General features: G+C 43.6%; 4 protein-coding genes and 1 pseudogene across 4 annotated transcripts in view; 2 read left to right on the top strand and 3 right to left on the bottom strand.

The window, feature by feature from the left end:
• The window catches only part of LOC104842261 (solute carrier family 22 member 2-like), a 10,802-nt gene extending 9,911 nt beyond the window's left edge, over positions 1–891 (top strand). The window contains exons 10-11 of the mRNA XM_010584485.1: positions 215–314; positions 825–891. Of these exons, the coding sequence (XP_010582787.1) occupies positions 215–314; positions 825–891 (167 nt within the window). The remainder of the gene's footprint in view (positions 1–214; positions 315–824) is intronic.
• A 4,777-nt stretch (positions 892–5,668) lies between these two features.
• On the bottom strand, positions 5,669–14,284 carry LOC104842282 (annotated as a pseudogene).
• Positions 14,285–37,492: 23,208 nt separating this feature from the next.
• On the top strand, positions 37,493–70,389 carry SLC22A3 (solute carrier family 22 (organic cation transporter), member 3). Its single transcript, XM_010584484.1, has 11 exons — positions 37,493–37,906; positions 49,662–49,765; positions 51,727–51,881; positions 54,815–54,980; positions 55,996–56,113; positions 63,914–64,011; positions 64,148–64,362; positions 67,589–67,697; positions 67,940–68,052; positions 69,473–69,572; positions 70,332–70,389. Exons 1-11 carry the CDS (start codon positions 37,493–37,495, stop codon positions 70,387–70,389), a joined length of 1,650 nt encoding a protein of 549 aa, XP_010582786.1.
• A 4,062-nt stretch (positions 70,390–74,451) lies between these two features.
• Positions 74,452–99,884, bottom strand: LOC104842258 (plasminogen-like). Its single transcript, XM_010584483.1, has 19 exons — positions 99,792–99,884; positions 96,374–96,509; positions 94,215–94,321; positions 89,627–89,741; positions 88,635–88,774; positions 87,916–88,036; positions 87,675–87,793; positions 86,625–86,787; positions 85,908–86,038; positions 84,995–85,160; positions 84,104–84,270; positions 83,046–83,194; positions 81,465–81,558; positions 79,840–79,960; positions 79,024–79,098; positions 78,509–78,649; positions 77,253–77,359; positions 76,218–76,363; positions 74,452–75,034 (listed from the first exon to the last, which is right to left on the bottom strand). The coding sequence occupies exons 1-19, from the start codon at positions 99,838–99,840 to the stop codon at positions 74,873–74,875; spliced, it is 2,409 nt and encodes an 802-aa protein (XP_010582785.1). The 5' UTR covers positions 99,841–99,884; the 3' UTR covers positions 74,452–74,872.
• A 9,323-nt stretch (positions 99,885–109,207) lies between these two features.
• Positions 109,208–137,761, bottom strand: LOC104842257 (plasminogen-like). The gene is made up of 19 exons (XM_010584482.1): positions 137,713–137,761; positions 134,552–134,687; positions 133,800–133,906; positions 127,933–128,047; positions 126,702–126,865; positions 126,055–126,190; positions 125,813–125,931; positions 124,172–124,334; positions 123,150–123,280; positions 122,135–122,294; positions 120,456–120,646; positions 119,309–119,457; positions 118,503–118,596; positions 116,457–116,574; positions 115,325–115,399; positions 114,630–114,770; positions 112,366–112,472; positions 110,377–110,522; positions 109,208–109,366 (listed from the first exon to the last, which is right to left on the bottom strand). Exons 1-19 carry the CDS (start codon positions 137,759–137,761, stop codon positions 109,208–109,210), a joined length of 2,460 nt encoding a protein of 819 aa, XP_010582784.1.
• Positions 137,762–143,519: the final 5,758 nt, after the last annotated feature.

Genomic DNA, 143,519 nt, shown 5'->3' with positions numbered 1-143,519 from the left:
CAACTGAACTTGGCTCATTGCTGTCTCCACATGGCAGCCACGTCCTCCTGAGGTGGCATGACAGTTTTGCATATAGAGCCTTGATGCACATCCTGTATGAGGAATGAAATAAAATGCCATTTACGAGTCCTTTGTGTCAGGCAGTAGAAAGTGGTGTACATGCTGGAAATTGGTATATGCTAACAAGCGCTTTGTGCATCTGTTTGGTTTGAAGCTGTTCTTGGTTTGGTTGCGGGTGGACTGGTGTTGTTTCTACCTGAAACTAAAGGAAGAGTTTTGCCTGAGACTGTTGAAGATGTTGAAAACTTTCATGGGTGAGTCAGGATGATGAACTCTTGGCAGCTTTCACTTGAAATTGTGCAAAATCCCTGCCCAGAGCAACATGGGGAAGCACAGGGGTTACTTGGCTGCCTCCTATGCCTCCAAGAAGTTGCTAGTTAATTCTTAGACTCTAGGTGGAGAGATTTTGGACTCTCTTTTTACCACTTGTCTACCTAGGCATCTGAAAATAAGCAGCATAGGCCTTTACCAGCCTATGAATAACTGCACTAGTCTCTCAAACTTGCTGCAACACTATTATAAATGTTATTTGTTCTTAAAAAGAACTAACTGTGGAACAGAAAGAGGGCACTCTTCATACTAGCTACTCGTGTGGTGAGTGAAGCACCAGTATGTACTGAGGAGCCAGAGCAAACCTAGAGGATTTGAGGATTAGATGCTCATTTTCTCTGGGGGAGAGGCAGAGTAAATGAAGAACTTGAAGTTAGCTGCTCACTGAACACCTTCATTCCTGGTTTGCTGCTCACATCTTGCTATTCTTACAGGCACAGTGCTCCAAAGGCCAAAAAAATCTATCTCCGCGTCCAAACACCAGAAGCAGCACGTGACTGAAGAAGGCATGACTCTTTCTGGACAGTCTGCTTTAGGGGACTAGCATGGAAAGGCAAATTGGAATAAACACTCTCTTAAATGTCTTGACTGTTTGGGGTTTTCTGATGGGATTGTCCCTATTACTGCATAGCTGCTTCCCTCTGTGTACACTATAAGATAAATATATTTTAGGGCTGGGAAATCTTTGTACCAGGTGTGTGGACCTCAACATGGGGGGACAGACGTTAACTTGAGGATGGTGGGGTCCATCCCAACAAAACTTTATAAGCCTCCATGAAGTCTGACTCTGTTGTTTTGTCTTATGAAGGGGCAGCATAATATAACAGAGATTTACCTCTGTTGTGGAACCGAGGTGACTACAAACCTTATACAATCTTGTTACAACTTGCAATAGGTTTGCGTGGACTTTTTTTTTTTTTGGCTAGCCCTTATGTGTTATGGTGTTCATGTGAGTCCATATGCCTATACAGTAGCCCTCACTGGGGATTTTGTTGGCTATTCCCAGGCTCACAAGAATGGGCATGTGGCAACTCCAGAGCAGGAAAAGGGGTGCGTGGGAGAAAGACTCATAGCCCTTCATAAGGTAATAGCCTTGTTCAATCTTCAATGTATAACCATTAAATTTTCTTGTCTTGTTAAATATCATCTTCATAGAGGAAAATCTGTGCTCTTTTTCTGTGCGAAACTGGTTTCCTAAGCTTCCATAGCATTAAAAACGTGTGCATACACAGACATGCAGAACTTTATTAAAAAGAGTATGTTGAGACTCCAGTCAGGGGAAAAGCATTACAGCTGCCAGGAGAGGGACTGAGAGAGCCCACCCGACTCCTGCTCTACTGGAGACTTAGGATGGAATTGGGACCTGGACAGAGCTGTATCTCTACGTGTTTGGAGGGAGCAGCCCTGCAGGGACACCCCTTTGGAGTGAGCCGGGCTCAGGCTTGGGGACCTACAGGACTCTGACCAGGGATTTGGCCAGAGGTCCTGTGCCTCAGGGAGCATTAGGGACAGCACTGCCAGGAAATACCCAGCACCTTTCACAAATTTCTTAGTCCATCCCATTAAGCAACTGTAACAGAGCTGTGGTTGCAGAGGAAAATGGGCAAAACAGTACTGTGGCTCCCTTTTACTCTGTTGCTGCTGCTTTTCAGTAAGGATGCTGTAAGCAGGGCACAAGATACTGCTGCCCTTTAATGAATATCTGCAGGGAGAAAGCTCTCAGCTGAGCAAAGTGTTGCCAGGCTCTTGCAGGCAGGGTGAAGTTCTCCTGGGATTGCTTTCCACTGTGGTAGTATGGTGACCTTGCCCTTGCTTTCAGCTGGCCTGAGCCTCAGTTAATGTTCATTGTTGCTGTGAGGGCCCCAAAGGCAGGGAAGCATGTTGTCCAGTGAAGCAGGGCCATGGCAAGGCTGTTCTGAGAAGAGTAGGGACAGATCGAGAATGACGTGACCATGGCCCGGGCAGTTGCAAAACTAGTATTTGCTTCAGGGTGAGAGGGAACGAGTTGGTCCTGAGATGGGCAAGAGGGACAATGGGGATGTAATTATGTGTCCTGTGGAGCTGGTGTCCTGCTGTGGTTGCAGAGATGTCTATCCTCTGCAACAAAAGAAATCTGTCAGAACAGCTGTCTTTATTATTCATTGATCCGAAACCTGTCAAACTCTGCAAAAAGAAAATGGAGGAGGGGGCAAGAAGTCAAGCAAAGCAAATACTGGGATGAATAAATGAGTAACTACAGAAGCTGACTCTCAGGACCGTTACCCAATCACGCTGGCATTTCTTTCCATAAGCACTGCTACTGCCCCAGCAGGAGCTGCGGAGGTGGCAGGCTCTGCTGTGCCTTCGCTTTGCAGTCACCTACAAGTTATATCGGCATTGGCTTCTGGTGGCACCTTAATGAGCACAAGGGCAAATGTGCTTCATCGATTTCCTTGCTGGTGGCCTCGTCTGTTCCTGGAGTTGGGAAGTCAATGAAACATGTCAAATCTGGTCCAGCTGCACATGGTTGCTCTCAAAGTGCAGAAAGCTTTTGTGTCCTGGGTGTGTGGTAGGAGTGGGTCTCCTCCAGGTTGTGAGACAAGCTGTCTAAGATAAAACAACAGTTTTCCAGCTCCCCTTCCCCTTAATAGCAGCTGAAGCTTGTGTGCTCCTGGGGCTGCTGGAGTGTAACCAGCTCAGTGGCAGGGCTGTCCCTGGAGCGTGGGACGGAACACTTCAGGCCCCAACCTGGGCTGGCCCAGGCAGCACGTGGACAAGGCTGGGTCCAGGTTAATGAAAGTGAGACTGGCCCTTTAAGAAGACCCTGTCCCCCACCCATCTACTAAAAAACTGGGCTGTATAAGGACAGTGCCTAAAGAGAACATAAACTCTCCATGTTTCAGGGTACCCATCAACCTTCAGAAACCGGGCTTTGGGAAGAGTTGCTCTTTACTTTTACAGAGTTTCTGGTGTTCTCCCTGGCATCATCTGATGGACAGCCTGGCTGCAGTCGTGGTCCAGGGCAGCACTTTCTAAGCACTGTTCTTGTCCTCTGCTGTTGCTGTCAGCACCCACATCCAAACACCACCATGCCAGCCTAGCTGCTATTTGGAGACTCCAGTGCTAATTTTATCCCATCAAACATGGCCACAGGCTCTGTGGTGTATCAAAGACTCATTAACGCTTCTTGTCTGCAAGCTGTAATCTTAACATGGTTGTTTTGTCAAGGTGTTCTTGTATGCATGTGTTCATGGATTGGCAGAAAATGATGTCCTACAGGCCAATACAAAGCTCATGTCCTCTCCAGCTCCCCTGGAAACAGTTAACGATTAGACTTGCCTTTGTTTATTGTGTGAACAAAACAATGTATGTGCTAGATTTTTTGCAATTTTCTCTACTCCCATCCCTACGGTATGGGACTGTGTCATCCTACATTCTGTAAATGTTTTAAAATATGAAGAAATGTGGCCTTTTCCAGAACTGGGACTGGTCAGGAAAAAAACCCAAATCCAGAGAGTATACACAAGTTGATGAATATGATGTGATCACATTTTAAGTGCTTCTCAGGGCTGTAGAGAAGACCCTTCAACCTTCAAAAGAACTACAGCAGTGGTTTTCCAGCATGTTATTGAGGGAGATCTACTTCAAAAGCCATATCCTTTTTTTGGCCCCTTCCATCTGTCTCAGTCCTTATGCCTTACAGCTGTTTTGGAGTTTGGCCATGCAAAAAACTAAACTCATGCATAAACACAAACATGAATATGCTTTAATATGCAGGGCATGGTGTCCTTTTATTGTTCGTGCCACTCCCAGTGGGTGTCTGTGATGGGGCTTTCTTGCCCCATCACCGATCCCTAATGATGTTTTAGTTGCACGCAGCCTCCCATGTCCTGAGTCTTCGCTGCCTCCAACTCCTCTTTGCCTTCCTTTTTTTTTTTCCAGCTTGCCTAATATGCAGTCAAATTCTGGGATGCCAAAGCTTAAAAGCCACTCTGGCCTTAGAAATGCTTATTTTTTGTACTTATTTCTCTGGAAGAAAGGAGTAAACTGGGAGGGAAGAGGGGCTTCTGGATGCCCCGGGCTCCTGAAGCGGGCTCTGGGCAGCAGGAGCTGTCTCACAAAGCCGATCTGCTGGGCAGCAGGAGCCATAGACTGAGCGATAGTACCAAGATTTTAATGGATGTAGGGGGCATTGTGACAGTAAATCAGTTACTGTCTACATGATTGCTTTCACGCAGAGTTACACATAGCTTGGAGAAGGTGAGTTGGGCTCATGAATGCACTCCCACTCAGTACAGAAATGAGCTGTGAGTGAGCAGCCCGAAGAGATTTTTAGTTTTATAACAAGCATTCCTTCATGAATTTCCCACTCACGCCGTATGCATCGCTGCTGCCAGATGCCCTGGGATGCCAGAAGCATGAATGTGTTCAGAAGGCAAATAGAAAAATTTGTGGAAGGGCAGTCCACGAGGGACTGGAGCGGAAATACAGGCAGATGACCTCTGGCTTTAGCAGTCCCCAAGCCACAGACTTCTGGCAGCTGGGAGAGCGCAATGGGGAAAAGATCACGTTGGCCTGGCTCATCCCCTGCGTGTGGGGTCAAGGGCTGGGCTTGCTATGGCTGCTCCGCCAGCTCCCTTCTATCTCCCTGCCCCAAAAAAGGCAGATCCGGGGCAAAACGGGTCCTTGAGGTGCTGGAGCACATCCAAAGAAGGACAACAAAGCTGCTGAAGGGTCTAGAGCACAAGTCTTATGAGGAGCAACTGAGGGAACTGGGGTTGTTTAGTCCGGAGAAGAGGAGGCTGAGGGGAGACCTTATCCTTCTGGGAGCACAAGTGACAGAGAGACAAGACATTACAGTGGGCAGGGGAGAGGGTGGTGAGCACTGCAATGAATATTTCCCTCTGGATTAATGGGAGGATGAGGGCTTTCATTTGCCAGTTAAGTAAGTGAGCGTAAAATAACTCCTCCAGATGTTTTGGGGAAAAGAAACATGAAAATTTATATAGACAGTTTTCATATCTGTGCAGCCATGTCTATGAGGCTGTTGCATGGCATAAAGCAGCATTTAAAAAAATAATGAATAAGGATGTTCTGGAATTTTCGCTCATGACGTTTGGGGAGTTTACTGTTGATTGATACTACTTAAAGGAAGAATTTTTCTTGTCTGCTGGCTATTTTTGCAAGCTTCTTTTCCCAAATATGGTCTGTGAGGGTCCTGGGCAGTCAAAGAGAAGAAAACTCACTTGTATCTCCTTTAGGGAACTGCAGTGCTTTTGGTCGCAAGCTGCTCCCTACTCTAAACCCCAAACAATCCTAAACTCATAACATTATTAGCCCCAAGGTTTACACATATATGCAGCAAATGCAGCGTAGTCACCTGGAAAGAGAATGGTAGCTTCTTCGTATTTCCCTTGGCAATGTGCTTAATAATTTCCATAGCTTTGTCATTTTGCTTTTGCACTATGAGCCACCTGGGGGACTTGGGCAGACACCTGCAACACATCTAAGCATGACAGCTACAGGGAAGGAAAATGCACATTACTGGTACACAGAAAATGAAAATGGAACTGAGTTTCTCAGGCTAGGATCCTATGGTGTATTGAATATCCAAGGGTGGTATTGAACTTACTGGTAGCTGTGTCTGTCAGCGATTGCACTCTAATTTGTGCTCTACTTGAATGACAACATACCCCCCACCCCCCCTTTTTTTTTTAAGGCTAAAACCAGTTTATTATCATTTGGAAACATTAGTCTGAGATAAATTCTGTTCACATGTTTTAGAAATGGCTAATAGTCTGTAGATATAAAAGAGAACAGCTGTTAACCTGATCCTTCAGCTTCTCCATGTTAAAAATAAACTTTCCAAAAAACCCCAAATAAAAACCCTGTCCCAACTCTGTTCCCTGATCTGGTTATGGAATTTTCTAAGGAGCATTATCACTCAATTTTTTTGCAAACAGTCAACAGAAGTCTGTTGACTGCATTAAAAAGAAAGCAATTTTAATCAATGAGTAGAAAAAGTCACTTCTCACAGTAGATCAAGTACTGTTCAAGAAATAACGACTTAGTAGTTTGTGATGGGTGGCAAGGACTCCAAACACAGAAGTGCTACGACATGTTGCAGGTAGTCCCTTACTCTTAGGTGATTCAGACTAAACCTCTGGGCAGGTGGAACAGAACAACAGAAAAATGCCAGACCTGATCTAGTGTTGTCTTCAAAATCCTACGGCCAAGCCCTACAGAGAAGCTTCAACTCCCAGTTATGGGCCCCAGTTTTAGGCTCGGTGTTGCTGGGAGCTGTAAGAGCGGGCACTTACCAATAGTAGAGCAGAAGAAGAAATTGGGCAGTGTGACCATGAGCTGGAGCCACCTCCAGTGTGGAAGGGCATAAGCCAGGGTGGTGAGGATGAGGAGTCCCAGGCTGACGGCAAGCCGGTAAGTGATGCCTGCTGCCCTCCTCTAGCTTGAGCCAACAGACTCTGCAACTGCAAAGAGAAGTCATATGAGTGAAAATAAATTGGTTTGGAGAGCCGGGGGTACGTAACGCCTGCCAGCTAAAACCACGTGGAGCCCCAGTGCGTAGCTGTGCTCTTGTGAGCTGTGCGGACGTGGGTTTGGCTGGGAAAGCAGAGCAGGTCTGGGTCCCCGGTGTAAATCACAGGACAAGTCCTGACCCTTCCTCGTCTGATGGTCAGCTGGGGTCCCTGCCTTCGAGGGTGTCAGGCCCTCACCCATTAACACAGGGCAAACATTGCTTTCTTCATCCCACTCCATCTAGCTAACAACTAAGTGGGAAAATAAAACAGACAGTTGGTACTTGTTTGCCTCCATCTCCCTTCTCCTGTACAGCTTGGGAACAGAGCCTCCCTACCCACCAAGCATGTGAAACAGCACAGCAAAAATAATTTTGGTACCAAGGCTCTGGAACACAAGTGTTACCTCTCCCAGCACCCACTTGCTGCCTCTCCCAGAAAAGCAGCATACATCTTTGCATCATTTTCAGTTAGTTCTTGTCTCTAGACCTTATTCTTCATTTTGGCACATGCCTCTCCAGGTATGAACACTCCCTAGTTTTCAGAGCTGCCTCCTAATTACTCTATTTATGAGCTGGTGCAAGGTTGAGTCATAAACACCTGCATTTAAGCAAAGAGGTGCAGTTTGGCAGTAAATAGCACAGTGTCACTGTCTGCTCTTGTTACACACAGTTCCTTAAAAATCGGATGGTGCCAGCAGGGGGTCAGCCCTGCTGCTGAACAGGCATTCCTGCCCAGAAAGTGGAGTTGCAAGCTGGTGTAATTGAGGACGTAGCCAGTCAGCCAGCTCCCCCCCTTGCTGACCAGCCCCTGTATCAGATAGAAGATCATTGTCCAGGTGTAGCTCGGGGGAAAGGCCATGAGAACCCCAGGACCCCATTGATGGGGACTGTGACCAGGAGACAGAGTTTGCAGCCAAACCTGCAGAGGGAAAGAAGAAAAGAGAAGAAAGAAGCTCGGCTGCCGGGAGGGTAGGGTGGCAAACCAAAGGATTTGAAGAGACTGGAGGTGGTCCCTGTTCCCCTCTTCTCTGTTCATTTTGAGTAGGAGTCTGTATCTGCTCTTCCCTTTGCAAAATTTTTCATCTCAATGGAAGCTCAGAGGACTGCCCTGTCCTGCGTTTTCAGGTCGTTACTCACTTCTGGTTAATGACTTAGCTAATGAGTTTAAAAAATGCTCTGATATAGCTCTTCAGTCCATCTTTCAAAGCTGCAATAGCTTTTTAATGGAGATCTTGTTTAAGAACTGTGATCTTTACCTATTTTCTCATCAACCTTGGCTGACTATTGAGCTCTTCTTGAAGAGGGTTTTGTACATCCCTGTTTGTCATTCCCTGTATCTCTGTGACTCACTGATAGTCAGAAATAAGTTGTTTCCAAAAGAAACAAGCTTACTGGAACACTGGAAAGGCATTAGTTTTCTAGCTGACAGAGATAGATATTCAGTTAGAAGTATGATTTATAAAACCCATTAAATTATTCAATGCCCACTAACAAAAATAGCATGATAATAAATGCCAGCCAAAAGAAATGTCTTCTATTCTCCACAATAACATCAGCAGATCCCATTGCTCAAACTTTCCTCCTGTCATAAGCCTGAGATACAGACATTTTTGACCTGCTTTAAAGTCCAGCCCAAGAGAAGCTCATCAGACCACGAGAGGAGCCCTCTCCCGCAAAGGTCCTTTCCCAGTGCCCCCGGTCTGAATGGCAGAGGTGTGATGCTGCATGTTAGCACTGACCTTGGGAGCTCTCTAGGGACACAGGGGTGCCATTTCCAAGACACCTATGACTCTTGAATGTCAAAGTCAGTGCCTGGATGTGTGCCCAGAGACCCATCAAACAAATGAGTAGGTCTAATCCCTCAGAGAGAAGCACATTTAGAAAGAGCTTATGAAACCTCCCCTGAAGCACCTGAAACGTTTGCAGGAGTTGTCCTGAGTACAGCAGGTTACAGCAATCTCATGCATGGGAAAACTAGCACTCCAGCTGTGCTCAGGCTGTCTGACAAGAAGAGGATGGCTATCATCTTAAATCCAGTAAACAGAGAATTCATGGGCCTTTTTCCCATTCCCTCTACTAAATTTGAGGCTTCTGGGTTTGTTTTTGCCCTAAGCTCAACACTCTCTGGGTATGTATAATGGGTCTGCATGGCAAAGTTTTGGTAGCGGGATGGTTACAGTGGTGGCTTCTGTGAGAAGCTGCTAGAAGCTTCCCCTATGATGTCCGACAGAGCCAATGCCTGCCAGCTCCAAGACAGACCCACCACTGGCCAGGGCCGAGGCCATCAGCAATGGTGGTAGTGCCTCTGGGAGAACATATTTAAGCAGGGAAAAAACGTTGCTGGGGTACAGAAACTGCAGCCAGAGAGAAGAGTGAGAACATGTAAGAGAAACAGCCCTGCAGACCCCCAGGTCAGTGCAGGAGGAAGGAGGGGAGGAGATGCTCCAGGCACAGCAGCAGAGATTCCCCTGCAGCCCGTGGGGAAGACCATGGTGAGGCAGGCTGTCCCCCTGCAGCCCAGGGAGGTCCACGGTGGAGCAGATCTCCACCTGCAGCCTGGGGAGGACCCCACGCCGGAGCAGGGGGATGCCCGAAGGAGGCTGGGACCCCGTGGGAAGCCCACGCTGGAGCAGGCTCCTGGCAGGACCTGCGGATCTGTGGAGAGAGGAGCCCATGGAGCAGGTTTTCTGGCAGGACTTGTGATCCCGTGGGGGACCCACGCTGGAGCAGTGTGCTCCTGAAGGACTGCAGCCCGTGGAAGGGAGTCATGTTGGAGCAGTCTGTGAAGAACTGCAGCCCGTGGGAGGGAGTCATGTTGGAGAAGTTCATAGAGGACTGTCCCCCGTGGGAGGGACCCCACGGTGGAGTAGGGGAAGAGTGTGAGGAGTTCTGCCCCTGAGGAGGAAGGAGTGGCAGAGACAAGGTGTGATGAACTGACTGTAACCCCCATTCCCTGTCCCCCTGCGCTGCTGCGGGGACGAGGTGGAGAAACTGGGAGTGAAGCTGTGCCCGGGAAGAAGGGAGGAGTGGGGGGAACGTGTTTTAAGATTTGCTTTTATTTCTCCTTACCCTACTCTGATTTGATTGGTAATAAATTAAGTTAATTTTTCCCAAGTCGTGTCTGGTTTGCCCATGATGGCAATTGGTGAGTGATCTCTCCCTGTCCTTATATTGACCCACGAACCGTTCATTATATTTTCTCTCCCCTGTCCAGCTGACGGGGTGAGTGATAGAGCAGCTTTGGTGGGCACCTGGCCTCCAGCCAGGGTCAACCCACCACAGTGTGAGATTTTGTATTGCTCTTGGGTTCTTGCAGTACAGGGACTGCGGTGAACTGGGGCAGGATGGCAGTGAGCAGAGCAGTAGAAAACCTCTCGTTGCTATGACATGCATGTGCTTTATCTTAGCAGCAATGATATCCTACTCCCTCCTGTCTTTTCATACTTTTGCTTGATAATAAGCCTTGGTAAAAAGATCCTTCAGTATTTTGACACAGAGAGAGAGCATTTAAGATATAACTGGCTGTGGCTTTGGGATCTCCGGTTTCTATTGGCTCTCACAGCCATATGCTGCCAAGAAATGCCTTTGCTAGTGAACATGATTGCTTAATCCACCTCTGTGCTGAAAAGGTGATCTGCAGAGTGGTGCCTCTGATGATCACAGGATCTGCTCACTGCTGTTTCATGTCCTGTCATGCCTGGATGAGCAGCTGCTACATACCCCCTCCTTTGCTTCCATAAGCTGTGCAACATTATCTGAGCATCAGTTGTGGGAAAAAGGATGGAATACTTTCAAATTTACTAGAAGATTGGTCAGAAAACAAGAAATTGGGTTTAAGGGAAAGAGAGAATGGGGGGCTGACATAAGTTTCCGATGCAAAAAAGAAACCAACATCTTTCAAAATGCATGTGAAGAAACGCAAAAATTGGCATAAACGTGTCAACCTGTGTCCTTCATATCAAACAGGAGACTCTAGCCCAGGACTGAAGACTGAATGTAGGATCTTTGCGGTACTGCTGTAGCCATTTGACGTCTTTTACCTGAGACAGCTTTTTGCCAAAGGTGTAGCCGCATGCAAGATACGGCCAGAAAGAGTTACTTTGATAAATCACCGTCTTCTGATGCAAAATCTGTTCAAGCAGAAAGCATAAAAAGACCATGGTCTGGTTCACTGGCAGTAAGATAATGGTTTACTGAGGACTGGAAAGCAGTCTGTCCAATCTGAGCTTCTTCACAAGCAGGTTTGTCCGTGTGGAGGGACAGGTTGGGGTTAGCTAGGACTGTGGTGGCCGCTTTCCCCACAAAGGTGGTGTGCACAACCTAACCGATGATGTGTTTGCCTGTAATGAAACGGGAGCAGCGACCAGCGAGACAAACACAGTCCCATCCTTATTTTGTGATGCTGCAGAATTACTGCGGGGGATGGCTGTGCCCCCTCCTGTAGACCTTTCCCTTGGAGGAGGGGGAAAGTGAAAAGAAAGGAACGGTGGCAATATCCATCCAACAGAGATGATTTGGGGGCCTGATCAGCATGGGAGGAAAAGGCTATTGCTCATTGTGCTCGCCTGTGTTCTCAGAATACAAAGAAAAAAACACATTTATGCAAGACAGACTGACTCTACAGAAGGATTGTTCACCCCATGTTACCTTCACCTCTTCAAATTCCAGTCTCATCCTCTCTTGTCATTTTACTGAAAAATTTGGTAAACATGCCCAGGAAGGTCAGCTACAAAGCATTAAATTTGTTCAGAGTCTAATCTAAAAAAACCCCAAACCACTGGGAAGATACATGGCACAATGATATTTGTGATGGAAAAGAGGAGATGAGGGATGATAATGTCTAGATCCAGCTACATACAAAGCCAAATGAGAAAAAAAGGAACTGAAGAAAATTTAGGAAGGAGCAACTTCTTCTATTTCTGTATCTGAGAAAAACTGTCCTATTTTGAAAGTGATTTATGGCCATCTGGACACTGTTAAAATTAATGTGAAACAAATTTGTCACAAAGATGGGCAAATAGTTCTTGGTGTGTGAGTTAAAATTTCATCTCAAACTCTTGAGCTCGCATTGCAGTTTGCCACTGTGAAAGAAAACAAAGTCTCTTCACTTGTGAATTTGCAAGTTCCTCATGGAACCACTGAGAGGCTGCAAAAGTGGAGCAACACCATGGCATTTCCGTGGGCTCCTTGGGTCACAACTGCCTTTGAAAGCAGGGGCTTAGGAACCACCATCCACCCCTTTGTAAGTGACGCATGGGCCTTTTGAATCAAGTTTTAATTGCATTCATTTCCTCTTTGAATCGTGAACATTGTTCAGCAACATGCAGCAAGCAGATAACCAGAAGAAACAGGTCATCTCACACCTGTCTACATACTACATACCTGTCTGCTGCGTAGCCAACGCTCAGGGAGCAAAGAAAAAACCCAGCGTTCACACATGACTGGAAGAGGTCCAGCTTCCAGGAGTCCCCACACACCAGGTTAAACTGCAAGGGCAACCACAGTGAGAAGTGCAGGAACATTCAACACAAACCATGGCTGTTTGAGGAGGAAGGAAGCCAATGAGACACAACTAGAAAGCAGGCTCCAGAAAAGAAACCCTCTAACCTCTTAAACTGACATCTGCAATACATCTTGTCCAGATTTGCCCAAATCTTGTGGAAAAGTTACACCCTGGAAAATGATTGCACAATGACACATAGGGAGAGTGAGAAAGGGAGAGAAACTTTGAATGAACAAATTAAAAAGTTCAGAAAAATCTCACCCTCTCCTCCCCACCCATCTGCTTGAAATTTGGAGGATACTTGGAAAATTGTTTCCTTCCCAGATGCCAAGGTCTCTCTCTAACTGTGTATTATCTCGCTGTGTGAAATCAGTGCAGGGCGTGAGAGGTGGCAGGTCTGCTATGAGCCAAGAGATGGCTGTCCTGCTCCTCATTAGCACTGGCAAAATGCCCAGGATTTGGTTGACTTTTCTCTGCAGTGAACTGGTACTCTCTAACTTGCTTTTGATTTACAATTAACAGGTTACCAACCTGCACCCAGCGAGGGGAGGAGAGCAAACTGGTGTTAACCTCGCTACAGCTGAAAATACTCATTCAGGTGTAACCTGAAGCAGCATGAATGTCTTTGGCTGCTTATTTAATCTCTTTCTAACCTGGACAAGTTTGCTGGGGTGGTACCAAACAGCTCAGATGATTGGTTTCCCTGGCTCAACTGATGCAGAGGGTGGCTGGGAGTGCTCTTTGCTGCCCCAACCCATCTGTCCCAAGGGAATGTGAGGTGGAGTTGCTTTGTAATGGTGATGATAGCAGAGCAAGGGAATATGAATAACCTGCCCGAGGAAGCTGTGAAGTATCCAGCATCGCAGTTTTTTAAGAACAGGTTACAGAAATACCTGCTAGGCATGGTTTAGGTATAGTTAATACAGATTTGGAACTGGAGGAGAAGAAGAAGAAGAAATCTCTCTTGAGGTCCTTCCTATGCTTCAGGCCTCTACATGACTTTTAGACAGTACTGGTTTGCACAGTTTTTCACTTTCGAAACTATCTGGTTTAAATAGTGTAAGTTGGAAGAAAAGAATGCTTTTGTTGCTAACTTGTTATCTGACAAATTTAGCCCCATCTTCTACTTCTTCTTCATTGTACATGAGTATCTGTTTGGATTATCACCCATATGTGCAATTCCTCAGTTTGGGCTATGGGGTGCTACCCTCAATTTGGTGACTGAAATACTGAATTATGAGAATAGCCATTGTCTGATTGATGACAAGCTTGCAGCATTATCCTCAAGGAAAAGCAATCATTTCCCATTATTTATCCATATAAATCTTTGCTCTAAGTCCCTAGCAAGTCCTGATAGTCACTAGCAGTCAGGCTCAGGCTGTGCACCAAAAGCAGACTTTACCGATTCAGCATCTTCTAGCTTCGAGTTATGCAGGCAGGAGTGATTTTGCTGGACAAACTGTGTCTTACCTCAGTCATAAGAGAGGTCCCCAGGGAGTCATAGTCCCAGCTGTCCCAGCAGGGACCAAGGGGGACGCTGCTCCAGTTGCCGACAAGGCTGCTGAGGGGGTCGGTGCAGCTGATGCCCTTTGCGTTCCAGTCTAACTGTGCCTCCAGAGGCTGCCAAAACTAGACCCATGGCTGCCCCAATCAACAACAGTGTGATTCAACTGCTCCTCCAGGCTCCAGCCACACCGCTGGCTCAGCTCAGCTACCCCGGGACTGAAGCAGCGATGCTCAGGCGTGAATCCCAGCAAAAAAAATTCCCCACGTATAATGGGAGCACAGGTAGCAGAAAGCAGGCATAAGAGGGCTTGTTTCTGCAAGAAGTCAAATTCTCAGACCTGCTCTAAAATGTCATCCAGGGTTGGCATCTTCATATCTTGCAACTCATTAAAATGTCTAACTCAGCTACTTTCCAGGGCTTTGCCCTTCTCTGCATGCTTAAATAACAGCTAAAGTGTTCGCTCAAAACTCACAAACAAATAATTAATTAACTTGGTCAATTGTCAAGCCATGCATCACCACCTTTGTTTCTCAAATGCTATTTCTAACCAAACTTTAACTCTCTTGTTTTGGCCTCTGTTGGCATTTTGTTTTGTATATGACATGTTTGAAACACAAGAGCTATGTCTTAGATTAAGACCCTTTTAGTCTGTCACTGAGAGTCTATCAGTGCACAGTATGGGGTAGGTGATAATTCCTTTGTCCGGTATTTTCAGAGGCCATAGATATGAAAGAAATGTTGTCCTCTTCCTTGTATATAGAAAACTGAAGAACTTTATACTCAAAATTACACTGGAAACAGATGACCACTTGTTTGCTGCTTTGGGGGTATACAAGAAGACAAAGTAGAGAAGACACAACAGGGCAGATTTCTTTTAGGTACCTAATAGCTAAAGAATAGTGTTGTGCCCCAAATAGGAAGCAGACCAGCTGCCACAGTACAAGTTGGCACTTCTGGGTCAGAGGTGCCCAGACCGAATTTGCAGGGGTTCACACATGGCTGCCCTGCACCCGAGGACCTGAGAGTGGCCCCGAGACCCGTCACCAGCCCTCGTGTGCCCACCCTGCCCTCTGCCCCCTGCCCTGCACCCTGCGGAGGCGGCGGGCAAAGGCTGCCATAAACCATGGCCCCATCTCACAAACACTTTACAGCTCGCTCTTTCGTGTGAATTTATTGGGCAATGCTAATATGTAAATGTGTGCTTAAGCAATGGAGACATCCTCAGCCTCTTTTACTGAGGGGGATGATTTACATCGCCTTCCCACAGCCGTGGTTGCATAAGGTCCTTTCATGTTGTTGCCCATTTGCCTGCCCTGTGAACAATTAGCTTGTGTCAAATAATGTAAGCAATGATGGAGGACTGGAAGATGTTCAGTGCAGCTGAACATCAAAAGTGTGGATTTGGACAAAACACATCTATGAGCAAAGATTTCTGCCTGCAAATTTTCTGCAGACAGGTTTTATTACCCCTCTTTCTAAGCCAGACTGTAATGACTTTGTAGCTTCTTTAGTGCTTCTGAAGGGAAACCCTGAGCAAGCTGCCGTCACTGAGTTAATTTCTCCCTGAGGACCACTCGGTGACCTCTCTGAGTTTCATGAAGCACAAAACTAAACGATGAACATTGGAGGAAAACAGAGGTGATAAGTAACATGATATTTTAAAGGGCTATTAATAACAAGCCCTGTTGAGTTACAACACGTGGCATACCCAGGAGCTGTCACGAATCACAAATGGGACTGCTACTTTGCAATAAACATCTTTCAGCTAAGAAAAGACCAGATCTTTGACCATCTACAACTAAACTGTTTACCTATCTCTGTTCAGGTCTGTTTTACATCAGGAGCAGGGAATGGGCTATTCCCCCTGTTAATGTTCAAGGAGCTCACTGCACTAGCAGCTTTTAAACCTTGCACCCACCTCCACACAGACTACTCAGCAAAGCACATACTTGATGCATTTGTTAACAGCTAAAACCTGGGTCAGCCAAAACTGAATTAAAGGGAACAAGAATCTGCTTTATTCCCTTTCCGGATTCTGCCTAGTGTAGTTTCATGGCGGGGAGAGTGAGAAGGAAGACCGATGCAAGTACTTGGTTCATACACCAGTTATGCTAGCAGAAAGTTGTATCTCTGCTCTTGAGGCAAATTGATGTTATTTCTTTCAGAAAATCTCCAGTGTCACTTGAGTATGCTTGGCAGTAAGCAAAATATTGTCTTAAAGTGGGAGTGACCACTGAGTAGCTTCACATACTGCGTGATGTCCAGAGGTTTTTGTTATTGACATCTGAGCTGCCCTTGAACATCCTGACAAGCCTCCCTCCTGTGTACGGTGACACCAGTCTTCGGGGAACTGAGTGGTCCATCCCACCAAGGTAAGGGCATGTGACTTTTGTCACCTGGACACACCTGAGGGCATTCGTGTGATCTCTTTAAGATGTTTCGCAGCAGGGTTTGGGTTTTTTTTCCATTTCACTGGGGACAGAACAGGGAGTAAGCATGCATGCAGTTCTGCTGGTCGATCTGAGCACACGTGAATGGAGGCAGTGTGACAGCTTGCCAGGGTGACATCTGCACTGAGAAACTAAATGGGACTGTGTATGGGCTCAAGCACTGTCCCGTACCCATACTGCTTAATCTTTACCACCCTCCCCAGTACTGTTTTGCCTGATTCCTGTTAGACCAGTCCTCACAACGCCCAGGCAGGTTTGGGGTGGTGATGCCAGACAGGCTGTTTCTGGTAGGCAGGACAGGAAAGATCACCCTGACTGGGGATGGTGTATACAGATGTAAGCCATGCCATGCCCCATGCCTCCAGCAATAAAAAAAAATGAGCCTGCCCATTTTATTTATTAGCACAGATGCAGCACATTATCAGTCAGCATATAACACCTTAGGCAGCCAGGGGAGCAAAGTAAACAAAGCTGGAGTGCCTCTATTAGCAGAAGGCATCTCTGCCTCTGACAGAAGACCCATATTGCCCTGCAGTGGCAGGTTCGTGAAACAGTGTCAGCTGTGATAGGTTTACTGCATATAATCAGTAATCCCTTCAGTTTACAGTAGTGAAGCATTACCATGCCTGCTTTAAAACATGTCAGCCTTCCAAAAGCTGGGATAACGTTCCTGTACTCTGACCTTCTGATGTATGCTTACAGGGTTGGGTCAAAGGTGAACAAAGTGAAGCCTAAAACACTACTGTAAAAAAATTACACATGCAAGACAGATCTAACCCATCCATAAAAACAATGCAAACCCATAATGATAGTATATATAACTTTTGGCTGTCAAACAATAGCCCTGATTCAAAGATCTGAAAGTATCTTCTCATGAAATCACTCCTGAAGACCAAGGAATTGAGGCAGAGAGATCTAACAGGCTAGCTCTTCAGAGATACTGTTTTTCGGGTCTTTGAGAGTTTAGGCTAAAATGATTTACTAGAGGTGCCTCAGACAGACATTTCCATTGAGATTCCTACAAGCCTTCTTGCCTGAGTAAATATTTCAGCATTGATTTCCTTCTAGAGAGTCATTCTTTCATCCATGCCATTTAGTAAAGGTTTTGGTTAGGTGCTTCCCTATGTATTTGGACCTTATCATAGCTCTGTTTCCCGTGAGTATAACAAGAGCATAGATGTTATACAGGGGCCTTTGAGCATGATGCCATCTGCCATAATCATGTTCTACCACGGACCTGAGCAGGACATACTAGGTTCAGAGGAATGAGATGGAGAATCACTGGATACATCCAAAAACCAGCAAGTTGGGCTCCCACTGGGGTGCACTGCCTGTGCATTGGGGTGCAGGTACATGAGACAGGCTGAGCCAGTCCAGTTTCTTGGTGTGAAGGTCCTGCTCTCCACCCTCTTTCCTACAGCCTATTCTGGCACCTGTTGGTCCTGTACTCCATAAATTGAGTCAACTTACTAAGTAGGCAGAGGCTGATCGTAGCAAATATCTGGGTAGATTTATCCTCCAGTAGTCAGTTGCTGGGGCTCAGTGAAGGGATGAGGAAGAATCAGCATGAAGGAAGGGACAGGACCGCATGGCTGGGAGAGGGAAGTTGGAAAAGAGAGGGATGAAGCAGGATGTCCTCCCTGTGGTTATGGGGAGACCAGCTGTCTTGTACCTTTTGGTAGGGCTAATGTCAGCCATGTAAAAGCTGAGCATCTAGACTGAGCTAGCTGTCTACACCTGTTCTCCAGGCCTGTCCAGTCAATGGAGAAGGACGGGTACCTCCAGATGCATATCCACATATATAGCAGGAGCCTACAGTGGTGGTTAATAGCAGATCTGTGCACTCAAGAGCTGTTAATAGCAGTTGGAGCAGCCCACAGTACACAGCTAGTCTGGACAAGGTGTTGACACATAGGGACATCTCTGACAAAATAACCAGGGCATAAAGTGCTGAGCTCATGGTGGGGCTGACTGCAGGTGGCCAGAGAAAACCCGATCTCACGTGAATCCTGCTGGGAGAAAGGTGCCTGTCAAAAAATGTTTAAGCAAATTTGGACTGCCAAAGAGTCCGTGATACACCAGTGCTTTGCATCATGGGATCTCAGCTCTTCAGGTCAGCACTGAGGTCTAGATATCTAAGAGCTGACTATAGAGGGAGCCTACACTCCTTGGTTTTAGGCTGCTCATGTTACTTCAGACAACACGTGTTTGCACTTGATATGTATTTGCACCATGAGAACGTATTTTATAACTGAGAGAAACAAAGTGTACTTTGTGGTTGGCTCCCATACTACTAACACATTTTTCTTAGATGATAATCACACTATATTGGGCAAAACCCTCTAGTTTTTGAGTATTTGCTTCTAGATCCAGAAGTCACAGCTTGAGCTCATTTCCTCATTGAACACTAATTACAACTTAGTATTGTGCAACCTAGGAATATCTCACTTGATGACAAAGACAGCTCAGTGCACAGCCCTCACTCCTCAGCTTTTGCCGTGGCATAGAGCATGACATGTTGCTGGAGCTTGTTCTCTGAAAGTTTCATTTCTGCAGTTGTGAGGTGGCATGGCTTTTGCCAAGGGTGGGAGCGCTGCTGAGCTGCTGTGCCAATGACATCTGGGTCCACAAGCTGCCAGAGTGCTCTGTGAGCTGCTGCTTAGGCTGGGATGAGGGATGCTTGCACTGTCTAGGGAAAAGAAATTGGCCCTGGGGCAGCTTGGCTTGTTGTGAACCTGTGCCATGGTCCCCAGGGTCCTGCTCCTTCGCTCTGACTTCCCAAGGAGATGGCAAGGTCACCTTGAAACGTGCTTGGGGTTTGCACAGCCACTTTTATCAAAGGGGGCAGCGATAACAGGTTACCAAGGGGAGCAAAGGACTACAGGCAGCCCTGTAACTACCGGCATAGAGCCTGGAGGGTGTGCTAGGCACTTCAGGAAAAACACACAGGTTTTTTTAAATGCCAGTCGGAGACTTTTCCCCTGCCCACCCACCCATCCAGTTCACAAAACTCCTCCCAGAGCTGCCTGGAGGGGGTGACTACTTCCAGCATCAGAGCCAAGGCTGGACCTGGCCAGACCAGTCTTCCCAGCTCTGGGGAGGTACAGCACAGGTCCAGCACAGCCTGTCTGCAGTTTTCCTCATGTCTCAACCCAGCCTGCTGTCACAGCCACCAAGGTGACTGGGGAGCACACGGGTCCCAGGGCTTCAGCTTCCTGGTGAGGAGCCATGTATGGCTGGAAAGAACAAGCCCCTTCGCCAAAGGACTTGCAGTCCAAGTCTTAGGTTTGTTATTTCTTTTGCGTAGTTGAACTGCTGATACCTGCTCTAAGAGTAGCAGGACTTGACGTGAGACAAGCAGCGCAAACAGAACAGGTATTACAAGGCTAGATCCTACACAAGGGACTTGATAAACAAACAAGTGAGGATGGAGCGAACTGGGGGACTGAGGCTGCAGCATAACATACATTTCTGCCAGTGGCAAAGGTAGGTTTCGCTGTCACGATATACTGGGGAACTGCACCCACAGTTACCTGGCAAGGGCTGAGGTGGTATCTATTTCACCATTCTCAGCCTGGGCATAGTCACTCCTGGGGTGGTTTAAACACATTGACTCTTTCTTTCTCACATATAGATGCTCATTTTTGTCACAAAATGAGTGGTTTTGACCACTTAAAGAATCACCTTCAAGGGTATTAGCAAAAATGATTTAGTAGGAATTTATAAAAAGTGCGACTTCACAAAGTTTGATGGCAAGGTTCACTCTATTACTTAATACATGGATGAAACATACAAAGAAAATCAAGTTAGAATCAAACTAGAATGATTTATACAGAGACCAAAGAAAAGGCAATATTTATACTATACTTGCTATAGGATACCCAGGCTAATTCACATACATATGCACACAGACACTAAGAGAGAGAGAGAGATAAGAAAAGGTATACTTGTTAAAAATTCCCCTCAAGTTCAGTGAAAATATTCACGTCAAATGTCTCTGCATTTCTTTCAATGGGTGAAGGCTTGAGCCTCAAGGAGCGAAGGGTATCAGCCCAGGTCCAGTCGTCGGCTTTTAGCAACGGTCCTCTGATTTTCACAAACTGGAGGTTTTGTGAGGTCTGAGAGGCGTCCCCCTCAGTGGGAGATGCTGGTCGCAGCCTGCTGCGGTCCAGGAAAGCTCAAAGGACCTCACTTAGTACCGCTGTTCATAGGTTTGCAAGATGATTGGCTTTAGTCATCAGCAAATTACTGGGATTCCAGTAGCACTGGTACTGTTTTCACAGGAGCTGTGATTCAGGTAAGGGAGGTTCCAAGGCTGTCAGGGAATGACGAATACTGCTCCCATTCCCCGCCTTTGCCGGGCAACAGGAGTCCTTGATACGGTCAGTGCTGCTCCCCGCCTTAGCCAGGCAAGAATTCCTGGTATGGTCAAGGGACGCTTAACCGCCCAACTCATTACACAAATGATAAGGCCTAACGGGAACTCCTGAGATCATAGAGTGTCCCAGGGCGGGGGGATGCATCACCGCACTTTTGAACCAGCAGCCCTGCAGGAGCGGGAGCTGCTCCGTGCCTTGGATAAGTGGGAAGAGGTGAGATAAGTAGGTTTCAGGAGAAGCGCAGCTCAAAGAAAGCCTGTGAATTTGAAAGGGAAGAAAAAAAAAACCCCAGCATAGAAGAAAGCAAACTGGTCAGTAGCAAGAAGGTTTGCTGTCAGGACAGCCAAAAGACACTGACGTTTCTACAAGGGCCGAGAAATGGCCCTGTTTAGCAAGACCTTAACACATACTTAATTGCAAGCGTTTAATTTTTGAAGTAAGGTCTTGGGAGTGTGGTTGCCTAATTAGTTCCTAGATTGCACATATTAATCATGTACTTACTGCTGTGCTCAGACAGGGTATCACAGCTGCACAGCAGGATGTGAGGGAGGCACGGAGCCCCCCCCGGCACCTCACCCCCGCTCAGCGCGGGGGCAAAAGCGGTGGCAGGGGGTGAGGCTGCCCTGCCTGGGGGGGTCAGGGCAGGGGATGCCTCCTTCCACCTCTGCCCTGGGCAGGCCGGGAGGAGAGCGAAGGTGACAAGGGAGCAGCACATCCCACCACTATTTCCAGCTTCAGGGGGCCCCAGAAATCTTGGAAATCTCTGTTTTCTGGAGCTCTGCCCTGGCCTGCGCCTTTCTCCACCTCTACACAGTGAGGACAACAGCTACCCAGTGGGGTCCCACTGAAAGGGGGAGAAGGGGGTGCTTCTCTGAGGGATGGGTGGCTGTGTGGAGGACAGGGTGACCTTCTGTCTCCTCAGACAAGACTGCACTGCAGCAAAGTGTCCTGACCCCAGGAAGATGGAGGGGAACAGGAGAGCAGGGGGAGAGACTGCTCTTGTCCTTCAAGACCAATTGCTCCCCTTTGAAGACCCCAAACTCACCTCTCTGCCCTGCCTCAACCTGCAGCAAACCCCCCTGACTCCTCCTGCAGCTCCTGTCCTTGGCCTGATCCCTGCTGAAATCCCATTTGATCCCTGAGGCAGCAAAATACCACTAGCTGGGGTGCTGGGTTGTCTCAAGCCAGCCCTAATAGAATAAAAAGTGGCATAACATGAGACCTGAATTTCTGACAGCCCTGCTCCTTATGTACCCCCATGCAGCTGTTAGGATGCTGGTGTGAATGCCACCTAATGAGAGACAGGCAAGTACAGAATCCCTCACCTACCAGAAGACTTCAGCTTTGATGTCATTATGCAGATTATTCTTGGATTTTCTGTACAGTTCGAAGTTAAAGCACCATTTTAGCATTTCTGTGAAATGAGTAAACAGACCCATCTCTTCTGGCTTGGTTATAAATTGCTTTTCACATTGCAGAAGGCCTGGAATCAGACACACAGCACTTACTAGAAGGAGCAGTGAAGCAGTTAGTTAAAACTGACGTAGAAAAATGGTTATTGGGGGACAATCAGAGCAATGGATATAGTGAAAGACTTTTTGCCTCTGAGTATATTTTTCCCAGGTCCAAAAGGACTTCAGATATATTCTGCAAGCTTGAGTCTTTGGGGAGTTAAGTACCATATGCACACAGCTGTGATGCAGTTGTCAGTGTTTGTTTACACAATTCTTATTAGCCCTGATATTTATACTTCTAAAAGGGCTTTCTGCTCAGCAGGGGATGAAGCTATTGCTTCTGTTCAAATTACTTTTAAAACCAGTCCTTTTGTAGCTGAGAAACAGCACATTTGTCTGCGAGCTTCCGTGTTCAGGTCTGCTGCCTCTGACACTGTACAGGTGCAAGTGAGGTGCTGCCCCAGTAAAGAGGAGGTATCCAACACTACTTGTCACGGTAGGTGCTCTTAAGTCTTCCCTTCTGGAGAAGCTGAAAGCTCCAGGTCTTAAGTTTTATTTCCATATCTTGGCTTGTGTTGTAAATTTTTGAGTTTTGATATCTTGTAATTTGGTTTTATGGCCATTTGCGCATCTGTTTACACTTACGGGAGATAACGAAACATACTGATGGCACAAATCCAGTTGCAGCTACAAATGACATGATGCAAACACAATCTCTCAGGGTCTGCAAGGATAAAGCAAGCTGCCAAGGAGCAATGGCAAGAAGGCATCAGTAGTTTAAGTCCAAAGGGAACATACGGACCCAACATTCATGGACAAGCAGATGGCCTTTGGTAGAGAATTGGGGCTGAATGCTGCGGACCATCATGACTGCAGACAGTCCTGCCTCACTTTATCCCCAGGACCGCTGAAATTTCAGTGGGACTAACTAGACTGAAAGAGGCTGGTCAGAGAAGTAAGGGGAGCCAGATTCAAGGGCAAGGAAACTAGCTAGCAGGCACGGTTGAAGCCAAACATATACCATGTGGAATAGGACTTAGGAAATAGAGACCGATGTTTTCTGGTGAGTCTTCCCCAACAATGACTGTCTTGCTGTGCTGCCCAGCAGGCTTCAGCATTCCCCTCCCCGCTGCAGTGGGTGCCTTGATAACTGCCTCCAGTGTAAGAAATGAGGTAATGGGTGGATATTGGTGGTGGAAGAAGTGACCAGACAGTGATGGTCACCATTAGATATCCACTTTGGGGCAGTGGTAGGTGAGAAGATGTTGCCTACGTGCTTCACTGAGATCATGCTGTTACCCTTGAGCATCCATAGGGTTGGTCCCCTGCTGAACAACCAGCTTTTGAAGTGAAATAGCCATGGGAAAGCCCAGCCACTTTACAGCTAAGGGAGTGGGTGGAACAAGATTACCGGACTTGGCACTTTGTACTGATGAACCATAAATCCAGCATGGGGACAACTGTTGGCCTGGGGCGAGTCAGCTCTCAAGCTGGGAGGAATTGGCTAAGTGAAGGCAAGGGAGCTACCTGCAGAAGACCCGTTCGCAGTGGACTGAAACTAAGGCATTGAGTCAAGCATGTTAACTAAGTGACTGCAGAAGCTAAGCCTCTAAGTCAAATAAAGATAAAAACAAGGACAAAGTGCAGGAAGCATTCACAGAAGAAGCCACAAATTCAAGTACGGGAACAGCAGCGTGTCCCTGTGTGTGCGAACGTAGGGGCAGTGCATTCGCAGGGGGGGTCTTGTGTTACTCAGCAGGTGATGGACAAACAGCTGCCCCACAACCTGCGTGGCCAGCCGTGCAAACAGCGCTGGTCCCACTGTTTTCCTGAGACGGGAGGTGGCGGAGCCAGCAGCATAGGTAAGTAGTTTTACAGTGCACAGGCTGTTCTCCAGGGACGTATTTCGGACTGAGTGACCTTGTAAAATGTATGTCCTGACTCTCCTGTGGAGCAAGCTGCCCATTCAATACAAGAGGTTCCCGATAACTTCTGAAATAGCGGGCTGCTCCCATAATTACAAGAGTAAATGTACTATGAGTGTACCAGGAAACTGAGACTAAATCATCATTAACTATATCTCCATGAGTTCCTAAGAGTGGAAGCGGGTAAGCAGGGTGGTTAGTCGTACCTGTGGGGAGCTTCCAGGTGAGTGACTATTCTTAGCCATACGTGCAATAAAGTATGTGCTATCACATACATTCTTGGGCCAGGCCATAGCTACATCACTGCAACATTAATATTTAACTGCATCTGCCCCTCAGTTGCAGCAGAAGATGAGGTGATCTCAGCTTTTCCACCTGATTTCAGGGTACGTCTCTGCTGCGAACTGCAGCAGAATTGTCCCACAGCAGTAATACCAGTGCTGGTTCCCAGGTCACACAGCACACGAAGCTGACCTGAATCGCCTGGAGGCAAACACAAGTTTCTGTTGAATTAGTGCACCTGACATAGGGTCTATGCCAACTTTATGCTCTTACATCTGTTTCAAGGCCAACCCCTGGATGACAGGTGATACCCAAGCCAACAGGCGGTGAGGGACCTCAGCCAGCACAGATAGTGCTAGAAGGTCTCTTCAAGACTTTCTGGACAAACCATCATCAGCTGAGCATATTCATGCCAGCTCAGTGTTCTGCATAATTTTTACCCAGCATGAAGAGTCTTACAGCCACACTGACCACAGCCTCCATGCCTGCCATTGCTCCTGGTAGTGCATGGACAGTCTTGTGCATCAGGCACGTTTGGTGTCTGGGATATGTGTGGCTTTACTTCTTGAGAAACATTGTTTTCTTGAACTCCACAGGCACACGGGGAATAGTAGATAGAAATACAGCTATTGAGGATCATACCCAGCAGGAGAGAGCATGTGCTTCAATGAGTTTGGGCAGGGTAGGTCCGGCTGGGTATGTAGACCTCAGCAGAGACTCCTTTTCCAGGCTGGTCCCGGAGTGGATGTTCTCTGTGGTGGTTCACACATAGGTGCTCTGCTGGGCTGATCCATGCTGCCAACAGACTGCAAAGCCATACCCAATGCAAAACAAATCTGACAGTTACCAGGCAGGGAAAAAATACGCTGCAGACTCTCAAAGTCCAATCTTATCAAGAACATCCTGTAACACTTGTGTGTGCTCTTAGGTAATTACAGGTGGCAACTGTTACGAGAAAAGCTTTTAAGTCAGATGATAGCATGCAAGAACTTTGTTTAAACTTCTGTCTGTGTTGTGATTATCTTGGGGTTTCCAGGCACAGTGAATTCTATGAAAAAATAATCTTTAAAAAATAGCCTCTAGATCTGCTAAATAAAACTGCTGCATACCAAGTGAGAAGCTGAAAAACATCTGAAAAGTTTCGGAAGCTCCAAAGAAATGAGCCAAGGTTTTCTAAGCAGGCGCTGGGAGTGACTGGTGACGCAGGCTGAGTGCGAGGGCGTGGGAATGCCACGTCCCCTCAGACACCCTATGGAGGTGGTGGCAGTACTAGTTCTCCATTAACAGTCAACGATGCTGATTTTCAGCATTGCTAATCTCTACCTGAGAGTGACAGCCACTGGATGAGCGGGTGAGCTTCCCCTCACTCCTGCAACCGCTTTTGGTCCCCTCCTGGGGATAAGACCTCCCTGCTCCCATAGCATGGCAGCTGGTAGAAGCCTGCGCCCAGGTGGTACCCACAGCACCATGGTGGCACCTGGTGATGCAAACACCTGCTCTTGCCCTCGCAGTTCCCTGCCATCCCTGCCTGTCCTCATTTTGCTCCTTGATCCTGGGGTCACACTGCCCATGTGTCATGTCCCCATTCAAGCTCAGCGCCTTGCAATCCTCCTTCTTCTGCAAACACTCCTCATGATCGAGTTTTTCTAGCCAGGGATCTTTGTCTCAGGCCTCATCTTGCATCAGGCCTCCGCGCACAAACCCTCGCCTTGGCTGCCCCTCGGGAGCAGCTTGTGCCACTTTGCCGTGACCTGGCCTGGCCACAGCCTGCTGCCACCACCAGCCAACACTGTGGCACCGCTGAAGCTCAGCGAGCCTTGGCCAAAGGCACATGCACACACACACACACAAACGTATACACGTACACACAGAATGTTAGTTTATTCCTCTGAGAAAATTGAGTGGTAGAGGGAAACCCACTTCCACCAGGACAGCACCAGCTGCATGCCTGAATTAGCCACCATCTCTCGGACACCGCAGCAGCAGACAGTAAGATGCTGGACGCTGTCTTGGACAGCAGCTTCTCTGCTGCCTCTCTGATATCATTTTTCCCCTCATGGGAGGCCACCTTCTTCCGAAACACTGCCTGCAGTGACAGCACTGGAGACACCTTGTGGGCACTCATGGCTTTGGTGAAGACAGGCTTTTGCTACCCTGGGGTCATGGCCTGGCACCACGATGCTAACAGTCAGAGATGCCTGCTGAGCTGTCTCCAGGGAGGACCAAGGGACAAGGATGTCTCCTGCCTCCTTAGCCAACCAGGAAGCCCTTCTCATCTCCAGCCCTTTGGTAAGTATCTAGCCCAGGCTCTTCTCCTGCTGGGAGCCTTCAGAGGTGGCTCCAAACCTCATTCAGCTTCTGTATGGCTTCTCTACCTCTGCAAAGCATGGGAGGAGTTCAAGGCTTCAACAGCAGCGAAAGGGACCTCCAGATGCCAGTGCCAGCTGTATTGGTGAGGATGGAGCCCTCCATGGCTGCTGTGGCTCTGAGGAAGGTGGCACAGCGGTGCCTCTGCTCTCACTCACTCGTGTGGACTCACAGCAGGAGGTGGACACGATGCCAAACACAGAGCCAGGCACAGCCAGTTGTCCATGGTGGCCACCGCTTTATCCCCTGCCCTTGCCCCTGCCCCCTGACTGTTCCCAGCTCTTTCAAGTCTCCTTGGGACCAGCAGAGCTGTGGGACCACCAGAGGAGCTCAGCAGCCCTCCCACGGAGACCTGGCCCTGCATGGTCATTGCACCAGCTAACCTGTTCCCTCTCCTCTCCCTCTGTGCCTGCTTTGCACACCTTTCCGTTTGCCCAGCTCACATGAGTAACACTTTGCTCCACAAGTTTCCCTTTGCTCTCAGCAAAGCATCTGATGGCCGAACCCACCTGCAGGCAGAGAGAGAGGCCAAGGCAGCAGCAAATACCAGCCTGCGACAAGAAGAAACCGAGGAGAACTGGTGAGGGTGGGCGGAGACAGCCAGCCCACACCAGAGCAAAGCAGCAGCAGACAACGCCATTCTCCTCCCCAACTCTTTCCCATTACCATCCTCATCCCCTCCCAAACAGACTGACCCATTTGCTCTTAACCCCCTGTCCCCAGTTTGGCTGGTTTTACAGTGTTAACTGGTATCTGTGGTGTGATAGCCTCCATATTTTCTACCTGGGTCAGCAATTCCTTTTAGCTACTGTTTCCCTTTCATCATACACTTAATGCTTCTCTTTTCTGGTTTTTCTCATGTTGTTACCTTATAATTTCTCATGCGGTTATTTTGTTTGTGTAGGTACAGGTCAAGGTTGGCTGTTTGCCTGCATGCCTCAACAGAGCAAGACAGCCGTGACAGCCTGGAAGTGAGCGTGGGTTTGTCTAGCTCAGGTATCGTTAGCGTAACCATCTCTGTGGGCAGCGTGGGGTTAGACCCAAGGCCTGGTGAACAAAACTGGCTTGGCACCACCAGCGCATGCAGCTGACAGGAATCATTCTGTTATTTGGCACTACTGTAGTTTTTTGCACGGTATGTTCTGATAAAAGCATAAGAAAGCAGAGCTGAAGTTAAGCAAATTGAGCTTGACTTTGTTTCCCAGCAACAGTGAGGGGAAATGGCTTAGCACAGGTAAGGTAGGCTGTAGTCGCTTGGAGCTTTGCAGGGAAAAGGAAACACAGAATCATCACAGACTGGTTGAGGTTGGAAGGCACCTCTGATGGTCATGTTGCCCAACCCCCCTGCTCAAGCAGGGTCACCTAGAGCTGGGCTGCCCAGGACCATGTCCAGATGGCTTTTGAATTCTCCAGGGATGAAGACTCCACAACCTCTTTGGGCAGTCTGTGCCAGTGCTCGGTCACCCTCACAGTAAAAAAGTGTTTCCTGATGTTCAGAGGGAACCTCCTGTGTTTCAGTTTGTGCCCATTGCCTCTTAAAACATCCTTCTTAAGAACGTGCTTTATTCCCCTCCTGGTAAAAATTCTTCAGCTTCTGTACACAGAAGGCTGGACACTGCCTGAGTCAATGAATCTCTAAAAAAACAACATGAACTAACAAGGATCACAGCTGGGATTGTGGTTGCCAGGTCCTAGGCCTCCTTATGTAGGTCACAAGGCCAGTGTTTCCCTCTGGACTGATGGCTTTATGGAACAGGGGTGGAACAGGAGGAAGGAGTTCTCATATTGTACACAGCGTTTTTCAAGTTTGATTTGTCAAGGAGAAGACTGGAATTGCCTGAAATGTTCATCCCCAGAGGAGGCAAAATTGAGGTGGAACAGAATAAAATGAGAATAAAGCATGATGTGATGAGAAAACCAAGGGAGAAACTTCCCTGAATATAGAAAAATCAGTGAAGGATTAGCTGGGAAGACCATGGACTTCCAGAAGATAAACGAGCGGCTTCCTTGCTGAAAGCTGACATATTGCTTAGCTAGTGCCACCCTCTGAGCAAAAGCTGTTACCAGGAAAAAAGTGAAAGAGGTATTCCTGGTGTTTTAGAATAAATTGCCATTTTAATCATATTGCTGAAAGAAAGGATGAGAGAGATAGAGAGTTTTTCCCATATTAGTTGTGCCAAGTTGTACCCTATGTGCTACAAAATTGTCAGCCATCCCTTTGGAAAATGATTGTGAAGAGGTTGGAGGGTGATGAAGATGCCATTAACTCCCTACCAAGCTGGAATGAGAGCTGGGAGGGTGAAAGCCAGGACCTACAAAGCATGAAGTGTGTGACAGATAGCCTTCCTCGGGTGCACAAACCGCTGTGACACGTGCATCACCTTGCACCCCTGCTCTGCCAGCCTATGCCAGAAGGGCAGCAGGTCTGGGATGGGCTCTGCTCCCCCTCACCCCCATGGGAAGGTGGTGAAGCCCGCAGCCCTGATGAAGATGAGGAGAGGAAGAAGTCCATCCTCATGCCTGCTCGCTGTGCAGGAGCATAAACATCTCCTTGGCTCCGCTGGCCCAGGCGTGGTTTGTTGTTGTACACAGAGCTGGAGGGGGGTAGTTATGTGAGGGGTCAGGACAGTGCCAGCAGCTGTGCTGATGCATATATGGAAATGATATGGTAACGCTGCTGTTTTCATTTATTAATGAAACCCAAAGTAAATCCCTTTTGCTTTTCTTCAGCTATCATTTTGCTAAAAATACCATATGAACTAATCCTCTAAATAGCCTTTTCATAAAGCTCATCTTTGGATTAGTCTCCTAAATCTAAGTTTCAAGGAGCTGGCAGTTAGTCCAGTAACTGCTTGTTCACTGAAACTGGTCCATTCCCTGTCTCCTCATCTCAGCGTGGAGGAGCAGCTGGTGGGACTGATGGTGGGCTTGCCCTCAGGGAAGGCCACCCACCATGGCAGTGGGTGCCAGGTGCCTGCCCAAGGAAAACCACGCTGGCGAACAGGAAAGAAAAAGTTACGCCCGTCTGGCAAAGGAGGAAGAAGACCCTCTTTTGAAATCTTCCAAACTCCCCGGCTTCCTTCAAAACCTCATCGAAAGTGCCCCAGACTTTCCAAGACCTCCCCAATTCCCTGTTCCACTGCGGCTGGCCAGCATGGAGCTGGGGAGGGAGCTGTGGTCCCATCCCTTGTCTGTGGTTGATGATGTCCCTTCATCATTCAGTAGCCCCAGCTCTTGGCTACTGCATGGCTACGAGGGCTGAGTCAAGGCTTGCACACCTTCTGCTGAGACCGGCTGCGAAGGGGAGCAACCTCACGGTAGGAAGAACAGTCTTTTGCAGATGATGCCTTCCAGTTCCTGGTGCCCAGGGCTTTCCACCTGCTGCCATATTTTGCGTCGTGGTGACACTGCCAGGGTCTCCCTTTCAGAGTTTCCTGATCACTGCATTCCCCTTACATAAGGTCCTCTGTTAAGGTATGGGTTTGGTATGTAGACCCTGACGACTGAAAGCTCAGCCTAGAAATACAGCAACTGCCTCAGGAACTCCATCTGCCATCTGCATTATTTTGTCTGGTCCAGCTTCCCAAGATGCAGGTGTTAGACTTTCCATGCAGTCTCTGCAGGATTGTTTCACGGGGAAATGGATATGAATGATGCAACCTTTTCAGAAACAGCTTGAACTGGCCTTTGTTTCAGCTCATCTGGTTGCTCAGGATTTCAGGATCTCAGACCAATGTAAACAATTCCTTGATTTTTGAATGTTTGTTGAATCATTCTTGCTTTGCATCTTGACATCAGATACTTACATCTTTTTTTTTTTTTTTTTTTAAATAAACTCAGGAACATTTACTAGGGAAGGGAAAATACAACAAATCCTGTGTAATAAATATACTGACATTTAAAAGCAAATAAAGGTTAAAACAACTGAAGGTACTGAGTGATTGAAGTACCTTGTGGTAGGTCCACATATCCAAAAATGCCCATTTTAAGTACTGTGCTAGGCACTGGATCGTGAACAGCGAGTGTGTACGCCCAACTAAGCAGCCTGATGAAAGTGTTCTGGTCCCTCTTCCTATTAATAAAGCACGTTAATCAAGCAAGAGGTGAGAATCCAACTGTAAAGAATTCCTTTGAGTTGGTATTGTGCAGTTAGGACAAAGGACACAATGTTATAGCAGAGATAAACTACAAAAACAGAGTCAACTATAAATAGATTGTCACCACTAAGGGCTTCCAAAAACAACTACAGGAGATTAGAGAAAGGCACTGAGGAATTACTCGTTCCCATCAATCCTTCCAGGATGACTCAAACTTTTGCTGGTGGATTTTGGTCTCTGCTGCTGTTCTGAATTTACCCCGCTCCTGCAGCCTTTGGTGTTTTCTGCAGAGCTGTATCTCGGTTCTTCTTCAGTGGTGGTAAAACAAAAATAAATTGTTATTATCTTGGAAAGCCAGAAACAGGAATTTGCTGAGACTAAATAATTTTTCACATAAATACGAAATGTATATTAATTCCCCCACGTGGAGTTAGTTTGATCAGCTAGGTATTCAGGCTCATGGGGTATTTTGAACCTGAATTATCTTCTATACCAACTCATACTGCTTCTACACAAAGCTGGCCATAAGATGGACAGTGATGGCCTAGGAGAATTGCTCTATTGCCTTCTTCTCATATGTATGAATGCTAACATTTTTGTTACACTGACCAGCTTAGTGGTCTTCAAAGTTCCTGAGAGTTGTCAGCAATAAAAATTATGCAATAGGAAGGCCACAAAAAAGGCTTGTTGGGAATATTTGATATAACAGTAAACTGAGAAATGGTATGAAAGCAGATAAAAAAGATTCATGTAAGAAACTCTGCAAGGGGTTTTGTGGTCTTTTTTTTTTACTTTTTTTAATGAAAGTCCCACTTCAGAAACATCTAGGGAAGCAGACAGCTAGTGAGTGGCACCCCCAGAAGTCTTCACTGCACTGACACCCTTCTTGATATGCATTAAAAGGTTCACCTTTATTATCACAAAACAGGGCTGGAGACTTTCAGGCAAAGCCCTTTTCTTAGTATTTAGAGACGTTTTCTTCCAAACTGGATGGAAACTGAGTCACAGGGGAGGGATGTGCAACCCTGAGAAATCACAAAAAAACCTGGTGTGATTTCCCCCCTGTCTTTCCAGGCCAGACTTGAGGCAGGTGTGGCTGAGAGAGAAAGCAAGCTTGCGATTTACAGCTGTCTGGTAACATGGGGGGGGCACAAACATTTTTGTTTTATCAGGAATTTACACCCATCTCTGGAAATATTCATTGTTCATTCCACTGTATGAAATAGCTTTTGGTGAACTTGTCTTGTCTTATCTCATGGCCGAAATGCTTGGTTATTCGAAGTCATTAGCAAGGGTCCTGACGAACACGCTGTGGGATTATGGTATATTTATCTGATCAGGAAGGCAAAGCCTGGTGCAGCCCCTCCACTGGCCTCCAGAGTGACCGGGTGAAGAGGAAAAGGATGAGGGAAGCCACATACGGACTATAAAAATGTGTGTAGGAACCCCTTTTCCTCTGGCTGCCCTTCCTTCAGCTGGCCTTGGAAAAGCTGGTGAGCCCTTCCGATTCCTCTGTCTCTCTCAGGTACTGAGATGAAATCCTGACTAGCAGGTGTTCCCAGACGTGCTTGGAGAGCCACTGGTTTCTGCCGCTTTCCGTGAGTAGGGTTAAAGTCAATGGGGAGCAGACACAGGCTATCCACAGGCACCCAAATGTGTGGCACCTGATCTTCTCCAACAGGCAAAGAGGAATAGTGTGCAAGCCCCGTGGTGGTGAAACAGCACTGTGTTTGGGTAAGAAAACACAGACCCCCCCCAGGATCCCATTTGCCTTGCATCAGAGGATGCTTTGCCCCCAGAAAGAGGGGGCAAAGAGAGGTTTGGGGCAGCGGGGAAGGAGCCCTTGGGGCTGGCTGTGGTGGGGATGAGCCTGTGGGAGCCCCAGGGGCTGTGAGAACCTAAATCCCATGTGCCTCCCACCCTCTGCACTGGGACAGCAGGAGGAAAAGCCGAGGGTGTGAGAATAAGAACGGGCTGTGGGTGGAGGATGGCTTCTTCCCCTACTGTAAGTTTTTTACCTACATGTGCTCAAAATGACATAGATATGGGCTGTCTCTGGTGCAGTCACTACTGGTCTGGTTTGGGTCTTTTTTTCTCTCCTATGAGGAGAGAAACAGGAGCCTTTTTGCTCTTGTTTTTCTTTTCCTTTCACTCCCCACTTTTTTCCTCGCTTGGATTTTCCCTTCTCTCCCTGTGTCCCCATTTTCCTCTGCTGTTTCAGCTGTTGTCCTAGTGATGAGTACAGATCCCCCTGGTTGTTGTACTCTACAGTTCCTAGAACTACATTTATTTATATTTGTTCTTGGAACCAAGATAGTAAAAATAGCCTAAAGGCCATGGAAATAGTGAGGGAGGGGAGTATAATGCATTGTGCATTGCTTTCATGGATTGCCAAAAGGTGGAAACCCTGTTGATTGGAATTGACTTTTCCCACGTCTCAAAGTCAGCCTGCAGCTCACTAAGTTGATCTGGAGGCCTGGGAAAGGACATACTCCATTGAGTAGAGTTGCCACCTTTTGGGAAGAAAAAGAGGAAATCTGGAAGAAGAAGAAGGGCAAGATGAAAGAAGATGGAAGTGGGTGGTGGGAGGAAGAAGAAAGATTAATAAAGTGAAGGGAAAAAAACAACAGCAACAAAAACCAAAACACAAGAACTGTCAGGAAAAAAGCTGTATGTAATTTAGTGTGCTGACTTGGAATGTGATTGTATCATGTGTGGGAGAGGGAAGTGTAAATATCTCTAATTGCCCCATGAAGAGGTCTTGCTCTGATCTCAAAAAATCCACTATTTATTTAATCTCCAAAACTGAGCTCCTATATCTTTTCAGCATGGCTTCTTAACGAGATATGTTGTAACAATATGAGCCCTATGAACATGCAGTATTTCTGGGGCTGGCATCAGGCTTCTGCCCTCCAGCATGGAAGAGCAATGGTTTTTGCACAGGAGAGCCAAACCCATAGGATGCAGCTGGAAGATGCATGAAAGGTGAAGTGAGCAGTGAAGAATGATGAAGGGCCTTGCCATCTTCTGCTGAGAACCAAGCTTTGCCATTAAGATCTGTGCAACATACTTTGAGCTACTACTGCCCGGTTCCTCACGGCAGTCTCTGCTGGGGGGTCACCAGTTAGCAGAGGAACAGATAATCTGCCCCAAATGCAGGGCTGTAGAGATCTCTGTCCCTTCTCCTGGCACAGTGGGCAGGAGAAAAGACTGGTGTAGGCAGTCTCCCGGCCCTAGGATGATGTGATGCTGACTGGTTTGCACCCCTGCTGCTTAGGGCTATCAAGTCTGTAGCAGATTTGTCTGGGGGAGGAATATTTGGTGCAATATGAAGCTGCATGAAGCAGTGAGATAACAGGCAGGGTGGGTGATTGCTGCACAAGCTTGTTCCTAGGGCCTCTTTTATTTAGCAAGAGGCACGTGTCTGTAGGAGATCAAAACCTAGGTCATGCTTTTCTGCATAAATTCATCATGAAAACAGTGCTGTTAAGTCAGATGGTGCCCTCAGGTGTCTGCAGACTGGCTGATGTCACTGCCCCACTGCTTATAGTGTTTTAAAGAAGGACTTCGAGGTTTTTAAGGGGTTGTCTGAAGCACTGGCAAAGGTTATCCAAGGTGTTGTAGTAAAGTTGTAACTTTCCAGGATTCAGAGTAGCTATTGATCCAAATGTCTCATGCTGTTACCCAGGCAGGTATAAACGGTAGTCTAGTGCCATGAGTGTACGGGGAGTGTATGTGCTTTCCCCTCTAGACTAAATAGTTTTCATTCTGTTTCCGAAATAGCTGTGACATTTGGGCTTCTAAACAGAGCTCCAACTGAAGATGCTCATGATTGTAATGTAGTTGTAGTTCTATATCTCTTTCTCCTCTGCTCCCCTTTCATCACCACTTCTGCCTCTGCTCTTTCCCTGGCTTGCTGCCTTCCCACTCTTCCCCCTCCCTCTTTCTGTTTTCTTCTCTGCATCTATTTTTACTGCTTCTGCCTTCTTCATCAGTCAACATCTCCCCTGGCTCTTTCTTCCCTTCCTTCTTTCCCAGTATCAAAGAGCATCAGTTTTTACTGTCTGTATAGGATAAAATGTTTAAAATGCTGGTTTGACCCTGAGATCTTCCTCAAAGATTTAAAGGCATTCTTTCAAGAGGTTACAGTTGCAGGCTTTGTATACAAACCCATTATCTTCCCATCCTTAGCTGTGTTCAGCTCTCGCAGCATGCAGAACTGAAGTTCCAGGAAAACCTCAGGGAAGCTGGGAACTGCTAACTGCTTGCTGTAGAATACATGCACTAATGCACTCTCATGCATCTGTTACTGGGATGTTTTAGATTTCTTTGACAAACTGGAGTCTTGCAGCACACTGATAGGGTGGCAAATATTGACAAGCCATGTTTGGACAAAGAAATGAAAACATGGGTGAACGCTGAGGAACGAAGGTCACTTTGACATCACCTATGCCAGACAGTTGAACTGATTTTACTGAATGAATCTTCATGTGTATGACCAGCAGTGTAACTGAGGGGAATGTTAGGAAGACTCCCAGATGTCTGCTGCTGTGACATTAGCACTCATCTCTCCCAGCTGCTAAGTTTTCTGGCTTCAGGTCTGGCAGACTGCGATGCACATGCTGTGCATGACAAGGGCATAATGGATTAAATATGTGAAATCTTGACAACCAGCTACTAGACCATGCTTTCTTTTGGGAAAGAAAGTAGCTCCAGAAGCAATGTTGCAATAGTGGACTGATGTCTCGCTCAACCGAATCTGGTCTAGCTCCACTGATTAGCTAAAAGGTGGCAGTGGTAGTTGCACCAATGGGTTTCTGAAGCAGGTAAAATGCTGAGCACAGCTGTATCAGTGCATGGCTTACAGGGGACTAACCCTTATGATTCACAATTGAACTAATACCCAACAGGGATAAAAGCAACATTTTTTATTGGGCTAAGGCTTGAGGAGCAATGGAGGTTTAATACACCCTTGAGCAGAGCTGTGAGAGCAGTGCATAGGCTGATTATCAGGCTCTGTCCCCATTTATTTGTCTTTGCAGTGGTCCTTACAGAGACAATCTCCTCCCCAGTTGCTGGAAGCTGTCAGGATAAACCATCTCACCTTTGACACCTCAGCATGACCCCCCAGTTAGCCTTGTTGGGATAAAAGAGCTTCTCTTGTTTGAAACCAGCCATCAGACAGTGCTCCATCTCCTCAGACACAGACCTGGACCCAAAGGTAATGTGTTCATGGCCTCTAAGCTTGATCATTGCGAAACAGGGTAACCAGGAGTCCAAAAAAATTCCCTCAAAAGCATCTCCTGATGCAAGCACAGCAGCGCGTATACCTAGCAATGCGCATCTTTGCCAAGCTCACACCACAGCATCAGTCTTCACGTCTGCTACAAAGTCCATGTCAGATAGTCTGTATAGTAATCACAGCCTTCCTTCGTCTGGATCTGTTTTAGAAATTGTACTTCACTTCAAAACCATAGTCATCCATGGTCAAAGCTGTAGGTAACCAGAGACAAGGGATTGCAGAAGACATCTTTGATAGGTGCTGTCCCTGTGCTCCTTCTCGCAAGAGACTAGAGTGCCCATGGACCTCATGATCCTGAACAAAGTGCAAAACACCTGCCGCTGCATGTCTGATTTGATTCAGGGAATTCTGCACATGATGTGCTTATGTGCACACAAAATGCACCCCAGTCCCCCTTCCCTTCTCCCCCCACTCAGAGAAACAGCTTTTTTCACTTGTTTTCTATTCATTTTTGAGGAACAAAACCTGGTCATTTCTCTTTTAAATATTTGGAAGACTTTGTGAAATTAAAATTAACAAGGTCATATAAAAGCCTTCTTGAACAGGTAGATCCAACTTTAAAAAAAAATCCAGGGTTTTGGACTAGTGCAGTTTGTGAGCCTCAATTTATTTATACTACAGAAAGGAAAGACTCTTGCAAATTAAATCTGTACAGATGGAGAAGTAGTGCTTTGGGGAAGTAATTAAATGTTGCCACAGTATTCGTTTCTATTTGCTGAAGGAAAGACTTTATAGCTCTCTTTGAAACAACTTTCCTCCTGCCCCTGCCATCCAGCAGAGAGGCTGCATCACTCACTGTTGCTTTTTCCAACAGCTTCTGCGCTCTCTCCCATTTAACTCTCTGCTTTATCCTTGCACCTATTAGTTTATCACAGCCACGGTGGGAGCTGGCATTTGCAGCTCGCCTGCCCTGAAGGAGTTAACTGGGTTTATTACATAAACTGTTTAACATTCGGGATGAATAGGAAATCACGCCCCTCCTCTCCTACAATATGTTTGTGCGCTTTAAATCGCACTCCTCCCCGGCTGTGTGTAAGCCCCACGCCACTTGACATGCCCTGAGCCTCCGCGTGTGTGCTCGGGCGCGCGTTGGCGTGCCTGCCTGCAGCTTTGCCCGGTGCTGGCTCCGCTCATGCTACCGGCAGCGTTGCACGCCCGCGTGTCTCCGTGCGTGCGCGCGTGTGCGCGCACATGAGAGGAGCGGAGCGAGGGGAGGCGAGACGGTGACATTTCTAGGAAGTGCCAGCAGTCGTTGCAAAGTGTGAAAGCAAACTCTGCCATCTCTTGGACTGCCGCAAGTGGACAGACGGCTTCACATAATGCCATCTTTCGATGAGGTTTTGAAGGAAGCCGGGGAGTTTGGAAGATTTCAAAAGAGGGTCTTCTTCCTCCTTTGCCAGACGGGTGTAACTTTTTCTTTCCTGTTCGCCAGCGTGGTTTTCCTTGGGCAGGCACCTGGCAACTACTGGTGCAGGATCCCTGGGGCAGCTGAATTAAGCGAACGATGCGGCTGGACGCTGGAAGAGGAACGAAACTTCACGGTACTGCCCCTGCGCCTGGGGAACGGGTCCTCCGGCGGGGAGTGCGAGAGGCTGGACGTCGTGTGGGACGCCTCCGTCAGCTGTGCCAGCCTGCTCGTCCCCTACGGCAATCACAGCGCGGGCAACCCGCCGCTCACCCCCTGCCATGATAACTGGGTGTATGAACAGCCCCACTCTTCCATCGTCAGTGAGGTAAGGAAAATCCCCGTCCTCTAATCAGCAGCTTCCATCCCGGTGTGGGATTGCAGCAGCAAAATGGGACTGCTGCTGCAAGGCTTGTTGCTTTGGTGGCTGGGTTTCCTTTCTGCATTTGTTTTGTTCTGAGTCACGAGCAAATTGGGATAATGAGTATGATCAAGTGTCAGCATCAAGCTTTTAGGGAAAGGTGAGCTGATCTGAAGGGTGGCTCTCCAAAGCCAAGCACCCCACACAAAGACTGCTCTGTCACTAGAGGAATGTCAGATTAAAATAAAGAGTTAAGTCCTTGCAGCTGAGGCTTCTGGTGCTCAATTTTGGGCCAGCGACTTTGGTGGTGTAAACTCCGAGTGTAGCTGACTGATAGCACTTGATGATCTGGATCACTGTATTATCTGTTCTCTGTATTTCCAGTAGTGAGCATTTAAGTCTGCAGGTAATAAAAAAATTGGTGGCAGGCTGCCCTTCTGAGATCTGACAGGATTCAGCAGAAATGATTGTGCTTACTAAAGAAAAAACAAACAAACATTTTTGCCCAAAGCTATCATTCAGCTTTTCCTGAAATGTCAGCATCAGAGAACTGCAGACTATTACTACTAGTGGTAAGCGCTGGCAAATGTAGTGGCTTTTTAATGAGGCTGCGAAAGGCCATTTAAGATGCTTTCCTAGGAGATCCTCTGTGTAATCTGTAATTGTGCCATGGATGTGCTGTGGTCTGGCTCCAGCATACACTCTGCACACTAGGAGTGTGTACATTTTAAGGTCAGCCTGACAGTAACTTTCACCGATGCAGTGATGAACAATACGAAGTGTGCTTAGAGGGGTTGTCTAGGAAATCATCAAGGTGCACTGCAAAATTTACTAGCACAGCCGTGGGCTCTGGCTTCTGCCTGTCTCATGAGCCTCCCGCTGTGGTTTTTAACTGGGTGCTTGCACTGGACCAGTGCCCTCTGAAACACAGAGCAGGGCACAGCAGGCAAAGCCCTGAGCAAACACTGAACTGAAAAGCGGTGCCTATCCCAACCTTTCAATCCACCATCCTTCCCCCATCCGGCTGGGACCACTGGATCTGCTTGTAGGCTTCAGGCTCTTCAGAGCAGCAGCTTTGTGCCCTGAGCAGCACGTCTGACCTGATCAGATTTACCCAGGATCTATGCTCAGGAGAAGATAAATGAGAGCGCCTGCCTGGCCCTAGAGCAAAGGTTCAGAACTGGCTTTTGTGTGCAGCCGCCGAAATCAAGGCTGCTTGGAGGGCCGCAAGTGACGTGCAGGGAGCTGGTGTCAAACTTTGGTCCCTGGGAATGACGTATCTCTGACTGTGCTGGCAGTGGCAGCCAGGGCTGGGTGGGCAGGAGGACGATTGCTGCCTGGGAGCTGCAGCCTGGCTCCAGAGCGAACGGCAGGAGGTGGCCATAGAGGGAAGGTTATGCCGTTGCCTCTGAGGTATCTCTGCTGGGGGATGGTGAGGGGTTAGGTCATGGTGTCTTTTACCTGAGCAGTCTGTGCTAGCCGTTCCCCTCAGAGCTTAAAAGTAAAAATTTAGAGATTCCTTTTCCTCTGTTTTTCCTTATTTTTTTCCATCAGCCTTGCTGTCGGTGAAAGCATGTAAGTTGTGTCCATAAGATTGTGCTCAGAGTCCGTTTATGGCAGCAGTTTGTGTATCTAGCAAAGCCACTGTGATTTTCCAGCAGTGTTGAGCCACTGGGTACTAGGAGAAAAGGAAACCAGTGTTTGTGTTGCAGCAATAAATGGGAGTGAAAGATTCAATGTTCTCTGGCAGACACCTCGTCCATCTGCACCTTCTTCCTCTCTTCTCCTGGGGAGACCCTCCAGGGCCAAGGGAGGGAGGAGGGATGAAGGGATGCTTGGGGAAGCGCTCCCCACCTGTGCTCCCAAAGGTGCATGTTAGGAAAACCAGGCAGTAACAGTCTGCAAGGAGTGACAGGCTGAGACTCTGTCCCCTGTGCCGGGGCAGCAGGTCCCATCGTCACCGTCATTGCAGCTCCCAGAGGGACTCTTGCTGGCTGGGTGCACCTCGGCCGGAGGGTGCTGGGCTGTGACCAGGGGCATTTATGTCCTGTTCCAAGTTTTGCAACATTTGCTGGATAAATCACATCCCATGAGGCTTGGTTTCTTCATCTAAAAAGGAAGCTTGTGGCATCACACCCTGGCTCAGTTCAGCTATTAAAAGGAGCTTGGTATCTTATTAATGTGTTATACATCCAGCAAAGACAATTTAAATCCCTGATTTAATTTAGTCTCCTTTCGCTCAGCTGAGGCTCTAATGAATCATGACTCAATTTAAGCAGATTTGTGCTCTGTTTAATCACCAGAGATGTCTTTTCTCATGTGTCTACTTGTAAATGTTTCATTTTGTCCATGTGTGCAGAAACGTTTCTGTTTCTTTGAACTATCTTAAGATTTCTGGCACTTCATGTCTGGCTGAATCAACAGTGGAAGTGACCAGGGAGACAAAGTTAAAAGGATTAGTTATATGACAATCTGAAGGGCATATGTTCAGGGAGAAAGAGAGAGAAGGGAAAAAAAAAAGTCAGGATACTGAAGGACTTCTTCCAGGCCTACAGCAAGCACAGATCTGGTGTGGATTTCCAGCGTGGCAGAGGAGGCAGAGGGCAAACGCAGGCATCTAAAGCTTTCACTGGAAAAAGGTTTTGTATCACAGAGCAGGTCTGGCAGCCAATCCACAGGCTATTGCAATCAGTTCTGAGCACCCTAAAGAAGCTAAATCATATGGCTGGAGGAACTGATTTATGAGGAGTTGTGAAATGAAAGCTATTGCAGTACCTGACTTTGTTGCTCTCATTTGTGCATGACTGGAGCACATTGCTCACTGGCCACTCTCATCCTAGCTATCTTCTGTAAAGGTGTTCACAGTAGCATCAGCAGAAGGAAGCAGAGGAAAAAGGGGGAATGTGGACTGATAAAAAGCACCTACTGCTTTGTAAGCAGTACCTGGGATGCCTGCTGCATCACCTGCTGCTGCAGGACTCCTGAGTCTCAGTGCTGGGGTACAGTGGGATGCTGGGAGAATGTACCAGGGCTTTCCTCTTTCAGTATTTGAGGAGAACAGTAAAATTTATTAAGAAATCATCACAGGAGCAACACGTGGCAAAGCCAGTTAGCTTGGTCTAGTGACAGGCAACAAAACACTGCTAAAGATTGCCTTTTAAAAATCTTCTTTTGATGTCTAACTGGCTCTGAAAGGAGGTCCCTACTTCTGCAGTGACATGCCTAAGGGTCTCTGTGCTCCATTGCTTTAGGTCAGGCTTTTCTGTGAGGGCAATCCAGATCAGAGGAGTTGTCCACCGGTGCTGCACACACAGCCCAGCACTGTGGTGCCTGAGTTAGAGCTGAGCAAACTGGAGCTGGGATGATGTAAAGGTTTCAAGATATCAGCAAAGTCCTCTGCTATGTGTAAAACTTGGCAGCGACCCCTCCGACGCAATGGTGTCGCAGGTGGTGGATCTGCACGGAGGACCTTGGCCCAGTGCAGTTTGCTCCCGTTTAATTGAGCAGGTCTCACACAGCACCCTGTGACACTGGAAGACGCAGCTGCGTGCGTCAGCGGCGGGACGGGAACCCAGTGGCTTCTCAGATTTTGCTTGGAGAGGGAGGCTGCGGGGGTAATTATCGAGCTAAATCCATTCCTGGCTCATGCCAGCTGGTGCCATCTGAAATGATGCTGGTCGTAGCAGGTGGCTGGCGCTGCTCGGGAGGGAAGGCTGGTGACAGCAGCACCTTTCACAGGGGAGGAGGGTGGGAAAGGACAGCCCTTCTGCGCAGGAGATGGAGAAGAAGGAAAAGCAGGGGTGCCGGGGGACTGTGGTGGACTGGGGGGGCTGCAGCCTCATGCTCTGGCCTGAGGGTCTGGAAGAGAGCCCAGGTCACCCCCTGCACTCCGTAGCACTTGAAGTAGGATGCGTGCTGCCTGCCAACCCCTGCTGGGTGAGCCTTGTAAGGGACAGACATACCCAGGACATACGGAAGTCAATAAACCTAATTTCCCCAGGAAACTGTGCTGAAGGCTGAGTCACTTGACCTTTAATACTGCTGGGGCTTGGCACTTTGTACTTTCATCTCAGCGGAAAAAGTCTAGCACTCTGCAAAAGGGTGGTTGGTGATATCTTGCAAAGCGATAGCCATTTTATTCCAACATTTTTGGCGGTGATGACTCCTAGAGGCATGTGCGTGAATTACAATTGCGTCTGCAGGTTGAATGGCCTGTGGTGGTGGACGAAAGCAAGAGGGAAGTCTACATGGTCATCAGAAGCTACAGCACAGCTGGCATATTTCAGGCTTATTTGTTGGCAGGAGTTCAGCAGAAGGGACCCATTCCAATATGCCCTGTCTGCAGCGAGTCTTCACGCCGTAGATGATGTCACTTTGAGACCTGGCAACAATTTGTTGCCAAAGTGTGAGGTCTGAGGTGGACAAATGATCATTTGAACATATCCTATTGCACCTGCTGGGAATAAATCTTCTTACTCCTCTGCTTGCCAGCTGTCTCAGAAAATAACAGTCAGCCAGCATTTGCAGAGAAACCTGTAAGCAAAGCAATAATGTTTGTCTCAGAGTTTTTACAGTCCCTCAGAGCAGGAGATAACATGGCAGTCAAGCACAGGATGGAGAAAGCACAGCTGGTCCTTGTGCTGTCCTCTTGCAAGGCGATAAACAACGCAATTCACCCTCAAATTGTTGATCTAGTGTGATTATTGTCATTGGCATGGCAGTATCCTGTCTTATTTCCACCTTCATGGTGGGATTAATAATAAGTAGTGGAGGGAAAGGGAAAAAGGGCAGACAGAGGAGCAGAGGGAGCAGCAATTGCTGAATTTTTTATGAAGCTCTAACTAACCTTTCCCCATATGAGAGGGGCTGGAGCAGTTCCTTGCACAGGTTATGCCACTGGGGCTACATTTCTGTCACTGCCATCGAGCCGGCTGATACTGGCCGAGGGTTCGTGCCTTGGTTTTTCTTATTGTTTTTAGGACAGCTGCTGTTTTCCCCCCTTTAGGAGATGGTAAGTTTCTCTGCCTCCCTCTTACTTTGGCCATGGATAGACATAAGAAAAAAAGAAGGACAGAACAGGTCTTCTGTCCTAGGAGGCTCAATGAGCCCAGGTGATCTGAGTGGCAGAGACACAAAGGTACCAGCTGGGCCTTGGGCCATGTACAGGAGAGAAACCTCCAAAGCTTTCAAAGCTAAGCTGTTCCACTGCCTTGAGCCACAGCGTGCTGGGAGCGGGCTAAAGGCTGACTCCATTTGTCCTGTTAAGTGCTCAGCTTGAAACAAGACATGGAGAAGAACAGTGTCCTTGCTTAGTCCCTTCGCACTCTGACAGAAGCTTTGACAGAAAGAGGAAAAAAAGGTAATTTCTCCCTGTCCACTGCATGCGCTTGCAGGGTGTTTTGTTGCAGTAAGGATGTGTGAAAGATAGCGGTTTAACAGCCCAGAGGATAAGAGAGATGGAGAAGAGCTGCCCAGCAACAAATGAGGAACATGCAGCAACAGTCTGCATCTCCCCAGGTTTCCCAAAACAATGAATATTGCCCTAAACCCTTTGTCACTGGGAGTAGAAGGGTAAACCATCCTCTGTTTGGCCACTTGTATGAATGCCGCTTAAAACGTGTGTGTGGGCTCTCAATATGCTGTTGAAATTGAGCTGAGGAATCACTGTAGATCTCTTTACTGACCAAAAAGTCTCATCCACCATTTTGAAATTTAATTGTAACAGGCAGTAAAATGCTTCCAAACTCCTACTCAAAGCTGCTGCATTTTGAGGAGCTTTTAATGACATGTTGTCATTTAAAGAAATGCATTTCTGCAGGGGTAGGTGTACTGAAGTGTTTTGGGACTTCATTGGTGCGCAAAGGCTCCTCAAGTACCAGGAATTACAAGTTTGCGATTAGTCTGCTTGTCAAACTAAAATGGAAAATGTTTGCCTTCTGCCAAGGCTATGAAGAAATGAGCAGTTGCCACAGCCCCCGTGTTTCCCAGTCATTAGTCATGTACGAGCATTTCTTCTGTTCCCATCTCAGCCAGTTCCCACTTCTTTCTATAGAGATTACTCCACTAATGAACTACAGAGGAGGCCCAGTGCAAAACTTCTTCCTTCTCCCAGGGAGATCTTGCTCAGGCGGTTTGCTGCTGCTTTAGAGGTTAGCAAAATGCACCGGCATAGTTCTTTCCAGCCACATCACTACTACTGTAAATCCGCACTGGGATTTCACGTCAATGTTCAAGCCTCTAGCGGGTGGGAAAACAGTCATCACAGGTATATATTTCCAAGTAGGAGTGTATGCCTGCCCATACTGCAAGGCCCTCAGGGTGGAAGGGACTGATTTTCCCCACTCTGTTAAGAACACTATAGGAGGGGATGTCCTGAAGGAGCTGGCTCCTGCTGCCTCTTTCTGTTGGCAACACCTCACTTCTGCTCAGGATGGCAGCTCATGGGCAAGGCTAAGAGGAAGGGAGCGCAGATGGGGATTGTGTCTCACTTTGGGCAGTACGACTTTTTTTAGCCAACTCCCTAAATGGAAGGAGGCTGTGTCCAGGCACACATTGCTTTTTGTCATACAGCGGACAGAAATTGTGCAGGCGAGTGCAGCACTGGATGCAGAGACGAGGTGCGGGGTTGCGCTGGGTGCGTGCACTTGTGCAGTGAGGGGCTTAGCAGGGAGCATGGCAAGGCCGAGGAAGAGGACATGCCCTTAGCTGGATCTGGCCAGCTGAGCTAGCTCACCTGCTTGATTGAAATGAGGAGCTGGCTAGCTAGGCTTTAACAGGGTTTAGGTGTAGCCAGAGCTATACAGGTCAACAAATAGGCTTAAGATCAGGGGTAAAAAACCCTAAGGCTTGCCTTTCCTTTTCCACATCCTTCCTGCCCCGCCCCCCACTGCAGTAAATGTTTTAGCAATTAAATTTCAAGTCTGTGGAGGAAAAGGCACTGAAAACAGGACGTGGTGACATTCCCTTTCTGCTCTGTTATCCTGGGTGAGCTTATTCAAGTGAAAGCAGAAATGTTTACTTCACGGCATAAACACGCACAATGGGGACACTGTGGACAGAGACACCTACAAATGCATAGGGAGGACTGGGCAGTAAGCCCTGCTCACCCCAGCATCTGTTTGTCCAGAATGTGTCCCAAATTTTGCAAAAGGAGCGGGGTGTGCTGTTGCAGCTGTAGAGGTGATGCTTCTGGAGGGAAACCTCAGCTGGGTGCTGGCTTGCTGAGGGCTGCGTGATGGTCAGCAATGAGCCACTGGTCTCACATCTCTTCTGCAGCTTATTTGCAATTGGTGTGAGCTATAGCTTTTCTTCACTGGAGGTGCCAAATTGGAACATTCAGGAAGAAAACAAAGAAAACCAAAGTCAGGCAGCTGTGGTCTAGACAGAGAGCCCTAGAGGTTTTGATTCTCAATGTTACCAATTTTGGAAACCAGGTTTGATCACGGGAGGGTAGTCTGTGACATTTAAAGACCATATGCTGGGGGTTTTTTGGTATGTCATGAGAAGAACGTGCACTTTCAGGGAATGGGATCTCCTATTACTCATAGTGGGAGATGGTTACTAACAAGGACAACTCTTCTGCTCCTCAATGCCACTGGATATTAGCATGGAAGTGCTCCTGGTCAGTGAGCCCCTTGCAACGTGGACTGCATCTGCCTGGGCATAGAAGCAGCCTGTGTGGTAGGAGTGTATACATCAGCCCATGGATGGACAGGCATATGACCGTTCAGAAAGAGACAGGAGGCACCACTCTGCTCCCTTTTGTGAAAGCTGCTAGTAAGGGACATGGGAGATGTTTTGGAGGAGTGTCATATAGGAGGACTACTGGCTAACTGCAGACAGGCTGAAATCCAGATGCAGATGCTCTTCCTCCAAGTGATGCAAATGGGGATAACTATCAGGCACAATCAGACCAGGTCACAGCTGAAGTGGTGATGTGGGTCTGACAGGCAGCTTGGATCAAAAAAAGATCTCTGCAGGGTGTGGAATTCTCTTTTAAAGGTTACATTCCCCTCTAAAGGTTATGTTTGCAAATGAAAAGCAAGACATTAGCAGGGTGATGACTTAAATGCTAGGTGCTACTCAAGCAAACAGGAAAGGTCTAAGAATGCTTATCTGTACCAGAATTTATTTATATACTTAGAAAATAACAAAGCGCAAGACTAATTTAGGAGAGTACAGTTAGCGTATTGTCACTCATCTCTTCAGAAAGAGCTCATAGTTTCTTAGAATTTTTCTGTGTTTTCCTATTTCCCAGAATATTTCTCCCCTCAGGGAGAGCTGTAATCCCGATGCACTTTATAGGTGTTAGAAATCTGGGCCTTGGTCTCTGAAATTGACAACTGAAATCAGGGGCGAGTGGATTTTAAGTGATCTACAATGTTTTTACTTATGAATTTTATGTCCTTGTAAGCATCGTCTCATTTTGACATTGCTTTAAAGGTTTTGTGATTACATGCACTTTTTAGTTTTGTTCTCACACTAATTTATTGATGATTCTGGAGAGGTGATAATGTGCTTACTCCCCCATTCTGTCCTCGGCTGTTTTGGCTTATGAGGGGAAGTCCTCTCTCATGACCGTCTTCTTCAGGAGCAATCGCAAGTGTCGGAGGATGTTTTGCTCTCTGACGGGCAATTCCGTGCAGGGCTCTTAAACCTGGTCCTGTATGAAGCCTTCCTTGCTGATCTATCAATCAGCCTGATAGTTCTCTCCAAGGTTTTGATCTGTCAAGGGGCCAAGCTGCTTGTGTGTGAGGTGCTGAGTGACCTTAACCTTCAACAGGGAGCTGACTCACTCTGCAGACCGTGGGCTCAGACCTCTCTGTTATTCCTGGGGGCTGCTAGGAGGGAGGTGTGAGGGTTCCTCCTGGGGAATGGTGCTCCCAGGGTCACTCCACAAGCGTCTGCTGGAAGCAGAAAATAACGGTGCGATGGTTCGTGTTAAACAGCGTTCAGAGCTGGAGCACAGACGCAGGTTGAGGCTGGCCTCTGTCACACTCCATCGCTGAAATGGCTGGGAAAAGCCAGCACACTACAGCCAGCACCACCGGTAGGAAACGGCATAAAATAACGGAGCATTTTGTAAAACAGCCCGTGGCATTGGGCTCTGAGCTCTCCCTAGAGCTGTCACCCCCCCAGCAGAGCGTGGGGTCTCTCCTGCTGCCACTGCTCTGACCAAAAACCCACAGGGAAGAGTGCAGCTGTGTGGTGAGACGGGCAATGAGAGGCCAAGACCTGTGCTGTGCTCTGAGGTCACGGGAGAGCTACGACATTCAGCTCCTGAATGTAACACCTGGGCCTGAAATGCAGGCCGAGCCGGCCAGCGGAGCCGTGCCGGTGACCCACCGACCAGGCAACGTATACACCTCTTCGCGAATATAACAAGTCCAGCAGCTGCCCAGACGGTCCCCTTGGTGCATACGTGGCAGTGCCAGGGTGTCCAGCGCAGGCCGTGTGTCCTGTGAGGTGTCCTGCTGAGCACAGCGCTGGCTGAGTCCCAGCGGTTTCCCTGAGCCCACGTGAAGCTGCTTTTCCTGCTTGCCCTCTCTGCCTGTCTCTTCATGTGATATTCCTTTTTGTTATGCTTCAGCAGTACGCTTCTGAAGACAGTATTTTCTCATAGCTAGTCTTTAGCTCTCTGGTAAGCTGTATTGCCCTGTACAGGTGGCTTCAGATGCTCCTCTGAGAGCCCCAGCCGGTGCCATCAGTGCAGTCAATTGCATTGCCTTCTAAAATCTTCTTTTAATAGTCATTCTCATGAAAAAACTCTGCTTTCTAAAGCTGCATCTTTTTTATACCTTTTGTCAGGGTTGTCATAGTTTCAAGAAGCAAGAGATTAAGCAGTGTTTGAGGTTTGAAAGCGCTGCTCTATGTTCAGGCTATTTTAGGAAAGCATTGCGATAGCCCTTGAATATGATGGCAGAGAGCAGGTTTTATTCCTCTCAGAGGAAGCTGAGGTTTCTGCAGCTCCTGCTCAAGTTTTACAGAAGTGGAAGCCAGGTGCTGATGGCCTGGCTTGGCTCCGCAGGGTCACCGTGTTGACATCTAAACCATGAGTTTGTTTAAAGTCAATGGGGGTGGGATATCTATCTGGTTGGGGACCTATGAAGTGGCTAGCCAAGTTTTTCTTCACAGTTGTGAGGGCTGGAAACTGCAGTTCTCAGTCACAAAATTTCCAGACCTCTGGCTTCAAGAAAAAAAAAAGCCACAAACAAACCCAAACCCTGGACTTCCGGTAAAATCATCATAACTAACAACAATGATTCTGCTGTAGTTACTGTCAGCGACAGTGCTAATAGTACATTTGGAACCAAAACTGAGGAGTTTCATTTTAAAAAGTGAAGAATAGCCTGTAGAAATGAGTGTGAATGGCACCTGTGTGGAGTTCAGAACATTAAAAGAAACTGTTTCTTATGTAGGTACATAAATAAAAATTTAAGGGTCCAGATTCAAGCTCAGTGAAATCTTAAGTCTGGGTGCCTGCTGTGTCTCAGGTGTAAGCACGCCTGAAATCCCAGCCCCAGGTAATACTTGCTGGGAGTTACAGCAGGCAAATGGGCTAAGACGGAGCTCGGGCTCACAGCACTAAATTTCAGAGTCTGGAGAATTGTGAGTGGCAGAAGAGGCTTTTAATCTTCTCTCTAAACACCCCTGTGGCCACTTTGTCCAAGCACAGTGGTTGAGCACTGGTATTGTGGTACATATGCTGGTGAGCACAAATGAGACAAGCTGTGTGTGCTTCAACGACCAGCAACTTGTTAGCAATGAAAACATTTCTTACAGCTCACGCCTGAAAGCAAAAGGGTCTCTCTCGGGTAAATGGTGGCAGCTGCCGTTGTCTGTGGCTTCCCTTGGTCCTGAAGTCGCATTGTTCCTAAGGTTACCCTAGCTATGGATCGAGACCTCCTGACTCCCATAAGGTCTCGCAGAACTTGGCAGGCAGCGGTTGGTATTTCTTTATGCTCAAAGAACCTCTAAAGTAATTTCCAATGACATGCTGTCTGGATAACTATTTTTAGTTTCATTTTAGTTTTAATTCCTAGTCTCTTTGTCTTCCTTTCCCCCACTTCCCTCTTCCCTTCACCCCTGCCCATCCCCATCCCTGTTAATGAATTCTTCAGATATGCACCAATGTAACATTGTGTTAGGGAGTTATGGCTACTGCAGTATAAGGAGTAGAAAAGTCTGGGAAAGCTACACCAAGAAAATACATATTCAGTGTGTCAGAAATTGATCTGAGATCTGTTTTCAGTTTCCTCAGAGACTACATGTTTTTGCTTTTATCTAGAAGGCACTAAGAAAAATAATTAAACCATTTCTATAAATTGATGTTTTCATTGGCTGTAGCTGTGCACCCTTACTCTACACTAAACAAAGTCATGGCTTTGCCTTGGCAACATATTTAACAGCATTGCATTTCGTTTGCAAAAGACCCATTTGCTTTCCATATCTGGACAACTGATGTATGAAACACAGCATCCTTTTGGCGAGGAGGAGCTCTCCCCCTATCTTCACGATAGCTTGAAGAGTGCTTGCTATGGTTGCACTTCCCTGGCCCACTGGTGCTTGGTGTTGAAGAAGGACATTTGAATTTCCCCTTTCCCTTCCTCTTCTCTTTTCCCTTCCCCTTCCCACCCAGCTCTATGCAGTTTCTATAATGTTTTGCCCTGAGGATGATGAGTGACCCACCTGACGTGTTTATGCCTCTCCCTTATTCCCGCAGTATAACCTTGTGTGCGGCAATGCCTGGATGCTGGATCTCTCACAGGCTATCCTCAATCTGGGGTTTCTGGCTGGCGCGTTCACCCTGGGCTACGCTGCAGACAGGTACTGTATCAATGCTGCTGTCCTTTGTTTTGTTCAGAGGTGAAATATGCATGCAGTATGCATGCATGCATCAACACTTGGAGGTTTAATTGACTTTGGATAAACATCCCCTGCCTGGGTTGACAAAACCCAGCCAATGTAATCTTCATTTCCTTTTGGGCTGGAAACTTCACACGATCATACTTACTGATCCTATTTTGGACTTTACAATGTCATGAAAAGAGCTTTTGTTGTGGTTTCCTATGTTTTCTGTACACATCTGGACCCAGGAAGGGCAGAAGTACACAGAAATGAAAAGGAAGCATTCAGAGGAGTTTTCTGGACTGGTGTTTACTGGGGGATGTTTAATAGGCACCACTGATGAAGAAAGCAGCTACTTGAGGAAAGAAGGAAGGGACTCAGTATGGTAACTCTCTCCATTCACAGGCTGGACTCATACACTTACCACCGAGGTCAGAGCTCCCTCCAGCTGGTCCTCAACTCTGTTAGAGCTGGATGAATACCAAGGAAAAGATGCGGGTGATACTCAGGCTTGAGCAGCCCCAGAGCCGGGAGCTCCTGTAAGGTCTACCTCGCTCTTAAAGGAGGGAGCCTGGTTTGTGCTTTGTGCTGATAATTAACAGTAGTCAACCTATGCATTGGCTGAGAACACCCCTGATGATTTCAATGGCAGAGCATATTTCTTCAGTTCATAAAATTCTTTCTTTCTGCCTGTTTTATTTTTCTTTGATATCTGTAATAATAGTAATAATAACTTGAAGTACGATTTCTTTGTAGGCAGAAATATAGAATTATCTGGAATGTCATCTCAGATAACAAATTTTGAACTAGCAAACAAAAGTACTTTCAAGGAAAACCTCATCTTTCCAAGGGATATAGTAATAAGGGAAAAAATAAGGCAGAAAAGATTTCATGGCACTGGCTAACTTAAGATATCTCTGCTCAGTGTCTGGCTGGGCAGCCTACTAGCACCTGAAGACTGTGTAAGAGTAGAGATATTACAGCTAATTATTAAAATAAAATAATATGTCTAGGAGTACTTATGTTTTAAGCATAATGTAACCACTGTACAACTATGAATGTTGTACATTGGTTGCACTGGGGGGATGTGCGGCAGCCAGACCATTAGACTTTTGTCTCCTTGACAGCACTCAAAAGAATGGACCAGGTTGAAAATACCCTGATTTTTGTCCTGTATAAGTTCTTCTCATGAAACTTTTTGAACAAAATGAAAAAACAAATATTCTCTCAAATACTTTTTGGTAAGATAAACAGCTACATCACTACTCACAGTTTCTTCTTCTTAAAACAGCAACAATAACAATGGAGAAGAGATCAAAATGGAAATTCTAGTTGTGTTCCAAGGACACAGTTGCCATGAAACCACAGGAAAGTTTTGTTGGCAGTTTTTTTGGAATTATGGCTTACCTCAGGGACACCTATTAATAATGACGGTTTTTGCTGGAAAATGAGACTCATGAATACGTTAGGCAGACTTTGAAAACAAACAGTCTAAACCTAAACACTGGAAAATCACATAAAGTAATTGAAGAAGAAATTACTTACTTTCACAGAGCTGGCTGTAATTACTATTAGGAAACTAATTTGTGAAAACAGAAATCCACAACCAAAGTTACCCTTATTTCAACTGGATCAAAAATCTGAACTTTAACATATGGGCCACAGTTTAGATACAAATTGTTTTCTAAAATAAAAGGGGGCCTGGTGCAGACATCACCAGTTTTAAAATTAGTGACATAAAGGCAGTGATAACTGCCACAGGGAAAAGAGTCCCATCTCCCAGGGGCCAACACTAAAAAGTTTCAGGCAGCCTCTCTTCAGAACAAGGCCAGTGTCAAAAAGACACTTTCAGATCTAGCATTAAAATGAGATGCCAGAAAAAAAAAAAAAAAATCTTTGTGTCTTTTCATGATTTTTACTTTCTTTTCCTTTTTCAACAGATATGGCAGAATCCTCATCTACTTGCTCTCCTGTCTCGGGGTTGGGATATGTGGTATCATAGTGGCATTCGCACCAAACTTTACTGTATTTTTGATCTTCCGTTTTCTCCAAGGCGTGTTTGGCAAGGGAACCTGGATGACATGCTACGTGATTGGTGAGAGCTGTTATCTTCTTTCTTTTCCGGTTAGGAAAAGTGAGGGATTTTTGGAGGACAAGGAGTCTGGCTACATCTGCTCTTGATAATATTTTTTCTTGGGAATAAAGCACCAGCCCTGAGGTCAGCAGACAATGAATAACCCAAGTCCATCCTAGTTAATGCATTTGTCCTCCAAGACAAGGTGCCTGCATGCAAATTTTAACTTGGCATCCATGGTCGGGGCTCATGCCTGAACTGAATGTTTGGGGAAGCAGTCACTGGCCTTTGTCCAGACCATGCTAGGGACCTTTCTAGCAGCTAAACAGTATAGTGTTTCCTTACCTGGCAATGTCTGTTAATTTACTGGTACAGAGGTGGCCTCTGAGAATGGCAGCAAGTGCAAACTCTTTCTGTTATTCAGTACTGATATAGGATGGAAATGAGCAGCAGTGTACGTGCCTGCCTGACCTCATAGGATCCCATGGAGAAGAGTGAGGAAGAAGTAATGCACGAGGGCAGACTAACAGTTCCTTCAGAACTGTCCAAGCTCTCCTTTTGTACCCAGCACTGTGGTACTTGAATATGCCTGTCAGCAGGTGGCCATAGGCAATATCAGTAGCAAGCCAACACTTTCTGTTGATGTTATTTGAGAACTCTTATGGCTGTCTAATGTATGGACTCTGATGGAGATGGATTAACATAAATAATTAAGAAGTGGACGATTAGAATGTGTATATATAAAGGTTTTCTTATTACATAGAAGATCACCAAGGTGATCAAAATCTACAGAGCAAGCCCCAAATAAACCGGATACACAAAGAGGGACATGGTTAATTTTGGCAGAGTCTGAACATCTTCCACAGATGCTCAGAGGAGTTAACTGCTTTTCCTCACTGGGACAACAGACACTTGGATGGCTGCTCTTCATTCTTTAGCTGGGAGACTTTACTTAGTGCCAGGCTGGACACCAGGGTCCATATTAGGATTATTATTTCCTGAAAAGGGAAAACGAAGGGAAGCTTTTTTATAAATAGCATCAAAACAGCAGGGATCCAGACTCTTTGATATGCTATAGTCATGGCCCAGCGATGAAGCTCCTCGCATAGCAAGCTGACTTTTCATGAGAAAAGGGTATTGTTGTGGCATCTTGAATGACTGCCAGGTTCAGAAAGGGAAACTGCTCTCTAGAGCATGAAATAGCATGACATTGAGGAAAGCATCCTACTAGAGATGAGACATCAGATTTGCTTAAAAAGAAAATCAACCATTCAGTAATCTACTGTGATAATCCAAAACACAGCGATAGCATCATTATATAGTGCAAAAACTTGTACCATCACTGTAGTCTGTGAGGCCTGTGATATTTTTTTAAACTTCCTAGTGGAATTTAGATGAATGAGAACAGAATTGCAACCAGATGTAAACAGTTACAGTGAGACCTGGGAACGCTGTGGTAATGTATGCACAAACATACCTGTCTAGCCCTCTCAGCATCTAAAGCCCAGAAGCACCTCAGTTTTCTGGGCAAAGTTACACTGCTGAGCAGCTCAGGTCCAAGATCCAGTGAAAGGGCCAGAAGCTGCTTTTCCCCTCACTTCCAAGCACATGGCCTAATTTGAAACCGAGATCTTATCCTAAAAGTTTGGCAAGTGCTCTAACCAGCAACATGTTTTATGACAGACCCATGGCTTCCTTAAAATGGCCAAGTTTTAACAGAAAGGAATGCTTTGCAGTGCTCAGATCAGACTGCCTGACTTTAGGGAAATGTTCAGAGATACAGCATCCCGAGGGACAATGTATTACCACAGCCCTAAGCAAGGTGCTTAATTCTTGGAGAGAGTGATTCCATCTAGATTCCTTCAGGGATCTACTCTTATGTCCCAGGATCACCCAGACTATTTACCAACCCAGCATTTTTTGAGAGGCCTGTACAGATCATTGGTTTGGTTGCACCAGGATGATGATTGCCCATCTCCCAAGCTACTGATCTGTGCTTCAGAACCACAACAGGCTGCCCCAAGAACCTCTCTTTGCTCTTATGTACAACCCAGCTCCTCCCGGGCCGGTGCTGAGCAGCTACCTTTAGGCAGTAGAGTTGCCCCTGAGCCATGCAGATGTGATGAATAGTCAATAAATATACTAATGGTGTCATATTTTTCTGCATTGCCAGCTGAAATGAATCACTGTTACTTGTAAAATTTTTTCTCCTTTAGTAAAATAATAATTAAAAAAAAGTGTTTTCCATGTGTTATAAACCAAGGTAAAACCCTCTGCTTTTACTCTGAAGGCTAGGTAGTGGTGACAGTTTTGAAGCAAACAAGAGGCACTTCTTCATTCACTGCTCATATCAACCATGGAGCTCATGGCCATGGGATATTGCCTGAAATTTGGGATTACATGGGTTTCAGAAGCGATTAGACACATTCACAAAATTAAAAAATCCACCAAAGGATTAAAAAAATAAACTAACAAAGGCTACGTTTGTTCTAATAAATAAAACAAACTGTGGACCGTACCTTAGCCCTCAGAACAACTAGCATGGTATGGCTCAACTCTTTTGCCCACAGATGCCTTGTCCATATTACCTGCCCGGAGCATCTTCCAGTCTGGCGCATGGGCCAAAACTGTGCCAGGGAGAGTGCTAACAATTTGCTACTAAGCATGATCACGATGCAGTCTCAAACCCCTGTTCTGGTCCTATTTAATTCATTAGCAAACGTACTGTCAGAAACCCCTCTAGCTGAAGAACAGTGGGTGAATTGATGAGGAGATGTCACCCGTGCTTGCCCTGGGCAGTCTCGATGACATGCTTACACTGCTGAAGGCAAGATGCTGGGCTAGACAGACTTGTGACCTGATATAGTGCTCTCCTTCCTTATGTTCCACCACTAATATTTTTCTTTGGAGTTATGTTTGTTTCTGTGTTGTTTATTTTGGCTTTCTCTGCTCAGTGACGGAGATTGTTGGTTCTGACCAGCGGATTGTTGGGATCGTGATTCAGATATTCTTCACCCTGGGAATTATGATTCTCCCTGGAATTGCATACTTGGTTCCCACCTGGCAGGGCATCCAGCTGGCCATTTCACTGCCAAACTTCCTCTTCCTGCTCTACTACTGGTAACGTTGCAGTCGTTGCTTTTGTCATTATTGCTATTGCTATTCGAGTACCTTGAGACTCCTGCTGTGGTCCCAGGTCTCCAGTGTGCAAGATGTTGTAGGCAAGGAAGAAGATATGTGCATATTGTTGATTTTGGCATTTTAAATTCTTTTTTGTGAATGGCAGACATGCATTACTTTCCTTTTTCTGCCCAAGGTTTGCCTCTTTCCTCAGCCACAGCTGGCCCTCCACAGAACCCTGCTCTGCGGCTGCTTAGCCCAGGGCTGCTTATCTGGTTAGCTTGACCAAAGTGTGCTTTTCCCATCAGCCATGGCACCCCACCTTTACCTCTGATTATGTACTCAGTTCAAGCCTGAACTTGCCTTACAGGTCCCATGAGTTGGGCAGGACAGCTAATGAGAAAGCAGAGTGCTATGCCATGGTGAACATCTGTCCCGATGGAGTGCAGCCATCCTGTGGGCTGGATCCAAAGAAACTCATCCACATACCCTCTTCCTGCACATCGTTTCCTTAAACATTGCCTTAACCTTAGGCTAGCAGAAACTGAAACACTGATCGGTAGTATTGCTTTGTGTTCAGTTTATAAAATATGTATACATTTGAGTGTGTGTATGTGTCTACCTTACAATGATACAGCTAGAAGTTTCCTGATCTGCCTGTACTTCGTACTATGTGTGGTTAGTATTGACTTTCATTGTGCCTTGCTGTTCTACAGGCACCTTGTTTGCTTGTTGCTTATCATACTTTGGACATCAATTGTGCAAATATAATAGTTAGATTTTTTCTTTCAGCTTTATAGAGTATTGATACAGTCTATTTTCTTCTTTCTTGCTCACAAGGATCAGATATTTTACAGGAGACTGCCTGGAAAAGCAGTCCACAAAAGAGTTTCTGTATCCCAAAGACTGAAAAATTGGTGTGTTGTGTATTAACACAGGCAAAGGCGAAGCACTTTGGTTTACTTATGATGTTGAAGGGCAACCTCCCCATTTATCACTTCTGTGTTCTTAACAGGGTGGTTCCTGAATCTCCACGTTGGCTCCTGACACGCAAAAAGGGAGAGAAGGCCTTAAAAATCATGCACAGCATTGCAAAACACAATGGGAAATATCTCTCACCACATTACTCAGAGGTACTGTCATCTCTTTGAACTAAATCTTTTTTTCTAAACTTTCTTAATCTTCTGCAGGTTCAGTTGTGTTAAAATGCATTCTCTTTATGTGGTGGGCAACACTCTTGAAGTGTCACACCCGAACAAAATTGTCAGTCCCATACCTGCTTCGTTAATTGCAAGAGGGTAAAAGTGAACTGGCTGGAAAGACATGGCCTGAAAAAAGTTTGCAAAACAATGAGTCAGGTCTTTCATTTGCAACACTCCTACTTTAACAACTTGTGGGAAAAATCAGAAACTAGCCTGAGGGCCAATGGTATATCACAGCAGCTGCCGTTTTAGCTGACAGAGTGAGTGAAGACAGCAGGATCCACTTTCCTAGCTTCTTTGCTAGAACTTCCTTTTATAACTCAAAGAGAAGATGATGTAGAAAATCAGAATTTAAGTAAAAATTTGCTTCCATCCCAATAGGGGCAAAATATGCCCCAAAATTCAAAATAGGAGAAGCACTGTCTAAGATCACTATTTACAAAATAGGACAATGTATGTTAGAATTACAGTCCTTTGACAAGTGGTCTTGACAGAAGTGAAAGGACTGATGCATTTCAAATTACACTGTCGTGTCATTGCAGCGTTTGCCTTGTTCAGCGTTGGGTAGCAATGCCTGGCTCTCAGACCATATTTACTGTGGCATTGGCCTTATGGTTCAGTGACGACAACGGATGTGAACAAGGTTCCTGTATTGTAACAAGCTAGGTCTGGAACTTAAATGCTAGCAATAGTCATGTTAGAAATCATTATTTGAACTAAGGAAAACAGCCGCAAATTGTTAGCACGCAGCAGCCCGGAGGTGACATACTGCATACACTACAAGTATTTCATAAAGAAATTGTGATTTTCTTATTGAAAAGAAATGACCTACATAAAATGTCCGTCTATCAGTACACAGTAGTATCCTTTATGCCTGCATACATGCATAACAGGTAGTTGGCAACCTGGATTCTCACAGCTTGATATTTTACCTAGGTCTTTCTCATTGCTCTTCTTGAGCAAGGGAGAACCTGAGAATTTAGCCCAGCTTAGCCAAAAAAGTGGGGTTGCTTCACCAGAATCCTAGAGTATAATACTGGATGAAACCCAAGCAGTAATTATTGGCACTCTTCTGAAACATCAGATAGCTATTCCCAAATCCATAGGATTTTATTTACCTGGTGAGAAACAGGCTCCATAAATCACCTAGCCAGCCTAAGCAGCTCTGCTTATTCAGGAGTATTCCTGCTATAAATACAGACCTTGCATGAAATGCACACAGGAAGAGGTATGTGGCAACAGAAGAAGTATAGAAATGGCCAGTTCCTTTATACCAGTATTCCATTATCTTTCCACTTCATTAAGTCTATGTTAATGCCAGTTCTGGCCAGGTAAAGTTCACACAACAGGTTCCACAGAGAAGCTGGGCCCTACCTTATGCTATGCCTCTTAGGATATATGACTCTGGACTAATGATTTTGTAAAGTCAAAACTAGACCTATCAGCAGAGATGAGTATGCTGAAACATACATTTCCACAGCCAGCTGCTTTATTCATAAGCAACTCGTTCAAGTGCCATAACGTTGCTATAATGGCATTTCTATGAATGTTATGTTGCTCAGGGGAGCACACAAAGGTTAATGATGGGGAAGGAGGGTTGTCAGGGGAAAAGAGTTATATATAACTTCCTTGGCCAAGAAATGGGATGTACCGGATGAGACTGTTGTACATTAGTGAAGCAACATGACAGAAGGAGTTTTGATGAGCAATAACAAGCTAGGCCAGCAATTAGTGAACCATTTTTCCAATGGAAGCCAAGGCATCTCTGTGATACCAGCCAAGGTCAGGAAATTGCCCTCAGCTGTCCCACAACGCAGAATGAGCTTTGCTAGTCACGTTGGAGTAGCATCTTATGCAGCTGGAGGACTGCAGACTGAAACTGGTGGGAGGGAAACAAACTGAAAGACTAAGGAGAGAGAAAAGGGTAAATCCATTGACGTCAATGACCAGCTGGAGTGCATGGAGCTCCATCTGGGAATGGATGAGGAGCTGACCAAGAGCTTATGGGTCAGGATTAAAGGGAGGGCAGGGACAGGTGACATTATAGTGGGGGTCACCCAACCAGGAAGACCAAGCAGATGAGACCCTCTATAGACAGATAGGAGCAGCCTCACGTTCACAAGCCCTGGTCCTCATGGGGGACTTCAACCACCCCGATGTCTGTTGGGGGGACAACACAGCAGGGCATAAGCAATCCAGGAGGTTCCTGGAATGCGTTGATGATAAATTCCTTCTCCAAGTGATAGAGGAGCCACTGAGGAGAGGTGCTATGCTGGACCTTGTTCTCACCACCAAGGAGGGGCTGGTAGGGAACGTGAAGCTCAAGGGCAGCCTTGGCTGCAGTGACCATGAAATGGTGGAGTTCAAGATCCTTGGGGCAGTGAGGAGGGTACACAGCAAGCTCACTACCCTGGACTTCAGGAGAGCAGACTTTGGCCTCTTCAGGGATCTCCTTGGTATAGTACCATGGAATAAAGCCCCAGAGGGAAGAGGGGCTCAAGAAAGCTGGTTAATATTCAAGGATCACCTCCTGCAAGCTCAGGAGTGATGTATCCCAACAAAGAGAAGTCAGGCAAAAACGCCAGGAAGCCTGCATGGATGAACAAGCTGCTCCTGGACAAACTCAAACACAAAAAAGAAGCCTGCAGAGGGTGGAAGCACGGACAGGTAGCCTGGGAGGAATGCAGATAAATACTCCAAGCAGCCAGGGATCGGGTTAGGAAAGCTATAGCCCTGATAGAATTAAATCTGGCCAGGGCTGTCAAGGGCAACAAGAAAAGCTTCTATGGGTATGTTGGTGATAAAAGGAAGACCAGGGAAAATGTGGGCCCTCTGTGGAAGGAAACAGGAGATCTGGTTACCTGGGATGTGGAGAAGGCTGAGGTAATTAATGAGTTTTTTGCCCCAGTCTTCACAGGCAAGTGCTTCAGCCACACTGCCCAAGTTGCAGAAGGCAAAGGCAGAGACTGGGAGAATGAAAAACTACCCACTGCAGGAGAAGATCAGGTTCAAGACCATCTAAGGAACCTGAAGGTGCACAAGTCCATGGGATCTGATGAGATGCATCCACGGGTCCTGAGGTAACTGGCAGATGAAGTGGCTAAGCCGCTATCCATCATATTTGAGAAGTCGTGGCAGCCCTGGGAAGTTCCCACTGACTGGAAAAGGGGAAACATAACCCCATTTTTAAAAAGGGAAAAAAGGAAGACCCAGGGAACTACAGACCAGTCAGTCTCGCCTCTGTGCCCAGCAAGACCATGGAGCAGATCCTCCTGAAAACTATGCTAAGGCACATGGAAAATAAGGTGGTGACTGGTGACAGCCAAGATGGCTTCACTAAGGGCAATCATGCCTGACAAATTTGGTGGCCTTCTATGACAGGGTTATAGTGTTGGTGGGTAAGGGAAGAGCAATGAACGTCATCAACCTGGACTTGTGCAAAGCATTTGACACTGTCCCGTGCGACATCCTTGTCTCTAAATTGAAGAGACATGGGTTTGATGGATGGACCACTCGGTGGATAAGGAATTGGCTGGATGGCTGCACTCAAAGAGTTGAAGTCAACAGCATGAAGTCCGAGTGGAGACCAGTGATGAGTGGTGCTCCTCAGGGGTCAGTATCAGGACTGGTGCTGTTTAATATCTTTGTCAGTGATATGGACAGTGGGATTGAGCGCACCCTCAGCAAGCTTGCTGATGACACCAAGCTGTGTGGTGTGGTCAACATGCTGGAGGGAAGGGATGCCATCCAGAGGGACCTTGACAGGCTAGAGGGATGGGCCCGTGCGATCTTCATGAAGTACAAGGCCAAGTGCAAGGTCCTGCCCATGGGTCGGGGCAATCCCAAGCACAAATACAGGCTGGGTGATGAGTGGATTGAGAGCAGCCCTGAGGAGAAGGACTTGGGGATGTTGGTTGATGAGAAGCTCAACATGACCCAGCAATGTGTGTTTGCAGCCCAGAAAGTCAACGGTATCGTGGGCTGCATCAAAAGAAGCATGACCAGCATGTCGAGAGAGGTGATTCTCCCCCTCTACTCCACTCTTGTGAGACCCCACCTGGAGTACCGTGTTCAGCTCTGGGGTCCCCAACATAAGAAGGACGTGGACATGTTGGAACAAGTCCAGAAGAGGGCCACAAAGATGATCAGAGGGCTGGAGCACCTCTCCTATGAAGACAGGCTGAGAGAGTTGGGGTTGTTCAGCCTGGAGAAGAAAGGAGCAGACTTTATAGCAGCCTTCCGGTACCTAAAGGGGCCTACAAGAAAGCTGGAGACGGACATTTTACAAGGGCGTGTAGTGATAGGACAAGGGGTAATGTCTTTAAACTGAAAGAGGGTAGATTTAGATTAGATGTAAGGAAGAAGGTCTTCGCTGTGAGGGTTGTAAGGCACTGGAATAGGTTGCCCAGAGAAGTTGTGGATGCCCCATCGCTGGAAGTGTTCAAGGCCAGGTTGGATGGGGCTTTGGGCAACCTGGTCTAGTGGAAGGTGTCCCTGCCCACGGCAGGGGGGTTGGAACTAGATGATCTTTAAGGTCCCTTCTAACCCAAACCATTCCATGATTTATTGTCCTTGGCTGGGGCACATACACCAGTGAGATTCCCTCGTCCTGGTCAGCATTACCCAGTGCCAAGCGTGGCCCGAGACATGTAGCAGGAAGGTTGAGCTGCTGCAGCTCCCCCTCCACATTCAGCCCTGTGTTCCTACACCCACTTCCCCTCTCTAAACATCAGCATTTTCAAAGCATCACGTCAGAATGGAGATGTGTGTCTTTCCCTGCTTTTTGTTTTAGTTACGTTAAATTTTTTTCAGAAGTGTCCCTGCTTATGACCCTAAGCCACCCACAGCTGCAGCAGATTGACCTCCACACATCCAGATTCATGCTGGATCTGTTCCTGTGACCTTTTTAATATATAATGTCTGTCATCCTTGGTGCTGTGCCCAGAGGAAAGACAGCATCTCCAGGAAGCGTGTTAGTCACGGATCAAGTGTATTTCTCATGTCAGACTTCTCTTTCACGAAGCAGCTCCAGGATTTCAGTTAAAGTGCTGCAGGTGTGGAGGGACAGGGAGAAGTGAGAGGCATTATCCATCAGTGAATTTTGGCTAAGATTTTCCAATATGTCTGTAACAATTTCATTGGTCAAGTCCCTTACATGGCTCTGGATGTAGCAGCCTTGCATTTTTACTGGCATGCAGAAGCCACAAATGACCTTTGAATGAAAACAGATAAACATTTGCTTCTTTTGTTTTTCTCTGGGAGTTACGACACTGATACAGTTCAGGTCCATCTAGAACTCATGAAATTAATTGTAAGTTATAAACTGTTTTTTTTCCCAGTTGCTCATAATTATCCTAGAATGTTTTTTTCAAGATATTTTTTTCATTCTTGGTCTCTGTCCAAAAGCAGAATGGACTGCAACCAGCTGAGTAAGAGCTGCTTCTTGAGAGACTTGTGGGTCAAAACCCCCTCTCCCTTTATATATATTTTTTTTCCTACTATATAGACATACTTAGACATATATATTTCTAGTATATATTAACTTACATACATGTGTATTATAAACATGCACGGATGTAGTGCCCTGTGCAGAATTAAGCATGTGCAGAACCGTATGTCTGTGCTATGAGGAATCTTTAAAAAATATTGCAGAAAAACTGATACGTAATTTTGCTGGGACGTAAAAATATCAGGGAAGTTGGTTACAAAACTTCCTCCAGAGTTTTCAGATAGTGTGTCTTTGGAAACACAGGCCCTGCCACTGAATTCCTGACTGCACTGATGTGAATAGCAAAGCTCTCCTTGACTTGGAAGAACAAAAAGAGGATTTTTTTCCCTACAAAGACTTGGCTTCCTACAGTGATTTTTTTCTTCATTCATGAAAAAATGCTCAGTCATGCTTGGGGTTATTATTACTTTATTAAGACATAAAAATATATGGTAGCAGCCGTGCTGAATTTACCTTTAGTCCTTTGGAAAACTAAAACCATATTTGCACAAAGTCACAACTGATGGCTGGCAGCCTGCTTTTATAAACACAGTCGTGGCAAATTTATAACCATAATATGAGAGAGACCAGAGCAGTGCAGAAACCCAGCAACCTCCGCCTGCCCCACAAAGGGCTCTGGCATGCGGCAGAAGTGGCAGTGCTTTGAAGAAAACTTCTGGCTCTCGTTACAGAAGAAAAGCAAGAGGGAGTATAAGGGGGGTTCACCAAAATGTGGGGTTTCTCTGTCCACTTACAAAGTTTTGTGTCACTCAGGTATGAAAAAGCCAAGTGTAAATACATCCAGCCAAATCTCACTGAAAAACATCTGTGCTACCTTCTGATACAAAAACCAAACACAGGGCAAAAGCTTTGGGCATAGCCCTGGCTGAGCCGACAAGACTCTCAGACAATGCCTTTGGCTTTACCTGTGTTCTCATCACAGATCTGCATGTTCCCATGTGCTTCTCCATCCTTTCACCCATGACTTCCCATCAGCCGGGATCGTTTCCTTGGGCTCCTGCACGGGCAGCGGGTGCTGTGGTGGTAGAGAGGGGTTGACTCCTCTCTTTGCTCTCTTAGGCCTCCTCTCAGGAGGGGGGCAATAGCTGAGAGTCAAAGCAGCCAGGCTGCCTGAAATCCTCCTAAAAAGGGTGCAGCAGGTTTAACCCCATGTTTCCCACCGCTGCTTGGAGACCTGACAGCAATCCCAGAGGCGGCTGCCAGTTCTTGGGCGGTCTCACGTTTTGCCCCTGCCTAAAACCACCTCTGCCTTCTCTTACCTCGTCTTCCTCACCTGCCAAATGAACACATAAACAAAAGGGCTGCTACCTGGCTTGGACATCACCATTAAAAACTGCTGGCCACAGTTAAAAAAAGCCTCCATCAGTGAGTCTAAACCCTTTTTGGCCCTGCTAATATTCTGGCTCCACAATATCCTATAGCAATGAACTTGAATGTGTTGAAATCCTGCCCTTTTCTGTTATTGCTAAACCTTTAAACTAATGATTTCATCAAGTGCCTCATTGTGACTGTATTGGAGGAAGCTGTGAACAGATTTACTATACTTTGTAGGCAGTATGAGGACCATTAATTCATCCTTCGCAGGATTTTTTTGTTCCAGGGTAAAAGCCATGTTCAGCACAGTGCTTGTGTATTTTAAGACCCTCTGAATTTCACCGATTGAATGTTTTGTAGCACCCAAGTGCCTTCACAGGTCTGCTCTTTCTCTCGCTCCTCTTTTCTTTCTGCTGCCCAGCTGTGCCACCAGCCATGTTCCCAAGCCCATTGCTTGCTGCTCACCCCCTCTCTCCCTGCTTCCCTCAGCCCATCGCTTTGCCCTTCCTGCCACGGTCTCCTCCTCTCTGTCACCCCTGGCAGAAGGCAGCTCTGCTCCCAGTGACCCTGATGTGACAACGACCTCTTACTGCCTTCCAAGAAATTCCAAGTCAACATCTCTCAGTTTACAAGAAGGAAATCGTTTTTCCACTCTCAAGTCAAGATTGGGGATTTTTTTTTCCAATTTTCACATGATCATCATTAAGGAGAGCCCACAGCTGTGTTCAGTGATAAGCTGTTTCCCATATCTGCGCACTGCTCCGGAGTGCTAAAAGCAGCAAGCTGGCTCGTCAGCACCTTTGCTCGCTGGACTGGAATGTTGCTGAGCACCGTGTTTACATAGAAACTCTGCCCCAGCACCTGCCTGACCTTCGACAGCTGACTCTGCTGCTCACTTTTCTCCTCAGATCACTATTAGCAATGAGGAGGTCAGCAACCCCTCCTTTCTCGACCTGGTGAGGACTCCCCGGATGAGGAGGAACACGCTCATCCTGATGTATGCCTGGTGAGTGCCCACATCAGTCCAGCTTGTTACCAGGATGGTGGGTTTTGAAGAAAAAGTCCCTTGGGACTTTAAGGGCCTTTCCAGCTGCTTGCAGTCATTTGTTTGTCTCTCAACATTTTTCCCCTTTGCTGTTTAGGTTCACAAGTGCCCTTATCTACCAAGGGCTTGTGATGCGCCTAGGAATTGTCGGAGGAAACCTCTACCTAGACTTCTTCATCTCAGGAGCTGTGGAGCTGCCTGCCGCTCTCCTAATTTTAGTGACAATTGATCGCATTGGCCGGCGCCTTCCCTTTGCAATAAGCAACATCGTGGCAGGAATTGCATGCCTCATTACTGCCTTCTTGCCAGAAGGTAATTCCCTTCCCAGCGTCAGGCTCTTTAGGTCAATGACTTCTCTCTGACACCCCTTAAGCAAGGACAGCAGGCCACACAAAACTCTAGATAAAAGTAAAAAGTGTCTGGTGATGCAAGGAGCACCGCAGTCATGGAACAACATACCTTATTTGCTTATAGATTGCCCTGGGACATGTAATGGCCATACCTTTGATGGGTGGTGAGCAGTGGCTGGGTGTAGTCTTAGAAAAAACATATATAAAGGCCCTGTACTCTTTTTGAAGGCAAATGCAAGGCAAGAGCACACAAACATAAAGGGAAAATACATTCCCTGACTTGGAAGACACATAGTGATGTCAGAAATCGGTGATTTAGCTGAGGCAGCTTGATGGTCTTCTCATTGACAAATAAAACAGTGCAAACCACAACACGCTACAGGGGCTGTAGCAGACAACATGGAGATTGTTGCCCTGCCCTCACTCTCCCAGGGGTTTGGACATTGTTAAGGGGTTGGAAGAGAGATATGGCTTTTGATTAAGTCATTTTTATTTGGTTTCAAGGACAACTAAAAGGTCTAATATCGCACACAGGCTTCCCGGCACTTCTATCTTTTCTTTAAATTGTTTTCCTTCCTGTGTATTTTTTTTTTAATCCTTGGGGAAGAATTTGGAGATGCTCTGAAGTTAATATTACTGGATCAGCATGCTTTGCCTTAGCATAGCTAGGGACTGGCAGCTGAATGGACATTAGAGAGGCTTATTCCTCCTCAGGGATGTTCCTGTCAAAGTAAGGTACAGTCCTGGCCAGACTTAGAAGTTTTAGATCCCAAAGTTATATCGTGGGGCAATTGTTTTCCTAGAGAAGAGCCATGAGAAGCTACTTCAAGAGTATGATGTGCCCAAGAAAACAAGCAGATCTGTGGTGAGTGCGAAACGAAATCTTTCAAAGAGGTGTGTTGGTTCACCTCTGTCTCAGTTAAGCTCCCTTTAAAGGGATTCCTCCAAAAGTACTTAAAATTAATACTGTATGCTTGAGGAGCTTCGTTGGTTTAGTAGAAGCAGAAATGATGGGGAAGGGAGAGGGAAGATCAGCAGTCTGTTCCTGATGCCAGCACTGGTGGCTGTGCAATCGTGCCTTGGGATATCACGTTGTCATCACTTGTTTGCATTCATCGGTTTGACCACTGAAGCCCATCAAGACTGACTATACTGTCCTGGCAGATTTTCCCAAGGTCCCTGTTTCCGTGTGCCTCTCAAAAGAGCTACCACACGGCGACTGGATGCCAGCTGCCCCGTGCCCCTGTGGCACCTCCCTCGATACGGGGCCTGGTAATTCAGGCACAGAGGGCCTGGTCACCATCTCATCCGCTGGCTTTGCCAGCATCGTTTTCCACCTGTTAAAAAAGTACAAAGGTCTCACTGGGACAGCAGGGACTGGGGACTGTTGATCACCTGGACCTAGGGCTGTTGCAGGAGGGGGAAACAAAGAGCAGCACTGGGGAATTACTCCTGCAGGACACCTGCCTCCAGCACCCTCGTGTATTTTGGGCCACACCATATGCTGAGCACGGTGCAGCGTGTCTGGGGTTAGAGCAGGAGTATCGTGTGGGGCTGGTATGGCCTGAGCGAGGGGAGAAAGCGGTGACCTGGGGCCAGCAGGATGCTGCCACCAGCCTGCTCTCAGCGGTGGTGAAGTGCTGAGGGGACCCAGGTGAGGAGAGGACAGCCTGGGGATTAAGATACTCCCAGATGGAACACCTGGGGTCCAAGTCCTGCTTTCAAGAAAAGTCTGTTTATACAGATGGGAAAAGCTGCAATGGCAGCTTGTGAGAGCTCCATCATGCTGGGCTGCTCACACAGTTCATGTCCCTTGGCAGAGGGAAGAGGCACATGGACGTCACCCTCACCTCGGGGGTCTGACGGACCGAAGGGGTGCCAGGGAGACAAAGTGGGTTTGTTTTGTTCTTTCCAGCGTTTGCTTTTCTTACAAGTGTTTGAAAACAGAACTTTTTGGGGCAAAGGCAGTGTGTCACAACATGGGATGAAATTTGATGGGGGTTTGTTTGGTTGTTTTGGAAGGGAAATAACCCCAAGTGTCTCATTTTTTGGTTCAGAGCAAACGGAAATGTTTTCTTGTTCTTCTTATTGAAGTTTTGAGAAAACACAACCACTGCCAGAGCCTCCTCCAGTGGCAGAGCTCCCCTTCGTGCCAGGCTCAAGCTTGTTTTTTCACTGGCCTCCCCATCTACCTGGTCGTGGTGTCATGGTTAGACCATACAGGAGACTGTCCTCTCCCAAGGGCATCGCAGAAGTGCTTATTGCATTCCTTGTGATGCTCCTCCAGAGGCCACCGGCTCTCCAGAGAGGGCACTCGGACTGCTGAGAGGTTGCACACAGCGAGACGGGATGGCTCTGCTCTGCGGTGCGGATGTGACCACCACATCCCCTGCTGATGTATAAAGGCTTCCTGATGATGTGTACAGGGCAGTGGCTGTGCACCAGGGCTCAAGCAGTGCCGGGAGAGCTGGGCAGAGCCACCGGGGCAGCGTAAGGTCCCTTGGCCTGTTGTGTCAGGTACAAAGACAAGCACCAGGGAAGGGAAGGGGGAGGATGGCCAGGAATAGCCTTATTCAGACATAGACAAATTATGAAGCATAGTTGGCCTGCTCTAGAGAGAATTATTTTACTGTAGCATCCCTGGAGGTATTTAAAAGATGTGTAGATGTGGTGCTTAGGGACATGGTTTAGTGGTGGACTTGGCAGTGCTAGGTTTGCTGCTGGACTCGGTGATCTTAAAGGTCTTTTCCAACCTAAATGACTCTATGATTTTATGATTCTATGCACCTTTAGAGGTAGCTTGTTTGTGGTCAGAGGGCTTTGGCAGGTGACTCAACAATGTTTCCTACAGCATAACATCCCTATATAAATAAATGCTCCTTTGGACAATTTGGACATGGTCACAGAAGCTTATAATGTCATTCTCCCACCCATGATATTATGCCCCACCAGCATCTTGAATCAATCCACTAGAAGTGACTTCTGATTCTCCAAAGCAGCTTTGCATGATGCTGGAAAGCAATAAATGCCAGTATAGATTGATATCTACAGCAGTGGCCTTTCAGTCTGATTTGCACTGATCTGGGGTTTCTGTGACGTAGCTTCTCCTGACAGTGCTTGGGGCTCTCAGAAGTGCTCTGCTGGTGCAGCAAAGCACACTTCACCCGAGTTTCTTTTTGAATGAACAGATATCCCATGGCTCAAAACAACAGTTGCCACGCTGGGAAGACTGGGCATCACAATGGCTTTTGAAATCGTCTATCTTGTGAACACTGAATTGTACCCTACGACACTGAGGTACGTCGGAAGCTCCCAGGTATCTTTCAACTTTTCCCTCTGCTTTTCCCCATTCCCTATTTCACTGCTGTTTAGTAAAATTTGGTTTTTTCCAGTTTCCTAACTGAATAGCCACTGCTCAATGCGGATGGCATATACTGATGAGATAATTTTGAAGCTAAGTCTACATTCTGCTCCTTAAACTGCTGGTTCATCTGTTTGGTAGCACCTCTCAAATATCTGGCACTATTTTTCTTTTGCAGAAACTTTGGTGTTTCCCTGTGCTCAAGTTTGTGTGACCTAGGTGGAATCATAGCCCCATTCCTGCTTTTCCGTTTAGCAGCCATTTGGTTGGAGCTACCTCTAATCATTTTCAGTAAGATTTGATTTTAAATGTACTTTTGGTTTAAATATCCTCCTCCTAACAGAGCTTTTCGTTCAGGGCAAAGTGTAGTGTGTGGCCTCATCTCCCTGTCAGACCAGCCCCTCTCAACCTTCATGCCTAGAGCAAGAGGCTGAACAGCAAATGGGTGAAATGTGGGTGATTTCACAGCACGCTATGGAAGAGGTCAGGTCTGCTTGGGTAACTTGGCTGAAGGAGCATAAAAGAAACTAAGTGATGTGCTTTAAGACTGAGAAACCTTACAGCTGAGTTCTGTAATAGCAGAGAAGTAAGCTTAGTCTCCCAAAAGTAGAGGTTAATGTCCTTTAAAAAATACTTGGTTTGGGTTTTTTGGTAGGTACAGTTATGACTATGGATGTTGTATTAACCATAACTTTGTATTCCTGCCAAACTCTTTTCCTTGGTTGTATTTTGGAAAAAATGAGCTCTGTGGAGTAATTCTGTGGAAAAAAAAAATTAGTTTTTTCCAACAAGGAAATGGGAGTCTGTGACTAAACCAGGCTCCTAGGAGATACACATGACTGGGAAAAAAGCAAAAGGGATAGGATAGAATAAGAAGGAAAATTGATGCTAATGACAACTTTAGCTGAAAACAAAAATGAAAAGACAAAAGACATTTTAAAAGATTACCATTATTCCAAGAATAGACATATAGAAGTATGGTGTTCACATTATCTAATTCTGAAATTCTGCTGCTGTTGAAGGATGGATGAATTCCCTCTGTCTTGAGTAAACAGCTACAAATTCAGAGAGGATCACAGAGGACTGTGCAACAGTCAGGGAACATTTTACTTTTTGCTCCAGCCCTTCTATTTTTGACTTATTACATTATTTTAATTATATCTATGCAAGAAATTATTCCAAAAGAACTATTCCTGATGAACTATTTCAGATTGGCTCTGTTTCTGAATGCTCTTTCCCAAGGATGAATTTTTATTCTGAATCACATAATCTACTTTGGCCATTGATACATGAACAGAGTATTTCAGGAAAATCTCAATGGTCTTAAGAAACACAGATGCATCTACGTGATAGGGCCCCTTGAACAAAGGCAGATTTTTCTTATGTGAGAAATACCATCCTGGTTCCAGTGCAATTTGTATGAACTTGCCCATGCATACTTATCTCAGGTTTTTGACTTCTAAGATTTCCCTTTTGGGGCAATTCAGGCTGCAAATGCAGCCCTAGCCCTCAAGTGGTTTTTTTGTAATAGGTTAAATTAATGTAGCATAAAGGTGTTTGATAAGAGTAGGGTGATCAGAAATAGCAGTTGCACTTTAAAAATCTCACTTCGGCCTTAATTTGAATAAACTTTTCTCAGTGTATAAACCCTGAAAATAAGAAAAGTAACAATTTTCTTACTGCTTTTGCATTTCTTCAATGTCCATTGTAGGTATTCTCGCAGTTATCTGTGGGCTCCTAGTATTGCTTTTCCCAGAGACAAAGGGAATCTCCTTACCAGAGACAGTGGAGGATGTGGAGCAGCTTTCAAGGTATGATCTGTATTTTCTTACTTTTACTTGGGTGAGGTTTCCTGAGGGTATTCTCCTCCAACTTTATCAGCTTTCATAAATTATTGATGTTTTCCAAATACCAGAGTAAATTCCCTAGTCAGGTTGACATTGTGAGCAGGTGGTATTTTCCTCAATAGAAACATGATTTTTCAGTACCACTAAGGCAGGTGGTTAAAAAAGTATGGGGATAGAATCTGTATTTTTCTCATAGAGACAAAAAGTTGTCCTATGCACCTCTAGAAGCAGAAAGTAATAGCGTGCAAGAGAGAGACTGCAAAGTATAACCTGCAGCTCTCTGCTCAAGAAAACCAGCCATTTACCTCAATCAAAGCACCCTGTGAAGAAGGGCCCTTGATCATGGGGGCATTTCCACAATGTGTGAAGTCATTGAAAAGTCATGTGCAAGATGAATTTATTATAGCTGAAGAGTTGTAGGCACAGCTTTCCCACTCCTGGCACACAGCAAGCCAGACTCTTCACTGCACTGCAGGTGTGCAGGGAACATTTACACCTTGACTAAATTTCTTGAGGAGCTAGCGCTATACATTAATGTTTCAAGCAGTAACTTTGAATATTACATCAACATCATTTTGCCTGCTTCAATGTACAAACTAAAGAAAGAGGAAATTTTCTATGCAGAAAGTAAATGTTTCAGTACTGCAGTTTGGACTACAACTTGGACTACATATTTTCCTGTTTCTTTCATCCTCATACCCCTCTCCTCTTCTGTTTCTTCAGTCATTTTGGTAAATGTGGCAAGAAACGGAAACACCAGGCCACCAACTCTTATATTTGACCTTTGAAGGACAGCACCGAGCAAAGAGCCGTGTTCCCATACTGGGAATTTGTTCTCCACCTGCCACCACTTCAAAATTTGCTGCAGGATATGGATTAAACTCCATGTTCTTCTTCTAAGTATAAGGACATTTAAAACAAGCAGTGTATTTTTCTATAAATATGGAATAAATTCTTTTTTTTTCTGAGTATGCTGTTTGCAGGAAGGGAGCACTCTATGGTTCTTGGTAGAGGACAGAACAGCTTTTAAAAGATGCACTATCCAGCTCAGTGAGCTCTTATTTATTTCTTTATATATTTGAGCCATTTATTTAATTCTGTTGTTAGCATATACCTTTGGGTGGGGAGGGTTTCCTTCTCCAAGGGAAGGGCTTCTGCCTGCTCTCCCCTGTCGGGTGCTTTTCCAACCCTCTCTTTCAAGAGCATGCTGATTTTTTCCCTTCTAAAACATGCTCTCTGCCCATCCCTACAAACGAAATTCCCTTGCCCTGACCACTGCCAACGGGACCTGCAATTTCTGTCTTCTCTCCATTATTATTATTGTCATCTTTCTGTCTCGGGGATAAATTATTTGGTTTGTTGACAGGGATGTTAAGCTGTCTTGAGAAGATGGGCAGGGATGGGGCAAGACCTGTGGTTATGAAGTGTTAGCTGGTCCTGGTTGTTTGAAGCTGATGTGTAGCAGATTAGCTTGAATCTGTGGCTCTGCAAGCAGATAGCAGGGACAGTCTGCCTTCCCTTTCACCTGTATGACCTTCTTCATCAAGCAGTGGGTCCTGGCCACTGACAGGTAAACACTACTACACTCATTACAGTGAAGATGTGGTGTTGAAAAGGTATCCTGTTACCAACAGAGAATTAAATAAACATTAGAAAGCCTTGTAAAGGGCCTTATAACCTCAGAAAATAACGTATTTGGCATAAACAAATATAGGACTGGGTTTTGAAGGTTCATAGCACAAATGAGTAGTGCTAATGTCACAGTCAGTAAAGCTAAATTACTACTGCTCCAGTCTCACCATCTTGAGACCATATATAGGCAGGTGCCTGCATAGGGGGGTTCCTGTGGTGGGGAGTACACTGTGCATTTCAACAGTCCCCAGCTCTCCCTGCCTTTTCCCAGCAATTGCCCATACCACCAATTCTGCCTGCCGGAGGAAAACAGGACCTTTACTGGTAATCTCAGTCTAATGTTTGCATACTTTGAGCAGTGAGGGATAAAGGGCTGTCTTTCAAGGCTGTTTCTAACTTCCTCTGAGGCATAGTTAAAGGTCAATGGGATGCTTAGTAAAAGTCAGTAGTGACTGAAAGACATGAAACTAAACGAGCCTCTCATAATATATCTGGATAATTGGCAATACCTAGAAGACAACCCAAAACTGGAGCTACTGCTGCAGGGAGAAAACCCCTCCTACGCCAACAGGGTCTTCTGCTGTAAACTCCCCAGGGGCTGGCTGGCAGAGACCAGCCCTGAACTGGAAGCTGTGGGCTTGCTCTGGCTGGGTGCTGTGTCTCAGCACGGGTTGGGAGCCTGGCCACAGAGCTCAGCCCTGCCTTCCTCGCACCGCAGGCACGGCCCTCGGAGAGCTGGGGTGAGGCAATCCCGTGCAATGTTGTGTGACCTGAGCCTCCCTCTTCCTTTTAACGTTTCTTTGTCAATTTTAGATTTTTTCAGTTGGTTTCTTAAACGCTGCAGCAGTCTGAGAAGGACTGTGGAGATCATTTAAAGCTACAGCTTGCCAAAGAAATCTCAGTATTATTTGCCAGCTGCTGCTGTTTGTGGGCAACTAAAATGCGTTGAGAAGTGAGAGACTCAAAGACTTGTTTCTGGCCTTTCAGACTGTTCTTTGTTTTGCATAGCATCATATGTTGCTCAGAAGAGAATATAAGTGAAATATTTCAGTATGTAAAATGGCTAGGAGCAGTGTCAGAAGTTTGGATGTATTTATTTTCTAAAATACAGCAGGACAGCAGGAAAAAGCCTGACTTCTGATATGATAGTACTTAACAACTTCAAGCAGAGTTTGTATTTGGTAATGGCTCCTGTGCTCTTACCCCTAACGGGGATTTTGTAAGACAGAAAATCCTCCCATCTCTGTGAGACTTTGGGTTGCCTCATGAAGACTGTGGAGTGGGTCGTAACCTGTTGTACAACTGGCGGTTTGGTGGCTGTGGGGTTACACTGTTCTAGCTGAGAGAGGACAAATGAGGTGGTGGAAGCAGAGAGAGACCTTCAGTGAGGGAGGACCCTGGGGGAAACCAGCCAGGGTCGTGCAGACCACTGGGCAGGCTGCTTGTTTAAAAAGAGTTATTATAAATTCATATGTGCCTCAAACCACTTAATACATTGAGCCTTACAGGAAAGTCCTACAAACATCTCAGGTGGCAAAGCGGTGTTCTCCTAAAGTGCATGGGTTGACAATAAAAAGGCTGTTGTGACACACCTCAGCGAGAGGCATTGCTTCAGGAGGGGCTAAACGCTGCCAGCTTTAGTTGTGTTGCATGTGTTCCAGTTCAGAGGCTCAGTGAGAGATGTGATATACATAGCAGACAAAGGATCGCCTTATCACCACTGAAGACGCATGTTCAACATGACCTCAGAAACCCAGGAGCTGTGTTCTTCCTGCCTGCAAAGAGATTGCCCAGACCAACAAAGAAGTGAATGTGCTATTTGGTCCAAATGTGCCACCACCACCAAATTTGCCTTGTTACTTCATCTAGTCTGTGCAAGTGGTTACTGATAAGTGGCAATTTTTATTGCCATTGACACTCTCGCAGAAGGAAAAGATCACAACTTACAAGATTTAAGAGGTTATGAGGTGGGGCTTCTGTAGTCGCTCAGGCATGTCCAGGCATTTCTGGTGCGTTTGGCAAGGACAGCAGGAGTAAGCTTGTCTGCCTACAAGCCAGGTATTAACTATGCCTGCAAGATTTCATATTTGAAGACCTTTACAAATCCAAGATCAAGCTGCAACACAGAATTTCTGTTGTCAGGGAATTACTGTGCGTATTTCCAGGCTGACTTAATGATCCAAATGAATAGATGCAGAAGATATGCAGGAGGGTATTTGTGCCCAGTGAATCCCCCCTGACCAGAGAGGTGGATGGGGAATGCTTTATCAGAGCTGTTCCTTCTCAGGAAGACAATGCCCCAAGATTGTTACTTGTCCCAGAATCACACTCCAGATGTAGAAGCTGCAAAAACCATCCTGTCACCTAAGTCTGTTTTATAGCTCTTATCTCCCTTTATCGCCTATGGGAGAAACAAAAAAGTAGGTTGCATCCTAGGATGCAACCCATCGCTTTTATACATACATGCATCGAAAAAATAAAAAGACAAATTAAATGTCGTGCAGCTTGGCATGCCTGGGAGTGGACCTCTGCGCTGCAGAAAGTGGGCAAGACAAATCCCAGCCCAGGGAGTAGCTGTGTTAGTTGGGGAACTATCAGCACACCCGGGGGACGCAGGAAGGAGACCATGCAGAGCCGGGGGTCCCCTGGCACCTGTGGGGTGCTCCCTGGCTGATGTGCAAGTAGCGCAGGATGAGAGTGGAGGTTCGTAGTTAGCAAGTGTTTCATTTTGGCAAGTGTGAGCCAAGCTTTCCCTGGAAAGCATCTCTAAAGGTCTAAGCTTTCCATTCCTATAACTACAGAAATGTGTACATTGTTTTCTTTTAGAGAAGAAAAATGTACATGTAATGGTTGTATAGTGAGATAAAGTTATATAGTGAAACAGGATGGGTACTATGGACAACAAAATTTTATAATACGTTAAACACATTGTCATTACTTGCTGTAATGATTGACAGTTATTTCACTGTCTTCACTATGGACTAACTTTAGGGTGAGGCTATTTTTTATTCACTGTTTTATATCTCTGATGCAATATTTGCACTTTTGCTGACACACAGATTTCCATGTCAATAAAAAGTATGAAAATACAAACAAATGTGTTTGCTTCTTTTTTTTTTTTTTCATCCCGTGTATTTAATGCTATCGGACATATCTAATAAAACTTCACATGCATATAAGATATGTACAGTGAGATTCTTCTTTGGTTTATATCATCGAATCAGTAAGAGGCTGAGACAACTCATAGAAAGTGAGAAGTATTCTCCTTTCTTAATCTGTTGGAAGCATAACATCTTGGGAAAGTCAACCTTAGAAAAAAAAAGTCATTGTAGAGCCTAATATAAGATTAAAATACAGATGTCCAGTTACAGCTGAGGTTGGGATTTTTGACACGTATTTCAGAGATGCGTAAGTCTATTGTCAAACATAGCAAACAGTAGAACATACAGAAAGAGGGTAACACACTGTCAGTTGGGTTTCTTGGCAATAACTATTAATTTATAGCAATTTAAAATGGATGATCATATTTATTTTACTTTTTTATGAATGATTGTAGCTTTAATATTGCACTTGGAATCTTGTATTTCTAACGTGCATACTGCTTTCCATGAGAGGGCAGTCCATACTCAGGCTCAGTTGTTTTCCATTATACTCTTAATCCAAGGAATATAATTGGAAACTCGAACATAAACACCAGGTTTCATGGGTTGAGCACAGCCGAGACCCCAAGAGGTGACTCCATGCTGGACAAATTTATCTTGGTCCAGACAGACTAGAGGTCCTCCACTGTCCCCCTAAACAGAGAAAGAACAGGATGATTCCTTCACAGCCCCATGTGCAAGAGTGGCCTTCTCACACGAGGCACAGAAAAAGAAGTACCTCTCGCATGTGAAGAGCACACAAGTTATAGGACAACACTGGAGCTGTAGCCAGAGAAGAGTTCTCTATTCATGTTGTTGAACACTGTTGTAAAGTCATCTCTTCCTGTCATCCAAGTGGTATGTTTATTTTTGAAGTAAGGGGATTTGGTGAGAAGGAACCTGATTGCCCTTAGTAACTCAAACTGCGCTTCCTCCCTCAGTCTCTCCTCTGAGGTCTTTATGGGTTCCTGTTGTTACTAGATGATCCAAGACCAAGTGAGTGCATGCATTCAAGCCATGTGTCTTAAGCCATGAGTGCACACCCCTCAATGGCCTGCTTGCCCATCACAGTGGTTGTGCGGAGGGTATCTGTGCTGTGTTGGCAATGGCGCTGACCTGCCGGCTGGGGCAGGCGGTCTGCTGTTTTCACAGTTCTTTACAGAGTCATCTCTAGCTTTTCAGGAAGGGAAGTTTCCCTCTTGATTCAGTATGTTAAGCTTTTCTGAGCCCTTTCAACTATTTAAAGAAACTGAAGAACTCAATTTCAAAACCTAGACTTCTGGAGAAAGCCTTCATACCACACTTGTGAGATGAGCTATTGCCAACCATATTCTTCCTTTTCAGCAAAAGGGAAGTCCACCATGCATTTTGCCTCACCCAGTGTGATTTTCACAGGCACTGGCACTGATCCTTGGAAGTTAGTAGTTCCTTTGGCCCTTGGTATGCCTGCATGGCAGACTCTACTGTGTTGTTCCTTGACTGCTAAAGGAGATGTCTCAGGTTGTTAACTGAGCTAGCTTGGACATTGGAGCTAGTCTAGCTGAGGCAAGCAAAGTGGTCTGGGAAAAAACAAATCAGACCATTGTCTTCCATACACCTGGCTCGGGCAGCCATGTGCCTTGTTGTTCAGGCTTATCTGAAAAATTACCTGCCCCACTTCCTAGCAGCAGACAAGGGAGCAAGGGAAGAGCAGAATCCATGTGCATTTTTCGGCTCACACGCCACATGGTGTGGCAACATCCTAAGGCTAATTCTGAGCCTCTAAAGGCTGGAAAGCAAAGCACTATTTGATCTGAACGTGCTTACAACTAACTCTGATGCTCACAGACTTCCTTACCTGGCAGCTATCTGTGCCACCATGAATATTCCCAGCACAGAGCTCGTGTTTTTTGACTCTACCATTCAAAAATTCAGGGCGGTTGCATACTTTATTCTCGATTACAGGGAAACCAGTTTCCTTTAGGTAGCCATCACCACCAGTTCCTTTGCAAATAAAACCAAAACACAATAAATGACAAAGGTAAATGAACATCTTCACAAAACAAACATCAAGATATCAATAAGCAGTAAAATAAGCCTAGCATTTGTGCACTGTGCATATACTTTCCATGCATAATATGAAGTGATACCAAAATCAGTATGCATTATCAGTATCATGGTACTTATCACACTCTACCACCCATCAAAATCCACACTGCACTGATTGACCTTCCTGCTCCCACAGTACACCCATACAGATCCAGTACCCACTGATATTTGTGGGAGTCATTCCAAAGCCATTTTATTTCTTTGTATCGGATTTTTCTTCTCTGTGGAAGAAAGGAGGTAGGAAGTAAACAGTTGAAAATGGCATGATGGGCAGAAACAAGGAGGCAGAGAAGGTACTGATGCTCTTCTCAACCAAGACAGAGTGGGAGGTTTTGAAAATGAGAGTTATGTTTATATTTATGTGAGATCTTCTGAACCAGGCTGGTTGGGAGAAAGAATCATTTAGGACAATGAGCAAACTCACCTTCACGTGCTTAAGAAATAGCTTAAGTCTAGAAAAACTTTGCTTCTGTCTGTGTAAAAGCCCACTTTGGGGAAAAGCAGAATGGACTGAGAGATGAGAGTTAGCAGCTCCTTAGGTTTGATTCTCCTCTTTTAGTATTGGTTTAGGGGGTTTCAGTTTACATGGCTCTGAGTGATTTAGGAGAATCTAAATCAGAGGGAGACAGTGGAAAGAATGGCAGTACCTGATGAATTCTGATGAAATAGGTATGCATGCAAGCTTACGCGGGATGTTTTTGGCACAAAGAGAATATACACTTTGGATACAAGTACATACCAATCTCCAGACACAGAGCTTTCAGTTGTGTTAACTCTGTCTCACCTTTTGTATCTCCCCAGCCCGTGACATAGCACTCCTCTCTTCCTCCTAACACAGAATTTTCTTTTGGCAAACAAACTGGGATAACATGATTATTGATGATTGCTGGGCTGAAAGAAACAAACAACAGACTCATACAGGAACAATCATGAGCACATTTCTCCCCGACACCACCTTCAGGTTTCTAAAAAGGTTTTATATACGGTCAGCCTTTTTTTCTCTGAAATCGTGAACTTCAGGTAAAGGGCTTTTCTGATGTGCAAAACTGCTTTTGTTTTAGGCTCTAATCCCTCAGAATGTGATACACAAAAGGAAAAAATCTGAAATGGAGAACAATTAGAGGTTTTGATACTAAAATTACTAACATAAATCCAGGAGAATGCTTTGACTTAGGCTAATGCATAGCCAACAAAACCTAATTACAAAACTACTTAGGGGTATGAATTAGTGGCATTTAACACATAGGTGTTAGCTTGCTCTGTTTGCATCCAGTCTGACTATAAATCGCTTTCAAACTGTACATGTAGTACACAGCAGAACCCAAGTCAGTCTGACTTGCCTTTGGGTACAGCTAAGGCTAGGCTCAATTAAGAAGCCACATTAATTGTGCTGACCCTGCATCTGTTTTGGACCTGCATTGCAGCCACGGAAATCAAAGCACAGGCACCATATGTTCACATATGCTTGCAGCTTATGGACGTATTCCTTTTGATTGCACAGTGCCTCAGTGAGAGTTCAGATGAATGGAAACAGATGCAAGAAGGGCCATACTAGGTATTGCATCAAATGTGCATACTGTTTGCCTGCATGCCGGACAGACCTGCTGGAAAAAGAAATCTCTGCACCACAGCATGGGAAGAGTATGGGGTGACATCACGCTAATATTGCAGCTTTCAGTCCTCATTACCTTATCAAGGTAGAAGCATGTAGAAACACAGACTGAAAGCTCTAGGCATTACCTCCTCCTACTCTGCTGCCACTGCCTCACCTCCCAGCAGCTGGCACCCAGCGAATTGCCAGCCTGGGTCACTGTCCCTCGCCCTCCTCCCCTCCCAAGGCAGCCCTTTCCCTTTCTGAAGCCCTGCAGCTGAATCATCTTGGTTTCCACTGGAGCTTCTGCAGAAAGGGAAGAAAGAGAGGGCCTCAAATCACTGATTGAACACAGTGTGTACAGAAACACACATTTCCATGACCCCAGCAACCACTATTTAGTCAACTTGTCCCAGCAGAAGGAAGGAACGCTTCAGGTGAAAGGATACCTGCTCAGTTTTAGCAGAGCGATGTCTGCCCCGTGTGGCTCCTTGAACAATTTCGCAACATCTCGTTTTTGCACTGATGCCTCTGATGCTCTTTCTCTGTGTAATCCAAGGTATACTTTATACGCAGCTGGCCATGAGGATCTATTGGAAATGATTGCACATGGTGAGCACATGGTGAGCTGATGAACACACATCCAGGATGTAGACCACTTATGATGCTATTGGAAACCTTGCTCTGTCAAATCTAGAAAAATAAAGCCAGCTTTGGCACAAACTTGATTTCGTAATCCCTTCTTATGGTACATGAAATCAAGTTGGCAAAAGTTTTCACTGTCGCTCTTTGTTTCCTCAGTCAAAACTCTGCTTTAATGCATGATGAATGGACTTGGCTCAATTCTCAACTGTTTGCAAGCTGAGTTGAGAGACTGCTCAGGTTGGTTGCTGGGTCCATTTTGTTTCTCTGATTTTCTATCTAGTGTAAGAAAATGCTGCTGCAGGCTATAACAGGTACTTACTTTTCTAAACAGTGAGTGGCAGTAAGAACCCACTGAGGGTCTATCAGAGTTCCCCCACAGAAATGCATGCCAAAACTGTAATAGAGCAGAAAGGCATGAAAAGGGCATTAGTTTAAGGTGGCAAAGTTAATTTTACTGCAGTTCATCAGGCAATCTTTCTAACATGTACACCTTTACAAACTAAAGACATTATTCCACATTTTCATTAAGAATCAACATTTTACTTTCCTTGAACAATAGTTCTTACAATGATGGTAGTGTTGTGCAGACATTTTTATAAGGCCTTGTATGAAAACACCTAGATCTTTGCTCTTAACCGGTATTTCTGTTACTGGAAAACCTTATGTGCAGTGATGTATGCCATTTTAGAGATTCTGGGTTTTATCTAGCTCTGATTACAGTCAGAAAGCTCTGCAACTGGCCTTGATTCCTAGTTTTGCTAATAACTTTGCCAGTAGGACCAAACGCTTACATGGAACCGATCAAGATCTGTACCAGCCATACTTCAAACTGTTGGTTCTACTGATATGACACTGATTCTAACGTAGGATATAGTGACAGATTTAAAGTCATTCTGCCTTTTTGTGAAAATGTTTTTGAAATTAGTGGTTGTATTGATTCTATAGGTATTCATCACAAAACAGAATTCTTGGTTGTCTAAATGACGTTCTTTAAGATTAACACACATAAGGTATAGCCTTGAGCTATTTTTAAATTAAAATCAAGTTTAGAATGCTGCAACCACATACTATAACATCCTATGAGAGGCAAAGTTTCCTTGCATGCAAAGTCTAACATAATGGGGAATGGCCATACCGTGTCCGGAGACTGATTTGCCAGGGCCAGGAGTGTGGATGCGAAATACACCCAGCAACAATCCTTTGAGCGCACAGCTTTGGTCTGAACTTGGATTTTCCACACTCATACTGAGTAGGAGCTACAGAATAAGAAAAAAAATCACTATAAGGAACTTCATTGTGTGCTATGCATTCTTTATGTGCTCAGAAAACTAGAAGGTGAACCTGCTACATTTGTCACTTCAGCTTTTGATTCTCTGCAGGCAATTATATACCATGCACCACCTATATTTTGTTAGGTTACCTTCATCTGGAACACTTAAAAATGCCTGGCAATTTTTTTTCACATACACTTTTTAGTAGTCAGCAAATTACACATTAATAGATCTACAGTCAGATAGAAAAAAAACAGAAGGGGAAAGAGAAGGAAACAGAGAGAAAGAAAAAAGGAATTCTCCCAACATCTTTAAATATACTCTTACAGATGCCAACAATGCAAAAGCTGCACTGGCAGCTGTTTTCCAACTAATTTTGGTGGTACAGCGTGTGAAATTCAATCACTGTCTCTGTGGAGCAAAACTTTGTCCACTCTTATTTAGGATCTTTTGGTACTTCAGATGTCTCCAAGTTATTAAAAAAGCATAGTTCCTATTTAGCCATGGGAAACTGACTTTTATCAACACAGAATTTAGAATTTGTTGTCAGCAAAAGGAACTAACTTATGAAATTAAAGGCAAAAGGCACATTTTCTTTGTTCGTTAGCTGAACAGCTGAACAAAAAAATTATGAATTTTAAAAAGAAATTGGGTCTTCAAAATGAATACAATAACCCTGTGAAAATGCCATTTTTTCCCCCTAAGAGTCCCAGCCCAACACTTCAATGCAGCAGTACTTTTAGTTACAGTATATGCATGTTATAGAACATCTTCCTTTTTCTTGTTTGCTCCATTTTGGGGTTTTGATCAGAGCATATTTTCTGCTACTCACAGCTGAGAGGATAGAGCAACAAGAAAGCCACCCTTCTTTCAAGTGGGAACTACCTCTCTTCCTGGCATAGCTTTTATTGTTGATGGACATGAAAGGACTTGAAACCAAAATGTTGTAAAACTTCATCATTGTACATCAGAGTCCTGAATGGCTTGATTACTGGTAACAAAGACAAGGGCATTTGGTTAAGTATTTAGGGCCAGATGCACTTTCCAGACATCTGATACGGTACAGTATCAGAGGAGGGAAAATCTGTTTACACCCAGGACAGAGCCACATGAGCAGGGAGTGCAAAAGTTTTGCTGGGCTAAGAGCATCCCTTGTTCAGCCTGGCCACACACACGCAGTTATGCCAGGTGACCAGGCAGGAGCAGGGGAAATTTCTGCAGGAACAGCCCTGTTTTGAAACACGTGGCAAAACCCCCATGAGCTTCAGGTACATCTTGTGCTGTGTTTGGGGCTTCCAAGGAATAAGCACCATTCTTAAGACTTCAGGCACAGATTTTGAGCATCACTTCCCCACAGCCTTAATTTCCAATCTAATCTAAAGCTATTGCACTGTCTTAGATCAGTCTTTCAGATTAATCACTGAATGTCCTCCAGTTGTCTTAAAAGGTTACAGGAGAAGGAGACACTAGTCTTTAAAGGAATAATTACGGCACTTGGGAATGTCACAGTACTCCCAGGCTTTTCTTGGGTCTGTTGTATAGCACCAAGGTCCATTCACATCTCCATCAGGATTCCTGCAATACTGTAACAAACAATAAAGACACCATCTGTTAAGCAGGGGACAAAAAAGGCTAAATGCATGATTCAAAATAAAATAAAACTAAATTTGGGAAATATTTTTTTTACTTCCTTTTTGATAGTGATTTCCAATTCCTTTTGTCAAAATTTGTTTCATTTTTCTATTTGCTCTTTGAGTTTAGAAAAAGATAATAAAAATGAAACCTTTTCAACTGTCTTCAGCCTAAGCTTCAACTAAGCTTCACTAGTGCAGGCTTGGACTCTGAGCTCTCAAAAAATAGGAGATATAGACCTAGGATGGGATTTTCTAAAGCATTAAACTGTCTGCCCCTGCTTCCACTGCAGTTAGTAGCAGTAGGGTCAGCCCTGAGGTCTTTTCACACCCACTCTGGTTGCACGACTCTGGGACAAGTGGGTATTGTGTAAGCTGCTCTTGCACAACGTGGTGATGCTTATGAGTCCCAGGGGCAGGGGTGCAGTGTTCGCCCTGATGTGGGGTGCCTGGTTAGCTGAATCACTCTCCAGGTCTCACTGGCCATACTGACTGATCTCTGCTCAGCACAGGCACCTCATACAACCACATGCTACCAGATATCTTTCTAGTTCCCTTCCCTACTCTGAAATATACCCCATGTCTTTGGAAAAAGGAGAAAATGTCTGCTTTCCTTCCCCAAGAGTCCCTGCCAAATGCAAGAACCAAAAGTTTATGTCAGGCAGCTTTTCAGAAGGAGTTTCCCCAATCTGAGCTGGAATTCAATACAGGGTATGTGATGCCATCAGAGGATTGACTAAAGCAAGCTCTACAATCATGTACCTGGAATAAAAATAGTTCAAGCTGGCAACATCAAACAAGCTTTTTATACCACATACAGAGTTTGTTCACAGACCAGGCAAGTATCGTATATGGGATGTTACAAGTCTAGAGAACTAGTGATGAGTATGTGTGTTAGGACTAGGGGGATGAAGGTTAGAGACGGAGAATGACTTACAGGATGGGTCAGATGCATGTATAACCTTGTATGATGGGCTGCGGCAGAAGCTGGAGGGCTAGAGGGGGGATTAGCAGAGGATGGGGGCTGCAATCCATCAGCTATACATCTCAAGGAACTTGCACTGAACGTTGGATCGATGGCCATCTCACCCATCACTGTTACTGCTGAAACCCATGACCCCAGGTGCTCTTTCTGGCAGAGGAGGCAGAGGTGCTGCCCACAGACCAACTCCAGTTAATCCTCAGTAGTGAGGAGAAGCGAGTGCCCATCTGAAGCCCCTTGGCCGTGCTGCAGAAGCATTCAACAGAGCTTCTGGGGATCTGTGTGTCCCACAGAAGCACAGTCTGCTCATGTCAACAATTATTAGCACGATCAGGTTCTCGGATTGAACTGAGGAAAATAAATTAATTTACAAAGTCCTGGCATGACATGCTTGCTGAGGCACCATGAAGAAGACGGGTGAAGCTCAATGACAAGTATTGAATGAACAGCTGCTTACATTTTTATCCAGGCCTGCTTCTGGATGAGTCTTAGGAGTGAAATAGTCATGGCTATGAGGTCTCTGAGAACTCCACTCTTGACAAGTCCTGCCCCTTGCAGTTTTTGCTACTGTGCCACGATAGTCTTGACCATTATCGTTAATGCAGTCTGTGAAGAAACAGGAAAAGGAAATGATTGTTAGCTGTGAGCTATTGGGCCACGCCCATACTTGGTGGTGTTGAAGCAGAATTAAGTTTGAGGAAATATTAGTGGGACTCACACGTCCTACATAATGTGTATACAAGGAAAAAAGGACAACCTAGTGTCAGTGATGGCTAACAATCACACTTTCATTTCCTTGCATTTTGAACATTTTCTTCATGATCATGAAAGTCATAAATCAAAGAGGCTTAGATTCTGTTGACCCCTTGTGACTCCAGAAGCCAGGACCACAAAGACCATGCACTCGTAAAGTCTTTTCCTTACGGACACTGATATCTGTCCGATTCCACATTTTACAGAAGGTAAAAAGCAGTAATACAAGTTCAGCCAAAATTAATAGCCTTCTAAAGAGAAGAACATGTCATGGCAAAACAATTAAAGCTGCAGCGCTCTAACCATCTACTGCATAACAAAATTGCATCTGAACTGAATTAAAAAAGCCAGCCATCCTCTGGTGGCAAATGGAACCCTGGAAATGTGAATGCATGGCACAGGAAAAGACTTTTTCAGAACAGTTGCCAGCAAAATGCTATCACCTTTATATCTGCTGTCATTGCTAGTAGCCCTCCCACAGTAGCCTGGAGACTACTAGCCATCTGTTTCCTTGTGTTTCCAATATTGCCAGATGTAGTAGATAAAAGATGCGATATTAATCTAAAATCAATTACAGAAACCCTGCTATAAAATTCTACAAGAAAGTTCAGAAAATGAAGAGAGTGGATACAGTATTATATTAAATTCTGTAATTATCTGGAGTTTCCTGTATTTCATCCTCATTAAATTCTTGATGAGGTTTCCCTAAAAAACAGCTTGCTGGTTATAAGCATTTCTGGGGAAAGTGCAAAGTATTCTCACCGGGATTTGGTTCCAGTGTTGTCTGGGGAGGTTTTGGTAAAGTCACTTGTACAGGGTCATCACACTTCTTCAGGTTGCAATACTCCCATCTCACACTGGGGTCAGTGGTGTAGCACCATGGGCGGCTATCGGCATCTGGGTTTCTGCAATAATTCTGCTTCAGGCCCCTACAAATGTAAGCATAATATATTCCCATCCGTGCCGCTGCGCTGAGAAGAACTTGAAAGAACATTTTAGCAGATCTGCTACAGAGTTAGCACAGATCATTTATTATGTACAGTGTGTAATAGAAATCCTTTTTCCAGCATAAAGAAATCAAGAAACGTGTGCAGAATATTTAAATATGTTAAATACTTATTCACTGATTAATGCTTATAGTAGAATACCATTTACAAATCCAGATGTAAATGCACATATGTATATTAAAGATATAATTCTTTTTACTTTTCGAAATACATTAATAGCTTTTAAGAAGAAATAATTTTTTGCATTTTGGAATAAATAGATAGTAAATATTAAGAATATTATCCTTTCCTCAAAGCTCTAATGAACTGCAGACTAGGAAGCAAAGACTTAAACTCATGAATAACCTCATGTATAAAAACAGTTCATTTCAGTATAAGGGAAAATTTATGATAACTCTTAATTCCTTTAGAAGCAATGTAGAAACGCACAGTTAATTAGTCTAAAGCATAATTTTGACAACTGTGGTTTGTTTCAAGATGAGGTTAATAGAAAATGTTTCCACATTAAAAAAAAAGGGGGATTATTTTTATCAAGTACCCTCCCTTCCCAGCTTTAAAATCATTGTTGTGTAAAGATGATCCCAATCAAAACAAGTTCATGAATGGTCATTGTCCGGTGAAACACATAAATGGGAAATACACATACGCATTTGGGAACTGGTCTGCCGTTTTATTGTGTCGGTGCGGTGACATTGAGCTCCAGGCTTGACATTTCTTTCCCGTGACAGTGAAAGAAGCTGTGCCACGATAAGTCACACCATTGCCTTGATAGCACTCCTCAGTAATTTGAGCCTGCTCAGGCACATCAACAGCTGTAGTGAATAACAGAAACCAGTCCCTTGCATCTTCATACTTTGATATTTATACATGAGCATAGAAAGCCAACAGAAAACAACAAGCCATAGTATTTCACTGACCGCCACAGCATACTCTCTGTAACAGAATCCTTCCCAGACTGTAGTGCAAAAGAAGATTTCAAAAAATGTTTGTAAAAATTTCATTATATGCTAGATTAAAAGCACTTGCACATCAATTTAACTGTCATGCATGGTGATTTATTTCAGCTAACGATCCAAACAATTCGCATATGGATCAAAACTTCTCCAGGGTGGGGGAATGTCTGTGGCTTTGCCACAGATGCGTGTGTGGACCAAGCCTGCCTTGTGTAAGGAGAATTTTCTTTTGATTGCTTTTTATGGAGTCTTGGTTCAGTGCTCTTAAATTATCTTTGGTTTTGCTTTGGATTCAGTTTTTCAGGAGCTGGCACGTAAAGCTAATTAACTTTTCCATGGAGGTGGAGGGAACTACCACTCGGCAAAAGGAAAAGACCTCTGTTACTGCAATTTTTCCTGAGCTGGGTCAGTGGGTGACTTAAAACTTCTGCACCTATCCACCAGACTGAACATACCATCCTGGGCTCCACACCAGGCTCAGGCGTTCAGCTGATACATAGCAATACTGAGAGTGACAGCAATAATACAACTAAGCAGAGCCACCCAAGATTTTTCAAAATAAACCATGATGACCCTTCACTTCCAGATGTCCCCTGTTGTTCTTACCAGGGGCCTCTGGCTCTGCCCCATCACAGGAGGGGATGGTGCAATATTCCCACCGGGCGGTTCTGTTGGTGGTGTAACACCATGGCATCTTCTCACCATCAGGATTTCTACAGTAGTTTTCCTCTAGGCTCCTGAAACAGAAAACTTGGCTAAGAAAAGCCTCTCATGGAAACCTGGTAAAGGTTATGAACAACAGGAGAATATACCTCGCTGCCCACTTTACTGTTGTATTTACAGGTGGGTAACTGCTGCTGTAATCTACTGATGCCATTTACTAGATGAATAATTGCAATGCACTGGTGTTTTGGATGTGCTAAACCAGACACCTCGTAGATTGATGGATGAACTAAGAGATTGTATTTCATGTAGTACTTTAAGGCCAAGAGCAGCACAGCAGAAACACAGGGTGAAAGAATCTAGCCCCAAGCAAATATCATAATTGTAACTTTCTTACTCCACATTGCTTCAGCTGACCAACAATACAGTAAAAGCATGAATTGAAGAGGGAAAAAGTCAGTCAAGCAGAGCTTGAAAGTCAGAAGAGGAGACACTAGTATCCAAGAACAAAGAAGTGAATAAAAAGAAATGTGCAAAAAAATTGAAAAGATGGAACCCAGCAGGTGATGACTGCTGGTGTAACTGAAGAACTTTGCAGTACGGTTGAAGAAAAATGAAGTACTTCTCATGGACACTGAACAATGGAGAGGTTTCACTTACTTGCAGGGATAGTTTTCAGGAGTGCGAGCGTGTCTGTGAGGAGATTGAGAACTCCAGTGCTGACATGTATTTCCCGATTCAGTAACAGATATCGTGCCTCGATAGTCGTCTCCTCTTCCTGATAGACATTGACGCCCTGGTGCAGGAACTGGTGGGGGTGTTGCTATTACAGAAAGAGGAACTGAAATTAAGCAGTGCCTTCCAGGCATAGTAAAAACCAAACCCAAACACTGTGAGCTTTTTAATTAAGCAGGCTTTTTAGCTTTCTTTGCAGGTAAGGTTTAAAGACCAACACGTTTGGAAAGTCCAAAAGGTAGAGCAAAAAAATCTAAAAATATCTTTTTTTTTTCCTTCCATTTTAACATCTTCACAAGCAGTCAGACTGCCAGAACGGCATTTGCGTTTACAGCAGCCGGGATACAACACAACCAAGCGCTAGCAGCCCCATCAGAACAAAGCTGGAAAGTGAGCAAGTTAATACTGTGAATAAAACTGGGGTGAAAGTGGCAGGCCCATCAGTGATAGGTACAGGTATAGGTGCAGATATAAAAGAGATGTACTCTAACTGGTGAGAGTCAGAGGCAGCAATGATGAGGTCTGGTGAGAAGACCCAAGGAAAAGTGCCGTGGCAAGGACAGGCCTTTGGGGAAAAGGAAATTGAAAAGGTGAAGAATTGAATTGGAAGAGCAAAACAAAAGCCAGAAGATTTTCAGGAAGAGTGAAAGTGTTTGACATCAAAAAAGGAACATCAGAAGAAACATCAGAACCACTGAAATGCCTGGTCATGGAAAAACACATCAAGGAACTCCACGCAAAACCATTAGAAAAGCCTACGACAGAAATGTCTAGTCTCAAAAAAGCTATCAGAGGTTCATTTCAAGGTTATTTATTCTTTTATTTGAGATAAAAGTCAGCAGTTTTTTATTCTTTCCTTTATCTTTGGGCCCTCTTCTATTTGTTGTAGCTCCTTGCACCACCTTGAGTGGAAACTGTCTAGATGTCTTTGTGCCTAGACATCTTTGTGTCTAGAAGTCTAGAAGTCGGACTCACTGCAACGAGGAATGTCACAATATTCCCAGCGTTTAGTCGGGCTGGTTGTGAAACACCAGGGCTGAGGTTCACCATCAGGATTACGGCAATAATTCATTTTCAGATCCTTCTCTGGAAAACTGAACAGGAAAAATATTTTTTAAAAAATGTCACTAATGGCTGTAACAATTATCCTGTCTGGGGCAGGGTTGTCTTCAGGCCACCACTGATCATAAACAACCCATCACAGAGTCTGACTTACTTTTCTGGGAGGTATCCGTGAGAGTGAGGTTGCTGGGAGTCCCAACGCTGGCACTCAAGTCCAGACACCGTTGTTGCAACTACTCCCTGGTAGTTTTCTCCACTGCAGTGCATGCACTCCACTGTAGGAACAAGGCAGAATGAGGACAAGAGAGACAGAAAGTCCCTGAGGAACTGGTCTATAAACACTCAGACTCATCTGACATGAAGTTCAAGAGCCTGATCAGAGCGCAAGGCAGAAGGACGGTCTTTTTTCTTGGCAAAGTAAAAGCTTATTTTTCTTGGTAAGATGACTTCAACTAGTTGATTGCATTTATAGTATTCAGTTTAAAAAACCCCTAACATTATAGACTATAGTTTTTGAAAGACCTAAATTAAAACTGCTAAGCTATAATTGAAAATCTGTGCCTTGCTGCTGTCATGTTTTATTGACTTTGGCACTAGCAATTGTAATTTGGTTCAATTCTAGTATTATGATATTTAAATACACTCATACCATTTTTTTTTTATCTAGAGAAAAAAACCCCAACTTTGTATAGCTTTTTTGTTTTGGTTTTTTTTATATCTTTCTTATTGGTGTTGAAAATTTCTTCGGAAATTTCAGGTTGAACTAAACTCAAGTTTGAACAAATACTTGATTAGAAATAAAAATACCTGAAAAACTTCACATTCTTAACACATCTTCCAAAAAAGGAAAGAAATCAGTGAATGTATTCTGACCTTCACACTCTGGGATGTTACAGTAATCAAATCTGGTAGCAGGATCTGTTGTGTAACACCAGGGTCCCTTTCCATCGCTATCGGGATTTCTGCAGTAGTTTTCCTCCAGTCCTGCAGTAGGATATTTTTCAGGTGTGTAACTGGAACAGAAATTAAATGGGATTAGAGAATAAGGAAGGTGTCCCAATTGTTCAGCTGAGGACTCTAAAGATGAAATCTTTATCTGAGGACCATTTTGTAGATGTTGTTCACTAGAAGTCTAATTGCTACTGTGTGCCATTGCTGAAGCATTAGAAGTGCCATAGCTATAGACTTCAGGAACTATGGTGTCTCTAAGGCCAGTCATAACTTTAATACTTGCATTTCCTCCAGCTATTCAGTTTCCAGTAATTTTTGCTCAGCTGAGGTACCATGTAGCATGTAGAGAAAAGTCTGCTCTGGGACATGTTCCCCAGGAGATGCAATGAGAAGATACTTGCTGAAATGTGAGAGTTCTCTGTAACCTGAATGCTATGCCTTCTTAATAGGAGGTTACTAAATAAACCCAGTTGGGTGTTTTTCATTAAATACAATAAATACTGCACTGTTAATTGTCTGTGGATTCACTGATAAAACGATGTACCTCTATCTCATCTGCCACTTGTTATACCTTTAGCCAGGAGAAGAAGTTCTTGCCCTGGTGAGATTAATGGAAAATTCTTATTGCAGCAGAACCAGGTGCTTCCCTGTCTAGTATTTTGCTCTTGTAAGGACCACAAAATTTAAATGCAACTGCCAAGACTGACAATGTCCCTGTTGATCATGTAGCCCCAATTGCAGGTCTCTCAGTTACAACTCAGATTAGAGAATTATCTTATTCTGGGTAAGTGTAGAAAAATATTTTATAAGAAGACTTTGAACACCAAACAAATTGCTTATAAGACTACTTGGCACATATAAATGGCTTAGCAAAATTTCAGAAAAACATATAAACATATATGAAAAGGCCTTACTTTGGTTTATGGGGGGCACTATCAACCCACTTCTGGCATGGCACACCTTTCTGAGTTTTGGCTTCTGTTCCTCTGTAATCCACCCCTTTTCCCTTCTTGCATTCTAGAAGATAAACTGAAATGATATGTGCTTGATTAATCAGTATCATGACATGTCCATTGGATTTTAACATATACAAAATCCATTTTCATGCTAATACATTTAAATACATTTGGTCATATTTTGACTTTCTTACGCCATCAAAAGTAGACAGCTCACATTGTAAAAACCTACTAGTTATTTGATGTCTAAGTTGAATTAATTAACATTGAAAAACTTATGTGAAAGCCCAAAAGTTCCAAACCAGAATTCCAGAGAAATAAGTGTAATACAACCCAGCCCTTTTGAGAACATGCTATAGTACATTTAAATAATAAAATATGCTTTTAACATTTAAATATGCACTATAACAAAATAGAAGCACATTCTCTTTTCATTGCCTCCTATGATGTTATAGTTATGCACAGTAACTAAAATCAAACCTTAAAAGACAGTCACCTGAATTCTGCTATAGAAGACAGCAGGACAGAATCACAGATGCATACACATAACATTTTACCAGTTTAATACGCAAATTTTTTTAAGTTCATATAAATGCGGATGATATTGTTTCATTAAAGTTCACCACGTGATGAATGAGATTTAATTAATTCATGATATGCTAAAACAAGGACTCTCTGCTGTACAAGTTAAAATGGATAGTTGATTGAAGGTGCATATTATATACGCTTTTGTACTCTGAGATTTTGGAACTTAATAGTACCTTCATGAAAAAAAAGGAAAAGAAGGAGTGAAAGAATCAGCAATGAAATCCTGTCTTCATATAAGCCAAGGGGAATTTTAATGCTGAATAAGCCTGGGGTTTGTATCGGTAACCTTAAAAACATTAAATAATTTTAAATTCTTAATCATTAAATTAAATGAGAACTGAAAGCCCAGTGTTGTAATTTTTTTCCCAGGAGGAGGGAGCAACCATAACCCCATTGCACCCTTCAAGATTTTCCTGGGAGGACTGAACAATCCCCTTTCCCAGCAAAGAGCTGGTCGCTGCGAGGGGAGAGCAGGCTTGCAAGGGGTGGCTCTGCCAAGGCACGGCTGAAGGAACTCTGATCTTGACACGTTCCCTCAGAGCTTCTATGTCTGCAGTTTAGGGACAGTCACTGTCAGGCAGCATGTCCTCTGGCTTGGAAAACTAAGCAGGAAACTCTTTTAGCACCTCCCTATGCACAGGGCATATTTCATCAGCCAGTTCCTCCTTTCTAGCTGCAGTAAAGCAATCTGACTTTTAGGTTGTGACCTGGCTCGTCTCAATGTCTTTAAGTAGTGTCCAGATCAGGTATTTGTGGAGACCCAGTTATGCATCAGCTTTTCTCAGCATCAGAGTTATACCAAAGCTGACATACAAGCAGAAGTTTAACATAAATCTGGAGACATAATGCCGTTTTACACAGATCTGTCTTGTCAAAAGTGAAAAGAACTAATATTTGAATCTGAAATAAGGTCCAGCTCTTCTGTGGGCAGACAGATAGTCTAGATGTGGATTTATAGATGTACCTTTAGGCACGTCTTTATTTCAATGTGTATATATATGGGCAAGTTTACTCTAGGAACTTTAGCTGGAAGCCATTTGGTTCCCTCAAACAATTTTGCAATAAATTAACATTAAAAACCTCAATAACTGAACACTGAATCAGTCAAGTGCTGACTCTTTTTGTTTGCGTAAACTTTTGACCGTTTATATAACCTTTAGGTTTTTTTTCCTGTCTGACGATAGATAACTAACTTTGATCCCCAAACTCAACCCGTGTCCCTTGGGTTAACTATTTACAAACAGATACGTGGATAACAACTCCGAAATGCTAACTTTAATTCTTATTACTTTTTCTATTAAGCCAGGGAAGGTTAACTTCCTCTTTTATAGCACATACGATAGAAAAAATAATTTTAAAACCTGGGAATTTTATACCAATTGTCATCCTTTTCTTTGAATGCAGTGATAAAGAGCAATTAGGTCTTGTCAAGTAATTGCTTCAACTGAAAAAAAAAAAGTTGGTTTCAGCAATAGTATTGCAAAAGCATCTGGGCATCTGAAAGGAATTTCCTTGAAGTATCAGGACAGCAGCAGCTGCTGGGGACAGTGATGTAATCTGCCTAGGTAAAAGCTACATTTTCCATTCTGTTCTGTAACAATAGATTAAATGGATGTTAACATTAGAATGGACACAAAGTTATCTGAGACTCTTTGCTAATGAAGAGATGAGTAACAGAGAAACCATCTGACACATACACAATAGGCTTTGTTTTTGATGTTCATGATACCTAGGCACATCTTTTGTTTTCAGTAGGTAGATGTGCAGTTTGGGTACATCTCTGTTACGTAAAACTACAGATTTTCACACCTTTACTGATGGAGTTCTGTTTTTCAAGAAACTAAAATCCACGCCTATGACTTCAAAAGGCTTAAAAGGATGCACTAACAAATCCTCACTGAATATTGAAGGACTCTCATCCAGGTTCTAACCTCAGCAAGTCTAAGGGACGTCTCAAAAATAAACCAGAATTACAGTCTAGCTCCTGATCACAGTACTGAAGCAAAATCAGTAAGGATTATTTACATGTAAGTTATTTGTTCAGTCTTTAAGCTTTGTTACTTGCCAATTGATCCATTTGGTTTTCCTTCTACGATAGGAACTGCAGAAGATTTCTTAGCATTACTTAATCATGATTCAGGGAAATTCCCACCAGCTTCTGGATATAACAAAAATATCTTATGTTCAAAACATTAAATTACCTATTAGTTATATATACAAAAAAAAGGCAGCTAGCTGTAGGCTTCAGAAAATATCAGGCTGAAAAGGACCCTCAGTGGTCTTTGGTCAAACCCCCATAAAAAGCACAGCCAGCTTCTGAGCTGGCTGAGGCTGCTCAGAGCTTTGTCCAGTCAATATCTGCAAGGGTGGAGGCTCCACAGCCTCTCTGGGCAATGTGGTCCAGTGCTTAACCCCCCTTCCTGTGAAAAATTATTTTCCTTATACCCACAATGTCTGAACAAAATCTCATTTGGATGCTCAGCTGCAATCCATCTGAAGCTATTGAGCTACTACATACAGTCTTCTTGCAGGTGCTATACGCATAGCATTATCTTATCCTACAAGTCTTTGCAGGTCAACAGAGAAGTAAGGATGCAGTTTGCTGGAGCTCATTGGTATTTACACTCCAGTTATTGTGATTCTTGACTTTTGGTTAGAAACTGGCCTCTTGAAACCACTGCATAACTTGCAGCAGCTGAGAACCTGGTTCATTTTTCCTTTTCATGCACCTTTCTTTGTTGAAGGAGACCAAGTTGGTAGATACTATAGTTTCCAATTTCTGAATATTCTCAAATGCATTAATATTTTTTTTTAAAGTTAACAAATCAGAAAATGCTGAAAGACAATGTTCACAAAGTCATTTAACACAGAACAGTAGTAATTCTATTCAAAGTTTACCACATTATCTTACATCTGAATGATCAGTAAGGAGATCTTTTCTCCCTTGTTTATTACTAAAGTCAGAGAACAACACAATGAAAGTTACGTTATATTAAAAATAAAACACATTCCTTCTTCCCTGTATATAGCAAGAGCTCCATGATTGATTACGTAATTCAAAATTAGTCTTAAAACCCAATCATTTGTCTGTATCTAGCATAACGTGATAGATTTTTAAAAGAGATGATTAAAAAAATGGGTAATCGCCATTTCTTACAAACAGATTTCCTATTTTCAGAAAAAATAGGAGATCAAATACACTTCACTCAAATAATACTCATCTATGACAGAAATGTTCAGAAATAAAACATGTACAAAAGGAGAATACAAAAATTCACCACATCCATTAATTATACTGTAAAAATACAGATTAGGATAAAAGTTTCACAAATTCATTAACTGAAGAGTACAAACCTCATATAATGATATAAAAGTACTATAAAAATAGATCATTTTTATCTGGAGCATAGTTAACACTCTAATACTTCTGACAATGTGTGCAACCAAAAGAAAGTTGATTTGAGTCCCACCCAAGTAAACTGTGAATTTTCTTTGGTGATACAAATGAAATTATTTGGTAGTTTCCATCAGTGTTCCTGTGACCAAAGGTCTGTCTCGGAAACTATTGCCAGTACAAGTAGCTCCTCCTAGTTCCCTCAGCAGCGATAGAGAAGATGCAGCTGTAGGTTGCTGGCTGGTTTAAAAGGAGAGGAGAGAAGGGACCCTTAAGCATCTCTGTTACTCCCAGCAGCTTCTGCGTTCCCTGAGCAACAGTGGGCTTTTCTGCCTGTGGACCTGAGGATTTAGGGAGCAGGAAAGATGTTGGAACACTAATCTGGGAAAAGAAATGGTACCACTGCTATACCAGCAATGTGGCAAACCCTAGGTGTTAGGTAAGGGCTGACCTACCCACCCCACCTGACCCAGTGAAGGCTTAGCCCCCATTTAAAATAGGGTTATGTGAGTCCCACCGGAAAGCATATCTCAGTGAAATAATATGAAAAAGACATAGACATACTTCTTTTTTCATAAAGAACTGCATTTGTTCTTCTGAATATCACTGCTGTTTTGGTGTTCTCAGCCAATGTTAAACACTGTTGGTCTTTACTGGTGAATAAGAAGGCCCTGTTGAGATTAAGAGGAGAGAGCAATGTAAGAAACAATAGCTGAATGTGTGTAATATTTTCCTGAACACCTTTTCTAGTATTCAGGTTTAATTTTAGCAAGCACTGCACTTCAGTGATATTTAGGATTGCATGATGTTTCACAAATCACTGAGTATTGCAGCTCCCATTTTCAGTGGTGACTTTGACTCCTAAGTCTTCATACTAAGCTTAGTTTGAAAGGGAGCTACATGAACAAATTATGACAAGGGATAAAAAAAGGTTTATAATGTGCCATAGACTCCAGAGAACATGCTGAAGGGGATACATGAACAAGGGACCTTGACCTTATTTCAAAAAAATTAGTGGTCATTCGAGAAGCAAGATATTCTACAGTATTCAGCAGTTACCACAGAACAAGTAAAACACAACAAGCCAGGACCTTAAATTACCTTGTGATAACCGTTCTGAGTCATCGTACATGAAGCAATGTAAGCACTTTGGAAAACACTGCCATTTATCTTTTCAGCAAGCTCCTAGGCTGTAAGTCTGCAAAACTGGAGCAGATGGTGTAACCTTTACAACAGCATCTAAGGAAAACACCTGACAGGCTAAGTAATTTCTACAGCTGGCTTTTCTGAACCAAAAAAAACCCCAATAGCAACATGGCATTCAGGGGGTAGGCATATACCAGGAAACCAAATACTGACAAAGCCCATTCTGTAGCCCTGCGACCAACTGGCATGGTCCCAGTGTGCCTGTACTTGTAAATTCACACAGCCTCTCCCCAAAGGAGAGGGATCACATCCAGACTCACGGCTGGCAACCAGGTCCATGAGCTGTCTGGGGAGTGCTGGTTGTCCTGGGTCAAAACTACACGGGGAACTGTTGCCCAAGCTCTCAGTAATGTTAAATTTGTAAGTAGGGATGTAGCTAATGAGCATGGTCCAACACACTGCTAAGGTGGGATAACAAGTCTGAAGTATTGATGTGAATTCATTGGTCTGAAGCACTAATGTGAGGGTGCTGCAGTGCTGGCCTGGTCCTAAAGCTCTGCCTAACGTTTACCTTTCTTAACCCAGATCCTTCCCTGCCAGATAGCATCTGTTCTTTATTGATTGTAATAGATCTCACATCATTAATTAGGAAGGCAAGGACAGAACACCCTGATGTTCCAGTGTCAGGTGATGGTAGGCTCAGACCCGAGGCAGAGGCTAAGGACTGATACTATGTCTGAATATGCCTCAAAAGGGAACAATAATCCTCTGCAACCTGTAAATATATAATCTGAATATAGAGGCCTGCCCTCTTTGCCTTCCTCCCTACCCTCCTGAGCCAAGTACTACTGAAGCTCTGCCCTTTCTTTCCAGAGAAGGGAGTTTTCAGAGAAGAGAGTCAAATCAAAGGGAACGGGTGGCACTTCACGCACACAGTCATCAAACCCCTGTCATCCTTCAGGGTTACAACTCTTTAAAATAAGCCTCATTTTCCCTTTTGATTTAAAACACAAAGTTATAAATACATTTAAAAGGTCAGCACCAGGGTATCCCTGCCTTGAATAAAAGCCTGATGGAGAACGAAGTACTGGGAACAGCCCTGCAGACAGTCAGTCTGCCAAGTACAAAAACTTTGTTTGAAGTTACGTAAGTCCAAATTCTAGTAAAATTCAGAATAATGTAGGTATCTGCAAGATAATAGGTAATGCAACAAACATAAGCAATGCCATTATTGCTGTCCTAAATTTCCAAGCAATTAATTATGACTCTTTATTGCAAAAGGAGTGCAAAAGTCTTGATCAAACGGTGTCAAGTTGGTTTTCAGTGTGCCAAGCTGTGCATCAAGATATCATAATGTTTTCCAATAAAAATTCAACATAATTTTCTTAATTTCTCTATTTCTGCTGTCTTCATCCATATGTCCCAGGCATTCTGTTTCTATATGTCTTTTGTTTTCCAGCAAACCTCAGACAAACATACTCCTAAGAAATCCCTCAAAAGTTCAGACTGCTGATAAATAAGACAGGCTGCTCCATCGTCTGTAATGAAAGATATATATGGGAACCACTGGAAATTACCTGCAAGTAAATTTATTTTCAGTTTCACATCGCTCCGCACAATCTTCTTTACTGTTTGTCCTGTAAATTTGCTTCTTTGGGTTGAGCAGCCAAGCTCCCTCTGTTCTCACATAGCTGTCTAGTATGTTTCCTTGCACTAAAAGAAAAAAGAGAGAAAGAGGTAAAAATATAAATGCTGCTATGATTTATTTCAAACGTTCATGTTAAATTCTTTGTCACCTAGTAGAGTAACATCATCATTTAATTGCTGGAATAATTAGGTAAATGGTGACAAAATATGGCTGAATATTCCCTTCCTATTATGGTAAAGGGTAGCATCACTGAATACCCAGTGTAGGGCAGGACAGAGAAGTGGCCTGAACAGTGCTTTCTGTCATTCCGAAAGTCATAACAAGTAACACAAACCTACAGTATAAAGTGATGGGAGCAAAGAAGATGACCCAAGGAATGAAAAAAAAAAGGGTATTTCAGAAAGAAAATATTGGGCACCCATACTTTGGAGAAAGTGGAGAAATGGAACTCAAGAAGGATATGAAACGATGATTGTCTTTTGCTGATATCTACCCAGATGGAACGACTTCAGTTTTATCAGCCACCCCATAGCTGCCTCTGTTCAAATGCTCTTGCAAGAAACAAGCCATCCTCAGTCACTGGGGTTATCACTGTGCTCATGTTCAGTTTATCATTTTTGTAATAACTCTGTACTGAACTTACTTAATAATCAAGGTAGCAGATGTTGCCCTCCATTGCCGTGAATTAACACAAGACATTAATCTGGTAAATAAATTCACCTAACGACCTCTGGGCTACAGCTGCATGTGAAATATATAGGATACTAAAAAGTATAGCTATGTTTAGCAGTAACTGCCAGAAATGTTCAAGTACAATTCTTCTTGTAAAGGACTTTGCTGTTTAGTATTTTCTTCTTCTGTTACAGCTACGCAATCTCTGAAAGCTCAGTTATAGTTCACAGCACTGTGACTTTCATGACTTCCAGCTGCAGGGTCATGTTGTTCCACGAGTCCTGTGATTTTTACAGTTTCTCTGTCAGATGAGCATATGACTCTACTGCCAACCGTTTGGCTCTGGGAGTTGTCTGTTCTGCATGGTTTCAACCCCAAACGGACAGCTGGCCCATGGTCTTTGCAACACGTCTTAGTCCTGCTCTGTGCCCTGGTTTTGTGCCTGGCTTTAAGCAATTGCTAATAAAAGGCACACAGGGAATGAACCACACCCTGGCTTCCCCCTCATGCGTGACGGCCACGCTGCAGAGAGGCGCTTCTTTCTTCATCTTTTTCTGACCCTTCTCTTCCCCAGTTGTAGCCCAACACCAGCAGGAGGGACAGAAAGGACCCTCGTCCCACCCAGCCCCACAGCCTGTGAGCGGAGGGGCCACGGGGGTGTTCAGTGAAAGGTCTTCCAGGCGGAGGACGGCAACTACTCCTCTCCCCGAGTAACACGCTTTTGTAGCGTGCAGCAGGCTTATGTGCCTCCTGGTACGGTTAAATTCCTTCACCTGAGTGCTAGCTCAGCCTGCAGTTGAGTATTCTTTTTAACCTCATTTTGCACCTACAAGACGGAACTGATAAAATAGGCACAAAAGCTAATTTATGCTTCCTCTCATACCATTGCAAACCCAGAGAAGTTACTGGAGGGGTTTTTTGCTGCATGTAGACTAGGGAAAAGTTTGGCCCTAAGGGTTAAACAGTTTAACAGTGCATGAAAGAAAAGGATAGCTGCTAAAAAAAAAAGGTAAGTGGAAAAAGGATACAATAAAATTTCATGTGACAGGCGCAGAAATCACTGATTCCACTAGTTATTTCAAAACAAATATGACGTTAAGAAGAAATGAGTTTTGAGAGAAAACATTAAACTAGGTCAAAACAATATCATAGCGATGCTGCAATGCTCTCCACAAGGACAAGAAATACAAGTAAAGAATTCCTATCATGGTACAGCTTCCATGCAACCTGAATTGTGTTCTGTTTTGACATTTTGCAATAAAATTGTCATTATAATTACAGCATTTGATTTTTAAAATATCGACAGGATCATAACTGATTTGGGTCATAAAAATATTTTTTCCCCTTTTCTGTTATAATTACATGCAGGGCACAATACTTTAAGAAAAAAAAATTAAGGTATATGCAAGCTGAATAAAAATGCAGTAAATTTTCTTGCTATCATTTTTCCTACGTCTATGGAATTTTTCAGTGTTAGAAAGATATTACTGCCTTATTCAGAAATGCAAATATTTACCGCCATTTGATAAAGGATTTGCAAACAAAAGCAGAGTATTGCAGACAAAACCCCAAATCCTATATTTTCCTCCTCTGTATAAAATTCTTACTTATTTGAGAAGTGAGTTTGATTTGAATGAGGCTGTTCTGGAAAACAAAGCTTAGAAACTAGAATTTAAATTTAGATTATAATTATTAACATTAAATAATATCTAGAATTTTTTATGCTGAGTCATGTCTATAATATATCTAGCTAAAACCTACCCATACATTTTTCTGTTACCTTTTTTATATTTTAAAACTACATTGTAAAATGCTTGTGTATTTTTTTTTTTTTAATATGTGTTGGCACACTCATAACTATGTTTTTAAATGCAACCACAACAGTCAGTGTATTTATACAGAAGGCCTGAAAGAAGATGTGCCATCTAAATCCCATGGTTCATTGAAGTTTAAAGTTTTCAGGACAGAGAATATTTATTCAAAATTTCTGTATGAGTTACAATCTACTAGCCCCAAAAAGATGTATTTAAAGACCCTTACTCAGTTCTTGTGAGTTACAAAGTACTTTATACTATCTTCTACAAAAATAGTCTTGCAGCACCAAAAATACTGCAGAAACTAATGCTGACCAGATTTTGCCCTCCCTATCACATGGAATGAAAAATCTCCTGTTAAGACTGTGGCTATGAAAAAGACTGAAACTCTAGTGTGTAGAACAATTTTTCCTTTTCTTTGTGATTTTGTTTTTCACGATGCATTTACCAATGTTAAAACAATCAAAATAAGGATCATGGTACTTGGCAATAACAGAGAAAAGAAACAACCCTAGGAAAAAAGGCTGCTGAAACCAGAGACAGCCATGTCTTTGCAGCAAGACTTTGATAGGCGGCTTTCCAAGGGTGCCCCCATTTCTGGCCACGGCTGCAGGGAGCCATTTGTTCCCCACGCAGACACCAAGGCTGTTGCTTTTCTGGCGTCTCTAACGAACACAACACTGGAACAACCACAGCTCTTGCTTTGTTCAACAGCAGCTCTCGCTGGCCAGCAAGCCCCAGATCCGTCATCGTCCAGGTGAGCGGCGACACAGGGATTTGGGGACCTCCCTTCACCAAATGGAGCTTGCAAGCATTTGGCCCCCATCTCACCTAGGCAAGTGGAAGGCAAAGGACTCTTACCTGAGCTGAGCAAGAAAAGAAAGAGAAAGGCGCCTTTGCTAATCCCCATTTTGGCCCAGCTGGCGGGTGCTGGAAGTTGTGTGTGTCGGTGCACAAAGTTTTATTGACTCGCACTGGAGTGAGGCGGCATCAAACAAACAAGGCAGGTAGGTTGAGTTAATCATTCTCCCATGCTGTGACCCCCTTTGCCGTGGTGTGGCCATTCAAACAACCTTGAATTGGATGGATTACCAAATCAGACTCAATCACTTGCACTGGATGCTGGGAAATGTGAAGGCACTCTCTTGTTTTGTGGGGCATGTTTTGTTCTCAAATGGTTAGGTCTTTCTTTGCTAGAGAATGGGTAGGAATAATGTTGCTGGAAAGCATGGGAAATTGTGTGTCCAGGCAGAATATGAATTCCTCCTGAGACTAGAGTCTCAACGGTAATTTCAGCCATGCATATCTGTATTGATTTATAAGGACCAACTTCCCTTTAATGTCAGAGTAAGCACAATTATCAGGTCCAGATAATATTAACTCTGTAAAATAGTTTAGTTTTACTTTTTTATTAAAGAATTCCTTCTCTCCTATGTTTCATTGACCTAGGCTTTTCTTTTTTTCTTCTGTATGGGAGTAAGACTTAGAGTTCATTTTAGTTCAATAGCATAACTTTAGGTTTAAGTCCCACAGATAGCTATTTAGTGTTTTTCCTTAGAAGACATTTAACCTCACACAGCATGCATAAACTCATCCTGTGAGGGTGTCAGACTTTGCTCATCCATGTGTTATCCTGATTTCAACATCGTCTCACTCTACATTTCCCAAGTGGCCTTTGCCTTGGAAAAGTTGCACTGCAGCACCATTTCATGGCTTCTCTTGCATGTTAGGTCACTGGTGTTGCTTCAAAACAACTTGTTGAATCAAATGTGCTAGTGACTCACCAGAGGCAGGAAGGGGCTGAATACTGGATGAAGAAAAACAGGCTTGAATGGGCGCGCTGGGTCACGCAGTTCAGTCTTCTGCAATTGAAGGCAAAAAGTGCACAGAATCTTAAATTCCTTCTAAAAACTAGTGAGCCTATCCACTTCTTTGTTGTCCCGCTTACTTTAAGTAGAAATCACGTTGTACTGAGGGCTTGCGATAAAGCTAGGGGTGCAGGAATAAATACGCAAAAGAGGCGTTCTAGTATGGGAACCAGATTAGCTGTTATTTTACAGGTTATGTGAAAAACTGGACCTGACCCTGCTTGTAGTCCTGTGCTATGTTTCTCCTGTAGGGTGCTGTAATACCATGTTATCTGGTTGTCTTCTGTGCTTGAAGCCGTTTTAATGCAGCTTGTGAACAACAGCAAAGCGTGGGATATCTGTAGAGGCTTGGGAGACCATTAACACAAAGCAGATGGGCCCAAGAAGGGAGCTGGTGGGACGTGGACTCAGCTCAGGGAAACACTTGGAGGGTGACAGAGAGAAGGGGTTGGATACTGCACAGTTATATGTGGGATTGGGTTTATCAGGTTTGAGGAACAATTACTCATTGGGAAGGAAGGATAAAATGAAGGAGCAGAACACAGAGTAGGCTTCACTAGCAAGCAGGCTTTTGAGAGCTACTTAAGTCTGGTTTAGCCGTACATATTTTTAACAATCTTAACCCCATTTTCAATTCTCACTCCAGATCCTGGGTTCCCTCTCTCCTGCTCCACCCCTCCTGACTCCCTGGCCACTGTCATGTCCCCAGCCACAGCCAGCATCTGCTCGTCAATCCCCATGCCTCCTTCCCATCAGATATTATCAGATAGTGGGTTTTTTCCTTCCTTCAATGCAAAATTTGTTTTCTGCACAGCCCTGCCCTCCCCAGCACCTTTGGCACCTTCTCCATCATTCTGTATCCCCCATTTCCACTGAGGTATTTGCTGGGTTACTGCATTATGGTACACATCTGGTGGTTAAAGTGTAAGAAAAAAGCTGCATATGTGGGTGATATGTAGCTGTTTCTCCTAAACGGGAGAGGTTTGAAAAGCTTTGAGTTTTAATTGAGTTTGTAAAATTCTAATAAGCACAACATTTTAGAGATTTTAATCAGATCAGCTTTTCCTACAGGTTTTCAAAACCAAAGGAGCTAATTGTGGTTGCCAAAGGTGTGTTAATATGTGTCGAGGATAGTTTGGGAACATCTGCATGCATATGTAAGCAAGCGCTCTCTTGCAAGCTTTCCTCATGTTAAAGGTCCACATATACTCCTTCAGGTCTATAGCGGTTGTCACTTTTAGGCTTGGGTCTGGTTCTTCTCTGAGTCTCATTGCCTTGAACCTGGTTAAAATGCACCTACATCAGTGTGAATGCTCCTGAGGAAAGGAAAGAAAACTTGTATTGCCATTTCTTTCAAAGATGACAATGCAGATTTGGAGAAATATTATTAATCTCTGTCTTAATGGATGTGATCCTGGAAAACTGGACTTGGGGATATTGTCAGCAATTGATCCTGGTACAGAAATGCTCATTCTATAAGTTCTCCACAAGAAAATGTCAAAACAGAAGTGTCTTTCATCTACCAGACTGGCACTCCTCACTGCTGTCTTGTGACAAGGATGTGACCTCTCAAGGCATTGTGTTTGCAAGGATGTCTTGTAAACTGTTGATTTACCTGTCTCCTTTTGTGCCTTTCCTTCTTTCCTCTTTTCCCTCATAGTTCCACACAGTGTCTAAATCTTTCCCCAGTTCTGGTCTTGTGGTGTTTGTTCTCATTTATTTGACCACTGTGAGGCCTACCATAGGTGGAAGTTTATCAGACCTTATTTCAGAGTCAGGGTACATTAGTTAGCACAGTGGTTAAAATATAAACAACAGTAGGAGGCTTTTTAAATAGAAGTTGACCCTTGAAATTGTATTTACTGTAAGCTCAGAAAAATACCCTGCAAAAGAAATTGCAAACAATGTCAGAACACAGGTCACATCTTATTGAATAAATTCACATAAATATAATTTCCCTAAATTTCAGAATCAGAAAAAGTCAGAAAACAGCCACTTAGATATCAGTTATTTGCTAAGAGGAGAAAGGATCAAAGGCAAGATTCAGTTGCTTGAAAGGGGAAATCTCAAAAGGCAGCTCTAAGGAAGGGCACAGCTGCAAGACTGGGGTGAGTGTGAACCAAAGGAGATCATGTAGGAGCTCCAAAGGGTAATGCTATGGCATAGATGCATGGGTAGCTGGGAAATAAGGAAGGTATTTTTACTTTCTTTTCAAAGACAAGCAGAACGAGTGACAAAAGTGAGACTTACATAGCCCTGATTCACAGAGCCAGAGAGCGCTTTGGGCAGCAACCCCAGAGGGTTAATGTGGAAGGCTTCTAATGGCAGAGGTTGCTGCAGGTAAGGTGGGAAGGGGTTCAGGAAGGAAAAAGATAGCCAAGTTAAAAATAAATTCTGTCCTTGCTCTACACATGAAGGAACACAGAGGGCAGAAGACCTGGTGCATAAGCTCATGTCTGCAATTTCTGGCCGTAGATGCTAATGTATCCAAGGAAAAGAAGGTGACGGTGACAGTAAGGAAACACAGAGAGGATGTTTTTCCAGTTGTAAAAGTTCTAGTCTTTGAGATGTTCATTTGTTCTGGCTGCTGCCAAATGTAAGAAACCAGCAGAATAAGTCAGACAGACATATGAGAAGCAGAGAGGTTAGGAAGTGAGCAAACTGAGTGTCATCTTTATAGTAGAGTGATCTAAAGAATTAATTACTGGGGTTTCTGTGCTGCTGAAAAAATATCTGGAAAAAACAGAGACCCTGCAATTGCCTTTAACAGAGCTGTGAAGAGCATTATGCTATAGAGAATCTGACAGCAGCAGAGAAAATGTAGTCCTTTCCCCACCTTAAAAGTAAGCAACTGAAGAGTGAATTCAGCTGTAAATACTTAGAGCCCAGTTGAGCATTTAGCATGCAGAGCTCTAGAATTCTTTGTGCACAAGGGACAACTTCATCATGACGCTGCTAGGTAGGAGGGCAAAAGCACTCTCCATTTTCTAGATAGGGAACATTGGGGAAACCATAGCTAAGCTAAAGGATGGCATACAGTAGAGCAGGTCCAGTGGGCAGCTTTGAGTCCTGCTTGAGTGTCCCAGCATGTAATGCCCAGCACTAGCACTGCTTTGGGAAATGATTCAGCAAAACCACTGTGGTGATATGCTGTAGCCTACTCCACGTTTCTGTTAGTTGGAGCACGTGCCCTGCACACAACCCTCTCCTTTCTTGATTTTGTTTTTCTCCTAGTGTACTGCAATTGCCACCCTGCCTGCGAGTGCTACGTGTGGGGCTGCACAACAGAAACAGAGAAGAGCATATAATAGGGCCTGAAATTCAACCTGTGTGTCTATTTTTCTTTTTAATTCTGTTTTCTTCTTGGAAGAATCTATAAGAAAGTCAGTATCTTTTGCACTCAGGTTCCTCAAAGACTAATGCCTGGCAGGTCATGGCTACACTTTTTTGGGTTTAGCAGGCAAGTAGTTCTTGCTTTCCCTGTCCCAAATCAGAGGACTCAGCTGTGACTGCTGTTCTTGAGCCCATGCAGATGGAGGGTTGTTGAACTCTTATCAGTCCTTCCTCTCACACATAATGGTGCAGCTTAACCCTTTGACCACTCCGTTCAAAATGTTTGGAGTTACTAGGAAGTCCTTGGATGAGGGTGAGGGCTATTTGGCAGCAGAATGTAGAAGAGAAAATGAAGAAAAGAAGCATAACCACTATTCCACTTCTGGTTAGAAAAGCAGAGGAGAGAACCCATGGAGAAATTTTGATTTCACCCAACAATTGCCCAAGTGCTTCCAAAGACCCCAGCAAATGCCTGCGATTTGTAAGGTACTGTTCTGGTATTTTTCTACAAACTTACACAGTTATATAGAATGATCCCTGCAGCAGTGTACTGTTTACTGATGGCTCCAGCTAGTGATAAAATTGGCTGTCTGGAAATGTTGCTGAAATAGGGTGAGTGTTATTGCTTCTATGACAGTTTCAGAAGAGACTGACAAGCAACCTCCACTTTCCACACAATGTATATATTGAAATTGCCAGTGCGGTTTCTACTTGTCACTTTTATGTAGGTTTATCTCGGTGGTTGTTCTTGACTCATTAACTTGCATAAAGGAAGGATGTTCTAACCAGTTTAGTCTTACTGAAATGAAATGCTAAAAGGGCAAGGCAGCAAATGATGTTGTTCTATTCCATTCAAAGCTGTGTCGAATGGGATCAGTTCAAGCCACATCAGTCAATGAGATTTTCAACAATATGTCAGTGAGATGAGAATATCACCTTCAGATTTAGTATAATATTTTGGCACATTGTGTGTGTGCGCGCACGCACATGCCTGTCTGAGTGTGTATGTTATGTGTGGTTTATGTGTGTGTGTAACATACAATAACAGCTTCTTTGTTTACAAGCAGTTTATAAAAGTGTTTATGATGGTTCCAGTTTAATAGATGTATAAAAATACTTTATTTTTTAATCATTTTTATGCCCCTATGCAAAAAAGACATTGCCATTAGATTCCACATCTTGCATTTGCTGGAGGCAGCATTGGAAAAGTTGTTCTGGTTTTTTTTTTTTCCTTGACTCTCATGTAAACTCCTGAGCTAAGATCCGGAAATTGTGCACTAGAAATCATGGAAAATTTGCTGATCAGCTTTATCATTTGCTCCTATTATATTTTAACTCAAAGTAAATTTCTGAAAGATATGCCATTTACATATGCCATGTGTCCAAAAGACTGTAGCATATCATGTTCTATTTTTGCCAAAGAAAGTGCAGATACATAAGATTCATCACAAACAATGAGGTGGAAGGTGGATGAAAGTGGTGTGAAAACTTAAACAGATGATGCTGTGAGCAACTGGAGTTATCTTCATACCTTTTTTCCAAACTTGTTTTCAAAGTCTGCAACACCTTCCCTCATTACAAACTGCCCAGTTAGTCTTGTAACATCTCGTATAAGATAGCTTCTTGAAGAAAATGTACTCCTAGCACTCAGAAAGGTTTGAAGTGCTGCAGTTGTCTAGGGCTTAAGGTACAGGAAAAGAAAAAAAATCCAGAGGTACATTTGCAAGTGTGACAGAGTAAGAACATACAGTGCTCCAAAGCAGACCCAAGAAGCACGGATAAAATGAAGGGGATGGTACCTGTGTGCCAAGGATGCCGGGTGCCATCCAATGACAAAAGTGCTGGTGTTATTACCAGAAGCAGGGTCCAAGTTCCTAACTTCTATGACAATGTATTGACACAGTCCTAGTAATAATGAGTTGCACTGTAAATATAAAAATAGATTTATTATTTAGACACACCAAAAGACTGGAAAATGCAAGAAACCTTGCCAGAAGTAGTTTGTCACTATGAGGCAAAACCAGGACAGATGACTGACAGTAAATCAAGAATTCCCATGCTGCAAGAGAACAGCTAAAACCGCAGTCATTTTGTCAGCTGGTGAAAATAATGCAGGATTTCCAGACTGTATTTCATAAAAGCTAAAAAAAACCCCAACACAAGTCATAAAATGACACCCAGAAAAGACTCAAATAACTGTGGAACCAAGTCAAAGAAGATTCAGAAAATATTGTAAAGTGAAGGCCAAAGAGAGTCTTCAGCCCCTGAAAACATCCTGTAGCAAGAGGATGGACTGCTAATGAATCACATGGATTTCTGGAAAAGAAACCCGATTTCCCACTGTGATGCAGTGTGACACGCAAACTGTCGTATTTATAAGAGTGTCCAGGGAGAGCTACGCTGATGGTCACCCCAAATCTAACCAAATAGTATTGAGATGTACTCTGGCAGAAGCATCCAGGGAGAAAGGCCTTTTTAAAACCTTGAAATCAAGAAGAATAGCCTTTGGTTTACATAAAACAGCAGCAGCATTTCAGTGACAAATGTGTGGGGTTGTTGGGTTCCATGAGGAATATGCAGCTGCACACGTCTGCTACTGCGACCTGTGAATTATAGGCAGACTTTACAAAATCTCTGCAGGCAATGGTATCGCCTAGGCTGGCAGACCCCCAGCAGGCACAGTTCAGTGTCAACTAGCAAAAGATGGTATCAAATATCTGAAATTTCCATTAGGCAATGCCTGTAAGAACTGAGGAATGGCTTACAGGCACCAAGAGAAACAGAAACAATTTCTGGGTCTGGCTAGTTATTACCGAGAACTTGTGCCAGTTTTTTGAAGGAACAACACTACTGGCAGAACTTACAAAAACAGTACATGGGGAATAGAAAGCAAGTGCCAGATGGCAGCAAGCCTTTCATGTGCTCCAGATACTGCTCTCAACAGGTTCTGAAAGTATCCAAGTTTACTGAGCATACAGCTCAAGAAAAGCCTTTGGGGCTGTATTACCACAGGAGAACTATGGAGAGACGCACTGAGTACTATACTTGAACAGAAAACTTGTGCAACTAGAGAGTGTATTATATTGGTGACAGAGCAAAAGGAGCTGTTTCTGGGTTCACACTTCAGGTTTTTCCCCAACCCTGTCTCACATGTTGATTAAGTGAGGAGAAAGGTAACAACAGGCTGCAGAAGTCGTTGATGGCTGAAACATGCTTGCCTGTAACAGCCTGTTACGTGTTCAGCTGTTTGCACAAGAAAAAGTGGAAGAGAGCCACCACCATCTCCGGATCCTCTGGGTCAGAGCACAGAGGTCTGTGATAGTGTGAGAAACTCCACACTAAGGGCCACGTCCTTTAAAAAGGTGGACTGTTCTTATGGCTGCAATGGGGGCACACAACCAAGGACAGGCTGGATGGAAGGAGAGCAGAAGCTTGGAGAGGGGAACAACGTTCAGGATCAGGAAGGAATCCAAGAAAAAGATGCTGTTAAGAAAGACTGGGTTAAAGAACAGCTATTCAACCAGTATCCTGATGAACAAAGGAAATTGATGAGTGGGTCATAATGGAAACCATAAAGAATTGATGTAGAAGATCAAGGAGCGAGTATAAAGTCTACAAATGTATATATTTTTTTTGACTCTAGCTTTTTTAAAAATCCAAAAATGAGTTTATAGAGCCTGATCTCTGTAGAGTTCTTTACAGCAATAATAAAGTACCTCAATACTAGATTTAGATTTACAATATATTTTAAAGCAGGCTTACAAATGGAAGACTAAAAAAATACAGAAATCCTTCTTCAGTTTACAGGTCCATAGGAGGCATACATTTCTTCTGCTATTAGGTCAAGGCACATACTGTTTGGAAGTGATATGTTTTTAAGTGATACGCAGAAGATTGGAACAACAGCTGAAAATTCTGGAATTAGCTTTGGTAACTGACGGGAAGTCAACGGGACAGGTGGGTTTCTGTTGATTTCTGCTGCTGCTGGAACATGTCCCACTCAACAATTTCCTTTGGTCACTGCCGTACTGCTCGAAGAGCCTTTCTCTAACCCAGCCTTTCCTGACAGCTTCAGTGGCAGTCCTTTTCCATTGCTCTGGGTGGCAGCCAGGCCAGGTTCTGTGGCTCTGGGAGGCTTGACTAACCTGGGGGGGCCCTTTCTTTCTCCACCTCCCTGCCACAGAGCACACAGAAGCACCAGCTACCAAGCCTGATAAGGCAAGCACGGGCACCCCGGCACCCAGCTTCACTTCTCCAGCCCTCTGAGACATCCTTGCCTCTTCTGGAAATAAACAGAAAGAACAGTTTATTTTAATTCCTGAACTCTACGTCAGGGCTGAACTATTGGTATCACAAGTGAGAGCAGATTTCTGTGCAAGTGCCTCACAAACATGTTAACTGTATCATATGCCATCTAACACTGCTCTGCCTGCTGGAGTGGATAGTTGTTTTTTCCATGCAAACATCTAACATAGGAAAGTTAGATGATTGCATAGCACAGCACAAAGCGCTGCTTGACTGGGGGGAATTAGCCCCAACAAGAAGCAATCCCACCAGGCCTTCATCCAGCTCCTGGCAGCACAGGCACAGTCTAGCTTGGCCTTTTCTTACACAAGGCAGTGGCTAGGTTTGGTTGCTACTTTCTTATTCCTGGAGCAGATGCCAGTGATGGGTACAGGGACAGGCCTGATTTGGGATAAAGTTTCTTGCACAAGGAAGACCTTGTACACAGAGACAGGCCAGCTGCTTGCACGTAGAGAGGAGAAAAGCAGGTGTCTTCATGAAGAGAAAGCCAATTTCTTGAGTTGGAGCATGTCTCAAAAGAAAGAGGTGAATTAGGAACCTTACAGCTGGTGCCACATGCAACACGGTTGACTTAACCAGGCACAACACAGACACACTGACAGACAGTAATAATTGGTCAGCTTGGCTATTTCTTTGCAGTAACTACTTCTGCTCAGCCAGTAATGATATTTATTTAATATTCTTATGAATTATTACAATTTTAAAACCATACTTGGAATGCTGTTTCTGACACTGGGACTGCTTTCCAGAAAAAGTAGCCTGCATCCAGATTCAGTGGGCAACCATTGCATTCTTGATCCAAGAAACAAAACTAGGAATTTGGACAAAAACAGGCTTTGATGGCTGGGTACAGTCCAGTCCCCAAGAGGTGACTCCATATTGGACAAATCTGTCCTTATCTTTGCAGACCAGAGGTCCTCCAACTTCAGCCTAGGGAGGAGAAGAGAGAATAAGTGATGGAGACACCAGACATGCGAACATCAAAATACTGGCAGGAATAATATTGTGGTAGCTCTGAAGGCCTCAAAATAGGACTAAGGCAAGGGATGCAGAGAGAGGGAGAGTGTTTTATTAGACCTGCTGGAGTAAAAAAAATGGAAAAAAAGAAAAAGTTGCTTCTAAGCATCCAGGCCATTCCCCTGGTCTGAAGATCTACCAATCATGGATGTGGGAACATCCTCAGATCACTGATCCCAGTTACACACACACATAAAAAAATGTTTCTTAATTTTCTACATCCTCTGACCTACTTGATCCTGGAAAAAATGAATTTAATTGTTCTAATGCTGTTCCTTAAAATCCAGGCATGAATACCTATGTCCAATGATTTGTGAGCCTCTCAATGAATGCACTGTCTGCACTATCAGAGTTATCATTTGCACCAGCAGTCTTGAACACCTGCTCAAACAGACCAGTATTTGCTATCTGAGTCTGTCACCAAGTAGCTACCAGCTTTTTATTGAAAAGCTCCCAACACGATAACCTCCATTAAGAAACCTACATTTTAAAAGTCTTTTCTTATACTTGTGAAAATTAGAAAACTGGAAGCACTTCCAGCTTTATTTAATCAAGGGATTAAATAAAGATGTGGTACAACTCCAGACTAAACCAGAAACAGTCACTAGTTTCGCCTCTGTCTCTAGGATCAAAGGGAAGTCTAGGTAGCGTATTACAGGCTTTATTTCAGGTGAGGTGGGGTATTCACCACCCTAGGCTACTATGAGTAGGATATGTCAGCACGCAGTTCTGAAAAGAAGGCAAAATTACCCTACACAATTTCCCTGCTATTCTGGCTGGCTGTGTGAGTGAAGAAAAAATGGTACGTATGCCTCAGTTCTTATGCTTCATGCAGAAGCCTTGAGTCGCTGAAGCTATTTATGAGCCTTGAAAGTACAAATTGTCATTTGACCTGCTTACACTCAAAGCGAAATTATTCTTACCTCGCAGTTATCTATGCTTCCAAAAGTGAATCCACCACAAAATTCATGATTTTTGACACTTCCATTCAGAAATTCAGGGCGATTACATATTCTATTTTCAAGCACGGGGAATTCAACATCTTTTAATCTGTTGTCTGTATCGGTACCTTCATGAACAACCAAGAAAATATAACAGTTATAAATGGTAGCCTGGGCATTGTGATCCAGTGAAGCCTCAGTAATGAAAGGACTGGGATCCGTCCCCAGCTCTACTATGGTCCCTGAGCTCCTTGAAGGACCTTATTAAATCTTTCAACTTTTTTGTGCTTGGAACATATCTACCCTCAACAAGCAGGGGTTATTCTTCTTGCAAAGTGTTACTAAATAAATAAAAACAGATGCGTAGTATTCTGAGATGTTGTATCGGTTTGTAGGCATTTATCACAGCGCAGTAGCAATGGCTTGTTTCAGGAGGGAAAATGTTAGCCTGGATTTACTTTACATTAATTTGAACTCTTTCAAGGAGGATTTTTCTGAAGTCAGGGCTGAATTTTCCCAAAACACATTTTATTTAGATGTGGGGCTCTGGCTTTGCTCTCCCTCCCCTGCTGATTTCATGAACTAGTTGCATGACGTGGCAGGACCCTCTTTCCTGCTGCCTAAATGCAACAATGGTCTGTTGAGTTTTCCATCCTAATGCACTGCCAGAAGAAATCTAGCCTGTTCCATTTTTTGTGGCTGTGATCACTAGCACATAGGAAGCAGCTGCCACCGTGTGGCAAGCTGAACAATAAAGAAAAAAATGCAAGGTAAGAAAGGGAAAAAAGGTGTGAGGAAACCCAGTAAATACTGTCTATGCTGGAGAAAAGTATTTCTTGATAATGCTGATGAGTTACACTAATAGTAGAGTAATTATTCTTAAGCATTATTTTCATAGCATCAGTTTTGTATCTAAATGATACAAGAAGGGGAAAAAGGTACTGCAGTCTATGTGGAGGATTTTTATGGTGAAACTCAGAGATAAGGACATGTTCTAGTCTTTTTGGTTTTTTTTCTGTGGATGCACACACAAAGAAGAATCCATTGGCTTCATTTTACGGGTAGAGTATTAATAAGGTGCTGTCTGGCAAATGGGGTGGGAAGGGCATCCCTTGCGTGTAGCTCAGCAAGGCCAAAAATGCGTACGTGGGAGCTGGGACTGAATGAGGGCAGATACCAGCATCACTGCAGGAAGCCACAGGGACAAGGAATCGCCTCCCGCTGCAGCAAAAGTGGGTCAAAGAGGGCTGGGTATTCTCAACCCTCAGCATAGGTGGAGTGAGACCTGGGCAGCAGGAGACCACACGGTCAGTTTTTAATGCTAGACTGTGAATAAAATTCAGGTAAGGGTTTTACTGGCATTAAAAACTTTCAGCTTGAACTCATTTTGCCCATGCCCCAAAGGTGGCTGGGTCTGAGAAAGCTCTGACTCAAAGGCTTCACAGTTCCCGGGATGCCATCTTATCTCAGATACGAGGGCTTAAGGCTGGTGCTTGCCCATATATCCTAGCAGTCTAGAGTGAATGTAGGTCCCCACAGAAGTCTATGCAGACAGTAATGTTTAGACTATAGGAAGGCAAGTGCAAGCTTCATTCAGATGTTAAAAAAAATGTATATCTGAAGATCAAAATTAAAGGAAAGGGCATTATTTGAGTATTGTCTTTATTTGTGCAAATACAGTGTATGCCTATGCTGAAGAAAGACCAAAATAAACAGAGATAAAAGGCGGTAAAGTCTTAAGTCTAATTCTCCTCTCTCTTTTCTCTTATTTAATGAATTCAGTTTATGTGAGCAATGAGGGGGAAAAATCAAGCTCTGAGAGAAAGAAATAAAAATAATAATGTTGCTTGGTGACCTCTGATCTAGTTAAATCTTAAGTAAAATGTGTTTTTCAGGTCCCATGAGTGCACATATTTGGGGATAAGATTTGAAAGCCTTCCTAAGTTTTCAACTGCACCGAATACGCTTTACCTCTTGTTTTTCCCCAGGCAGTTAGAAAACATACTGCGTTTCTTTCCACCATCAGACTGGTTTCAGGCAAACAAACTGGTTTTACACGGTCAGTAATTGTTACAGGACTGGAAAACAAACAGAATAATTAAAAGATCCTTAGAAAAATTACCATCAGCTTGTTCAGTCTTCATACTCAGAAGGCTCTGCGTGGAAATGGCGTGGGGAAGGGTGGAGTAGCTGATGGTGCCTTAAAACTGTGTAAATGGGTGTAAGATGGTGCCTAGTCAGTGAAAAAAGAGGTTTCTTACAGCAACTGAAAGTCTCTGGGATGTGTTTGTGGGCACAGTGACAGTGTGACTGTATTTGCAGCATAGTGCTAGAGTGCTGATCTCTGGTGTGCAGTGTGCATAGGAACATGTACAAGCCCAAGCCCAGCCCCGAGCAACCCTTGCAGGTGGTGTGAGCCTGACTTATCTCAGATCGTCCCTGCCTCAGAGGTCATGGACATTTTCAGGGACTTCACAGGAGGAGGGAAGGATGGATGGATGGATGGATGCATGAGTAAATAAGGAGATACAGCTGAAGTTGCAGAAAATTCCTTTCTCCTCTGGTTACATGGGTGATATAGCTGCAGGTGACATCATGCAGTATCTTGCACATTACTAAGTCTAGCACCTCAATAAAGTCAATACCAAAATAAAACTCTTCCTCATTACATCATTGTGCCTGGAGGCTTCAGCACTGGAATAAAGCTCGATATGGAGCAGATAGGGCCCTGGAGATGAAAACATTGCATAGGGAGGTCTTTGCTTTGGACTGCCTGATCCTTTATTGACTTTCGGATGTAGATGTGAAAAGATGAGGTGGCTTCTGGAAGGTGTATCGCCCTAGGGGTCAGTCAAGTGCAAACAGTTTTGGTACAGTGAAAGTATGTCTGAACAAGCTGTTAAATGAGATCTGCCACTATCAGGAACCTACCCTGTGAAGGTTAGTTCTGATTGTGAAAGAGAGTAAAAGGACCTGAATGAACTCCAGATGTTCAGTCAGGCTAAAATGAACCTTCATAATCTCTTTTCAGGCCCAGAATGATTTTCAAAGTATGTGATGTGAAGTTTTGGAAATAATAAGGGCCACAAAGCAAGCTGAAGAGAAACGTAAAGAAGGAATTTAATGAAGCTGAAAACAAGCAAAGTTGATCTAAGCCAGAAACTGAGGGTTATGATGTCCATACCTGCTTTTTATGGCATCTCACATGCAGACTGTGTTCAGATGGTGAGTGCTGCTGATGCAAAACTGCCTACAGTGCTATAGCATGCATGTATCTACAGTGCAAATGTGCATAGGGCACCCAGTGAAAGAGGAACCGAATGACAGTTCCAAGCACTAGCGAGAGTAAAACTGGTGGAGCATAAGCTCCTTCTACTCACCTGAAGTCAGTGGGATTTTGATTAATCAAGCACCAGAGAACCTGATTTGACATTTAAGTGAAATTGTTCTAAGTTCATTAAAGCTGTATGGTGAATTTTTAAAAAGAAATTTCCTCTCAGGTCAAACATGAGCTTTTCATGATCTTTAATCCATGTGTGGTGAACATAAGAACAAGAGCGAAACCAATGAGTAAGTAGAAAAGTTTCAGGAGCATTCCAAAAGGGAACAAATAACGTTGAAATAGCTGCACACGTTTCAGAGCAGGCTGCTCAGACATCTAAGCAAGACACTAAAGAGAGCTTCAGGCAATTACAGTTACGCACACCATTTTTCACTATATCACAAGCAGGATCTGGTTTTACTGAGCTGCTGGCCTGAAGCCATGCCAGGCCATGAAACATGCATGTGGCCTGTCCTGAAGCACTGCCAGGGAAACTGGACCCTTCTGCTTGCTCCTTGCTCGCAGGCCTCAGAGCTGAGCAGGAAAAGCCTCCAAGCAGAAGATCCTCCAGACACAACTCCTCTTTAGTTTGCCTCCACTCTCCCTGCTTCAGTGGAGCTGCTTCTTAGCAGGTGGCAAATGGGAATTCCCCATGACCATCCCTCCCATCCTAACTGGTCCTTGCCTTCCCTAAACTGTGTAAGAAGCTCACAAGGGTTCTGCCAATGGGGTCATTCAGCAGAAGAGATGCTCAGAGTTCACCCTTGAACAGATGCCTATGCTAATACCCAAAGGAACTCTCACACTCTCTCATATCACTCACAACCACCCCTGAGAGCCAACTCCAGGCTAAGCCAACTTCTGCCTTCAGAATAAAGGTGTTATGGGTGGGAAACTTGGACTGAGATGGTACCTGTTCAACTTCAGCAAAGCAATGTCTGCTCCACTTGGTTCCTTTAATACTTTCTGAACACTTTGGATTTGCAGGGATGACTCTGCTGCATTGAGATTCTGTATCCCAAGAAACACCCTGTAGGAAGAAGGCTCTGTTGACCTGGAAGAAATGACAGTGGCAAGGTTATACATCCATACATGTAATCAGGAATATCACCCTTACAAAATTCAGTGATTTCCCTGGAGAATAGGAGTTAACAAGATGGTCAGGCTGCTGCTCCTGACCGTAGATGCCTTCATTTATTCTCAGGGAGAAGGAAATTGTGGCTTTTTTTAAAAGTTTGATTTTTATGATGGTGAAAAATCCCATGGGCTGTAAATAATGTGGCATCTTCTTGCAGTGTTCACAACTTCTAAAGCCCTAAGGGTCAGCTGCTAGCCACAGTTTTTCCAAGTGTGATTAGCACCAGCACATCATTAGCACCTATTTTTGTCATGCTTTGGGGTAGGAGACAAGGCAGATGATAGAAGTAACCTCTGTTGTGCTCTGCTGCTGTTTGACTGAAACAGGAGCAGAAGATAAAAATCAGCTTGCTGGCAAGGAAGACAGGAAATAAGGGGTAAAGAAAGTGCCTTATTAGGTACATCTTGCTCCTCTGTTGATTTTCTCACAGATTTAGGAAATGCCTGTCACTTGTTCTAGCGGATACTCACTCTTGCAAGCACTGAGCAGCAGTAAGGACCCACTGTGGATGTATCAGAGTGCCAGCACAATGGTGCATGTTGGTACTAGAACAGAGAAGATAATCACATTCACTTAAGACTGCATAGTCAATTCTCCACCATCTATGCTGTGCACAATGGGAAATATTAGCAAACGAGCAATATGCCCCTTATTCAAACCTTTTACCAGTCATAGTTTGTCCTTTGCCAATAGCAAGAGAAATCAAATGCAGATTTTCAAAGGACAAGCTTTATTTTCTCCAGAACATGAAAGACATGAAAAGAAATTTAACACAGGTGAAATTTTTGCAACAGGGCACTCTTGCTTTCAGGAATTTAATAAAAATAATTACATTTCCTAACAATTTCACTTGTGATGTAATGGGTTTGTCCTGATTAGCAATTAATAAAAGGATACATCCTTCTGATTTGTGGGGTTGCTTTGGACTGGTTCTTTAAATAAACCTTACTATGGACTTTTAACTTTTCTTGGGATAATATTTATTATGGTGACTGTCAACAGCTCTATAGAAAGTTTCATTAGCCTTTCTGTAAGCACCTCTTCATCTTCTGTTCAGCCACACTCACTGTGACTGTGGAAATGCTATGCATAATCATTTTTTTTATACTGAGAGATGGTGGTCTTCCTATGGCTTCTAACACAGCTAGGGTAGTCACAGCATCAATTTACATTTGAACCAGATTGGATGCTGGGTGAAAAGGGATGACCACAATCCATTCGTACACATTGCAGCTTGGTGGGTATATTCCTGGGCTTAAATCCCCCACTGCAGAATGCAATTAACTGTCACTATCCTCAGTGGGAATTATTCCTTCCCCATTTCAGTAAATAAAGGTGTACTTAATGTCTGCAGTTCAAATTTGCCCTCTAGAGATTCAGCAGAAAGTGGGGAGTTTGGGATTAATGACCCAATAAGTAGCTATCTGTGGACATTATGATTAAAAAAAAAAAGTTTATTTTACATGTGAAAGGATTTTATATAGAAACCAAGGCCAGTCTCCGGAATGCATATGCATTGTTTCTTGTCAGTCTCTTTCTAACACCTGTTCCCTGTGAAACCCTGGTGCTCACGGACGGCGATACAGTCTGGAATACCAGTACCTCATCCTGAGACTGACGTGCCAAGGCCAAGACCCTGGAGATGCGCTGCACATGCTATATTGCTCACAGGCTCGCTCACTCCTCATTAGGACTTTTCCACAGTCATGCTCAGAAGAAGCTACAGAATAAAAAAAGCTACAATGGAGAATTTTAAGCAGTTCTGTAATGCCATCCACAGTACAATCAGATGAAAAAGAGAAAGGCATAAGACTTTTTTTAATCTTCCTTAGGCTTTCACTCTTTACATTGGTTAATAGAAACTAAGGGTAAAGAAAAAACCAGAACCTTTAGACTCCATTATATTATCATTACCTTGAGCATTTAAACCTGGGGCTAATATATTACATTTGATGTGACAAAATATTAATTTACCTGGAAAAAAATTGTTAACTATGTCAAGTATTTGGATGTAGTCAGATAACATAAGTAAAACCATGAGCCCCACCCCCAAGAGAAAATCTGTAGGGAAGTTGAAGGGAAAAAAGAGCTAAAGAAAGTGGAAAAGTTTATTGCCCAGACAATAATAACAATTTCTAAATTCTTTAAAACATTACAGTCTACACCTTGGTTGAGTTCAAACCAATCCCTAGATTATAAATAAAATTGAGTCAGTGTCTTCTTGTCATAAAATATTCCAATTTTGCTCTCACACTGCTCACTCTACTTTCTTCTTAATCTGAATCTCTCTACAGTTTTTAAAATGGATTGAGCTTGAGTGCTCAGTAAGGACCAAAGTAACTCTTTTCAGAGCTGCATATGATGCTATGGATGTTAAATTTGTTAGTTGCAGTATGAGAAAATTAATAAAGTAATCAAAGGCAGGAGAGTGTAAGGTTTCTCTACACCTTAATTTAAAAATCTAGTATTCAAAGTCTGTTTTGAAAAGAGATCAGATCTCAAAGTAAAGCTCCACCACAGCAGTTCCAGGGAGCAGGTTTTTACAGCTGTGGTATTTGTTGGTTTTATGCCATTCCTTATTCTTTTTGCCTGTGCAGCTCTTAGGTCTGGTTGACAAAATTAATGTGTGCAATCATAACGTATTGCTGCTTAGAGGAACACATTAGATGGCCAACATGAAGAATATCACATACTCCTGAGGGAGTGACCACTCTTCACTATTTTGTATTTATACACTGTCCAACAGAGCAGGGACCTGGCCTCTGGATGTTACTGTAGTAAAAATAATACATGAGATGAAGAAGAAATAGACTTTCCATATCCCTGCCAGATACATTAAAAAAAAAAAAATAAAATCTGTCAAAATGCAGGCAAGGAAGGGAAAAGCAAAGCAAAGGAGATGACTGCCGGGTGTGCCAAGCAGTGCTCCCAGTACATTACAGCTGTTATTGATGTCCCCTGCCAGGGCACCACAAAAGGTAAAATCTCTTGCTGCTGAATTTTTCAGCAAGCACTACACCTGCTCAGTGTACCTACTATCCCAAAATAGAAAAAAAGAATTAAGGAAAACTGTGTCAAATATCCAGGACCAAATTCACTCCCTACCCCAAAAGAAAGGCAAAATATCTAGGGAGAGATTATTTTAACATCCGTATCAGAATAAAAATTAAGTCAGCAGAGAATGAAAAGGGTTTCAAAGGATGTAATCTCTGATGCTCCCAACTAACAGGAAAAGTGGATGAGCAGGTTCTCAGAGCATTAGTCCTGCCACAAAGTGCATGGAAAGACTAGCATGAACATCAAGGAAATCCTCTCCTGTGTTTGAGGAGCGCAGGGAAGGAATACCTCTCTTCACAGCTTCACTGTATATGTCAAATTCAGCTAGCAACTCTGAGTGCTTATCTTCACTGACAATAAAGAGCACACAGATTGTTATCTATGAAATCTTACTGATGATTCTTAGCGTCAGGTTATCAAAACTTTGGCTGACTGTTACAGGTGCCTGATTGTGTCAAATTTCCATACAGACCTAAATTCAAATCTAAAGCTACTGCCTACTGTGGTTTTTATGGTTGGATTGAAAACATTTTGTAACTATCATAACAAGTTGTAGAAAGGGAGGACAGAAGAGTCTTGAAGGATAATTACAGCAGCGTGGAATTTCACAGTACTCCCATTTTTTTTCTGGGTCTGTTGTGAAGCACCAAACACCATTTACATCTCCATCAGGATTCCTGCAATACTGTAATAATTACAAAAACAGAGAATGAAGACTCCAAATGTTAGGCACAGAATGACAAAGTCTGTAAGTAAAAAAGTGTTAACTAAAACTTTGAATAATTTCCCCCAACTACTTTTCCACTGGACATTAAATGCTTTCTATTTCCTCTGATCACAAAAGTCTTTCTTTCTTGCATCTCAAAACCATTAGGTGAAATTAGAAAAATATGATAAAATTGCTGTCATTTTCTTCATCCACCAAGAGTCTCCCTAGCTCTAGTGCTTTTTAAGGCTTCATGAAAAGTTTGACATAGGATGACTAAGTGCTTAGAACTAAAACATTTGTTGTTGGCCTAATCCTTCTTCCCCTAAAGTCAATGACAGCAAGTTAGGTCAGCTCTGAGAATTTGCCAGAAGCCTGCTTAGTTTGTGACAAACAGCAACAGGCATCGCTTTGGGGTTTGCAGAACTCAGGGAAGCGCTGATTTCTTTTGTGCTGCTTGCCTGCCAGCGTCAACCCCATGGTGTACCTCTGTGTGTGAAGTACCAACATCCTAGGTAATATAAAATGCATTCTTCCCTCTTCAACGCTATTATAGGTCTGGGCTATCAACGTGATTACTTCCAGATATGCTTAACCTGGTCTATAAAGACTGAACATGAAATGTTTACTGAGGGGTTGTGGAGGAAGAAGACTATGTTCAATGACACCAATGGCATTAACAGCTGTTTACATTTTTATCCAGGCCTGCTCTTGGATGAGTCACAGGAGTGAAATATTTGTGGCTATGAGGTTTCTGAGAACTCCACTCTTGACAAGTCCTGCCCCTTCCAGTTTTTGCTATGGTGCCACGATAGTCTTTACCATTACCATTAATGCAGTCTGTGAAAAAAGAGGAAAAGGAAATTATTGTTAGCTGCTGAATCTGTATGTGGTGGTGGTAAGCAGAAACAAACCAGATTAAGTACCTTTAGGATCTGCACACTCTCTAGTGTCTACAGCAGAAAGACAAACAAAAATGTACCCTCTGATGTGATCACTTAGCTTGTCAAGATGGATGTCTTCCTGGATGTACAGAGTAAATGAATTGGAAGAAATTTCAAGGAACTTCAGGCTAAACATTTTCTGTAACATATTGCAAATATCTGAAACAACTCCAGGATTCTTGCTGAGTTGGTATCAGTAAGCACCTTCCATGAGAGAAGCATATTTCAGAGTTAGCAGCCCATTAGACTGAAAGAGCAATTTTTACTGCCAAGGACATTGTTTCAGGTACTTTCTTCTGCTGCATGTGAGTAAGAGTACACGGCTTCATTTAGGAACCTTTTATCCAACCCTGCCACCTTCCTTTGCAAAGTAAATAATCTGTGGAAAGCTCTACTATACATTCAGAAAAGTCACACCATTTTGATCAACATGGACTATTAATTAAGGAAGCAATGAAGAAGGATAGAGCAAAAACTTGTTTCTCTTGATGCATACATTTTGCAAAACATGGTTGCCTATGAACAATACAACAAGCTAAGGTCAACCTCCTGAAAATATAAAGCAAATCACAAGCAAAATTCCTATAGGAACAACATTCACTGTGATCATATTTCAATAGCACACAGCTACAGAAACACTAGAAATTTTGTCTATTTCCCTCTTGTTCCCCTAAATTAAAAAGTTATCCTGCAGAATGCACTGTAAAATTTTACAGGCTACAGGATATGAACTGACTAAAGAGTACTTGCTGCAAAATTGAACAGTATGCAAGTGAAAGCTGGAGGAGGGATGTGACTGTTATGTTGCAGTTCTACTCAAGAATAATTTTGATACATTACTCTTTCCTTTACCCACAGACTCTACAGGAGGTGATGCTTATAGCCAGCTGTTACCAGATGTGGTGGGTGTAGTCAGGCCAACATTTTGTGCCGTTGTTGCAGGGGAGTCATTTGGTGCGGGCTCTTGTGTATGATCATCACACCTCTTGAGACTGCAGTACTCCCATGTCACGCTGGGGTCAGTGGTGAAACACCATGGGCTGTTATCACCGTCTGGGTTTCTACAATAGTTGTCCCTCAAATCCCTGCCAAAATAAGTACCATAGTCATGCTACATAAGACTGAAAGTAATCATAGGAATACCTTGCCAAAAAGACGTGGATCTGTACTATGTAGATATAAATACATTTATTACTTTTTTACCTATTGCCAGATATCCTATTACCAGAAAAACATGCTGTGATACGAGTGGAGAGTTATATTTCACATGTACATCAGAGTCATGAATATATTCATGCACAAGGAAACATAATTCAACTACTGGCTTAAATTCTGGCTGTAATATGTCAATGTGCTGAGTACCTAAATAAATGCCCAATCTGCCAATAATTTAATTTCTAAGTATATATGTATAAGCATACACAATTGTGTGAATGTGTGAATTAGTAATAAATATGCAGGAAGATCCATACTGTTGGTGGGCAATGATGCTTTTCCAAAATTTTTATTTTTAAATGCCAAAGGGTTCTTTCTCATGTTCAAAAGAATGGTGAATAAATACTTATGTAAATGACACCCCCCCCCCAAAAAACCCACACTTCTACTGAATACAGTGGGAGCACTCCCATGTCTGTGCTTGCTGGGGCAGGGGGAAGTAGAATTTATGCCTTCAACAATTTGCAGAGTTACAGTATTTCCCCATTGTGAATCACAGCACAGTCACAGAATAAAAAAAATGAAATGCTTTTTTTCTGAATATGCCAGAACACATTAATTCCACATTTTCACAGCTTGATTTCAATTTTTCAAATGTTTGTGAAAAACAGTATTCCCTCTGAGGATGTTCCAGTTTCAATACATCAGTATTTTTGATGCCAAAATATGATTGAAAATTAAAAAAAAAAAAAAAAATTATTTAGTGTGACATCATAAAAAAGGCAAAAAAATAGAAAAGTATCAACCTTCCTGCTTATACTTGTAACTCACTAAGCAATGATGGATTTCCTAGCAATTATCATGTTGCTTTCCTACCCTTATTAAAAACTGGCACATTAGTAATTATGATTAGCTCTCTAAGTCATCGCTGGTCCAGTTTTTTAGTCTGAAGAAGACAAATCAAGGGGGAAAATTACAGTGTATGCAATTCTGGGTGCCCAATTCCAACTACAAAGAACATTTGAATGGTAGTTCTAATCATAAAATTATCTGACTGTGTGTTTTGCAGCATAAATGCTGTGTTCTCCCCAGATGAAATAAGTAGAAAGGCCACCACAAAGGTCTCAAATTCTTAAACAAAATGCATATTTCAGCAGACGCCCAGACTCTGGATACAAGTCTCCCAGTGTTCATTACAGAAGCTCAGACTTAAGAGTAGAGGGACACAGCTGTATTTTACTCAGAATTTAAATAACAAGAAAACACAGTTTTTAAAAATGTGACTAACAGAAAATGTTTCTGCACTTTAGAAATATTGTCCTTTATAGATACATTCCCTGGCAGTGTTTTAAAGCATAGATAATACAATCAACAACAGTCATTGTCAGATAAAGCAAGAAAAGGTGATATAAACATACGCATTTGGGAATCTGTCCGGGGTTTTTTCATGCCTGTGTGGGAACATGGAGTTCCAGGCCTGGCATTTTTTTCCCGATGCAGTGGTGGAAGTTGTGCCACGATAACTCTGACCTTTGCCTCGGTAGCACTCCTCTGGCAGGGGAACTTCCATAGGCACATCTGCAGCAAAACCCAGAAGCTGGTCTTTTGCATCATGATTTTATGTTCTTACTGAGTAGGCACAAGAAAGCATCAAATGCACAGGATGACAAAAATGAATGACTCGTTTATACAAACTGCATACAGTGAGAGCATCATGGCCAGCATGAAAAGTGGAAAGGTATTTCCAAAGATATTTAGAAAATTTTCACAGATTACCCTCATGTGTCAGATGTCATTCAGTGGAAGGTTCACTACTCGGTTTCATTTTGGTATATGTGAACATGTTTGAAATGAAGATCAGAAAGGTCCCAAGAAAAAGTCCTCAAAGATTAGATGCTAGTGATTTTGCTCCATTATATTTCTAAAATGGACATTATGTTAAACTTTAATCTCTCTATTATCCTTTCAATTGCACTAAGATTTTGTTGTTATTTTTCATGCTTAAATGAATGGATGTTTCAGATGAGATTTTTGTTACTTTGGAAGGTCCTGTCTTCTCTTTTGTGGCTCCTTTCCAAAAATGGGACTTCCTTTTGTTTAGCACTGTTTCATCTCTTTAAACCTGTTTTTCATTTTTCAACTAACTTGCTAAAAATGCCCTATCTTTGGAAATAAAAAGGAATATAAAAAAAATAAATCTCTTTCATCCTGTAAGTCTTCTGTTGGGTCAGCTGGTGATTTACATCCTTCACTGAACTTCCTTAACCATTGAAAGTCCAATATTTGGCAGGTTTTGTAACATGCCAAGCAGAAAAACAGCATTAACAACAGTGACAGAGTGACCTAAAAAAGATTTAACACATTTACAATGAGAAAAAATAAGTCTGTCACTGTTTTAAAGTCTTAGTCTCAAGTATGCTCAACTACTCATACCAGCAACTCCTTGTTCTGTCCCATCACAGTGGGGAATTGCACAATATTCCCACCGAACACTGCTGTTGATGGTGTAGCACCAGGGCCTTTTCTCTCCATCAGGGTTTCTACAGTAGTTTTCCTCTAAGCCCCTGAAACAGAAACACTGGCTTTAAACTACTCATAGAAATCCAGGGGAGTTGTGTGCAAGACTATTAATAAATACTGCATGCAGAACTCAGCTCAGCGGTTACATTTATTCTTTTTGGAGATTACTTCATGCACCACTATTTTGGGATTAATCAACAGCCTTTAAATTTACAGGCTAAATGCTGGTGATATATGAGGAACTTTTCCAATGCTTACACTTTCTACTCTTGTTTTTGGGGTCAAGATAAGGCAGGAAAAGCTGACTTCCAAACACAAGCCATTGGTGTACCTGACCGTTATGGTAAGAACCAGGCAAGGCTGGATGTCACAGACTGATCCTGGAAGCATGTGCATATGAGCACCAGTGCATGCTGCTCTCTGCCCTGTGATAATGGACAGGGATTCACATACCAGGAAAACTTGCAGGCTGCATTTCACAACCCACAAGATCAAAATACAGAGCTAAAAGCCTGGTCAGTCCCAGTTACCCTTACCCTTTGATAATGTTCTGCAAACCCAGCTCCTCTGACCTTGGAGCACAAGGATCTTGGACCTTGGAGCATTGCTCTTCAGAAGAGTAACGCATTGAAAGTGTGCCAAAACACAGCTAGGGGATTTTTAACATAAAAGTAGTAAATACTTATAACCGCAGTGGAATGTGAAGGAGACAGGTGAAAAAAGCACATGACGATAAAGTAGCTGATAAAAAAAAAGGAATGCAGAAAAAAATTAAGAGCAAGACCTGAACAGAAGTAATGAGAGCTAACAAAAGGTGAGAAAACAGCTTATCAACATAACTGTGGAAAACCTGTGCTCCTCTTGCCTCTGCATCTGGATTGATAAGGAATAACTATGTTCTGTGGTATTTGTTAAAATGATGAGGCTCAGCATACTTGCAGGGATATCTGTCAGGAATCCAGCCATGTCTGTGAGGAAACTGCGTGTTCCAGTGTTGACAGGCATTTCCCGATTTGGTGACGGCTATCCTGCCTCGATAGTCTTCTCCTTTCCCTGAAAGACACTGGGAGCCCAGGCCAGAGACTGGTGGGTGCATAGCTGTAACAGGATTACAAAAAAAAAAAAAAAAAAAAGAAAGAAAAGAAAAGGAAACACTGCTAACTAGTGCTTTCAAATATATTTTAAACCCCCTTGTTTTCTGTAATGTCAAACATGCATTTTTTTCTTTCAGCAGAGATGACATTGGTTGAAAGCCATGGCAAAACCAAACATTTTCACAAGCAGTCAGGCGTGCCAGATAGATGTCCTGTGTCTGTCCTTTTACAGCAGTTAGTAAATAACTTTGCTGGGTCGAGTCAGACTTTGTGTCTGCAGTCCCCTGAGAGCAGAGCTGGAAAGGCAGTAAGTAGTCCTGTACAGTCTTGTAAAAACAAGCAGGATGAAGGGAGCACATTGATATAATACACATGGGTAGGGTGGAAGGGCAGAAAGGATAAGGATAAAGGCCAAGACAATTGTGAGAGAAAGCAAAACAGCCTTCTGAGCTGAGCCTCTGGAGTCAGTTTATTGGGAAAGTGGGGCAGAAGGAGGAGTGAAAGAAAGTGAATTGGTCTGGCACGTGGGGAACAGCAAAGAAAGCAAGAGTGACAATCAGAGGCACAGAACCTGCGGAGGGCAGAGAGAAAATCAATCTACAGTGCATACCTACTATATATACTTTGTATATGGAATTTCCTGAGGAGACAAGTATGACTCTAAAAGACTGGTCTGTTCCTTGAACTTTCTTTTAGTTTTAAGCACAAAAATGGAGATGCTATGGTAACTTTCACAACTTACTTTATCATACCAAAGTCTATAAATAGTCATTCTTCCATCTGTAATTGAGCATGCTGACGTGAACTACTTCTAGCAAACACATGCTAGAGCTGCTGCTTAGAGCACTGGCAAGTGCAGATGCATCAGAAAGCAAGCTCTAGAGATAAAAACACAGAAATTTTTCTCAAAGTACAGTCCAGTTCTACAAACAGCAGTGCTAATCTCGTTATTCAGTGCTTTGGAAATGTCCATATTTAGTGTGCTCAGCTTAATGGGTTAAGCTAGCTCACTGCTAACTCAGGTTTTTCTCCTGAGGTCTGAACTTGTTTCTCAGGATTCATCCCTTGCTGTGCTGGCAGTGCTGGCTGTGCTGGCCGGACCCAGGTAAAATATCACAGTATGTCCACATGGTTATTTACGTGTTTTCCATGAGTTAGCAGGTCAGCTGAAAACTACCACCTGATTTAACCTGAATGCCTGCCTCTCAGGTAAATTGAAAAGTAAGGTGGTTCAAGATAAATCAGGGTTTCCATAACATCTTTGGCATTATTGCACTTTGCGACACCTGCATCCTCACTGACATTATATGATTTTATATAACAGAAATTTAGTGAGTGATTCTGCTTATTAATGTGCACTTTCCCTGGTTCAGAAGGATTTCCTCAGGTTACTCAGAACTGTGATTTCTTGTCTTTCCACTCCCTGCATCATTTTAATGAGAAGAGCTACCCTCTGGAGTGATCTCAGGAAATCAGACTCACTGCAACGAGGAATGTTGCAATATTCCCAGCGTTTAGTAGGGCTAGTAGTGAAACACCAGGGCCGAAGTTCGCCATCAGGATTACGGCAATAATTCATCTTCAGATCTTTCTCTGGAAAACTGCACATTGAAAATGAAAGAGAAGCTTGTGAGTCAGCTATAGCCCGCTGTAGCAATTAGGCTGTCTGCAGGCAGGGTCTCCCAGGTACTGTGGGAATGAATTCAGCTCTAAGCGTGACTCACTGTTTCGGGGTAAATCCATGCATATGAGGCTCTTGGGTATCCCAGCGCTGGCACTCAAGCCCAGACTCTGTTCTGGAAACTTCTCCATGGTAGTCTTCACCATTACACTGCATGCACTCCACTGTAGGGCCTTGGCCTAGGCAGAATGAAAATAAAGCAAGGTTCACACCAGCCTGTGAATTCTGATCCTGATCTACTCATGGAGGACTACACTGAAAGGAAAAGAGGGTTTTGCTCCAGCTAATGATGAAAAGAATCCAGAAGACCATGCATTAAAGCCTAGCCAAATGAATAAAGCTTCAGGGAGGTCATTTGGAGGGAGGACTTTGTTACATATCTGTATGTAGTGATAGCAATGGGAGTTCTGTACATAACACAGCACTTGGGTCAATCTTTACTCCTGTTAAAATTAAATAAATTGGTAGGGGTAAGACCAGGACAAACATTTAAAAAAATTCAGTTCCTCCATATTTACAAAATTACTTTGATAACTACAGCCAATAAGGAAAACAACCTTTGTGTTGAGAACTTCTTAAGTTCCAGCTTGATCTAAATTCATGTTTGAAACCAATCTGCAATATTAAAGCACGAACAAACAGCAGGAATAATATTACCTACTTGAACACTCCTCTGAAAAATAAATATACCTTCTCCAGTGTGCATGACCTGGCCCTCACACTCTGGGATGTTACAGTAATCAAATCTGGTAGCAGGATCTGTTGTGTAACACCAGGGTCCTCTTTCATCCCCATCAGGATTTCTGCAGTAGTTTTCATCCAACCCTGCATTGGGGTGTTTTTCAGGTGTATATCTGTAATAATATTAAAATTCTATTTTAATTCTAGTAATTTAGTGGAGCAGAAGGGAAATGTCCAACTTGCTGAGCTAGCTGTGGGGCTCTATTCATTCACAGTAAAAATGGGAGAAACAGATTCCCCATTGTAACCTGTAAATGAAATCTGAAAAAACATTCCATAACTGCCATTGTTAGTAGCTTTCTCCCTAGGTCCCAGCTGCCGATGATGAGTGAGCTACAGCCTGCAAAGACTATGTCAGTCTCTAAGGACAATTATTGTCTTTAATACTTACATCCAGCTGATCTAGTCAGCTCACTGACCTGTGGCTCTGTCATGTATTTTTCTTAATGGAGCTACTTTAAAAGTGGAGCATGTCTAGAGACTATTCACCAAACACAACTGGATCCTAATTTGCAAAGATTTTGAAGCAAATGACCATAGGCCTCTTCCTACAGTAATCCTCTCAGAGAAGACTAAATAGCTTTTAAACAAAAAATCTAACCAAGTGCATCCAAATTTCATTAGAATAACAACAAAAATTATTTTTTTTAAACAGATAAAACTCCAACATATATCAGAGAAAATAGGACCTCTGCTTCCACACTTGCTTCAGTGAGCCCAGTTGGCAGCCAGCCCTGAGAAATCCCTGCTTGGGCACGTCCCTTTGGCACTTGGATACTTTGCTGGATGTTTCTTCTTGACTGCCTGGATGGCAGGCAAGGGGTCGTAGAGCTGGACAGATATTACTGCTTTTTTTTTTTTTCACACCTCATAAAGAAGAGACAAATTGTGGCAAAATTTTCATCAGGTGTTGATAAAAGGAGCATTTCATCTTCTTAAGAGGCCCAGCATTTAGACACAACTTCTCTAGCTGACAGTGCACCCTTTCCTATCCAGATCATTGCAGTTCTCTGACAGTAGAGTCAGAAGTAACAAGGCACATGAAGATAAAGTTGTCTTAAGAAGTCACCTGACAACTGGCTTTGATAACATGCAATATAAAATTGTATATACACAGGAAGTTGGGGAAGCTTGGAAAAGATTCTGAACAACATGAAGACAAATATAAATAAGGACGTACTTTGGGTTGTGGGGTGTTTTTTCTGCCCACTTCTGGCATGGAATACCCCTCCAAGTTTTGGCTTCCATTCCTCTGTAGTCCTTCCCAATCCCTCTTCTACATTGTAGAAGGTAAACTGAAATGGAATTGGCTTTATTAATTCAATGGTGTTACAATATTGCATCTCTTGAAACTGAGAATCTGCAGGTACAGCTCTGAAGTTCATCAGTTCATAATGAACCATGTTTTACCCATGTTTTGAACCTCTTGTGCATGCAAACACATATGTGATTCCATAAGGTATTTTAAAACAAATTAGTTACCAACTACTAGGCAACTACAGAGGATAATTCCTGAAACATTTTTATGAAGCTAATAAAACCTAGTTAAGAAAACAGATATAACAAGTTACAGTTGTTTCTGACATGTATAAAATACATGCTTATACTATCATACTACTGGGATAAAAAGGAAGGTCTTTCACCAGCAGCTGGAGATTCTTTGAAATGCATTGTTCATAAGAACATTCGCAGTGTGGGTGTCATGCAACTATCCCTTCAACCCAGAAAATTTTTAGTTATCAAAATATGTTTGTCACGTAAGTGGTCCCCAAAATCTTTGATTCCTCTTAGCCTCTGACTCCCAGGTACTTTCTAGTGGGATTCCAAGGCAGACAGAATGCAAAGCATGTTGATGATGCTTTTATTGGCAACAGACACTGAAAAATCTCCAGTTATGGGAGGGAGTGACCCTGATTTCCCCTTCAGCAATTTGCTTGCACAAGAAGGATCCCCCTAAACCCCAAAATACAAAATGGAAATATTAGAGCAAGAACAGGAGACCAACATGATAGGAAAAGCTGAGCCTTGTTTGAACACCTTGCAATATTTACTGCCATCACAGTGTGTGGCTGGGACTACAAATGTTTGTGCTGTGTGTCTTACCAAAAGGGAGCTGCTGCCTGGTTGTCAGGGTACTACTGGAGCACCCAAAAGTCTTGTCACCACTGCTGCAACACTGATACCCCAGTAGCAGGTCTCATCATGACCATCTCTGGTCAATAGCCTTGCCCATGGACTTTCTGATGTTGCCAGGCTCCTCCTAAATTATTTTAGTTTGTCAAAATAAAAAAGCCGGACACATCTGACACCTGGGGAGAGCGGGTGGAGGCTCTGTATAGCTGGGTCAGGAATGAAGACAAGCAAGTAACTTCCCAGTTCAAATGGCACATGAAGACCACCATGGATTTAGGCCTTGGTATTTGATCCCTCTTAAACAGCATTTTTAGTAACATGGCTTCTTTCTGTTTGACCCCCAAAGTCTCTTTTACTTTTCTGTCCTGTACAGGAGTTTGCTGTGCTGGCCTATAACACCTGCTAGTCTGTGTTCCTCTGAAAAGGGATAGAATCAAAAGCCAAACTATATGTCAAGAAAAAATTAAGTTTTGACTGAGGACACTGCTCTGTAAAGAAGGAAAAGTCTCTAACCAAGTTCTTAAGAAATGTTTCAGTGACTAAGTTCCAAAACTTTATTACCCCTACAAAAGCGTAAGCATCCCAGATGGCCACTGAGCTAGTAAAAATGCCATGATTCTTAAACTCTGAGAGGTGAATTAGAATGAAATGAAAAGGCACTCTTGGAGGTGTGGGTGGGAAGAAATCTGACTCAACATAATGTAGTGAGCATAGCCCACAAAAGCTAGGTATCTGGGCCTTGTGGATTATTCGTACTATTAACAAGGAAGACGTAATCAGAAGAGGATTCCTCATACAAGGTTTTGTCATTAACATAAGGAAAGTAAAACTATAACTGCCGGACAGATGTTCATGGAGTTGCCTTTGTAACTATGGACAATCCGGAGTATGGTCTGCATGCAGATCCTAAAGCATCCGTGGTGGTGTAAAATGTGGGTGCATAACATTGGGTGGCCCAGCACAGCCAGACAAACTTTTATACTCACAGAGGGATGAACCTTTTGGTTTTAAAGTAGATGTTTTGTACAGTTATTTTGAATCCATTCCCAAGGAAAATAAGCTCTGGCAAAGACTGATGCCAGTGTAGCTGTTACGAACTCCAAGGTCTAAGTCAGGCCTAGGTGTGATTGTTGCCATGAGTTGCCATGAACCTAAGGGAGTTGCAGAGTCACAAAATGTCCTGGAGATTGCTTTCTCCAAGCAGAACAGATTCCATCATATCTCAGCAGAAAGGAGTTTTACAGCAGCTATTTCCTGGTGCTGAGGAGTCATGGTGGGGACAGAAAACTTTTCTGAGGCTTAAGGAAACTAAATGCCTTTATTTGCAAATTCAAACTCAGGCTGGAAGACGCTGGTTGTGATAATTACGTTGCTTCTAGGAAGGCAAGTCTTACTTTTACAATGCACTTTAACAGCCTTTTGAAAAATATCTCTGGTTTGAGGTGGACTGGGGCCATTACAGATACAAAATGCTGCTGTTTGGATTATCCAGAGACAAAGATGTTGGCAGTGGTAGCCGTGAGTTTCAGAAGAAATGAGATAGTCTTGTATTCCTGCTAGTGCAAAATACAAGGACGATGACTCTACACCCTCTGTTTGAAAAAAACAGGCACTGTAAAAATTGTCCCCTGAAAAAAACCAAAGGACCCAATTCTCTGGCTATTAGAGCTAAAAGCACTTCCTGCTGAAGCAGGCTCGCTTGAAGAGCTATCCCTAAGAAGGCAGAGGTAGTATGTTGCATAGTGGCAGCATAGGAGCTGAATGGTGTAGCCAAGGGAGTCAGTGTGTGTCCCAGGTGTCAGGGGTGGGTCTCCCAGAGTGCAGAAAGCAGCAAAAGAGGAAGATGAGACAGGCAGTCCCCAAATTACTGCAGATTGTAAGAATGCTGGATGATGCGCAAATGATGCCTGATAACTCATTAGGTGAAAATGAAGAGTCTGTGAGGCAGATGGTTTTTTCCTTGCTAGTGTCTAGCTGCCTTAAGGCTCGGGTATATGGGTTGGGTAGTTTTGAAGAGCCATGAACATTAGCACAAGGATAAAATAGGGAAAGAGAAAATAGATTCCACGTGAAGGGATTTGGCATCCATCACCTACTGTCCAAGCCGTGACAGTGCCTGAGTGCAGCTTTCAGTGACATTGATAGATGCTAAATATGAGAGAGACTTGATTTCTGCTCAGTCTGCAGTGGGGGTTGAGAAGAGACAGCCTCTAAATTATCACAAAAGGTCTCCCAGTCACATCAAAGGTCTGGCAACTCTGCAGAAGGGCTGCGGATGACTGCGTCTGCTCTGACAGCCCACACGGTGATGGCAGTGAAGGCCAGAGAGGTGGCTGCCTGCTGTGCCTAGGTGGGACACTGAGTTTCACCCTGCAGAAGGACAGCAGGTAACCATGTCTCTGTCCTGGGCCTGACACCTGGACCAGTGCCTCCATTCGTGGGAGACCCACTGCCATGACAGGCACCTACAGGGCCGATGAGCTGGTCCCTGGGTGTGAGGAACCAGACACAGTGTCTCCTCCTGCAGTGGACTCATGTGGTGACAATTTCCTTCAGTCCTGGTCATGGCCAGGAAGGAAAAGCTCCGCTTATAAGAGGATGAGGAGACAGGGGAGCAGACCCATATCTCACCCTACAGTTTCTGTTAAGGCTAAAAAGTAAACAAGAAAAATCCATCCTGAAGCATGAGAGGGTGCCAAGCTAGGCCTTTTTTTCTGCAGGAAAAGGTGGCTTCACTGGGGGCACAAGCAGCAGAGCTGAAGGCTCTGACTAAATTTCTAGATTACATGTGGTCAGAAAGGTGAACATGGAGGCTGGAGGCACCAGGCCTGTCTTCCAGGGAATAGCTTTGGAGGAGGTGTGCAAGAAAGAAGAGAAGCCAAGCAGTGCTCTCTCTTTTTCCTGAGAGGCCAAGGCTCCTGCGTATAAAATCAAGTCTTTTGCTACTGACATGAGGATCAGATGTGTCTCTTCAGATGTTTCAGAAGTTTGGAAGAGCTTGGACAACAGCAAGCAACGTACAAGGGCCCTGATGAAGTTAGGGATATTGTCTTGATCTGTACCAATTTGAGCCTGAGTTATTGTCTGGTTTTCTCTGACAGCATATAATTAGGGTCAATGAGAATTATTTATTCACTTGGGCTAATTTCAACTTAATAGTTAATGACTTGTGCATCTGTCTATTTGCTTTCAACATACGCAGAGGAATTTACAGAGCACTTAGTCCTCCTTTATCCTGTTCTAACCTCAAAGGAAAATTCCAATCACTTTTGACTTCAGTAAAAAAAAAATCACATTTAAAATGTTGAGGCATTGGCTACATCCATATTTCTACAGATATTTCACTTGTGCTAGAAGTGACCTGGCTGAACCTGCTCCAGTATTTTTCTGTAGTGGTGACTCACACATCAGTGGTCTATGAGGAATATGTGAAAAATAAAAGTGGAGAAGAAGTCTCCATAGGCTTTAGTCTTGTGAGGTCTGTTACTGGGACAAGGGGGGACATGACTGTAGAGCTAAAGTCTTTTGATCAAAACAACTGCAACGGTGGTTTTACCTTTTAAAACAAGAAGGAATCTGACCATAATAACACTCAAGAATCAAGCAGTACACTTCAAATTCTAGCTTTTAAGGCTTTAGTAATACGTCCGAGCTAAACACAAACTGCAAGGTCAGGAAAACTGGTGAGAAAATCCACTTGTGATTAGCATAGAAAGAAGACACCAGGGAACACATATTGCACCATAAGAACAAAATGTAACTGGCTGATAATCAGCTAGAGGTTAAGCTAGTACTTACTGAAGATATCTGTTACAAACCCAGTTGCACTTGGTGCTGTGAACCTGGCAACCCATTATCCAGTCTAGTAGCAGAAGAATTAGGATACAGCTGTTTAAATGTTAACATTCTAGCTTTTCGTTATGTTTGGGTCAGATCTCCAGCAGACATTAATGAATTTGTCAGAATTGTATCAGTTTATATTAACTGGGAATTTGGATGTGAACTGCTTTCTCTTTAAAACTTTGATATGGCAAAGGGGACCTGCCCCATGATTATTCATGCAGTTTCAGTTTTCTGTATATCTTTCAAATGCTTCAGAATTGTAAAGACACTGAAAAGAATTGTCTTTTCAAACAAACTGAAATGTTCTTACAAGATATATTCACTATTGATCTTACACATCAGGTAGTAACAGGAGCTTTCTTTTTCATGGAAGACTCACTGAAATTAGTGTTTGTGACTGCCTTATGTATGTTCCCACAAAACTTATGAAGATATTCTAGTTAAAAAAATCTATTTATTTTTCCAGCTATATAGCATCTGTTCAAAACTTAGAAAAGCATTAATTAATTAATTCCACAAATAATCTTAAAACCAAGCCACTTATCTAAGCCTGGCATAAAACAAGAATTAAGCATAAACAAAACAGCTTACAGAACATGAACATTTGGTTATTATTTTTTTTAGAAGTTATAAGTCAATACAATATTTCAGTCAAATAATTCCTGACCGAATTATTATACAGATAATTAGAGAAGTGGTTACACAGAAGTAGATAATCCTGTAGTCTTGAAAATTTGTATGACCAAGGACTCCACTAGCTCCACAAAGCAGAGGACTGCAATTACTTAAAGGGCAGAGAAATGTATGATTTTTGCTTTGGAGTATGCTTATTCTGCCTGGTCCCAGTAATACATGACTAAAGGACTGAAATATAAGTTCAGCTATAAGGAGCCTTGATGCTATATGTGAAATTCTCAGGCAGCTTCAGCCCAGTTAATAATGGGTGCAGGCCCACCTCACTGAAACTGTCACCACTTGCAATGGTTTGCTCCAGCACTGCAGCAGAGAATGCAAGGATGGAGTTAAAATAGGCTTAACACGTAAATGTGTAGTATCTTACTATATACATACTTTTCTTCTCATAAAGAACTGCATCCGTGCTGTTGAACATGACTGTCATTTTGGCATTTTCAGCCAGTGTTAAACACTGTAGCTTTTTCCTGGTGAATAGGAAGGCCCTGTTGAAATTGAAAGGAAGCAATATTGACATAGGAAGCAATATTTTTAATTCAATTCAAATTATTCAACTTGTAATTATTTGTCTGTAAATTATTACTTTACTAGCACTTTCTTGTATCCACTTATATCTTTTAGATACTGCACTCAGTATCTGAGACACTGAGTAAGATACTGACGTTTTCTACTGCTCTGAAGTGGCTGACTTTTTCAGGATGTATAACTACATGAATAAGTTACTGTGTGGGAAGCTTGTTACTGCATTGGCAAAATGTTATCAACAGCATTCTAGCTGCTCAGGTTACCGCCTTTCCCTACAATGATTTAGAAATAGCTCACTCTTCTTTTGTGAAACAGGGCAGCATGCAGCTAAAGAGACATGAGCAGCTCTCCACGTAACATTGGGTAAGAGCAAACTTGAGCATTTACTGCACAATGAGTAATCCATTGTAAATCCACCCTTTGGATTGACCTTGTGGTAATTTATGGGTGGAGATAAGCCACAAGCTAAAGGCACAGTCATGGAAGACGTTGCTGTAGGCAGAGCTGCAGCAGCATGGGGATGTTGGTTCTGAGCAACAACAGGAAAATATCATTGATATGCAGACACCCATGATAACATGGTTTTAAGATTCAACAGAAATTACCTGCAATTAAAATTTCTTTCTGCTTCACATTTCTCTGCACATTCTTTTTCATTGTTTGTCTTGTAAAACTGTTTATTTCGAGTAAGTATCCAAACACCATCTGTTCTTAAATAGTCATCCAGAATATCTCCTTTCACTACAAGGGAAGGAAAGGAATCAGACATTAAAAATGAGAATGATGCAGTTAAGAAGATCTGTGACTTTGAGTCCCATTTTCCATGTAGCATTGACAGGTGAGGCACCATTTATTTTGTGTAATTCTGGGTAAAAAGATGATAAACTCTGAGGAAATTTCTGTCTCCTGACACAATCACAGCTGTATGACTGGAACATGTCCTAGGAAAAAAACAGCAGAAGAGAGATGAGGGAAGGAGCTCTGAATGGAGTTATGTGTGGGTTTGAAAGTGAGAACAAGAAATGTGAAACAAGAGTGAGAGGGACCAGAGAGAGGGACTAAATGGTGTCAAACAAACACCAGTCAGAGAAAGATAAAGGGAAGTGTTATCAATATTGAAGTTTTGGAGAAGCGTGAATTGGGAGGATGTGAGTTTATGACCTCCCATGTGGATGGTGCAATCACTGCAGTTTTACTGGTCCCTGAATAGTTGTGTGTCCTAAGATGTCTTGCCCTGGAGCAAGACCCCTCAATCATAAAATGACTATATAGTCTTTTACAATGGCCACCATTATTTTTGTTGTAATGGGTTTAGCAGACTTACTAATAAATCTGTTAGGCTGCATCTCTCTTGCAACAAATTAACCCAAGATTTTAAATAAGTAAATCAATTAGTGGTATTATATCTGAAAGCCACATGTGCATAAGATGGTGTCATGGTTTAACCCAGCAGGCAGCTAAACACCACACAGCTGTTCACTCACTGACCCCTCAGGAGGATGGGGGAAAGAATCGGAAAAAAAAGTAAAATTTGTGGGTTGAGATAAAGACAGTTTGATAAGACAGAAAAGGAAGGAATAATAATAATAACAATAGTAAAAATAAAAATAATTAGAACATACAAAACAAGTGATGCACAATGTAATTGCTCACCACCCGCTGACCGATGCCCAGACAGTTCCTGAGCAGGAACTTCCTAATTTCTACAAAAGCTTATCTCCACATCCAGCATCAGGTTACAAAGTTACAGGAGTGATATTGTTTAGTTATTTCACTTTTCAAGCTAGATTATTATTGACAGACACACAAAATTCATAAACGTTACGAACCTTTCTTTTATGCAAACATCCATATTAGGCTCAATTCACTGCAACATCACTCCAGTGTAATTAACTCCCATGACATATAGGTAATTCATCACCTACCTCCACATGACACATATTCACATAAAATAAAAGGTATTTGGGCCACTAATGAAAGTGAGATGATGAATTGCCTGAGGGCAATCTTCTGTGACTGTTTGCAGAGTTGGCTCAATGCTATAAAATCACATGTCTTAAGAAATCCCTGACACTGAGGCCTCCCACATCTAATCTTACTGTTACAGTAGGACTATATGGAGCACCAACAGCATACCAATTTCTCCTGATGGACTCAGCAAACAAGTGTTTCCTCTCCTGACCTTTTTCCTAAGCCAACTGAGGCCACTGTTCCAGAATTGCAGGGGACAAGAATAGGAAAATTTTACTTTCCAAACTTTATTGGCTCATCTTAAAACTATATGTTTGTCCAAAGAGCTCTACTTTGGATACCATTCTTTTTCAGTGATCATTAAAAAAAAAGATTTATTTCGGTCAGTTTAAGAATAAACACACGAGATTTTGGATGACATGCATAAGCGAAAAGGCAGCACAGATTGGCAGAGGCTTAGATAACAGAAAAGAAAATGTGATGGTAGTTGCCTGAAAAACACTGCAAAGTGTAAACTTAAGAAAGAATACAATAGATTTCAAAATCATTGAACCATAGAATTATTTATGTTGGAAAAGACCTTCCAGATCATCGAGTTCAACCATCAATGCAGCAGAGAATGTATTATTCTGGATAAAGTCCAAGTCTTTGTAAACACAGACGTGACACATGATAATTGAACAGAATATTCAAATATATGTGAGCAAACCAATTTCTTCTTTTATATATGTATCTTTCCAGACTTGACCAGTGCTAATCCAGAAGACATAAAAATTGGTATTAAGGCAGTTTTGTGGACCATCACTTTGGAGCAAGTGAGTTAGAGCTGATAACAATGAGCAAATAAAAATAACTTTATATCACATGTCTTTTATAACCCAGCACAATCAAACAATCATATGTCCCTGTTACTCTGTCATATTAAAGGTCTGAGCTATTAGAAAATCATACAAAATGTACTGATATGTTTTTATCGGTACTTTTTAAAAGTCATTTAAGGGCCATGCAATGTTAAAGTACTAGAGAATATGGTATCTGATTGAAATCTGATTGAAATGTATACTACATGTGGAATATTTATTTACAGCATTTGTAGACGAGATTGAAGTTCATATATTACCTTCAGTGGAATACCTATCTTCTTTTGGAGTTGTAAAAAAAAATTTCTAGACATATTCCTGGAAATGTTGATCCAGGTTACTGAAGATTAAATTTCTACCTTCTGCCCCCAGGAAAACAAGGGAGAATATTTTCTTGTAAGTGTTTGTCAACAGAAAATGTGAAATTGCTGGAATATAAAGGAGCTTTTTCATTTTTAATTTTGTTTTAAATATTTCATTTAAAAACTTTAAAACTTCTATCATAAAGGATGAAAATCAGGATCACTCTGCATAGCAATGCTTTGCAGTAAAAACAGCTTTAGCATTTGATTGAAAGCCTGCTGAAACCAGAGATAGCCTTCTCACTGACAGCTATGGGTTTTGTAGCAGGCTTTGGGGCTGCTTTCCAAGGGTGCCTCCATTTCTGGCCATGGGGCATGGCTGCAGGGAGCCATTTGTTCCCCATGCAGACACCAAGGCTGTTGCTTTTCTGGCGTCTCTAACGAACACAACACTGGAACAACCACAGCTCTTGCTTTGTTCAACAGCAGCTCTCGCTGGCCAGCAAGCCCCAGATCCGTCATCGTCCAGGTGAGCGGCGACACAGGGATTTGGGGACCTCCCTTCACCAAATGGAGCTTGCAAGCATTTAGCCCCCATCTCACCTAGGCAAGTGGAAGGCAAAGGACTCTTACCTGAGCTGAGCAAGAAAAGAAAGAGAAAGGCGCCTTTGCTAATCCCCATTTTGGCCCAGCTGGCGGGTGCTGGAAGTTGTGTGTGTCGGTGCACAAAGTTTTATTGACTCGCACTGGAGTGAGGCGGCATCAAACAAACAAGGCAGGTAGGTTGAGTTAATCATTCTCCCATGCTGTGACCCCCTTTGCCGTGGTGTGGCCATTCAAACAACCTTGAATTGGATGGATTACCAAATCAGACTCAATCACTTGCACTGGATGCTGGGAAATGTGAAGGCACTCTCTTTGTTTTGTGGGGCATGTTTTGTTCTCAGATTGCTTGGCCTCACTTTGCTAAGGTAAAGATGGGGATCACGGTGGTGGAAAGTATGGGAACCCAGGCACAATCTAATTCTACACAGTCCTGTATATTCAGCTTTGGGTCCCAACTGTGTTTTTAGTCACAGAGTTGCACTGCTTATGTTGGAACTGATTCTGATTTATGCTTTTGTGTAAGCCAGTCCCCAAAACCAGACCCTGTTAATGGTAACTCTGTAACAGAATTTCTTTCAACAGTCTCCAGTGTCCTTTCTGGGAGAAAGAACCTTCCTTCCCTCAGCTGTTTCCCATTTCTGTGTTGTTTTTTTTTGTTCATGACTTAGGAGGCAGTGTTCACCTCGGTTCAGTGTATAATGTGTCTTTGTCCCTCCAGGCAAAGCTCCTGATATCTCAGGTCTGCCCAGACCTCAGGGTGCATGTCAGGTGCCCCAAGCATTACAGCAACACCACCTCCATCACCCCCATGGGGCTCAGCTAAGGCAAGCTAGGCATTCCTAGCCAGAGTGCCCTCAGGAATTTCAGCTGGTTTGCCTGGCAAGTTTGTAGAGCCTTCAGCTGGGGTTGGCGGGGCAGAGAACAACAGTTAGGAGCAAGGTGGGAATCCCACATATTCTCCTCTGTGCTGGGAGAATGATGGTTCTGGAAAGTCCATGCATAGCAGCCACATCCCTGTGAGCACCGATGACTAGATGAGTCACCTGGGGTAAAAGCAGTGGTCAAAATGTAGATGGCTCCTGTGCACAGGTGGGAAATGTACCCTAGGCTGGTGGAGAACTGGCCTTTCTGCCTCAGCTCTGAGGCACTGCAGAGGGTTCTCAGTAGGGAGCCAGTGTGTAGCCTGCAGTCAGGATGGGCAGAAGTCACACCAGTAGGAAGACAGGTGGTTGGTCGTGGTAACTGTTTTGTGGTCATCTGTGTCCATGTACCATCACATCCACAGTTCATCCACATCCCTACCTCCACATTCACTTTTTGAGCATATTATCCAACCTCCACCAGACCTGGCAGAGGGATTGAACTCCAATGTTCCTACAAGGCTTCAGAAAATCAGTGATCAGACAGAGAAAAGAAAACAAAATTTATTCTCCATAAGGACACTCATGGTGGAAGCAAACACCATTCATTTCTGCTTTGCCAGTCAGCAAGTCTGTACCCTTCACCCAGCATGTCAGCACATGCATAGGTGAATCCGGAGAACATCCGCCTCATACACATGGACGTGGAAGACACAGGCTGTCCTACTGGAAGCCAGGAGTACCTCACAGAGAGATCATGGGGACATGAATGGGAAGAAGCAGGATTAAGGGACCATGTGGGAGTGAGAAGGGCATGGAGGACCTGAAGATTTTCCAGTTTGACACAGGAGAAAAGTGGGGTCACCAAGAGATGCAGGACGACACGATAAACAGGGATGTGAACTATGTGGAGCCAAGCCTCTACTGTTCTGCCACTGACAGCATTACTTGCTCTGCCCTCAGATACCGAATGTCACAGGCTATAGGTGCAGAAGTCTGAAGCCACTCTAGATCTGCTAGTAAATAGCATGGAAAAGTCTTTTCTCTTGGATCTCATTTAAATCTTTGACCAATCAGTAGCAGAGAGATTTTTATGCCTGTTTTCTACTAGAAACAATGGAAGCCACATCTTTGCTCCTGAAAACTATTCTGTAAGCCTACCCGATTTTGTGTGGGATTTTCTGGAGAATGTGCTGTCCTTGTAACGTCCAGAAGGGTGCAGCAGATGATACTTTTTCGACAAAGTAGGTGACAGTAAACGCCCAGCATAAGCAAAGCCGTCTGTAAGCACTCATTATACATTGGCAGGAGATGTTTGTCCATAAGCTTGAAAAAATTCTGAGGGATGTATTATTTTGTTGTTCATATCACAGCACTAGCTTATAAGGAAATTTGTCTTATGCAAATATGCTTTGCTTTTCTCAGTTCTCCCTTTTCCTTCCCACCACAATAGAAGAGGCTTAGAGTTGATTGGTTTGAATTTATGTAATATTAATAGGTTTGTTTCCATTTCTTCTATTTCTAGGTTAATTTCTAAAGCTTTATTTTCTCGAAGTGATATTTCATGTAGGAAAGACAGCATGCCAGTGTGAAATACAGAGAAAAAATAGAACGAGAAAGAGTGAGGGAAAAAAGCCAAGTCTAACATTATCACTGTAAGATACTGAAAAACATAATAAAGGTTATGACACAGGGGAAAATAGAGGCACCTATTTGGAACAACAACAACAAAAAAAACCAAACCAAATTTTGTGACAGCATAGTGCAGATTTCATCTCAATTAGAAAAATGAGAAGGAGAAGAAACAACTCCCTTGAAAAGGAAAATGAATATGGATAAAACGAATAAAGGAGTTGTGAGCTCAAACTGATATTCTTAAATTAATTTGGAAAAACTTAGGTATACAGCTGCACAGTAATGAAGGCAAAAAAATTTAATGTCAGCTGTCAAATTATAAAAAACTTTCATTTCAGCTTGGAGAAAGAGAGATTTGTACATGCTTGCTCATTCTACACCTTCACTAGGGAACATCACACAGCTCTGCTGCACTGTCTTAGAGTATGTATTTTCTTTAAGTGATGAACAGGAGACTTGTCAGTTAATCAAGGACATACTTCCAGCCACTGATTCAGTAAATTCTGTCCATGGAATATAAATATTTCTGCTGACTTCAGAGGGCTTTTAGACAGGCCTTGTATAATTTTTAATTATTAAAATCAACTTAAAGACTCTTGGGAGGAAAACAAATCTAGGAATAGAAAAGAAAATGAACACATCTCCAAACAAGTGAGTAAGAAATCAAATATCCCTCATCAAGGACAGTTCCTTCTGCGAGTAAATAATAACAGAAAAATTCCTCTGAAACCCATCTCTCTATACTTTCCTGAACCAAATAATGTAAATCACAAGCTCCGTGAAATATAAATTAATTATCGTTTCCTCATCAGATGCAAATATGTTCCAAAGAACCAGTTTTTAAAGTACTTCGTACTTTCTCTAATCCCTAATTTTCCTTTCCTGGTAAAGACACATTGACAGGAGTAGCAAGTGAGAGATCAGCCACCAGAAGTAATAGAGCGGATAGTGAGCAGAGGGCACAGATTTTGTACTGGTTGGCCAATTTGTTTATTATTCAGTTTCCTACTTTTCCATGCTTAGTCACAGAATTCCCAACCCCAAGCTGGTTTCCAAGAGGAACGAACACAGTGTCCTCTAACTCTCTAAAGGTTTCCTGCTTCATGGTAGATTTTGTCCATTGACACAAACCTGAAGCAGGTAGACTATTAGGGCACTGTTCAGATACACTGAGCACAGAGCAGGACCTAGCTCCATTCATCAGCAACGCATGAAAGCCATTTTTATAAATTTTGGTACCTCATTTTTGGGGGGCTCCATTACCGATAATTTGCTTGTTCTCATGAATACTTACTTTTTTTCCAGAGGATGCCACTGATTATGATGATTATTATTAATATCAGAGCCTCCACCTGAAATCAGAGACCAAGCACTAGGTGCTCAAGAGAGATATAAGACTTTCTCAACCCTGAAGAGATTACTCTGGTAGCAGGCAAGGGGTGAAAAAATAAAATGGCATGGCCAAGGCATGGTCAGAAATCCACATTGGCCCTGCTCACTTCAGAAATAGGTGCACGTGAGCTCTTGGCTTCACGTGCAACAGCTTATTGCTTGTGTTTCTAACTAGCAGAGGGAGTGTCTGTGAGAAAGGACATGAGAAGGCAGCAAGAAGCTTGTGCCTTCCCCACCTGGAGCTGCTTAACTTGTACCAGAAGCTCAGGGCTGTTTCTGAGGCACCTGCATGTTAACACCTGCCGCATTGGCAGTGTCGCCTGGACAAAACACTGCAGCAAGTTTCCTATTTATAAAACAGGGGAAGCAAATACTTCACTGCCTCTCTACTGTGAGGTTAGTAAATTCAGGCTTATTTTGGAGTCAAAAGGAAAAGACAGCATAAGTGATAAGCATAATCCTTTTACTAGGCTGTGAGGCAGGTATGGTTCAAAATCTATAGCTAAGTATTGAAATCTTATAAATAATACTGACTTGAGGTCTCATCCATCCACCTGAAAAATCAAATGAGGCTGACTGACAGAGAAACATCTTACTCCTCCCAAGTTAAAGAACTGCAAATCAGACAGAACTTGTTGGGAAGCTGTGTGGGGTGGGTCAGAGGAAAGGAGACAGAATAAGAGTGGGTTGTTTTGGCTAGAGATTATATTACTAGAAGAATACACAAGAAAAATCTTCAAATATAGATACATAAATATGTCTATTATAACAAATGTATGTATGTATGTGTGTGCATATACATATGATTACTGCAAAGAAAAGTAGATAGTCTGTTCACCATAAACATGGAGGATAAGGCAAGCAGTATGGATTTAAATATACAAAAGAGATTTAAAATCAAGATTAGAAAAAAATCTCTTTCACATGAAGGTGAGTGAAGCACTGGAATTTTGCCTGTGGGGGTTGTGGGATCTTCATGACTGGAAGTTTCAAGAAGAGGTTTGATAAATGTCTGACACATCTTGGGTCTATATATGTTCCTATGCCATGATGGTTGAATTAGACAATCCTTTTTGTTGTCTTTTTCTTCTAATTCTGTGAATTAGATTTGTGACACCTAAACAATTTGTCAAAACAGCTGTATTGCAACTCTCTACAAGCTATTGGCGGTAATCCTTCTCTTTCCTCTGCAGTATGGCTTTTGTACATTCTGCCTTCCTTCTCCACTGATCTCCTTTCACAGCTCATAGACATGAAAAGAGGAAATGTTGCATTTCCAGGACTCCACAGCTTTATGTACTCAAATTCCCACAGCCACTCTCCCCATTAACCACCTAGGTTATATCTACATGCTCTGCTTGGTTGGTAGGCTGCACTTGAGTGCTGTACGTCATCTCTTAGAGCATTTTGGTTTCCTTTGGGAAGAGTACAGCACACTGAATCCTTGCCCCAGAAAGACTTATTGAGCAGAATCACTCTTCAGAGAAAGAAGAAAAATGTCTTCTTCTCCAAACCACCCTGGGAACACTCAGAAATCTCCTTTCTCAAAATGTCTCCAGTATGAACCTACAAGCAACATCATTTCATTCAAGTGACAGCTCCCCCTGGGGCGGGCACACTGAGCACAGTTGGTTTGCCCCTGCTTTTCACAACATAACTGCAACTTCTGGAGTTGCCTCACCTTGACAGTTCAGTTGTTTTCAGCTGGAGTGCCCCCCGGCTGTGTCGAGAAATACATGCAAGTCAGACTTGTTTAGGCCTGATATCCTGGCCTCTGCCAGTTCTCCCGCAGCTGGTGAGGGAGGGTTTGTGTCCTTCTGGCACCCACCAAACTGGGGTTCTGGCTCCCACCCAGTGGCTGCTCTCTTACCTCAGGCTCTCATCCAACCAGCTTCTCTAGTGCCAGCACCATGGGTGTTACCAGCATGCTCCCAGCACCACTGAAAG

Source organism: Haliaeetus leucocephalus, unplaced genomic scaffold (genome assembly GCF_000737465.1).
Source record: "Haliaeetus leucocephalus isolate CR32 unplaced genomic scaffold, Haliaeetus_leucocephalus-4.0 Scaffold992, whole genome shotgun sequence".
NCBI lineage: Eukaryota > Metazoa > Chordata > Aves > Accipitriformes > Accipitridae > Haliaeetus > Haliaeetus leucocephalus.
The sequence above is the reverse complement of the archived record's forward strand: the minus strand, read 5'-3'. Positions and strand labels throughout refer to the sequence as shown.

Coding starts and splice junctions, on each gene's coding strand:
- SLC22A3 (XM_010584484.1), top strand. CDS start 37,493: ATGCCATCTTTCGATGAGGTTTTGAAGGAAGCCGGGGAGTTTGGAAGA. Junction 64,363..67,588: donor TACTGCCTTCTTGCCAGAAG/GTAATTCCCTTC, acceptor TTGAATGAACAG/ATATCCCATGGCTCAAAACA. Junction 68,053..69,472: donor GCTACCTCTAATCATTTTCA/GTAAGATTTGAT, acceptor TGTCCATTGTAG/GTATTCTCGCAGTTATCTGT.
- LOC104842258 (XM_010584483.1), bottom strand. CDS start 99,840: ATGGGGATTAGCAAAGGCGCCTTTCTCTTTCTTTTCTTGCTCAGCTCA. Junction 94,322..96,373: donor GAAAATAAATTTACTTGCAG/GTAATTTCCAGT, acceptor TAATCTCAACAG/GGCCTTCTTATTCACCAGTA. Junction 75,035..76,217: donor GTGGCACAGATAGCTGCCAG/GTAAGGAAGTCT, acceptor TTCTCTGTTTAG/GGGGACAGTGGAGGACCTCT.
- LOC104842257 (XM_010584482.1), bottom strand. CDS start 137,761: ATGGGGATTAGCAAAGGCGCCTTTCTCTTTCTTTTCTTGCTCAGCTCA. Junction 128,048..133,799: donor AGTTCTTTATGAGAAGAAAA/GTATGTATATAG, acceptor ATTCCATTTCAG/TTTACCTTCTACAATGTAGA. Junction 122,295..123,149: donor GACAGAACAAGGAGTTGCTG/GTATGAGTAGTT, acceptor GTTTTGCTGCAG/ATGTGCCTATGGAAGTTCCC.